General features: G+C 37.0%; 5 protein-coding genes across 12 annotated transcripts; 3 read left to right on the forward strand and 2 right to left on the reverse strand.

Annotated features, from left to right (window-relative positions):
* Positions 1-574: 574 nt before the first annotated feature.
* LOC149819173 (putative xyloglucan endotransglucosylase/hydrolase protein 30) lies at positions 575-5,273 on the forward strand. The gene is made up of 4 exons (XM_089984963.1): positions 575-842; positions 1,010-1,110; positions 2,383-2,591; positions 4,482-5,273. The coding sequence occupies exons 1-4, from the start codon at positions 632-634 to the stop codon at positions 4,990-4,992; spliced, it is 1,032 nt and encodes a 343-aa protein (XP_089841089.1). The 5' UTR covers positions 575-631; the 3' UTR covers positions 4,993-5,273.
* Positions 5,274-24,504: 19,231 nt separating this feature from the next.
* Positions 24,505-27,645, forward strand: LOC149819174 (uncharacterized). Its single transcript, XM_089985116.1, has 2 exons — positions 24,505-26,999; positions 27,111-27,645. The coding sequence occupies exons 1-2, from the start codon at positions 25,235-25,237 to the stop codon at positions 27,497-27,499; spliced, it is 2,154 nt and encodes a 717-aa protein (XP_089841242.1). The 5' UTR covers positions 24,505-25,234; the 3' UTR covers positions 27,500-27,645.
* A 15,791-nt stretch (positions 27,646-43,436) lies between these two features.
* LOC149819175 (TOM1-like protein 1) lies at positions 43,437-72,354 on the reverse strand. 2 transcript variants are annotated; one of them, XM_089986505.1, is made up of 4 exons: positions 72,206-72,354; positions 71,093-71,666; positions 70,496-70,768; positions 43,437-44,049 (listed from the first exon to the last, which is right to left on the reverse strand). In XM_089986505.1, exons 2-4 carry the CDS (start codon positions 71,609-71,611, stop codon positions 43,639-43,641), a joined length of 1,203 nt encoding a protein of 400 aa, XP_089842631.1. In that variant the 5' UTR covers positions 71,612-71,666; positions 72,206-72,354; the 3' UTR covers positions 43,437-43,638. The 2 variants fall into 2 exon arrangements, with proteins under 2 accessions (XP_089842631.1, XP_089842632.1); XM_089986506.1 differs by having other exon boundaries at positions 71,093-71,622; positions 72,206-72,351.
* Positions 72,355-76,028: 3,674 nt separating this feature from the next.
* Positions 76,029-113,818, reverse strand: LOC149819176 (bZIP transcription factor 1-A-like). Of its 7 annotated transcripts, XM_089985271.1 has the most exons (15): positions 113,510-113,759; positions 112,128-112,190; positions 111,939-112,004; positions 83,853-83,967; positions 83,698-83,751; positions 83,464-83,565; positions 82,988-83,077; positions 82,830-82,889; positions 82,267-82,427; positions 82,084-82,138; positions 77,911-77,953; positions 77,532-77,830; positions 76,914-76,991; positions 76,693-76,818; positions 76,029-76,589 (listed from the first exon to the last, which is right to left on the reverse strand). In XM_089985271.1, exons 4-15 carry the CDS (start codon positions 83,907-83,909, stop codon positions 76,467-76,469), a joined length of 1,248 nt encoding a protein of 415 aa, XP_089841397.1. In that variant the 5' UTR covers positions 83,910-83,967; positions 111,939-112,004; positions 112,128-112,190; positions 113,510-113,759; the 3' UTR covers positions 76,029-76,466. The 7 variants fall into 7 exon arrangements, with proteins under 7 accessions (XP_089841397.1, XP_089841399.1, XP_089841396.1 ...); XM_089985273.1 differs by lacking the exon at positions 113,510-113,759 and having other exon boundaries at positions 111,939-112,027; XM_089985270.1 differs by lacking the exons at positions 111,939-112,004; positions 112,128-112,190 and having other exon boundaries at positions 113,510-113,818.
* A 26,575-nt stretch (positions 113,819-140,393) lies between these two features.
* Positions 140,394-143,230, forward strand: LOC149819177 (dnaJ protein homolog). Its single transcript, XM_089984043.1, has 6 exons — positions 140,394-140,717; positions 141,404-141,569; positions 141,670-141,811; positions 141,900-142,176; positions 142,266-142,464; positions 142,625-143,230. Exons 1-6 carry the CDS (start codon positions 140,568-140,570, stop codon positions 142,942-142,944), a joined length of 1,254 nt encoding a protein of 417 aa, XP_089840169.1. The 5' UTR covers positions 140,394-140,567; the 3' UTR covers positions 142,945-143,230.
* Positions 143,231-144,179: the final 949 nt, after the last annotated feature.

The raw sequence follows: 144,179 nt of genomic DNA on the forward strand, positions 1-144,179 counted from the left end.
CCGTCAGAAAGGAAGAGAGAGAGAGAGTGTGTGAGAGTGAATTCTCAAAATACCTAAAATACCCTTTATCGGATAACCCAAATACGGATTGGTAGCAACTTGTTCCAGGGTTGAGCTAAATGAATGCTTGGTCAGTTCACACAAGTTCATCACTTGCCGCTGCTGAGACCCGCATGTAAGCAAAATAGTAGTTTTCTTTTCATATAAATTTATTATTAGTATTATCTTATAATTTTTTATAATTCATATTATTGAAAGCCCCATTTAATGATATTACGTCGTTGTCACATTGACAATTTGTATCTGAAAATGTCATTTCATAAAAGAATGAGGGTACTTTCGCCTCTAAAGCAACGATGAAACGGCGTTAACACCGGAGATTACGTCATCCAGCGGTTACGTTAGTCATTTTTTCCATTTATGATGACATTTTCGTCCACTAAAAAAAGAATCCCAACGATAGAAGGGAAATTAAAAAAAGATAAGAATCGGTGGCTACCAGGTCATCTCTCTCTCTCTCTCTCTCTCTCTCTCTAACTACGTTTAATTTTTCATTTCCCTCTCTGTTACGAGAGAGAGAGGAGAATCCAACGAGCGCACACACGCAGGGAGAGAGAAAGAGAGCAACGCAATGGCGAGCCCTTCCCTCTTGGGTGGGACGTCGACGTCGACGGCCATCGCCACCATCGTCGTCTTCCTCCTCTCCCTCTCGTCCCTCTCTGAGGCCTTCAACGTCTCCACGCTCTCCTTCGACGACGCCTACGCCCCTCTCTTCGGCGACCACAACGTCCTCCGCTCCCCCGACGGCAAGTCCGTCCGCCTCCTCCTCGACCGATACACGGGTACCCACCCAACTTACCCTAACCCTAATTCCTCGTTAAAAGAACCCTTTCATCGTCAGATCGCCCGTTGTAGAAATTTGCTTCTCTTTTTTTCTTCTTCTTTTGAAGAATGCATGAACGAACGAACGAAGAGAGAATTCTGATCGTCTTCTCATGTTCGTCTGCAGGGTCTGGTTTCATCTCTCAGGATCTCTACCACCACGGATTCTTCAGCGCCTCCATCAAGTTGCCCTCCGACTACACCGCGGGCGTCGTCGTCGCCTTCTACGTAAGTATCGGTCGCCGGAAACTCTCTCTCTCTGTTAGCGCGTTGACGTGAATTGATGGAAAGGTTTTTGATTTATGAAGTTTTGGATGATTGAATTCTGGAGGATTCGTTCTCTTTTTTTTCTAATTTCGATATCACCCTTTCATGTTTGTGAAATTTCGGTTTCGTGGATCAAGAACTTTTTTTTATTTCTTTATCTTGTAATTTTTTATGGAGTTTGTAGGAAATAAATTCGACCGCGTTTGTAGGTTTTGTTGGAGAATAATCCACCGGAACTCGTATTTATAAAATCACATATTTAGTTTTGGAGTGTTTTTTCTTTACACATTTTTCATTTTGGCGCCTTTCGAGGCTTGTATACTCCTACAAATTGTTTATTTTTTCGGTTTTTTGCTTCTTCTTTTTTACATTTTGCAGAATTTCTTCTTCGGTTGTTTTCTGCAATTTCAAAGATTTTCGATAAACTTTCATCAGAAAATTTTGTTACGGAGTTTCTCTCTTTTTTTCTTTTCCAAGGAAAAAAAATTCTTCGTTTACCCCTTAACATTTCACATGTAGCAGATTACTTCCTTTCACTAACAATGGTATTTATGCAATTTCGGCCTCCATACGTCCTGTTATCAATCCGTGATTTAAGACCTCCTAATAAAGACATGAACAAAATTTCCACGAAATTTGGCCGGTTTCTTTAATAAAACGGCCGGAATTCCGTGGGATCTGTATCGCCGGGAAAGTGTCTCTTCGGTTTTCCCGTTACCCGAAATGACCCCTTCATTCCAAAAATGTTCAGTGGGGATATCTTCGGCATTCTTTAATTAGTATGTTCCCAAATGGAAAATCTGCCATTTTAAAAACCCAAACAAGAAAGGACACGTATGGTGAGATCCTATTTCTTCAAATGAAAAAAAAAAGGCAGGCCACCACAAAACGAAGTTGTGATGACCAAATTACCCTAACCATTTGATGCGAACATACTTGGTGTTTTGAAAAAGGTTGGGGACATTTGGGTCATTTGTCGAGGCCTGATTAACCAGGCATGATTTATACCATCGGAGTTTTACACTGCCAGGACATGATCGTGAGGACGGCAGGCAGAGTCATCGCGGCTAGCTCTCTGATTCTGAGGGCGGTTTCTCCGTGTAAATATAAAAAAAAAAAGTGATTTATTTAATTAAATTTATTGTAATTTTGTTCCATTAGAGGGTTTAATGATGCCATTGATTGGGTGGATTAGAGGGTTGGGTTAATTTGGGTTTTACGTGATGCGGACAGACCTCCAACGGTGACATCTTCGAGAAGAACCACGATGAGTTGGACTTCGAGTTCCTGGGTAACATTCGGGGCAAGGAATGGCGGGTCCAGACCAATGTGTACGGGAACGGGAGCACGTCCCACGGGAGGGAAGAGAGGTACCTTTTGTGGTTCGACCCGTCCAAAGAGCTCCACCGCTACAGCATCCTATGGACCAGCAAGACCATCATGTAAGTTTTCACTTCTCTCTCCCTCGTTAAATTTGGTTTGGGCCGACCTGGATCTCTTTTGTGGATCCATGGGTCCACGAGAAGCAGTGAACCGAGTTTGTATTGGCTTTGGAGCTGTGGGTCCGCGGGCCTGGTGAAAAAGATGCCATGTGGTCTGGAAGTTCCAAGACCCGGTTTGATAGGTCCGATATTTTTTCGCAGTTCGGCCAGTGTCATGCCAACTTGTGGTCGTGGTCACAAATACCTCCAAGATTTTGAAAATTCTTGCATTATTACTATCACAAGATATTCATGATCTGTGAAAATCCTAACAATATTGTGATTTTTCAAAGCCTCGCCTGTGATATGATCATGATAATCAAGATACTAGTGTGATATTTTTTTTTTTTTCATATGTTTTATATGCTTTCAAGTTCTAGAAGTCGAATGTGTCTCAGTTGATAACCTGACCGAGATCACGAACTCGACCGTTTCCTGTTAGATGGGGGAGCAAAGCGTTTCCACGGGGAGGATGGGCCCCACCTTACCATCTTGGCGTCAATTGAAACTTGACAAAGTTGGGTGAGTTTCAGAGTTTCACCGTTTCTACTGTGAGTGGGAAGAATTTTTGTGCCCAAGCAATTACTTCTTTGCCGACCACTTTTGACCTTGAATTTTAACAGATCCATAATGAGCCCCTTTTAATTTTTTTAAGATTTCTTTTGACTCTGACTTGCACCGGTAAGGGGAACCTATTCCTCATTTTTTTTTTTACTTTTTTTTTTACCAAGGAAATTTGGCTGTTTGTTTTGACTTTTACACTGTCCAAAAACTGTAGCAAATTTGTCAGAAAAAAAAAAATACATGTTTGGTTTCGTTTGGAAACAGGGACCAATTCAGTGGAATTAACAATTCCCCACGTTTCCAATACCCAGCGTTTTTAGTGTAATGTAGTGTCACATGGGGGATGAGATGAAAACATTTTTCAATTTCATTTTTCCTCCTGGGATGACGCCGGAATTTTGGTGGGACATTATCTTGGATTTCCCAATTGCGAATGCAGACAATATGGAATTCGGTGATGCAAGTTGATCCAACTGGAGTTTCTTTCTTTTTCCAAAAGGAGTTTTGATACTGTACCAGTGAGCGTGATCTCTTTTGTGGTGATTGCTTCTTTTATTCAAATGGAACCGCAGGCAAAAGGAAATACGCTCTTTTATGCATGTATGGTTCCTCCCCATACAGCGGGCCCACTCCTATATAGAAAGTAGACCGATATACTATTTCGATTCTTTTCAGTGGGGCTGCTGTCAGGATTGTCTTTATATGTTTCTTTGTCTAATTTGCACTCGTCGGAAAAAAAAAAGTGCCCTTTATTTATTTATTAAGATATAGATTTGTTAATTTGAGATTCACCAATATTATATTTGTTTATTACCAAGTTCACTCATGGTTGGTTGCTGTTCACTACTGGCGAGAAGGTTTGCTTTCTAAAATTTCAATATTTCTTTGCAAGGTTCTTCTACGACCTTATATTTGAAAACAGACAATGATTGGCGTATTACTTAATTGTGTACACCTAAGCTAATGCTCATTCAAGCGAATATGCTTTCATCTCTCTTTGCATGCTTTGTCATAGCACGTACATCTCTGTTTCATGAAGTGGGATTTTTGAATTGAGATCAGGTGCAATGTGATTGTACACTTTAAGTATCACCCACCATCTGCTGTTGGGGCATCCTCGCTCTAATTTTTTAGCCCACCATTTATCAGTAGAGGTGAATGGTGGGTTTTCCCTTTTCACTCTCCATTGTCATTCTATTCTCAGAGAGTTATGGACCACCATGATACCAATACTGTAGAGGATTCTGCAAAGTAGCACCACTCAATTCTGTTAACCAAATTTTGCAGCTTTTACATCGATGACGTACCCATCAGGGAAGTTGTGAGGACGCCAGCAATGGGAGGAGACTATCCATCGAAGCCGATGTCGCTGTACGCCACCATCTGGGACGGCTCGACATGGGCAACGGCCGGTGGTCGGTATAAGGCCGACTACAAGTATGCACCGTTTGTCTCCGAGTTCGGCGACCTCATCCTCAAGGGCTGTGCTGTAGATCCTATCCAGCAGGTATCAGAAAAGTGCAATGAGGAAGCAAGTCTCTCTGTCCAGGAATTCACAGTCATAACTCCAGAGAGGAGGGCAGCAATGCAGAGGTTCCGGCAGAGATACATGACTTACTCTCACTGCTACGACAGAGCCCGGTATCCGTCCCCCATGCCGGAGTGCATGATCATTCCTGAGGAGAAGGAAAGGTTCAAGGACACTGGGCACTTGAAATTCAGCCCAGGCCACAAGCACCACCCCAAGAGGCGGAGCAGCACTCGGGCTGCGAAATCCAAGCACCAAGTTTATGTGTAAGAAGAAGTGAGAACTAGGAGAGCCGTTTCATCCTGTTCTTTAGAAAACCAAAAAAGAAGTCGAGTATATGAATAATTCCATTCATTCTTTTCCCTTATTTCTCTTTTGTTAAAACGAAGGGCTGTCTACACCAGTGTCTTATGAAAAAGCGTAAGACAAGCATGTGATTTATGACGAGAAGATTTCGTTTGGTTTTTTATTGAGATTTGGGTGACAAAAATATCTCAGAAGTTTCTACCTTCACAGGGTATCTGTCTGTGTAAGCTTAACTACAGGAACCAGATTTTGACCATGTTTGAGAGAGAGAGAGTCTCAATCTAAATGCCAAACCCCACAAATTTCGTTGCTGTTCGGTCGTCTGGCATATATACGTCCAAAAAATAATGACAAAGAACTTGGTTGCCCAGCTTGCTGACCTAGGATCGGGTCGGGTATCCAACACTAGCCTAACCCATCGACAACCCGACCAAAGCTAAATCCCAGTTGAGCATGCGCCCATGTGTGTGAATTCATTCAATAATTTGCTTGGTAGTGCTCACTTTCCTTATGCCAATGAAGTGTACTCCAAAGCAATGTTGTCAGTCCACTTGTATGGGGCGATACATATCGTATCAGCAGAAAAATAGATACGATACTAACCTGAATCGGCTATTTTTTAATAAATGCTTAAAATTAAAATTTTAACATTATTTTAATGGTTTTAAAGTGTCATGTTCTGATTGACACAAAATATTTTTAAATTTTTTTAACCGATTCAGGACAATTCACTTGAGAACCGCTATAGGCCGCATTCACCTGAATCGTTGGCCAAACAATTCAGGGCCGATAACAATACAGACAACATTGCTCCTAAGTACAAAAGAAAAAAAAAAAGACGAGCATGGGACTATTACCCTCAGATGTTTGGCAAGGTGGCCTCTTTTCTGCTCCAATTTTCAGCTAGCTGACCATGATTCCAATTTTCAATTTGTTGTGTTAATCCCAAAAAAAAATTTAATTTATTGTATAATAGTTTGTTGAAAAAATGGTAGGGAAAACCGTGTATCGATCCCACCAGTCCCCGTACAAAGCAGGTTATATGTCCCCCCCCCCCAACAGGGGAGTTAGCTACTTCTCATGTTCGGGGGTCCCAAAGAGCACCACGTATGTAAGCATGTGTGTCTCGTATCCCCATGTTTGTCAGCATTAATTAGCGTTGGAGTTTGATGCGATTGCAAAGACTTAAGTACCCTCTCCTCCATTGGTGCAAAAAAAAAATGACGATTCTTGAAAAGGAGTGGTTGTAAAAACTTAAGTGCCCTGAAGATGATTATTTAAGACTCAGTCTCTGCACTGCAGGATTATCCGAGAAAGAAATCTCCCCTGAAGGAGGCCATGAACATCAACCCTCTCACTGTTTCTCTCCCTTCTATTTCTGCTTTTGTGCACATCCGGCAGAAGATCCTACATTGCTCCATCAAGCACCGACTGACCTGCACATTGACTGTTATGGAGTCTGATTCAGAGTTTTTACCCTTACAGGAGGAGGGTTTGGGGGCTCATCCAAGCGTGGGTAGCATCATTCAACTAAATGAGTTGTAGATTCTGATTCAGAGTTTTTACCCTTAAAGGAGAGAGGTCTGGGGGCTCCTCCAACTGTGGGTAGCATCATTCAACTTAAAGAGTTGTGGAGTCTGATTAAGAGTTTTTACCCTTACAGAAAGAAGGGTCTGAGGGCTTCTCTCAGCGTGCATAGCATCATTCAACTTGATGAGTTGTGGAGCTTGATTTAGAGTTTTTGCTCTTATAGGAGGAGGGTTTGAGGGCTCCTCCCAACGTGGATAGCATCGTTCAACTTGATTCGTTGTAGAGCCTGATTCAGAGTTTTTGCCCTTATAAGAGAAGGGTTTGGGGGCTCCTCCCAGCGTGGGTAGCATCGTTCAACTTGATTCGTTGTAGAGCCTGATTCAGAGTTTTTGCCCTTACAGGAGAAGGGTTTGGGGGCTCCTCCCAGCGTGGGTAGCATCGTTCAACTTGATTCGTTGTGGAGCCTGATTCAGAGTTTTTGCCCTTACAGGAGAAGGGTTTGGGGGCTTCTCTCAGCGTGGGTAGCATCGTTCAACTTGATTCGTTGTGTAGCCTGATTCAGAGTTTTTGCCCTTACAAGAGAAGGGTTTGGGGGGTTCCTCTCAGCGTGGGTAGCATCGTTCAACTTGATTCATTGTGGAGCCTGATTCAGAGTTTTTGCCCTTACAGGAGGGGGGTCCAGGGGCTCCCCCCGGCACGGGTCCCGGGTGTCGTGGTCAAAAAATGCACAGGGTGTCGTGGTGAGAAAGACATGTTTGTTCCAAGCAAGATTGGAAGAAATCAATGAAAAATCCAACAAGGAGCACGCCAGAATCAATATGTGGATGTCAAGCGAGATTCAAAAATACTATAAATCGCTATAGCGATTTGTGGAAGACACTACAAATCGCTATAGTGAGATCCAAAAATACTATAAATCGCTATAGCGATTTGCGGGAGACACTACAAATCGCTATAGTGAGATCCAAAAATACTATAAATCGCTATAGCGATTTGCAGAAGATACTACAAATCGCTATAGTGAGATCCAAAAACACTATAAATCGCTATTGCGATTTGCGGAAGACACTACAAATCGCTATTGAAAAGCCGAATAACATTATAAATCGTTGTGGGGCTCGTTGGAGACCCGAAAATACTACAAATCGTTGTAGGAAAGCCCAATAATACTACAAATCGTTGTTGGAAGGCCCGGGATCCGCACCGGAGGGGAGCCCCCGGACCCCCTCCTGTTAGGGCAAAAACTCTAAATTAGGCTCCACAACTCATCAAGTTGAATGATGTTACCCACGCTTGGAGGAGCCCCCAAACCCTCTCCTGTAAGGGCAAAAACTATGAATCAAGCTCCACAACTCATCAAGTTGAACGATGCTACAGTCAGTGTGCAGGTCAGTCGGTGTTTGATGGAGCAATGTAGGATCGTCTGTTGGATGTGCACAGAAGTAGAGAGAGAAGGAAGAGAGTGTGAGAGAGTTGATGTTTATGGCCTTCTCCAAGGAGAACTCTTTGTCTCCCTTGATTTCTTCTCTAGAGAGAAAGAGAGAGGGTTTTACAGTGTTTTACGGAGAAAGAAGAAGACTTTGAAGAGTCAACATCATCCTCGACTTTTTAGATGGAGGACATGTTTGTCCTTTTTTGAACTGTTTGTTTTTTCGTTTTTGAATGAAGGGCATTTTTATCATTTTCTCAAACCATCACTTTATGAGAAGAATAGCAAGGGTACTGAAGTCTTTGCAACCACACCAGACTCCAATGATTAGTGATGTCAACATACACGGGAATACGAGCCCCATGTGCTTGTATACGTGATGCTCATTTAAAACCCCAAACACAGACGTAGGATTCAGTGAATCATCGGGGGGGGGACATACACCACCCTCTCGTCCCGGTAAGGCATGGGAGACAGTGGATTACCTTAGAGCAAATATGTTGGGTGATATGGTGCAGCAGCACACCAAAAGTGTGCGATCACATTGCACCTGATCCTTCCTAGGACACAGGCTTCATTTTGTAGGGAAGGGGGCCCATTAACTAACCTGCGTCTCTAGAAAGGTACCTCATCAAAAAAATAAAAAACATGTTTGTCGTGTTATATTTTCCCAGTCATAGTTTCTCATACTTGGGAGAGCAAGTCATGGAAAGATTTTCTTGTCATAAAGATTTCGAAACTCATGCACAAGATGGCCTGCATCACAATTTTCGTTGGGTCGGTCCATCGTATACTCATGTGGGTGGTCGCACTGCTTGAGTCTTCATTTATATAATTTGACTTATGAAGGCCTGCTTTTTTACTATCCTCCGAGTAATGAGCATTAGGGCTTTAGCCTTATAGTGCAAATCGAGTTCTCGGCCAAGTGTGCATGGATACCACACATCTTCAAACACGTGAACAGATCCTGCAAAACGCGTTCAGCGTTTACAACCACAAAACCTACTCCATTGTACTGTAGCTCAGTACAAGTAGGACTAATCTTTCGCAGCGATTTATAGGACGTTCTTTCCTTCAAACGCCCTTAACAACAAAATGTGTGAAGGACATGTGTCTATAGGATGACTGTTGGGAGGCCAGCCTCTCTCCCAATGGTTGGGACTGATCAAGCATATAACAATAAAAAGTATAAAACTAAGTTACAAGATAAAAATATACATTAAGATCCAGTTATTTTTCAGGAATGTGTTCTAAACTTAAATCCCTTACATGATGTGAACGAGTACGTGAAAAGAACATATAATTCTTTAACAATCAAATTCTCTGAGTTTGAGAGAATTACTATGGTGTAAGAGGGTTCAGAAGTTTAGATTATCTCTGGAGATTTCGAGAGTAACATCACACACACTTCAGCTTACAAAATTTGTACTTTCACTGTTGTAGTTTCCTACATTGGTATTAGAGCGAGCTGATTTCTTTAGTGTGCGCCCATCGGAATCAAGTGCGCTCGTTGTCATGAAAATCGGCTAAACATAAAAAAAAAAATCAGACACAAAAAGGAAATTTATCGAAGAAAGGCCAGTAATATATATATATATATATATATATATATATATATATATATATATATATATATATATATATATATATATATATAACAATGGCCAAAATCGTTGTTTGTGAACAAAATATATATACCTTTTCGGTGAACGACACCCTAAGGTGACTGTCACCAGAAATAGAAAGAGGGGCTGCACCAGGAGATCGGCATGTCAGGGGATGTTAAACCCCTCGATGAAACCGTTGTTCAGCCAAGAGACGCCACAAGGGCACAATGCTGGAGGATGGCAAGTGGTCGCCGGATTTTGCCAAATCATCGACGACGTCCAGAGCCCCATTCAGTATAAATCACTGAGAAAATGTGAACGAAAGGTAGTTACGTCACTGTTTTTCGGTCGTTCCTGCACAAAAAAATGGAGTTTTCCTCTGTTCTTACCCAGAAACACCCAAATCCGAGCACCTAGGGGCCAAGATTGGCTCAAATCACTGCCTGCAAAGTGTCAGACAATTCATTACCAAACGAGAACACTTGTTCCCTCTGGGTGGTTGCTGGAAAGTTTGCAGCAAAGAAGGAGGAGACACAAAGGAAGAGTCACCATTAGTCTCACTGCTCTATGTTTCAATCTCAGACTGCAGAAGGAGCAGAGGGTCTCTCTCTCCCTTCTCGGTCATTCTCAAAGGAAGCGAAGGAGAGGTCCCTCTGATCTTCGTTGTGCACCTCCTCCATCGGTCGAATATCCCACCCTCACTGAAACCCAAATAAATAAATGAAATACCTCTGAAAATAAGGGGTTTCTGTAGCTATTTCTGACGAAAACCCGGATTACCTCTGAAAAAGGGGGTTTCGGTAGTCATTCAGCTTCACCGACCGAATATTGCTCCTCACACCTAAAAACCCAAACTAAGCCGATTCGAGCCATAGGTGGCTCAATTTTTTACAAAAAAATGCCTGGCAGACACTGAAAGCGGACGCACCACCGCCGGCTGAGTGGGATCCCCCACTTTGGCGGATCATCGTTAGTAAAGTCCGCAGCAACAGAGGCGACTGTAGGAGACGTACCAACGAGTCATTGTCGAAAAATCGCAAGCAGCACAGGTAGCGACAGTGATCTAAAAGAAGAAAGGGTTAGGGTGAATGCCCTCCCCGTTTTCAGAAAAAGAGTCTGAGAGACTATCATTTCTTTTTATTTTAAAGTTTTAAATTACATAATATATCCAACAAAGGTTTATAAATTCCATTTAGATACTTTGTAAAATTAGTCAAGTTCTAGACATTTCAAATAAAGGGTTATAAATTTTGCAAAATAGACACAGTGAGTGTTCACTGAATCACTGCATCCGCAAAATAGTAACCTTACTATTTTTTGATATTATAGAAAGATGGTTCTGTTTAATCGAAAAAGTTATATATTCATAGAATATGGGCTCTCAAATATAGTTTCTAACAAAAGAGAGGTTACTAAGTTTCTAAAACGTGTTTCTGATTAACTCAAAAATTATAGAACAGTCCCTTTTTAAGTTTGTATTAACACAAAACCTAGACTTTTACTTTTTCAATTTTTCAGAAAAGTGGTTTTATCATGCAAAAAGCCTCATATATATATATATATATATATATATATATATATATATATATATATATATATATATATATATATATATATATATATATATATTATGCTTATATTGATTGGAATTGCTTATTCTAAAAGTATTTTTGCATGTTTTATGATATATTTGCATGCTTAAACTAGTTCAAAAAGATTGAAACTAATTATACTTACACAAATATTAGTTGAAAAAGATTTATTAATCTTAATATTTTGTTTATAATTACGCTAATGGAAAACCAAATAGTGATGGCTGAGTTGTCCGAAATTGAGAAACTCAAGAGAAAAAATTTTGAAATGTGGAGAAGAAAGATGAAGTATTTATTAACCCATGACAAGACTCTGCATGTAATAAATAATGTGAAACCTTAACTAATCGATAAATCTAGTTAAAAAGAGAAGAAAACTTATAATAAGTTTATTGAGAACGATCAACTTGCTTGAGCAACTTTTCTAAACATTCATGCAAGATACCTTCATCCAAGTATTTGAAGACTTTAACACCGCAAAGAAAATGATGAAAGTCGTAAAAAAGAAGTATGATATAACTTCAGAAACCCACATTCAACTTCTTATAGAATAATACAACTCATGCAGGATGAAAGTGTCAGACAATGTAGTTGATCATGTGAATCGTATGTTCATAATGGCTAAGGGCTTAGCCATAGATAAAAATGATATTCTTGAGTGAATATAAATTTTCATCATACTAAACAGTCTTCATCCAACTTGAAAGATTATGTTAAGTGTCATGAGATTAAACCAGAAAAGTCTCTCTCTAACTGAACTCCCTCTAGAATTGACTCTTGAGCAAGAACATATATCAAAATACAGGAAGTGATAAATCATAAATACTTAAGAATCCTTCCCAGCAACCTCTCATAAGTTCAAGCCTAAGAGCACATTTTTTAAGAAATTTAAGAAGAATAAATTCAAAAAGAAGTGTCCAGTGCAAACTAAAAACTCAAAGACTGCAACCAAGGGACCATGTTTTTCTTGTAAAAAAATTGATCATTTCAAGAAAAAATATTCAAACAGAACCAAGAAAGAAAATCTAAAAAAACTAGTAAGTGGAGAACGTGAAATAGTCTGCATTATATCTGAGGCACTTATCCCAGATGGCGGTCTCCTAGGATGGTAGATTGATTGAGGGGTAATGCGACATGTGGCCAAGATAAAGGAAGGACTTATGGAGATGAAAGAGCTGAAGCCTGAATATCACAAGGTGTATATAAAAACTAGCACCTACAGTGATGTGGTTGAGATATGGATCTACAAGATCAAAATAAAAGGGACTAGTCTTCTACTAATAAATGTATTTTATGTACCTTTCATGATAAAAAAACTTTTAGCAATGGAAGACTTTGCTAAAAAAGTTGATTCTGCATAATATCTGCATTTTATTCATCTTTATTAATGCATGATTCATGATAAAATTGCATTAAAAATCCATCTTTATCGTTATTTTTGATAAATTGCTTTGAAATCAAATTTTTGAGAAAATTTATATTTTTCAAAGCTTACCCTGCATTTTTTGTGTTTTTATTAATTTTAGAATTATCTTAATTATAGTTTAGTTAGATTATAATTTAACTAATTATTTTTAATTAGTTTTAGGAAAAACCCTTTTTGGAAAACACGTTTTTGAGGAAGACCCTCTTTGGAATTTTTAAAAATATTTTAGACTTCCATAGAAATCATGTTTTAACCTAATTTTTGTCTATAAATAGAACTTTTCCAGCAGCCCTCTTGCTTCCCCTCCTTCTTGCCTCCCTCTTCTTTCTCTCTCTTGCTTCTCCTCTCTCTTTTGCTGATTTTTTTCTCTCCTTGTTCTCCTCCTCTTCTTTTTCTTCTTCTTTTTCTTTCTCTTTTTTTTTAAGCTTCGAACCCTTTCGCCATCGGCAACTTCTTCTTCTTCGTCAGGACAACGCGTATGCAACTGAGATCAACCATCTTCTCTTCTCAACTTGTCCATCGAAAGCGATTCGCAAGGTGATCTTCTTTTTCTCTCTTTTTCATCGTAGATCTAGATTTTTCATTGCATTAAGCATTGCATAGCATATAGTTTTAGTTATTCATAGCATATGCATATTTCATCTAGTTTATTTTATATTTTACATCTGGAAAAAAAGTCATCAAAATCCATTTCTGGAGTGACAAGGTTGGGAAAGATAGAAAAGTGAAGCTTAGGGGTAGCTATGATGTCAATTATGGTCTCTTTCATTTAAATGTAACTTCTTCTATAAATAATGCAATGAATATTTTTTGTTATATTGATTGTGCATTTAATATCGATGCATATTTATAGCACTTAAGGTTAGGACATGTAAATATCAATAAAATAAAAAAAAATAATTTGCATAAGATTATTACTTTCTCTTAAAAATATAGAATTTAAAATATGTGAACCATGCATATCAGGTAAAATGACTAGACAACCATTTTCTAAGGGTAGTACGACATATAACTTATGAGTTCTAGTACATACAGATTTATGTGGACCTTTAATAGTAGAAACACATGAAAAGAAATCATATTTCATCACATTCAGATATGACTATTCGAGGTATGAATACATTTACCTAATCTTTAAGAAATCAGAAGCTCTAGAAAAGTTTAAGTCATATAAACATGAAGTTGAAAAACTATTAGGAAGAAAAATCAAGTTATTAGATCTGATATAGGAGGTGAATATAACTCTGATAAATTTAACACTTTCTGCAATGATAATAACATAACTTTTTATACAACTATGCCTTTTACACCTCAACAGAATGTTGTAGCAGAAAGAAGAGATAGAACCCTAATGGATATGAAAAAATTCATGTTGACACATGCAAATCATCTCAAGAAATACTAGGAAGAAGCAATATGCACTGCTATGTATATTCTAAATAAGATTCTTTTTAAGACCGTAGAGCTTACACATCATGAGTTGTAGAGTGGTAGGAAGCCAGAATTAAGTCATTTGTGAAAGTAAGAGTCAAATGCTCATGTGTTGATTCTTAGTCAAATGAAAGACAAGTTAAATAGCAAGACTATTAAATGCATCTTCATGGGATATCCAAAGAGATCAAAGGGCTATCATCTATATAATCTTGATAAAGGATTTATAGAGAGCAGGAAAGTGAAATTTCTGAAAACCAAATAAAGTAATTTTGATCTTGAAGATAATGATGTTCTTCTAGATATCATAAATGATTCTCGGATACTGTAAAACTACCGCATAAATGATTCTGGGGTACTGTAAAACCACCTCGACAAAATCGTCGGGGGGAGGGATTTAAAAAAAAGGAAATAGGGGAAGATGGTTCCCCCAAAATCGAGAACCACATTTTCCTAAATTTCGTACAGAGGGGGGGGGAGGGTTAGGATAAATCGTGCTCACGATGTGTCCCCTCCATCCGGTCAAGCGAGCGACAGATAGAGAGCGAGGTGAGAAGAAAAAAAATAAGGAACAGCAGGAAGAGGGAGCTTACCGGAATCTAGATCGGCGAGATCAAGTGAGACACTCTTCATCTTCTTTTTTCTTCGTTCTTTTTTCGATCAAACAGAGGGCCGATAGTCATGGCTATTGGCAGGTTATAGGTGCAGAAAAAAATATATAAAAGGAAAAATACAACTGCAGAGAGATATAGAGAGAAAGAAAGAGAGAGAATCGGTCGGCCAACACCGGTGGTCGACCCCTCTGTAACACACACACACAGAGAAAGAGAGAGAGAGAGAGTCGGCCCCTTTGCTATTGAGAGGAAGAGACAGAAGTGGGTTGAGCCCCTTCCGCCCCTTTTAATCAGACCAAACCGGTAGGTCTAGGTGCGGTCCAGACCGAACAAGGTAAAAAAAAAATTTGGTACTGAGTCTAACCGGTTCAGACTGAGCCGGTTTGAATCGATCCAAACTGGTTCAGACCGACTCAGACAAACCGAACTGGTCTGGGTGTGAACAAGACCTACTTGGGTCTAACTGGGTTTTGGTTCTCAGTTTGGATCTGGTATATATGGATCAGATCGAATCTAGGTCTAGTTCAATTCAGTTAGTATAGACCGGTCCAAATTGAATTGGATCCAGACAGAGCTAGGTCTGGATCTAGTTTGGATCATAATTAGATCTGATTCGAATTAGTGTTGGATCCAGTATGACAATGTTGGATCCAGATAAGAGATGAATTCAGATCCAAACTTGATGTATCAGTTCTGGATCCAAATCAGGACTAGGTTTGAATCCAATCTGATAGTTTTGGATCCAGAATGAATCTAGATCTCGATCAAAACTAGATCTGGATCTAGTTTGTGAATAATTATGAATTTTGATAATCCAATTGAGTTTCGAACCTAAACCAGATGGGTTGAGACTAGGTTTGGTAAACCTAGTGCTCTAAGCTCGGACCAAACTTGTTTTGACCTAAAATGAATCAGGTCAAATCATAATTATCGAAATAACCAAAGTATCCTTCTATGTACTAAAGATCCGATTAAATAAAATGAACATAACTTTGCACTCCAAACTCATAATTGAGTGAGGTTTGGTGTGTTGGACTTGTATCATAAAGGAGAATTTCTTTGTTCTTTGGTTTTGGTCAAATCAGAGACACAAAAATCAAGGTTTGATGAGTCAACTTGGGAGAAGTATTTTGATAATTTCGTCAAAATATGAAAAGTTATATGTATTAATACAAACCTGCTTGTGTGATGATCAGATCCTACTGTTAGAGCCTCTTAAGACTCGATTGCGACTAGAGCACAATATTTGTATTCGATGTAAGAGATATTATAAATAATTTTAGTTATGAATAAATATTTTTATGTTTCATGTTATTGTTAATATTGTGTATTAGCATAATTAGAAAGATAGTTCTTAAGTGTGAACATGATATGCATAAAATGACCATGCATGAAATAATAAGATGATTATATTCACATGTTAGTAGTGATATGTCATGCATATTAGAAAGTGATTATTTTTGTGATAGCATATCGATGTTATAATTTATAAATTACATGCATCATGATAAAATTGTGATTAGACTTGAGTCTCTTTATTCTAGTAATATTATGTGACTTTTATAATGAGATTAGCATACATAACCTCTTAAATCTCAAAAGTGTCAACTTGTGAAAAATGACTACCTAGTTCGTGGCCAAAGTGCAACTACCATGGAGAATGGGTTGTCAGTGATTTAATGATGTAGGGACTCTGCATTGTTGCATGTTAAGTATGAGATAAGTATGAACCCTAATGCCATTATAAAATTGAGAGTGAGATCTATCGTGATCATTTCACAATATCACTCGTGAGAGAAATAGTGGAACATGAGTTTGAGAATATGGTTAAATGCAATGAACTTAAAATATAACTTAAGGTTATATTAACACAGTGTTTGGTACTTTAAATAACCATGAATGGTTGAAAGCTATCATGGTTAGATGTAGCATGAACCATGTCAAGATTGAGATTCAGTCTGACCTCCCGGCTAGCTATTGGTGGGGTCCTCTTTTTGTTTCAGTGCAGTGTCTGGTGATTCGAGGATCATTGAGAGTGTATGGCTCATAGTTTGACCAACATGTAGAATTGGGGCATTATACGCGGGTTGTTATGCTCATAAATGGTTATGATTGGTATAACCAACCTAGTGATTTAGTTTAGTGTGAGTGAGTGTTTGAGAGAGTTTAAAATGGGATAATTAAAACATATAAATTGTGTGTGGTATATCAAAAACTAAACTCAGACTAGGAGCTTAGAGTCCACTACAATTGTAAGTTAAAGTTCTTATTTGCTTATAATTATTTCTTACTGGGTTGTATAGGCGGGACATGATCGACTACTTTAGCAGAGTACTTGGTATTTTTTATTTTTTTGTCATTTAACATTCATACATTTGTTATTTTCTTATGTTATGAATGATGAACTTTGTGAAAGAAAGTGAGTTATTGAAAAAAGAATGAAAACAATTTTTAACCATATTTTCTCTTTGTGAACTTTGTATGATTTTTCACTGAGAAATAATACCAACCAAACTTGGACACTTGATGTCCCAGATCATGGTGTTACAGGTACCTACTCAAGAGTTAGAGAATAACGATCCAGTTGTAAATAATGAGCAAACTTTACAACTAATATCTAGAAACAAAAGAACAAGAACTCATTCATCTTATTTAAACGATTATTATATATTTTTGAGTAAGAAATTATGTTATTCCATAGACTTGGATAAAACTTTTGATAACTTGAGTTTTGATGATGCAATTGCTTCTAATGAATCTGAATTATGAAAGGAAGCAATGAAATATGAGTTGAACTCCGTATAATGAGAATTAACTACATTAACTAATGAATATAGGACAATTGGTGGTAAGTGGGTTCTTAAGAAAAAACTCAAGGCAGATGAAACTATTGATAAATTCAAGGCAAGATTATTAGTAAAAGGTTATTCTTAATAAGAAGGGATTGATTATAAAAAAAGTTATTCTCCTATAGTCAAATTGGCATCTATTTGTATTATTTTGGCATTGATAACTTATTTTGATCTTGACCTATATCAAATGAATGCGAAAATTACCTTATTAAATAGTGAACTAAATAAAATTATTTTCATGCAGCAACCAGAAGGTTTTGAAATTAAAGGTTAAGAGGATAAGGTATACAAGTTGAATAAATCCATAGACTTAAGCAGTCACCAAGACAGTGTTATTCAACTTTTTATAATGTTATAATTAAGTTGGGTTGTGTGGCAAATAGTCTGGACCACTATGTATATGCCAAGAATAGTGAGAGTAAGTTTACTGTGTTATCTTTCTATGTTAATGACATATTAATTGCAGGAAATGACATACACATGATAAATATGACTAAGTCATGATTAAGTTCTCGGTTTGAAATGAAAGATATGTGTAAAGCTTTATATATCCTTAGAATTAAAATACAAAGAAATAGAAAATTGAAATTGTTATGTCTAAAGTCAAGAAAAATATTTTGACTGCATTCTAAAGAAATTTAGAATAAAAAATACAATGGCAAATGGTACTCTTGTAGTAAAAGGCCTAAAGCTAAATAAGAATGATTGTCCAAAAGATGGACAAGAAAAGTTGAATGTTTCCTATGCTCAGTTATTTGAAAGCTTGATGTATGCATTGCTTTGTACTATACCTTATTTAAGCTTTGATGTAAGTCTAGTGAGTAGATATCAAAGTAATCCTGGGCTTTCTTATTGGGAAACAATAAAAAATATTTTTTAATATCTAAAGGGAATTAAAGAACTTAAGCTATGCTATCAGTTAGATAGACTAAAGCTTGTGGGTTATTCAAATGCTGACTTTGCTAGTAATAGAAATGAATCAAAGTCCATCTTTGATTATGTATTTATGTTAGGAGGTGGGGCAATTGCATGATCATGCAAGAAATAAAGATTTGTGGCACAACATACCCAAAAAGTTGAGTATATTGCTTGTAACATGGCGGCTACTTTTGGTGTGTGGATAAATCGCTTCCTAAATGAGTTAAAATTGAATATTTTAAAAGATCTAGTTCAACTTTATTGTAACAATAAAGTTGTTATAAGACTGATATAAACATGAGTTGATAACTCTAAAAGTAAGCATATTGAAGCTAAATATCAATATATTCATGATACACTTATAAAAAATAAAATAGCAGTGGACTATATTCTTTCAAGTGACATGATAGTAGATCTGCTAACCAAGGCAGTCACTGAGGATGGTTTCACTAGACATGTGAATCAGATGGGACTTAGGTATGTCTAAGTTGTGAGTGAATAAGTTCACATAGAATGAAATAGCAGTGGACTATATTCTTTCAAGTGACATTGTAGCAGATCCGCTAATCAACACAGTCACTGAGAATGTTTTCACTAGACATGTGAGTCAGATGAGACTCAGGTATGTCTAAGTTGTGAGTGAATAAGTTCACATAGACTGAGTGAATAAAATATCACTAAGAAAGTATGTATGCGAAGTTCTGGTTCAGAACAAGCATAGAAACACAGGATATCCTTTATGGCCAAGTAGGAGATGTAAGAACGTGTGGCTATAAGATGACCCTTAGAAGGCCAACCCAATAGTCACTCTCTCTTAATGGTTGTAATTGTTCAAGCATATAACAATTAAAGTATAAAATTAATAAAACAAAATTACAAGATAATAATATACATTAAGATATAGTTATATTTATAAATTACAAAGAGATGAGGCTGAAGAGATTTTTCCTAGAGATGTGTTCCAAACTTGAACCCTTTACATGATTATAAATGCAGTAAATGAGTGTGTGAAAAGAACATAAAATTCTTTAACAATTAAATTCTCAGAGTTTGAAATAATTACTGCAGTGTAAGAGGGTTGAGAAGTTTGAGCATAATAGAGAACGCTTCAGCCCACAAAATTCGCACTTTCACAGCTGTAGTTTCCTACAAAATGTAGAGCAAGAAAATTTCTATGTTCAATAGTGGGTAAGGTTAAAATGGAGCAACCACATGAGGGGTGGGCAATGGGCTGAGTTTGGGTCAAGGTTTTAGGCCCTGGACCGTTAGCTAACGGGTTGAAGCTCGGCCCATTATATACATGGACCGAGCCCGGGTCGGCCCACAAACTACAAGACCGACTCGATGAGCCTGAGCTAACTAATTAATTTTTTAGTATGTGGTTGCATAGTAACTTTGGTAACTATTATTATTTACCTAATTAGTTGTATTGATTAAATGAGAAATAGAAAGATAACTAGATGAGAACATTAATCTTTTATTTAATTCATTGCTTTTGATATTATAAGAATTTATTTATGAACTTAATTAGAAAATAACCTACAAATGAGTTTGGGTCTGGTTGCACTGACCCATTGAAGATTGCCCAAACCCGTTAAAAACTATGCCAAAACCCGGTCCATTGATAAATGGGTCGGGCCATCTTCGGGCCCAATGCCCACCCCTAACTTTGCCCGTACCTTACGTGTAGCAGTAAAGCAAAAGAGGAAATCATATGAGAAATGGAGTAAATCTGCAGAAGCCGTTGCACTAGTATGGCAAAACAAAGGCAATTTTACACCCGACTTGCCGTGTTTTTAGGATAATAACAAGGCTGGCGAGGCAAACAAAGAAAGGGTGAATCACAAATACTGTTGACCTCCTGGAAATGCATCCTTATCACAAGACTCTTCATCTATAAATACCCAATCTTGTACCCCAATTTACTTGTATGTTATCGTCTTATCATGTTCTTAGTATGCTTGCTTCTCTTTTTTTTCTCTGTTTGACAGTTTGATAACGAGAAAGATGGGTGAATGCTTGGATCAATCAAGGTTACTGAGCCCTATGCTTGTTTAAGCTAGTTTTCTTTACGTTTGAGAGAGAGAGAGAGTTGCTACAGTGGCATGTTGGCGAGGTTCAATAAAAAAATACCTCTCGGGTTGGGGAGTACCCGAGCCGTATTCTTTGATTGGGCCGCGTCAATATCCCTCTCCAATGTAGGCACATCAATCTCTCTTCATCATACTTCTCTTTTTCCGAAGGCTGGCAAAAACTATGCGCAGAAAACTTGTATCTCTTGATTTTATTCTGCTTGTTTGAAAATGAGAATACCATTAAGGTGTCTCTAATCATGTGTGGTGCATAGCAACCATCAACCAAGTAGAATTAATGGTGACCATTACATATACTTTCGTCATTTTGTAGATGCTGCCCGCAGACATTTTGACAGAGCGTTTTGGAAGATGAAACTAATGTTAGAACCCAAGTCATAAACAGTTGGGTCACCTGGGCCTTCGCATTCTGAACTTCGGCCACCGCAATCTGAATTTGTAGCATCGAAATCTAGACTTACAGCATCTTCTATGCTGTGGTTTCATGGAGCCTCTGCATATCTTCTTGAGCCAGACTTTTGTTGTTATATTTTCCATTTCAACAACAAATTTCCCTAAGTGGCGGATGTAATCAGGATACAACTCTAGGTTGCAGTGTCCACCTCCTTTGATCCACAATGGTTCGTATGGTTCTCTCGCCAGCTCCCATAATCCCTTCCCATGTAACCAGTTCACTACATCATCCTTAGTACCCTACACAGATTAGCCAAGTCAATTATTGATCTCTGAGGAGTGTGCCTCTTGTCTGTGGCTGCTGTATGGAGTTAGATTTACCAAAGGAACAAGAAAACTAAACAGAAACTTAACTGCCAAGACATATTGATGTCAAAATACAAATGTTATATGCTATTTCCCCATGTACAAGAATCTTTAGACGAAGACTGAAATGAAACAAATATTAACCCACTTGGGTAGAATCTGAGTCAAGAACAGCATAAACTTGGAGTATCCTATTAAAGATACCCAAGAAGCAGTAGAAGGTCTTTTTTCAAGCATTCAACTTGTAAATGAGATTTCTTACTTTTTCACAAATTCCCCTGCATAGCATGATCAGGAGTACCTCCAAGCTACTCGATCATGTTGGATACTTCATTTTGTTATCTCAGAATGACTTCGTCCACTTTTTGGGAGTTACATCTGTTCTATCATGAAAACTTGTAGCATGCATCTATGCCTCTATTCTTCTACAATATGACCAAGACCTTCCTCTTTTGGTGCATAAAATCAATAAAAAACTGATGATCTATGGTTGATCTGCAGTACGGAACAATTCATCATAATTCTCCAAAAGTGCACCGAAAATATTTTTTGTACCCTGGCTACGGAAGAAAAGCTACTTATGAATACTAAGAATGTTTTTTCTGTCAATGTGTAAATATATGGTACACTGCACGCATACTTTGTGTCACAAAGACACTAAGAGATCACTATTCATTTCAGCTCTACAACAAAGAGGGGAACGCATTGACCATCTTTTCTTTGAATCCCAGTTACATTTGATGTATGGAGGTTTGCAGTGGCAAAATTTTCATTTAGCTGATCTCCTAATCAACCATGTGTAGGGAGTTTAGATGGTGGTTTTACATCAAATTTTGCTAACATTTGGTTCAAATTTGCTGGGATCTCCTCTCCATATTACTATTTGGAAGTCATGGTCTGGGAGGAATGAGGTTTTGCATGAAGACAAAATGATAGATAGCAGAAAATTAAGGACATATATTTGGCAAAGTTACAGTGAACTCTTGAGAATCAGCTGGGTGGATATAGAAAAGATGGTCATCACACTGGCTTTGGGGTGGCCCATTAGTTGGAGAATGGAGGTCTCCCTGCAAACGATGAGCAGGAGCTAAATTTTGTGTCTTGTGATTGTCTGGATGGAGCAAAGACAGTGTTTGCTCTTAGGGATTCTTAGATAGATTTATGTGCAGGTGTGTGTTACTCATTGGACCTTATTTACCCGAAGCTGTCCCTCAGAAAATAGAAGCGGAAGAAGGAAAATGAACGCCCATTCTAACAGTTGGAAATGGTACTCTGCAAATAACAGCAAAGATGGAAGGCAGAGGAATGAAAAATCCAGCTCCTGGAGTAGTTTTTCTCTGGCAGAGACCGGTGTGTAGATCCATACCTATCATTACCTATGATCCTTCATGCAGTCACCAGGATAGGGGATATCATGTTCTGGAAGGATGAACGTCCAGGTTGACATGTGAATTTGTAATGATATACTTGTAACTGATGCAACTCGAGTTACATCAATGAGTACAGGGGCTCTAAAGTATGCATCGTTCTGAAGAAAAAAAGTAAAAAGAAATATCTGACACCATTGAGAAGCCATGAGACACTCCATTTCATTCCCACACCAGTGTCTCCATGTATTTCCCCCAAGGGAATATACCAGAGTTACCGGAAACGCCTATAGAATAGGGGAAGCGCGCTTCCCCGGGACGCGTTTCGGAAGCGCGAAACGCAGCGCTTCCGAAACGCGAGGGGAAGCGCAGGTTCAATTGAGGAAGCGCGTCCCCCTTTAAAGGGGTACGCGTACCTCTTTAAAGGGGTACGCGTACCTCTTTAAAGTGGTACGCGTACCCCTTTAAAGGGAAGCGCGTCCCCCTTTAAAGGGGTACGCGTATCCCTTTAAAGGGGGACGCGTACCCCTTTAAAGGGGGACGCTATTATGGAAAGGTCGTGTTTGCCCTTAAAATTTTTTTTTTTTAAACATGAATATATTTTTTACCGAGGTTAAAATGGGTATTTTATAAAACCCGTGAAAAAATAAAATCAAAAGGGGCTTAGGGTTTTGTTTTTTCACGCGTTCCGACTCCTCTCTCTCACTCTCTCTCTCTCTCTCTCTCTCTCTCTCTCTCAGTCTCTCTCGAGTTTTCGGCGAGCTCCGAGTTCCGGCGACCTCAAAAAATTCCGGTGGCCTCCACCGACTTCCGAAGATGAAGATGTTCACCTTCAGGTACGCTATCCCCCTCTCTCACGCTCTGTCACTCTCTCTATCTCTCTGTCGTGCGAGCTCCCCTCCAGTCAGCAACACTCTCGGTGTAGATCTATCGCAGGGTTTTTTTTTCAGGGTGTATATCAGGGTTCCTCTGTCTCCACCCGGCACCAGCACCAGCACCATGAAGAAGAAGTGCGAAACATGGGGGGTGCCCTTGCCTCAGCCACCAGCAGCCATGAGAGAGGAAGAGAGAGTCCACGGACAGAGGTCATGACCTTTGTCTTAGCCATTTAAAGACCACTGACCAACTTGGTGTGGGTCTGAACTCTGAAGACTCTGAACCAGACTGAGTCGACCAAGGCCACTCAGTCCAGGTCTGGCGGGTTTGCACCCAGACCAACTTGATCTGGGTGTGACCCAAACCGAGTGTGGTCAAAAGAAAAAAATAATAAAAATAAAAACAAAAAAATATGGAAAATTGAGGCAATGACTATTTTCTTCATGGTGCTGGTGCTGGTGCCGGGTGGAGACAGAGGAACACCCTCTATCTTCCGCCCCCTCTTTTCCTCACAGTGGGCGATAGGGACAGAGGGTGGCCCTATGTCCTCCCCCCTTTCTCCCTTTTTTCAGACGATGTTGACAACCACTGTGGTTTTTGACTCGTCTATTTCTCATAACTATCAAGGGTTTTTTTGTTCCTGTAGATCAAGGGTTTGTTTGTAGTTTTTTTAGTTTCTGATTCATTATCGCAGCCGTTTTTTTTATTCATTCTGCATGAAGCAGTGGGTTGTTTTTTATTGTCTCCATGATACTAGTCTATTGATAGCGTAAGAAATGTAATATTAACTTCTTATCTAAACAGATGGTATGCATTCGTCACAAAACTTTTCTGATATAGCTGGCTGCTGGATTGTTAATTTGCATTGGCCATTATGTGTTGTAGCTTCTTATTTAACTCTTCAGTTGTTTATGATATGATGGTGATAGTGTATGTGGAAGTTCATTTTATACTTCATCAGTTGGCAAAGAAAATCAGTGCACCGGATGGGGTGGAAGTATCATTAGAGATAACATGATATTGTTGATGGTTTTAATGATCTTAACTATTCTACACTGATGAATAATTTTTTTGCTAATTGGTGTATAACGGGTATAATATGCAATATTATTGTTTTATTGGAGAGCATTTGAGTGTGCTGTTCCCACATTTTAAAAGCTATTTCTTCAGTCCGACGTACAGTGAGAGGCTGAGAGCTGCTGGAGGATGTGAGCTGGTACAAATAGTAAATGAACATTATCATGAAGAAGATAACCGTAATGATTTAGAACCTCAGTTCTAAGTCTATTGTCTCAGAGATCAATGTTTGCCAAGGCTGGTAGCACTTTAATGTTCTCCATTTGTGCAAAATTAAGTTGATGGGTACTTGGAGAATTTCCCAATGAGTCGGGTATTGAACTTTAGTGGAGTCCTGAAAGAAAACTGGATTTATATGTTCTTGATCTGATTTAGCAGTTCAATCAAACTATTCTCTCTCTCTATATTCTCAGTTATTTATGTTGCTTGTTTCTTATTAGAACTTGAAGTGCCTGTTTGAGTATTTAGTTCAGTGATAGTCAGATTGCACGTAATTTCCCCCCCTTTTTTAGCTTAGTCTTTTGTTTACATCCCCATGCTTTGTGTTCTTCACTCTCCATTATTTACTGTTAATAATAGCTTTTTTTAAGTGTTTTAGGTTGATTCTGATACTTTTATGATGCAGATATATTTGCATGTTCTTTGCTTCATTAATGACCATCTCAAGCTATGATCACGATAATTCTGATGACGATGACGATTCTTTGTACAATTTGGAGCATGAATCATCTAGTGGTGTTGGGAAGGGCGAGAAGAGATCTTCTGCTTGTCCATATCAGTTTGAGGACCGAAACGAAAATTTTTTTGATGAGGAAGATGAAGAAGAATATGACTTGGATGACTACTATTTTGAAGATGACCAAGATGATGAACCGCCTAGCATGCATAAAACAACAGTGCTATGGCGCCATGTATTGAAACAAAAGAAGAGTGGGCAAGGAAAGCAAGGTGGAACCCAAGTTTTTATGTGCAGGCACTGCAAAAATATTTATCATGGGTCATATACTCGAGTTTTTGCACATCTCATGGGATCTCCAAAGGGACAAAGTGTTGGGATTGCCTTTTGCCCTGAAGTTGCAAAAAATGCAGAATTGGCAAAAAAAATTAAGAGGCAAGTTCGTCGAGTGGAGGTTTCATCAAGTGCATTTGAGTTGAGGAGATCAAGAATTGATACTCCGAAGAAGCCTATTAGTATGACTACATCATCTAGTGGAAGCCAAAAAACAGTTGATATTCGTGATACCTTTAAAAAGGTAGAAAGAGATGATGTAGATCACAAAATTATCAGATTTTTGTGTGCAAATGGCATACCTTTCAATGTGCTTCGATCACCATATTGGGAAGAGATGATATCTGCAGTTAGTAAAGTGCCCGGATATAAACCCCCATCATATGAAAAAGCGCGAACAACGTTGCTTGACAGTGAGAAAGAGTGTGTTCACAGGGAGTTAAATGAATTTCGAGAAAAGTTTGAGGAGTTTGGAGTTTCCATTGTCTCAGACGGTTGGACAAATATCAAGAACAAACACTTGATAAATATACTTGCCTCAAACTGTTTTGGTTCGATGTTCTTATATGCAAGCGATTTTTCTAATGTGCAACAGTCAGCTGCAAACATTGCCGAGTTTTTGAAGACGGGATTTAAACTTGTGGGGCCTTCTAATGTAGTGCAAGTGATTACAGACAATGCAGCAAATTGCAAGTTAGCAGGTGAAGAATTAAAACAAACGTACAAGTATATTTTTTTGTCACCTTGTGTTGTGCACACACTTAATTTGATCTTCAAGGATTTGGCACATGAGTTTCATTGGTTGGGAGAAACATATTTGCAGAGTAAAGAAATTGTGAAGTATATCACAAATCATTCAAAAGCACTAGCAATCTTTAGAAGCAATGAAAAATTAGAATTAATAAAGATTGCAAAAACAAGGTTTGCTTCACATTATACTACTTTGAAACGCTTGCTTGATGTGAGGGAGAGCTTAAGGCTCACAGTAATTTCAGATAGATGGAGTGATTGGAAGCAATCATGCACAGATGAAATTATGAAAAAAAGGGCTTTTACAACAGAAACAACTGTTCTTGATGAAGAATATTGGGATTCTGTACGTTTAGCATTATTGATTACAAAACCCATCTACAAGATGATTAAATTTTGTGATCAGGAAGGCCCTATAATTGGTGAAGTGTATGAAGGCATGGACAACATGTTGGGGGAAATCAAAGACAATCTAAAAGGACAACCAGATTTATATGAAAAGATTCATAAGATTGTCTCAAATAGATGGGACAGAATGAATGTGCCTCTCCATAGTCTAGCCCACATGCTTACTCCAAAATATTACGAGTCGGAGTATCTCAAAATCCCAGCAGCAGGAGGGGTCAAACGAGTTTCTCCTGGTAAAAAATTAATTCTATCTATTTAATAAAGTTTAAAGTTAAATGATTTAATTATTTTATTATTTCATTTGCATTTCTCTTGTTATAGTTACTAAACATTTTTTTTTGCAGAAAAGGATAATGATATCTTAGACGGTGCAATGCTTGCGCTTGAAGTCATATCTTCTGGAAATGAAGAGTTATCTACACTTTATAGGTCACAACTTATGGCTTTTTCATCAAGAAGTGGAAGATTTAGCCGAAATGCAGCACGAATAGATGCACTGAATCCTACAATGTCAGTGCTTAATTGGTGGCGTTTTTATGGTGGTGATACACCGGAGTTGAGAGCATTAGCCATTAAGGTTTTATCTCAACCTATTAGCACATCTTCTGCAGAAAGAGTGTGGAGCACCTATAGTTACATTCACAATGTTAAAAGAAATAGGCTCAATGAAGATCGTGCTGATACCTTAGTGTATATTCATTCCAATCTTCGATTGATTGACAGGTATAATTAAACTGTGTTGTACTTTTGTTTTGGTATTTTTTTTTCTCTTTTTTTATCATTGATTGTTTATTAGCATTCATATTTTATATTCTTGTTATAAAAGGTGCAACAATCGCTATAAAGAAGGGCCTAGTCGAAAATGGGATATCAATCCAGAACTTCCTATTGTAGAAGAAAATACGTTGAGATTAGAGGATATGCGATGGAGAGATTTGGATGATAGTGCACAACAATCAAGCACTATTTCCAAATCCAAACATAAAGATGCACAACCAAGAGCTCCATTACCTCCAATAATTATACGTACAAATGAAGTTCAAGAGGATACAAATCAATCCATCAGAGCTAGTAGAACTGCAGATATACAAGAGCGACCATCAGTTCCTCATGGTCGGATTGATCGTTTCTTTAGCCGGAGACCTAGGCAAGGTATGTTGATATTGTGTTTTTTATATTTTAAATTATGGTTTTTGAACATTTTAACTTTTTAACGTATTCATTATAGGAAATGAAGGAAGGAGCAGAAGACATGGACGTGGAGGACAAGATGCACGTGATGATGCAGAAAGTTCGCGATCTATTGCTGACTTGAAGGGGAAGAGAAAGATGACAGATTAATGAACTCTTGAATTATTATTTTTTTTTTATGATGTAGTTGGAGTTGTCCAACTTAAAAACTTTTATGTTACTTTTTTGTCATGGTCTTATAATATTTTTTTGGTATACTTTTATTTTGAATCTTGCATGATGAAGTGAAGTAGTGGATTATGTTAATTTTAAGGTTAGACTTAGAGTTTAGAACATTGTAGCTTATAATTTATAATTTAGAAATTTATAGTTTCTTAGGTCGCTTCCGGTTCGCTTCCTATGTCGCTTCCGAGACGCTTCCTATGTCGCTTCCGAGACGCTTCCCGGTTCGCTCCTAAGTGGTCCCACGCTTCCCGCTTCCTAAATTTTTGAAAGTGCCTCGCTTCCCGCTTCCGCTTCCCGTATCGCTTCCCGCTCCCGCTTCCTCGACTGGCAACTCTGGAATATACCACAAAATTGGCTATATTGGTATCCTAGTAAGTAGTAAACTAAGGAGTCAGGCACTAACGAGTTGCCGACCAAATTTTCAACCTTGTCAGTAGCCATAACCATACCAATATTCTTTAATTATGATGTTCCCTTTTCTGGTGGCATCCACAGGCCAAATACAACACATTCAGTCCTTCCTGGATGCCTATTTCGCGTGGCATTTCTTTAACCAGCTTATTAACTCCAGCATATCGGTTCTGTGATCGAGTGACTCAAACCAGTTCTCTTTAAAGGAACTCCATTAAGTATCATTCGCAACACATTCTCTTGAACCTACAAAACACGGCCTTTGTCTAATGTTACCTACACTCCTCACCATTTAACCATTTTAGATGTGATACCTGCATGGATACTCATTTTAGATGTGATGCCTGCATGGATACTCTCTTTACAATTGAAAAATAACTGTTTCTATTAATAAAAGCTAATGGGTACTGGATAGAATAGGGAAAGGCCATAAAAGTATTTGACAAGCTTAGTCCAACCTTAAAGACCACACCAGAACTGTCCCAGAGAGTCCTGCAAATTTGGAGTTTCCCTACCTCAAATTTTGATGCAACAAATATTGATATATACTGCAATGAATACCATAACCTAATACACATGCTCACGTTATATCCAATTGTAAAGGAACCTGAAAAAATGGGAACATGATAACATTCTAGCCAGCTCAGGTATTGATGCAGCATTTTTGAAGAAAATCCTCAGAAGTCAGAACCAATTCCCACCAGTGGCTATTCACTGACTTGACTATTAAAAAACCGTACGGATGCAATCTAGATTCATGGTTTTATAGAAACAAACTTTTGGATGATTCGATTACAATGTATAAGAAGGATCTGTTAATTTGAAAATCAATGGATCAGAATTTTTATAAATATGCAAGCATAAAAAAACATATTTTTTTATTTGATTACGATGATCCAATATTCGATTCCAAGCAAATGCACCACGCCGAATGCATCTGCAAGGTTAAGTTTACAAAAAAACTACGAAAATCTTGGATCATACCAATTTACATATTTCAATTTCCCTTGATCCAGGGTACTAAAATATGTAAACTAACATACATCGAGATTTTTATAGATTTTCCTTTTATTATTTTCTAAAATTTCACTATACAGATGCGATCTAGATGCATGATTTTATAGAAACAAACTGTTGGATCATCTGATTACGATATATAAAAAGGATCTTTTAAAGATTGAAAATTAATGGCTCAGAATTTTCATAAATATGCAAGCATAAAAAATAGCATTCTTGATCTGATTACGGTGATCCAATAGTCGGTTCCAAGCAAATGAACTATATTGAATGCATCTACAAGGTTAGATTTACAAAAAACCTATGAAAACTTTGGTTCAGTTGTTAGTTTACGTATTCCAGTTTTCCTTGATTGAGGGTAACTAAAATATGTAAACTGGTATACACCAAGATTTTCATAGATTTTTTTTTTCTAAAATTTCACCATACAGATATGATCTAAATGCATGGTTTTATAGAAACAGACTCTTGGATCATTCAATTATGAAGAAGGATATGTCAAGGTTTGAAAATCAATGGCTCTACATTTTCATAAATATGCAAGCATAAAAAATCACATTTCTTGATTCGATTACGATGATCCAGTATTCATTTCCAAGCAAATGGACCACGCTGAATGCATCTGTTGGGTTAAATTTACAGAAAAACTATGAAAATCTTGGATCATACCAATTTACATATTTCAGTTTCCCTTGATCCAGGGTACTAAAATATGTAAACCAGCATGCACCGAGACTTTTATAGATTATTTTAATTTTTTTCTAAAATTTCACCGTACATATGCGATCTGGATGCATGATTTTATAAAAATAGACTATTAGATCATCCGATTATGATGCATAAGAAGGTTCTTTTAAGGATTGAAAATCAAAAACACAAAATTTTGATAAATATGCAAGTATAAAAAATCACATTTCTTGATCTGATTACGATGATCCAATAATTAATTCCAAGCAAATGGACCATACCGAATGCATCTGTAGGGTTAGATTTACAAAAAACCTATGAAAATCTTGGTTCATTTGTTAGTTTACATATTTGAGTTTTTCTTGATCGAGGATAACTAAAATATGTAAAATGGTATGCACCGAGATTTTCATATGATTTTTTTATTTTTTTCTAAAATTTCACCATATGCATGCAATCTAGATGCATGGTTTTATAGAAGACTCTTGACCATCCAATTATGATGTATAAGAAGGATATGTCAATGTTTGAAAATCAATGGCTCGAAATTTTCATAAAGTTGCCAGCATAAAAAATCACATTTCTTGATTCGATTACGATGATCCAATATCTGATTCCAAGCAAATGGATCACGCTGAATGCATCTGTAAGGTTAAATTTACAAAAAAATTATGAAAATCTTGGATCATACCCATTTACATATTTCAGTTTCCCTTGATTCAGGGTACTAAAATATGTAAACTGGCATGCACCAAGATTTTTATAGATTTTTTTTTTTATTTTTTTTTTAAATGTCACCATACAGATGCAATCTAGATGTATGATTTTATAAAAAAAGACTCTTGGATCATCTAATTACGATGTATACGAAGGATCTTTTAAGGATTGAAAATCAACAACACAAAATTTTTATAAATATGCAAGCATAAAAAATCACATTTCTTGATCTTATTACAATGATCCAATAGTCGATTCCATGCAAATGGCCCATACCGAATGAATCTGCAGAGTTAGATTTACAAAAAAACTAAGAAAGTCTTGGTTCATTTGTTAGTTTACATATTTCAGTTTTCCTTGATCCAAGGTAACTAAAATATGTAAACTGATATACACCAAGATTTTCATAGTTTTTTTTTTTTCTAAAATTTCATTGTACAAATAGGATCTAGATGCATGGTTTTATAGAAACAGACTCTTGGATGATCCGATTATGATGTATAAAAAGGATCTGTTAAGACTTGACAATCAATGACTCATAATTTTTGTAAATATGCAAGCATAAAAATTCATATTTCTTGATTCGATTACGATGATCCAGTATTCGATTCCAAGCAAATGGACCATGCCGAAAGCATATGCAAGGTTAAATTTACAAAAAAACTATGAAAATCTCGGATCATACCAATTTACATATTTCAATTTCCCTTGATGCAGGGTACTAAAATATGTAAATCGACATGCACCAAGATTTTTATAGATTTTTTTTCTAAAATTTCACTGTACATATGTGATCTAGATGCATGATTTTATAGAAACAGACTCTTGGATCATCTGATTACGATGTATAAAAAGGATCTTTTAAGGATTGAAAATGAATGGCTTAGAATTTTCGTAAATATGTAAGTATAAAAAATAACATTTCTAGATCTGATTACGATGATCCAATATCCAATTCTAAACAAATGGATCATGTTGAATGCATCTGTAGGGTTAGATTTGAAAACAACTTATGAAAATCTCATTTCATACAAGTTTACATTAGGGTAACTAAAATATGTAAACCAGACAAATATATAAACTGGCATGCATCGAGATTTTTATAGGTTTTTTTTATTTTTTCTAAAATTCACCATATGGGTGTGATTTAGATGCATGGTGTGATAGAAACAAACTCTTGGATCATTTGATTACGATGTATAAGAAGGATCTTTTAAGGCATGAAAATCAATGGCTCTAAATTTTCATAAATATTCAAACAAAAACATGAAAAAAATGGAAAAATGAACACAAACCTTATATCCAGGTAAATTCACATGCTAAAATGGAAACTCGCATCTCTTAAAGTCTACTGCATGCGAAAGATCATCAATTTCACAAACTTTTCATGATTTTCATATCAAAATTACACTTTTGCAACTAAAAACATGAAACTCTTGATGAAATTTGCACATAATGGATTTTTGCAAGGATTGCATTGATTTTATAAGTACTATCTATACAAAAATCGTGAGGGATTTTTGCATCAGATATCAAGCAAAATTAATGATTTCTATGGAAACATTGTGCAAAAAAGTAGGCAACAATTAATTATCGTAAGCTATGTTTCTTATAGCATTGGTAATTTATCATCAGTTGTATTACTGGATATAGCTAATGATAACAATCGTCGGTTACATTACTAATATCAACGATAAAGTATTGTTGGCTATGTTAGTTTATGCTAACAATAATTATAGTGGCTATTGATTAAAATCAATGATAATTATCATCATCTTATAATTGGTGACGATTAATTATCAGTGTAATTATAAAGTATTTTTGGCAACCTTTAATTATCATCACAATTTAAAATCAACAATAATATCATCGACAATATCTCTTCCCGACCTCCTATTTATATTACCGACGGGATAAGAGCGATGATAAAATATTGTTAGCAATAGATATTTTCACTACAACATTATATGTCGAAGGAATTAAATTATTAGTGACGACAATAATTTATCCTCACTATTTTTTTGGTCGGTAATGACATTTTTTCTTGTAGTGTCACTACCATCAACATTGTGGTCTTGTAGGGACTCAGTAGTATGTTCATCATTTTCTAAAACATACACCTTGGTTTTCCAAATGCTGATCTATAACAATGTTGTGAACATGCTCTAAGTAACAAAACTAAGTGTTGAGTCTAGGTGGGTGTAAAATGACCGGTCGATCATCAAGGCCAGTCTTGACTTCAAGGACATCAACTTTAACCAACCCTTTTAGCTTCCCTAAACCACGTTCAAACTTTGGCTTACTCATTTTTCAGCTATCTTAAAACTTCCTCAATGGTAACCGAAGTTTGAGTTCCAGCATAAATAAAGTTTGTTTTATCAAACTTCACATATCATGAAATATAGGTTCTTTTAGACACCAGGTAAAACAGAGAAATCCCTTGTATGAAGTACCAACACCAATAAAAATGCATGCCTTTGACTTAGGATTGGTCTTTGAATTCTTGTAGGAGACAAGATAAGGGTAGCACATGCTCCCAAAAATTTCAAATGATTATAGCTGAGACATTTTCCAAACAACAATTCATATAGTCTTTCCCTTAGTATTAGGACTTGGCAGGTGATTAATCAAATGAACAACATATCTAAACATATCCACCAAAAAAGTCAAATTTCAATAAAGAATAAAAGAGCATACGTAATTCACTTTCATTCAGGTGTCTATTCTTCCTCTCCACCACACCATTTTGTTGTGGTGTGTGTGGACAGGATAACCATCTTCTAACCCCAGGGTGATTTTAAAACATATCAAAATCCCTATTAATGAATTCACCTCTTCCATCACTATGAAAAGTTTTGATAGAGTGCCCTACTTGCTTTTTAACTATATTTTTGAAGTTTTAAAAGTAGTTGAAAATATGTGATTTCTTGACTAAAGAAATTAACCAAGAAAATCTTTAAAAAAAATCGTCAACTATTAGAAAATAAGACTTATACCTTTCTCTTGATGAACCAGAGTTGGTCCCCAAAGATCGACATGTATGATATCTAGCAGAGCACTAGAGACGTGTTCAGACTTATCAAAAGGGATCTTATGCATTTTCTCAACCATGCATGTAGAGCATAAACTAGCATTATTATCATCAATAAAGTTTAAATAATTATTTTGCTTCAAAAGAGAAAATTTCATGTCTGAGATGACCAAGCCTAGCATGTCAGACTTCAGAAGAAGCAAATTTTTTTGCTGCATATGTCATGCTCATCTGATGTGTGTTGTCCTTGTGCATCAGCCATACATACATACCTATCTTAATTGGTTCACTTCGAATTATTATCCCTTTCTGGCAATCCTTCACATAAAGACCATGAGAATAGAACTTAAAAAAGCATTTATGAGCTCTAGCAAACTTAGGAACTGAGATCAAATTTTTCTTAACATTAGGCACATGTAACACATTCTTCAAAAGCAAACAATCATTCTTAGAACATTACCAATTCCTGATATAAGTAAGTTGTCATTGGCTACCACTATTTCATTTGTGCCATGATAATCTTCTTTGTTGTTCAGGTTGGCATCATTTTCCCTAATATGATGCAACACTCCACTATTAGGGTATCAATTCAGATTTGCTATGTTATTCAAGGTCATAACTATAAAGGCCTTGAGAATGTTGTAACATTGTCAGGCAGTGTGGTTTCTTCTTTCATAGAATTGACAAATGACTTGTAACTTATCACGATTAACACCATTAACTCTATCATGCTAACCACAATTATTTTGACAGAAGTTTTGATTTTCATGACCAAAATTTGTATTTCCACTACGACCATGACCACGATAAAAATTATGAACACTAACAGGAGACTTAGGGGCTAAGAACTAAAGCATTTTTTCTTGATTCAATAGCATTTCCTAAATGTCAACAAAACATGGAACATGAGTCATAATGATGACCATAGTCACAAAGCTCTCATAATAAGATGACAGACCATTAAGAGTATAGCTAACAAGATTATTGTCAGACACTTTTTATCAACGACACAATGAGTTCGTCAAGAACTTAATCCCATTTAGGTAATCAACCATGAGTTTCTCATTTTATTAATATTTTGCAAATCTTGCTTCAGTTGCAATATTCATAGGCTTGAGTGAGAAGCATACAAGCATTCCAAGGCAATCCAGGCCTCACATGTAGTTGGTATGCGAATAATTTGAGAGAGCACATATTCACATGCCAGGTTAAGCTGATTTGCCATCTTCTGCACAACATATTCAGGATTTGGAGTTTGAGAGGAGTCAGGACATTGAACAAATTGAGTAGGGGCCTAAGACATCCCATCCACGTGCTTTATCAGATCTTGAGAGTACATGACAGACTCAATTTAGGATTTTCACAAGAGATAGTTGTTGCGGTTGAGTTTGATGAAAACTAAACTCGAGAAAGAGTTTGGCATTCTGATACCATGAAAGGGTGTACACAGTCACCGAAAACACTCAAGAACACGCCAGAGCAAAAAAAAGGTAAAAACCAATTTTTATGTGGTTTGGTTGGGCGCCTACTTCCATGGTTCTCCTTTTCTCAATAATTTAACGAGGGAGATTTCCTTATTAAATAAAATTACAGGATCAAGGGAGATCTATCTTGATCATTAGATCTCCTATTTAGGGATGGCAGTGGGACCGGGCCGGGGACAAGGTCTCAACCCCTGCCCTGCCTCAAGATTAGAACCTCCATCCCGGCACCGGGATAGATTTTAACCTCCACCCCCGGCCCGCCTTCATCCCTGTTTCATGTCCTCCATCCCCAGTTCAAACGGGGATGAGGCGAGGCGGGGATATTGCGGAGAAAAGTGGCGGGGATGGGGATGAGGCGGGGACGAGGCGGGGAAAAGTGTACGTCCATCCCCGAACGGGGATGGATTTTAATCTTCGTCCCTGCCTCCATCCCCGTTTCATACCCTTCATCCCCAGTCCAAACGGGGCGGGGCCCCACTTTCCCCCAGTCCACTGCCATCCCTACTCCTATTATTAGGCCACATTTATTAGGCCACATTTTTAGCTGGTAAGCATAACAAGTGGGAATTGTTTCCTTAATCAACTTCTTAATCTCAAAAACCTTATCTTTCTTATTCTCATCCCCTGCCCTGCCTCAAGATTAGAACCTCCATCCCGGCACCGGGATAGATTTTAACCTCCACCCCCGGCCCACCTTCATCCCTGTTTCATGTCCTCCATCCCCAGTTCAAACGGGGATGAGGCGAGGCGGGGATATTGCGGAGAAAAGTGGCGGGGATGGGGATGAGGCGGGGACGAGGCGGGGAAAAGTGTACGTCCATCCCCGAACGGGGATGGATTTTAATCTTCGTCCCTGCCTCCATCCCCGTTTCATACCCTTCATCCCCAGTCCAAACGGGGCGGGGCCCCACTTTCCCCCAGTCCACTGCCATCCCTACTCCTATTATTAGGCCACATTTATTAGGCCACATTTTTAGCTGGTAAGCATAACAAGTGGGAATTGTTTCCTTAATCAACTTCTTAATCTCAAAAACCTTATCTTTCTTATTCTCATCCTTTCCAAAAGTACGCTCTTGCCTAATGGTCGACCCTATCCTTCTCTGGACTGCCTTGGATCATTTGGATTCAAAGATGGATCTGGTTTACACTAACCCTGGATTGGATCTGGGTCATATGGAACCGAACCTGATTTTCTTCAACACAACCAACCTTGTCCTCAAGTAGGAAACCTCTCAATCAGACGATGGTATGGTTCTCACCTAGCATATTCAGATTCAGTTCCTTGCCATTTTATCAGTACCTCCAGTAATTGCTCGATTACCACGTCTCACCAAAATTGCTTCAGGTTGAGGTTGCACCATGCCATCCTCGGCAATTGGAGGCAACGTAGGTTGTGATACAACCATTTCACCTAGCTTCTTTTTGAGACATGAAACGTGAAAAACAAGATGTACGTGAGAACCAGCTGCAATCTCCAATTTATATGCCACAGATCTAGTCCTTTGGATGACTTTATGTGGCCCATAATAACTTGGTGACAATTTAAGGATGCGCCTCATAACCATGGAAGCCTGACGATATGGTTGAAGTCTTAAATAGATCCAACCACCCATAGAAAAATTCCATTTCAGTACCATGTTGGCCAGCAAGCTGCTTCATACCATGTGCTTCTTGAAGTTTTTCCTTAAGAATGTTTAGAATATGATCTTTGCTTCATAACAAATCTTCCACAGCTTGAACTCGGGCTGTGCCTTTCACATATGTCAACAATCTTTGAGGCATCTATTAACTACCTCAGTCAGCCAAAGAAAGAGACTTGCTCCACTCTTTTGGATGAGCCCCTGCAAAGGATCTTAAATAGTTCTCAAGGCATCTATTAACTACCTCAGTCAGTCTGTGCATCTGATTGTGGATGATAAGCTGATCGCCTAAGTTCAACTGAGTACCTTGCAGCCTAAAGAGCTCCCCCCAAAAATAAGCTGGTAAAATGCTTTACCCCTACTACTAACAATTGATAGAGGCATGCCATGGTGTTTGAATACATTGTCAAGAAATAAGCGGGCGACTGCGGCAGTTGTACAAGGATGTGAAAGTGAAAGGAAGTGAGCATACTTTGATAATCGATCAACAACCATAATGATCACATCTTTTCCTTGGGACTGTGGCTGTCACGGGCCTATTTCCTTCAATGGGCCAGCGCGGCGCGACGGTCCTTCTTCACCGCCGCAAGCCTACTTGTCAGCTCGCTTGCTGATCGTGGAAGCTTGTAATTAGAGAGCAAGAGAGAATATAGGGAGAGAAATTGCAATCACAAGAAGCAATCACAACGAGGGTGAACAAAAGAAAGCTCAACGCATTTACTTCATTCACAATTTTGCCTGCAGGCTATTACAGTTCAAGTATACGGGTTGCCCCTTCGGGGTATTGATTCACCTGAAACGAGCAGCTTACATCAGACTCAACAAAAGCAAAACAGACTCTAAGTGCAATTGTATAATGTAAGTTGCAAGGGAACATGCTCCCCCCTTCAAATCATGCACAGTCCTCGGCACCATATGTTTTGTGGTAAGCTCTAACTTCAGTCGGGTAGCGACTGTTCATTCGAAATGCAGGCTCCCATGTTGGTTTCGTTGTTTCCTCCCACTGCACCAAGTATTTCTTCGCCTCCCTCAAGTAGTTGACTTTGTGGTGAAGGATCTGATTGAGGTGCTTTTCGGTCTGTTGTGCTGCTGGGGCCCTCTACATAATGGGAGCGCGCTGTGGCACACTGTATTTCAGGTCTCCATCATCCGAATGGAGTTGCTTGAGGTTTTATACATAATGGGAGTGCGTTGTGGCATACTGCATTCCGGGTCTCCATCATCCGGATGGAATTACTTGAGGTTGCACACGTGAAACATCGGGTGCACCTTGAAGTATGGGGGCAACTTCAGCTTGCCCACCTTTTTGTGATGGTGAAAGGTCATTCATACTTTCTGAGCAGCCCACGGTGTCGCCCACGGAAGATGCCTGTACGACCAGAATATAGCTTCACCAACACTTGGTCCCCAACTTGGAACCACGCGGACTGACGATGCTTGTCCGCACACTTCTTCATTCTCTTTGTCTTCTTGTGTAAGAATGCCTTCGCCAACTCATTTTGCTTGTGTCAGTCGCAAACAAACTGATAGGCAAAGGATGGCCTTCCCTTTTCTTGTGCGGCAAGAGTGTGCGGGGTCAATGGCTGATGCCTCGTGGCTATCTCAAATGGGTTGTGGCCTGAAGACTCACTCTTCTGTAGATTGTAACAAAATTGTGTCACATCAAGGAGTTTCACCCAATTTTTCTTATTGACACTAATAAAGTACCTAAGGTACTACTCAAGCATCTCGTTGATACGCTTTGTTTGCCCATTTGTCTGCGGATGAAAGCTTGTTGAAAACAGCAAATCAAAGCCAAGTAGTCGAAATACTTCACGTCAGAACTTGCCTGTGAAGCGAGTATCGCGATCACTCACAATACTCTTTGGTATGCCCCAATGTTTCACCACATGCTTTACGAACAACTTTGCAGTCTTCTCTGCATGGCACTCCTTAGAAGCTGGGATGAAGGTGGCATACTTTGAGAAATGATCCATCACAACCAAAATAGAACTGAGGCTCTCTATCTTTGGCAGACTAACAATAAAGTCCATGGAGATGCTATCCCAAGGACGTTCTGAAATTGGTAGAGGCTCAAGAAGACCAGCAGCCTTCTGATTTGTCCCCTTATCTTGTTGGCAGATGAAGCATGTCCACACATACCCCTCAACGTCGTCTTTCATCTGCGGTCAATAGTAGCCGCGATGAGTGCTAAGGTCCGCTCCTGACCAGAATGGTCGACCCATAGTGTATCATGGCACTCCTTAAGTAGTTCTCGGCAAATGCTTCCCCATCGCGGTACAAAGATGTGTCTCCCTTTTGTTATAAGGAGGTCATCCTATAGCCAAAAGCACTCTTTAGAAGCTTCTACATTCCCTTCTTCTGCGCGCACTGCAACTAAAAATGTATGTTCCCCATGCTTGACACCCTTCTTCAGTTGCATTACCGATAACACCGAAGACTTATCTTTTTGCGTAAGGCACTGCACTGTGTGGGACAGGTCTGACTTCATGATCTTCAACGTGTTAAACTTTGGCAGGATCATAATATTCTGGCTTCGCAGAAAGTTCATACCCAAAATCACCTTAAAATCGTGCAGGGGCACCACAGAGAAGTTGGCTTTGTTGACCCAACTCCTCACTTGAGTTGCCATATCTCTTACTTCACCAAGGATGGGCTTGGCCTCAGAGTTTACCGTCTTGATGGTCCTCTGCTTTGACCCAGGCTTCAAGCCCAACCATTCTACCTCTTCCCGCGAGACAAAGTTGTGTGTGGCCCCGGAGTCTATCATTGTTGACATAGACTTTTCATTCATAATGATTTTCAAGTACATAAGATCCTTACTGACCTGCATGTTCTTAATCGCGCAACTTCTAGCCGCGTTAATCGATTGCATGGCCTTCATCCTTAGTTGCATCGCTTCAGTGTCATTGCATTCAGTATCGTTGCATTTTTTCTGTGCAGCATTGGCTTGCCCGTCATTCTTTCAGAGGCGCTTTGGGCACTATCTGGCAATATGTCTATCACCACAGAACCAGCATATTACAACTGCACCTTGTTGTTGTTATGCTTTATGAAGTTCTGTTTCTTTTCGAATTGATGATGTGTCGACGCCTCACCTTTATCATTGTGTTGCTCATCCGTCTTGCCTCCGTGGTCAAGCTTCTTCTCAACTTTGGTTGATGGGGTGAAAGGCTTGCGCTGAGTGTCAACTAAGCGCTCGACCACCACATATGCATCTTTCAAAATACGAGGGTTGCTCCTTTCCACTTCAGACTGTGCTCATGGCTGAAGTCCCACAATGAACCAGTTGAGTATATCATCTTCTGGAATGTTAGGTATCTCCAGCATAAGCTTTTGGAATGTTCTAATATAGTCTTGCAATGAACCAGAGTGTTTGAGCTCACGAACCATCCGATACGCCTGTCTCTACAGATTTCTTGGCATAAAATAGTTACGCAACTCCATTTTGAAGTTGTCAAAGGTGTATATCACACATTGACCCCTCTCCATGTTGTTGTGCTTCCGCCTCCACCAAGCGATAACATCTTCATCAAGTAAGGCCACTGCAACCTTAATCTTCAGATCTTCAAGGGTCATATTCTGGATATCCAAGTAGTCTTCTACTTGGAACAAGAAGTTCTCAATGGCCTTGTTGTCATGAGAACCATTGAATTTCGTGGGTCTTGGCACATCAATCCTTGATGGCCTCTCACCATTTCCACCATTTAGGGTCACCATACGCTGCAACGTACGGTTCTTCAACTGAAGCTCCTCTACTTCAGTCTACAAGTCGGCCATTGTAGTCGTCAACGAAGTGACATGCCCCATTAGTAAGTTTACCTGTTCTTGCAGGCTTGCCACCACATCATTCAGTCCACTAAATGATTCACATGCGCGCAAAATTGTTTCCTCATGCAAAGTCATATCTTCCACCAATTTGTTAACAGTTGCAGTCAACTCTTCTTGGCCTCGAGGTGAACCCATATCCTCAGCTTCAACAACTGTCTTGCCTTTGGTGTTGCACAATTTTGATAAGGCGCCACGATGTCTTGCTCATAAATCACAGCCTGTCGGCGTGTTTGTCGACACCGACTCCAGAGTCCCTTCCCGAACACGAGAATGGGCTCTGGTACCACTTGTCACAGGCTTATTTCCTTCAATGGGCCAGCGCGGTGCGACGATCCTTCTCCACCGCGGCAAGCCTACTTGTCAGCTCGTTTGCTTATCGCGAAAGCTTGTAATCAGAGTGCAAGAGAGCAAGAGAGAATAGAATGAGAGAAATTACAATCACAACGAGGGTGAACAAAAGAAAGTTCAACGCATTTACTTCATTCACAATTTTGCCTGCAGGCTATTACAGTTCAAGTATACAGGCTGCCCCTTCGAGGTATTGATTCACCTGAATCGGGCAGCTTACATCGGACTCAACAAAAGCAAAACAGACTCTAAATGCAACTGTACAATGTAAGTCGCAAGGGAACAGTGGCAGTCCTTCCACAAAATCCATAGAGATTTCAGTCCACACTTGGTTTGGAATGGGAAGTGGTTGAAGCAACCCTTGCAGGTGAAACATTTTCAGCTTTATTTCGTTGGCAGGTATCATTTTGAATGAATGCTCTCATTCCATGCCTGAAAGAAAATTACCTTGGTGGTACACTGAATGGCTAGCTGTAGGACTTTCATGAAGCTGTTTGAGAATTGTGAATTGATTGGACAATGTGAGCTGATATAAAGACGCACTTTACAGTAGAGTAAACCATCACGAGATGCGTAGCGTCTACAATCCAGCGAACCATTAGATAATTTATCTATTTTTTCCTGCAATTCTGGATCTACCAAATTCTCCTTATTAACTGCATCCATCCAAGTTGCATTCTCCTTATTAACTGCATCCATCCAAGTTGCAATAGGTGCTGAAATAGCCAAAAAGACTTCCAATAGGGCGCCCCTCATCTGTCGTATGAAGGAAATGAACCCGTTTCCAACAGGAGAGGGGTTAAGGGTCACAGAACAGTCGTTATTATGTGATGACTGACATCCTCTGTCTCTCACAAATAGGGCGGCTCAATTGAATAGGAGAACCAATGAGGAAATGAATAATTACTCGCCCAGGAGATGGTCACCCAATAGATCGGAACCATCTCATATCCCAAAATGCTGAATCTAACACAAGAAACTTTACTGCTTCCATCGTCAAAGGAGGAATCTCGTGAGTGTTATGGTACTAAGGGAGGAGGAGAGAGGCAATGGTATGGAGGGCTGTTGTAGGGAAGGAGGAGAGAGGCAGTGGGAGGGTTGGGGAGGAAGATGGGTAATGGCGTGGAGGAGGGCTAGGGAGGAAGAGGGGACAATGGCATGGGGGAGGGGAAGGGCTAGGGAGAAGGAGAGGGCTGGGAAATGTTGTCAGTATTGGTATCGGCCCTGAATCGTTTGGCAGATTCAGGTGAATCGGCCGATACCGATTCTCAAGTGAATCAGCTAAAAAATAATTAAAAAAAAAGTATCCCGTGTCAATCAAAACGTGACATGTATTAAAACCATTAAAATAATATTAAAAATTAATTTAAGCATTTTTGTATTTATTAGAAAATAGCCGATTCAGGTTGGTATCATATCAATTTTCTAATGATACGATACTTATGGGCCCATATAGGCCGATACTGACAACATTGGACTGGGCAGGAGGAGAGGGGCAATGGCGTGGGGAGGAGGGGCCATCATCTCCAACCTTCTTTATCTGACACAGTGACAGAAATGATGACCGGCAACACACACAGATTTTTGTGTAACTGTATGAACCCACCGGGTTTTTAGATCTGCGTATCATTCATGTGATAAATGGAAAAGGACCGCCATACTGTTACTTGGAGTTGAAGATGAGCAAGTTGAGACAAGAGAACCATATGATTCGATTCCTGAGGATTGCGTTGTGGCCGTTTGATCGTGTTTAGAGATTGAACATGGTAGCATGCGATTCACCTTTGTTGCTCAATTGTCACTTTCATTTGAAACCGATGGGCCCAGTGGTGTATCTCATCCGAAGCAATTGACGAAGACCACCAAGCCAAGAAACTAACATTGGCTTGGCTAATGGCAGCTTATCCAGGCCCCCGCCTTGACCGCACATCCTTCTTTTCATCTTTTCAACTCCTATATGCTCCTCAAACCACAGTTGCATCCCTTTGATTTTGGCAATCTTTCAGCAAGACATTTTTCTGTCGGCTCATAAACAATTTCAGCTACAAAAAATTCAACGACAAACTTTCCAAGCTTGGAGGATATTCATGTGAAGAATTGCCATTAAATAACTATGCAGGTATCAATTTTCATTATTGATTCAACAATAGGTTTAGTGCAAAAGAAAAAGTGAGACACCCCCGTTTTGTTCATAGCAATCAAGTCAATGTTTCAAGAGACAAGATGGACTCATTACACCAACAATCTCAAACACTTATGTGCATGTGCAGAGAGAGAGAGAGACTATAAATTAGAGAGTGATAAGATCATCCTTCTGCTGTTGCTTTTTCTGGTCTTGATGACCATCTGATGTTCCACCCTTCTTACCAAATATCATTTCATCCAAATCATGCATTAGGTCATCATCTTCACTGCTTCGTGCACGTGAACTGGCTGGTTTTCTGATCAGTGACTCCTCTTTTCCAACTCGAGGAGAATCTTCACATTCAACAGTAATCGGTATCATGGCAGGTTCTGGATTGGTTGAAGGAGCAGAAGGCTTCTTCAGCTCTTCGTACTTGGACAGGACCTTTTGAATCTCATCATTAACATTCAATGCCTCAAACAGCAAGGCCTCATTCTCTCCAGCTGTCTCCACAATTCTCTGAATAGTGGTTTGAGATCTGCGGCACTGCTCTACGAGTGTGGTTGTCAAGTCATCCTACAACAGCAAGGAGTTTAGAGAAAAAACTTGATGGAAGGGGAATTGTGTGAAACACACTACTGAAGCTCTTAAGATCACACTGCACCAATGGTGATTCTGAACAGTACGGAGAATACGAGTCAAGGTAGTTTTGATAATGGCATCTTGACAAGAAGCAGCTTTTGTTTCTCTTAAAATTAATTCAAGACCAGCTATCCTATCTAAACAATTTGCAGATAATTCTGATTGTAATAGAACTGACTCCACATCAAATATACTATTTCACAAAGGCCAGATCTTCCATACTAGGCTAGAGCTAGGGCTGCAGAACCCCACACGGACTCGTCCGAGTAAATAAACGAACTGAGCTTGATCAGGTGTTCGAGCTTGATTAAGCTCGATTATTAGTGTCATATGGGGACCACTTTCAGGATACATATCATTTTTGTTAGCTAATAAACACATAATGTTCCTTTAGCCAAGTGGTTAACGGCTTTCATGTCTTTCATGCACGTGTGAGGTCCTGGGTTCAAATCCCACCCTCTAAGCAACTGAATTCTTTTTTGTGTGTAATTTAATGTGGCTTGAACTGAGCCGAGCCAGGCTCGAGCTTGAACTCAGGCCGAGTTCAAGCACAGTTTTTCAAGCTAGGCTTGAGTCAAGCCAAGCTTTTTGAGTCTGAGCTCGGATCAAGCCCCGGCTGGTGTGCATCCCTAGCTAGAGCATACCTAAATTTAATGTCATCTTCATAAGAATGCAATGAACTATGATGGGAGCTTCCCAGCAAACAGCAGAGCTGTTTTTAGCTAACCAATGACACATTCATGTTAGAATCATAGATAGTAGAAATTCCTTGTGTATGATTTTCACTTAGAAGACTGACGAAAGGACAAATTCAGTCTGGTTCTATGTTCAAGAGGACCCTACTTTTCAGTTCCATCCAATAAAAACCCACAGAACATCCTGCTGGTGATCAAGACAGTTTACATGATGATAGTCACAGCTTATTTAAATGTCAATCTACTAAGCAGAGCATTGAAAGACTCCAGATGCAATGAAAACATGAAGGGGTAAACAACCATTTCCAAGATATTTCACATGGATTAAGCTCAACATTAATGAATATGTTATTGTTAATGGTGTCTTGGCCTCTTCACGCCAAATAAATCTTTAACTTGTGATATTAGAGGTATCCTGGTCATCTAGCAGTAGCTGCAATGCCTATGATGAAATCTAGAGATGGTCGATGAAGTATTATCACTATTCACTAAGTGGCATAAGCAACTCCTCAATGAGGTAATTTCTTGGGATAACTTCAAAATAATCATTTTTCTTGGAAAACTCTAGGGAAGATCCAGAAAAAATCTGAAAGAAGTGAAAACAGAAAAAAAGGGAGTAATCATGTCTTCTTCTCTAATGATATAAATATGTAGAAATTACAAAACCTTTGAAAGCTAGAAAATATAAAGAACTAGGACATGTTTCATTTAAATTGGATAACTTTTTAGAGAAAATTTATGTCTACTAAAATTGAGATCGAATACTTTTGGTATAATTCTAGGGACATTTTGTGGCAATACATAATATTTTCAAATATCAAAGACAGAAATTATGTTGGAACTGACTATGGTGATACTTGGTAGACTTGTGCTAGGAATGCAAATGACTATGGTGACACTTGGTAGCCTTGTGCTAGGGATGTAAATGGGTCGGGTCTGGTTTGGATGTAAGTCACACCAAAATTGGAGTAATTTGGATTTGCTCTAATCGTAATCAGATTCAGATGTGAAATCATTCCAACTGAATCCATATCCAATTACAAGAATAAAAATTGGATCAGATAATGAACTCTCCGTTGTTACCCTTTAACCCAGTGTTGTTAAAAACATGCCTTGAGGCACAAAAGGCACGCCTCGCCTTGAGGTGAGGCCCTCTGCGCCTCAAGGCGTGAAGAAGAAGAAGAATTCTACGTTATATAATTAGTTTTTTAGTTACTTTTTTATAGTTTTTTTAATCCTGCTTTTAAGTTATAATTAATTTTTTTGTTACTTTTTTATAGTTTTTTTAATCCTGTTTTTAAGTTATATAATTACTTTCTCAATTATATAAACTGAGAAGAAGAAGAAGATTGTTTCTACGTTATATATCAGTTTCTCAGTTACTTTTACATGTTAATCTCGTATTTTTTGTATTTATTTGAGATTTTCTGTTTCTTATTGGTTGTTGCTTCATCAATAAATCATTTTTTTATTTATTTGTACTTTTAGATATTTTTTATAATTTTTTTAAATTTTTTTTTTTTTAAATTGAGGCTTACCCCTCGCCTCAGTTTTTGGTGGAGCGCCTCGCTACGCCTCAACGCTTTTCACAACATTGCTTTAACCTAAACATTCATATGCACTTATTACAATGATTAGGATGTGTGCTGCAACCTTTTTTAAAAGGTTTCTCTGCAGTAAATGCATTTATGTAGCTTTGAACTGATTTGCCACATTAATCATTAATTTATACAAGTTGTAGAGGGAGGGCACATGGGATTTCATGTTTCCTGAAACATTTTTTATGGTGTTTATTATGCTGAACGGAGTGGGACAAGTAGCAATTACCTATGAAACTTTTAGTACAAGGGTTGTGTGTCATGTTCACTTTTAAACTAGTACATATCCATTCATATTGGTATGCAAGACTGAATCTGAGTTCAAATCGGATCGGAGTCCATCATTTAACACTGTCTGATTATAAATTCGGATTAAGGATGTCAATGGCATGGATTTGGGTCGGAAATCTGACAAACCTGAATCAATTTGATTAAGTTTGGTAAGAAATTATACATCTGAACATGCAAATCAGTTCAGATATGATATTAAAGGGTAAAATCCTGTCATATTTGAATTCTGATTTGATTTTGTATACCAATCCCAATGGATTTCTCAGATTCAGCTTTTGTTTCACTCTGTTCAGCATAACAAACACCACTAAAAAATCTTTCTAAAAACATTGTGCCGCATGTGCCCTTTTTTACAACACACACAAGTAAATAACTGATGCATAGAAATATTTCAAAGTGGCATGTCCCTTTATATAGCTGCAGTAAATGTATTTAGTGTAGAAAAACCTTTTAAAAAAGTTTGTGGCATGAATCTCACTTACTATAATAAATGCATATGAGGATTGGAATTAAAGGGTAGCAATGAAAAGTTCATAACTAAATTTGATCTCAGCCAGATCAGGCTTTTGTTCTTGTAGTCGGGATCAAATTCGGTTGGAATGATTTTACATCCGACTCTAAATTCGAACCTGAATCTGATTAGTTAATTTTGGTGTAGCTTGCATCTGAACCTAGTCCAACCTGTTAACATTCCAAATTCAGATGTATAATTTCTCCCCAAATCTGACTAAATAGATTTAGGTCAGTTAGATTTGTTGACAACCCTACTTGTCACCAATAACTATATGAAAAGAGAGCTTTCAGTGGCCTAGAAAAGCAATGAAAAGGTGGATTGTCTATTCACAAATATTCCTTACCCCTTGCCTTGTAGATTATCAGGTATTCCTGTTATCCCCAAATAGACTTCCAACGACAATCACCGACTGTGGTAGGAATCACTATTTTAAAAGGATGATCAAAAGAAATTTGAATCCTATCAAAAGTTGTTGAGAAGGGATGTTTTTCTTTCATCTAGTTTATATTATATGCATGTGGTAAAGGAAAATCACATCCTTTGGTCTCCTATATTTCATGCCTTGGCATTCTGGCTCCATTATATATTCTTGTAAACTTCAACTACTGTATTATAAATTTCACAAGTCAAAGGAAATGTGCTTGACACCACCAACTGCTGATAAAACCAATACTTCAACGTGAATCTTCAATAACCTTCTTATCAGCTATTAATGATAAATCGTTTGAACAAACTTGATGGATTCTGAAATCCAAGCAAGTTTAGTGATTTTTCATAGAAATTCCATTACCTCATAATCAAACTATAATCATACAAGCGTTCCAATTTCAATGCATGCCACAAGGCCAGTGTCAACAACCATGGCCGAGCTTCTGCAACTGATAAAATGTGTGTCTGCATCCAGTTCCTCTTCTATCAAGGATTATCGTTGACAGGCCTACACCATTATGAGGAGACAGAATGGGCAGCTGGGAACAATAATTTAATTGCAACTAATGGCTATAACCAAAAAGATAGACTTTGTAAAGATCTTTTATCCTGCCACATATATTACATTCGGACTTGATGAAGTAACCAATGGAAACTAGGATTTATTATGGAGAAAGATGAATAAACTACTTCCAAATGGTGACATAAAGAAAGAGGCACACATAAATACCTCCCAGCATTATAGATCTGGAGAGAAATTTCGCTTCAGTAGATCATTATATGGGCTAAAAAAATCTCCACAAACTTGGTATAGTAACTCTAATTCAACCATTAGCACTGAAAAAAATTTCAACAGTCACTATGATCATGTTTTGTTTCACTTGTTCCCTTTTAAGGTTATGTCATTTGTTTATTCTGTTATGATTACAAGATTGCTGTTGATCATGAGTCATGACTCCCACACTATTGAATAGGTCAAACATAAACCTAATGCACATTTTAAGGTCAGGGGATTTTTATTTTCTTGAGCTTGATATTACTTATCTTAGACAAGGATGCCGGTTACATGATTGATAATCTCTATGTTGACTTGTAGATACAGAGAGTGGACATACTAATTGAACCTGAGATGAAACATCAACACCTTGACGGATAGCACTTTGACAATCTTGAGAATTTTTATAAGTTAGGGATCATGGTTTACCCAACTATTGCATGACCAAATATTGTTTTTGTAGTAGTATTCTAGTATTGAACAGTTGGTAAGTCATTTGGATCAGTTCATATAACTGCAGTACTGACTGTTTTTCCATAAGCTTAGTATAGCATGAATTTTTTTGCCTTATTTTTCTCCTCCACTAACCCGTCTATGGATTACTGATCCACTAAAACATTTCTATGTTCCCCATAAATTATTCATTTCTTGCAAAAGCAATAAGCAACAAATGATACTTCAGTCTACTAATAAAGACCATGTATCAATCTGTGACCCAAAACTGCTTATAAACTGTGTGGCTTAATTGATTGTTGACAAATGCTGGCATTATCTTCTATCCCCACATCTCTTTATTAAGAGAATCAGAAAATATTGGCATGCATATTGTCTAAACCGTAAACCAATAAATTTCATGAGGGCATAAAGTATGAAACACATTTTTTGAGCTTGACTGATATCATGTTAAATTTGAGAAGCTTCTTGCTTACTAACTCCTTCCATTGGCCAGATAGCACACTTCTTCCACAAGTCTTATGCCTTTCCTTGCTTTTGTGCTCTCCTTTTTAAACTTTCATGCTTGATCACCCAGAATCTCTAGTTTGAAGTAGCAAGATATTATAGTTTCTTGTATGACAATGTAAACATTGTTTACACTTTAGATATACTTCATTTGCTTGCACGTGCACTTGATCAATAAGGTATATTTGTCATTTTTTTTATAAGTTTAGAAATAGATTCATCTTGTACTTTTTAGCCAGACTAGAAAGATAAAGCAACACATTAGAACTATGGAGGAAAGAAGAATAAGAGTTAAAAGGAGTAGAATAAAGACCAAATAGAAGGAATGCAAGTTTAGAAGACAAGTGAAAGAAAATGTTATGGCAATAAGTCCAACATGAAGCAACCATCATCAACTCTATCAATTACATAAAACTGACTCCTTAAGTGCCATCACAAACAACTAACAAATTTACCCAAAACTCTGCATACATTATACTGGAAGCTAAGTATGGGACTCATAGATATAAATATTTACTTCTTAGATACATCTTGTAAACTTCCAAAGTGATCCTTTTATTCACCCCTGGGCGCCAGAAATAACAGGCCAAACAAGATTAGACATGAGACTTTCATAGATTCTTATGATGGTGGATGGAGACTGTTTGATTAAGTAACCTTTCAGACCCAATTGGGTTGTTAATATCAGAAAAATATGACTTGACAGAGTAGGATATCACATAATTATAATGAAATATGTTACAAAATGAAGGCCTATAAGGGCTTACAAGATCATAAACACAAAGTGCACATGCACATACATAAATCCAACCAAGGCACAATACAAGAGTACAAAGGTACAACACACTCACTAAGTGCATTCAAGGCATTAAAGAACTAAAGATAAGAACACAAAACATAAAAAATGTTCATCTTATTGAGCATGAATGCTTAAGAGAAGCATTAAAGAACAAGAGGAGGTTCACCTCTATTTATACACAAGAGGCAGTCACAATAAAGTTGTTGGACTGTTCCAATAGCGTTGACTAGTCCAAAAAGAACCCAACAGCTCTATTTGGTATTTGACCAAATAGTCCCTATAAAAACAAAAAAAAAGACAAAAATAAAAAAAATAAAATAAAAGTACTAATGTGCTCCTAATGGGCACAACCTATTACAAAGACTGAAATAACCAAAATACCCTTAATGCGTATTTTTCTATTACATCATTATAAATAAAATATGTATACATGTATATGAATATATATATATATATATGTATATATGTACGATATGAAATAAATATATATATATATATATATATGTACATGTACAACTTAAGACTCTCCCTCAAACTTATGGTGTGATATACCGAAAGTTTGGAAATATAAAAAAGAATTAATGGAGAGGATCTAAGTCTTCAAGTATCTTCATTGGAAATCTCTATCTTTATAACGCAGAGAATTTTGCAAATATAAGTCTTCAAATGTCTTCATTGGTGATCATCCTCAAATGCCTTCATCGGTTATCTCCATTTTCATGATATGATGCATCAATGATATTCTTTTCTCAATCCATCACATCTTTAAGAACCTACAGAAAGAACAAAACACAGGTTCCAACTATACAAAAGAAAATATGCTAACCAAATAGTTATATAGTTTCAAAAACTAATATGAATATTTTGAACAAGAATAATACTCAAGTAAAATTTTTAAACAAAAGTAACAAAAATTTTAATATTTTTAGAAACATTAGTAACAATTCAAGCAAGATAAGAGGAACATAAGCCCATAATAAACATATTTTTCAAAAAAACATAAACATTGATCACAAGAGAATTTAATCACTGAAGAACATATAAATTATCAAGAAGAGATGAACAATTATGTATTAATAATATTTCAAATTTTTAAAAAAACACTTCATATAAAACAGATCATCAATTTATACTAAAAACATGCATATAAAGTATAACACTTAGAAAAACAAAACTCAAAAAAATAGGAGTTAATTAAATTTATGCATACAATAATGTAAACAAGATAATCAATATGAAACATATATATATGCAATAAATTTAATGCACATAATAATGAATGAGAGAAATCTCATAAATCACAACCCATTAGAATTCACTCACACAACCTAGAATGGGTTTAAGTACAAAGGACCAAATAACAATCTTTAAAACATATATATGTGTATGTTATCAATGAAATGTATGTATGCTATCAATGAATATATGAAAATTTATCAATAAACAGTTTTCCATACAAAGAAAAACAAGTAGTAAAAGTTTAGAAATTTCATGGAGAGATTTTAAAAATCTCATGTAACAAAGAGAATGATATTTGCAAATCAACACCAATTTGCAAAAAATATGAAGAAATTAGCAAACTTCAACATTAATTCGACCACCACAAGCAGTCACCTCACTAAACCTCCAAACCTCAAAATTCAAGTATATCAGCTACTAGAACAAGAGCATAATCGCAATGCCACTTATGGGCTACAAAACACAAAAAGTGTGAATAACCAACAATATCTCTTATCTACATAAAATGACACTTACACAAGTGTATCAGCTACTAGAACAAGAGCATAATCACAATGCTACATATGGGCAACAAAACACACAAAAAGTATGCATAACCAACATCGCTTGTCTAAATAAAATGACACTTAAATAAGAGGCATAATACAAGAAAACACACGAGGTATAAGAGCTTGTAATGAAAACAAACTAATGTCATCAAGAAGGTAAGGAAAATATTTACAAATCAAGGAAAAATATCAAATTTCACAACCTTTAAAAACATCATGGTTTCAAAAATAGATAGCCATCACAAATAAACATAATTATAAGCATCTATAATACAAATGGCCAAATATTCAAATGAATGATACAATACACTCACGGAACCAGAGATCAAACAAACGTCAGTTAGAGCCAAACTATAAGCCAACAATCCAAACTGACAAAACTGAGGTGCACACAACTCACCGCAACAAACAACTTTGGTTCAACAAAAGCAACAAGGCCAAAAATAAAAGATGCATCATGTAAAAAATATGTGATGGACAAAACAAATGGCATAAGAAGGCAATAAATACTCATGAAAATCAAATTTCAAATAAGTGAGTTCATATATAAGAACCGATTTGAAAAACAAAGTTTCAAATCAAATCCAATAATGGTAGATAAAAACTTAGAATGAATATAGTGCAATCATATGCACAACAAGATGTCAATTGATGCAATCATATGCATAGCCAATATAAGCAAGTTATATAGAGAGATAGCTCAATCTAGATTACAAGTCTACCATGAGACAACAGTAAATTCCGTAAATTTTAAGGGGTTTAAAAAAAAAATTGGATCCGATCGGATCTAACCCGGATCCGGGTGGAATGTCGACATACCAGTTGACAATCCACCCCCACCCCACTCCCTCCTGTCTCTCTCTCCTCGACTCTCTCCCCCAATTCACCCCTGCCACTCTCTTTCCCCCCGACTCCCTCATCGAAAAACTGATCTAACACCCTTGACTCTCTCTCTCTCTCTAGAATCTCCATGTCGAACCCCACCGAGAGCTTCTCTCCCCTTTTTTCGTACCCCCCCCCCTCTCGTCGGAGCTCGTCGGTAAGTTCTCTCTCTCTCTCAATTTCATTGTTCTCTCTCTCTTGCTCCACCATGGGGAGCTGTGACACCCCTCAGGTGCCGCCCTCTCTCTTCCCTTTCTCTTTGCCTCGTCGGCAAACCTAGAGCCACCAAATTTGGTGGGTCTAGGTCATCAGGAGAGAGGGCCCATCTTTCCAAGAAGGGGCACCCAGAGGGAGGGCCTAATGCCTCTCCCTCCTGCCCCTTATTGACCAACTGGAGGGCAAACGCCACCTGCGCCTGCCTCTTTTTTTTTTTTTTGAAAAGACAAGCTGGGTTAGGCAGACCCCCCAGCAGTTACTCTTCAACGTACCACTGGGTTTGAGCCTGCAACATTCCAAGAGACGTGCACTAATAGCTCCTACCAACAATTTGAGCGGAGCTCGAGTTGCTCTGCTCACACCGACCAGTTGTTGTCGGCCCTGTTCACTACCATCGCGGTGGAACCAGCCCGGTCGGACCCTGCCAGCCCTCCTTCTGCTTGCTCTGTCAGGCACAGCCGAACTGGGCTTGGTCCCTGTCAGCCCTCCCTCAGACTGCTCTATCAGGCACAATCGAGCCCAGCTCGATTCTCCATGCCCCAACCCGGCTAGCCGTCAAGATCCGCTCGGTCTTGCATCCTAGGTCCCTTGTGTCCTTTTGAACCGAGCCCGACTCGGTCCGGTTGACCCGAACTAGGTTCTGGTTCGGCCCCTACGACATGATCATTGCTTCTTTCGCAAAAATGGAAATTTAACCTCATTTTTTATGCAGCGCGACAAAAAATCTTTTGAGCGCACTATATTGGCACAACGGACAAGACACGCTTACCTAGACACAAGCCCTTAAGAACCTATACTCGAAATCGCCAGAGATCTAGACCATCTCCGAGGTAGGAAAAAGTTGCATATGAGAATAATGTCGAGATACTTCTAACTTATATATATATATATATATATGTTTTTAACTCAAAGGCACAGTTTTGCGTATTCTTGTCTGTTTTAAATTATGTCATTTACTTTGTCATCACGTTTTAATGTGCATAAGCTCAAACTTTCTGTAATTTATTTAACTCGATATATGGTTTCACACATCAAGCCCTGCTTTATGTCATTTACTTTTCTATTGCGGTATAATGTGTATAGGCTCCTACTTACGCAATTTACTTAACCCGATGTACGGCTTCGTACACCGGGCATCATTTATGCAATTTATTTAGCTCGATGTGTGGTTTTACACATCGGGCCTTGCTTTATGTTATTTACTTAGATGCGGTGTTGTAATGTGCGCAGGCTTCTGCTTTACTATATATGTATTCTATATACATATATAATTTTATAAAGTACGTAGTTTTGTGTACTCCTGCATACTTTAGATTATGCTAATATGTATTTAAAGATGCAGATTTGGGCATCCTCGTCAAACCTCGATTTTTTATAGATTTTCACCTGCGAGATTTCAAGCTCACATTCTTCGATGTCTCGAAAGCAAAACAAGTGTTTTGCATTTGCATATTCGCAACTGAGTTTTCTCTTTGAACCAACATAATAAAAAGGCCTACACTACGTAGCCATTGGTGGTACATACGTAAAGTCCTTTTTTGTATCCGAAATAACTCAGATATTTTTCGGCCTAAAGCACGGGATATTGAAATTTTCAAATGATGTTTGGGTTTCTTTCTAAGAAACCAATATATTTCTCATCATAGTAGTACTATCAGACATGCATGGCATGTTAGTACTACGATGATTTGACTGAAGGTTTATGATAACCTCATAGTGCGACAATGCACCGTGATTAAAAGAAAATCACATAAATGAAAATGATCGCCTTCACAGGCAAGATGCTCGATTTGGTTTAAAAGATCAGAGCATGTAGAATGGGTCGTCAGTTAAAATAAGACCTAACATACTCATTCGTTTCTTTGGTTTCATCAAAAGAGAGGATATCAAAAGAGAGGATGAGATGGTACAAAAACTCCGATGGAGAAGTAAACAACTACATTCTTCTAGAAGCAATGACTCGGTGTCCCCGATCATCAAAGTTAGGGGACTGGGCTACCAATTATTATCTAAAGTAGTAGATCTCAATAACTTTTGCAGAAGTTCGGATGCATCCCCTTATAACAAGTAGCTTCTGGGAATTCTCTCTCGGTCATTTGGCCGTCCTCTTATGAGCAGACTCAACTAGTTGTCCGGAGTATCAAAATACATAGAATAACAAACCCTCGAACAGTCTCGGTTGTTTCTACGTTTATCCTGTGTGTAACCTCAGGTCAGTTAATTATCGAAACAAGATTGCCATGCTCATTTTACTTATTCTAAAATTGCACATCACGAAAGTAACAACGCATATGTTAGTCTTGTTCTGATTTTTGATATCTATGCAGCTACCAGGCTTTCATAAGTCTGACTCGTTTTATGGGATACAGGTGATGATTAGGTTGATGTGGCAGGCGATGCCGTGATGATATCAAGATCTCACACTTTCTCTATTGCTTCGCTCCTGAGAACGTTTTCTAATTTTGTATAAGGGTTTCTTTTGAAATTCCTCTTTTTTTATAAACTTTAATTATCAAAAACCTTTCTTTGAATCTATGTGGTTTCAATGATTATATGAAGATACAAATCCATTGTGTAAAGGAAAGTTCGCCTGTAATGCGCCCAAAGTCCATTGACTTGTTCTTCCAAACATTGTTTTCCACAGAACTACAATTTTAAACTCTGAAAATGATTAATTACAAAGCTTCAATTTTTCCTAAAAAGTTTGCACGTTCGAGATTTTGGGGCATTACAACAACAATGGCATATAACATTAAAGAGGGCCAAAACATATATAGAGATTCTCAAAGAACCATATAGAAAACCAAGTACACACACAAGTACAACTAATCATAGATACTCACAAAGAGATTAAAAACTAATCTATATGCAATAATCTTAATAACTTAAAACCACATATCTTATACAAAAGCTATGAAAAATCACATAAGATATAGGAATACATTTAACCATATATGCAAGTGATAGATTAAGGCACTAAGGATATATGTAATGAAGTATACGGAATTACAAGGATAAGGCGCAAAAGCACCAAACAAGTCCAATAGTGGACAATTACAAAGGCACAAAAGTGCATAAGCAAGAAGTCCACGATACTTGGAATACAATAAGAGATAAAAACAAAGCCTCCAAAGGGCAACACCAATAAGTAAAAAATATAAATATTATTGAAAAGGTGCTTGAAATACAATGAGAGAAATAGGGGAACACAATCCTATTTATATACATCAAGAGAGAGACACGAGACCATTGAGATCTCCCAATGGTCATATTTATGATTGTTTGGGCCCCAACGACTCTAAGACCAGGGGCCCTAATGGCAAATAATAAAAAGAAAATAAACAAATAAAAAAAAAAGCTAGAATATAGTTGTTTCTAGAAAACAATTATAATTACATGTGTAAAGACAAAAATGCCCCTATCGGGCAAACTAATACAAAGTAGATTATATGTATGCATGTATATATATATAACACTGACCCTTAAACTTACGAGGAAATAATCAAAAGTTTGCTAAGAAAAAAAATAAATCGATGAACAGAAAGAGCTTTTGTGAAGAAATCCGCCAACTGGTACTCTGACGTGACATACGACAATACAATAGTTCCTCTCAAACATTCATCATGTACATAAAGACAATCTATCTCGATATGTTTAGTTCGCTCATGTAATGTGTGGTTGCTTGCGATGTAATTGTCGCAATACATATTCGAAGGAGTTGAGATGATTATTCCCATATCACTGAGAAGATTTCGAAGTCACACAAGCTCCATGGTTGTCGTAGTCATTGCACGATATTTAGCTTCAGTTGAGGATAATGATACTTTAGGTTGCTTCTTGCATCTCTTTGAAATCATAGTCACCTAAAAAATACATAAAAACCGGTAGTTGAGACCCTATCATTTGGATTTCCACCCCAATCGGCATGAGTATAGGCATGTAAATCAAATGAAAAAGATGAGGATAGAAAAAAACCCTTGGTTATAGTATTCTTGGTGTATCTAACAATTCTCAAGACAGTACTCATGTGCACAGTGGAGGAGCATGTTGAAACTGACTAACAGAGTGAACTGCATGAGCCATGTTTGGCCGAGTGATGGATAAGTATTTAAGTGACCCAACAAGTTGGCGATAAGGAATATGATCTTTAAGTAGAGTCTCATCTTCCACCCTCAATTTAGCATTAATTACTTTTGGGGTTTTTATCTTCTTCTCATCTATAATACCAGACTTTGTACAAATATCAGCAGTAAGTTTCATTTGAGAAAGGATATACCCTCTTGGAGAGTACGCAACTTCAATACCTAAGAAGTATCTTAAAAAGCCTAAATCAGACATCAAAATTCTTTTAAAATATTTTTAATATCATTGATTCTGTGTTTGTCACTTCCAGTGATAATCATATCATCCACATAAAGCAGAAGAATAACAACTATAGAACATGTACTTTTAACAAAAAGAGCAGTGTTAGTATAGATGAATGAAAACTCAGATGAGTCATTACATAATTAAATTTATCATGCTAAGCTTTAGGAGTTTGTTTTAGACCATATAAAGTCTTTTTAAGTTTAAGAATTTTTTTCTTTTCAATACAAAACCCCGGTAGAGGATCCATATAGACCTCTTCATTTAATTCACCATTTAAAAAAACTTTTTCACATCTAGTTGGTAGATGGGCTATTTTTTAATAGATGCAATGGCTATGAGGGTCCTAACACTAGTTATGCTAGTTACCAGGGCAAATGTTTTCTCATAATCAATATCATATTCTTTAGAGTAGCCTTTGGCCACTAACCTAGCTTTGTATCGTTCTAAAGACCCATCACACTTGGTTTTAACCTTAAACACCCATCTACATCATATAGATTTCTTTCCCATGGGTAATGAAGTTATTTTCATGTTTTAGCGTTTTCAAGAGCTTTAAGTTCCATATTCATAGCTTCAACCCATTGTGAAAGAATTTTTTATTCATTATAGCGTGACGGTTCGTGATAGGAATGTAATGCCATTAGACATGACTTATATTTTGGTATTAACGTGTCATAAGATACAAACCTACTTGGTGGATTGGAGATACGATTGGCTCTTCTAAGTGAGGTTTCTTCTAACAACGAATTTTGAGAATATTTTTCTAAAGCATTTAAAAGATTCTTTTGTTCACGCCGAGTATAAATTTGAATAGGTTTATCAACAATATCATTATTTATAAATGATTCCTCATTCTCGTTAATTGAATGCATATTACCATTTTCATTGTCATTTAAGGGGTTATCTTCAATGTCATTCAAGGAATCATCACAAGAATTCAACCCTTCCTATGGCAAGAGATCAAATAGAAAAGTATAATCGACTTCATTGTTTTCCTTTGTTTTTTAAAAACCATTTTCAATTTTTAAAAAGGTTACATCTTTAGAAACATATAGTTTGTTACTCTTAGGATCAAAACATCTATATCCTTTTTTGTTCTCTTGATAACCCATGAATACACATTGAATGGCTTTTGGAGACAATTCAACTCTTTTATGCAAAAGCATAAAACACTTACAACAAAAAATTCGCAATTGCTTGAAATCGGGTGTTCTTTTAAATAATTTTTCATAAGGAGATGTGTTTTGCAAGGATGATGAGATCATTATATTTATCAAATAAGTTGATGTTAGAGCGGCCTCGGCCCAAAAACTTTTTGGAATATCTTTAGAAATAAATAGTGTCCTAGTGGTTTCTAAAATATGTTTATGTTTTCTTTCGGCTAATCTATTTTGTTGAGGAGTTCTATGACATGACTTCTGGTGACAAATCTCATTTAGTTTTAGATCATTTTAAAACTCATTTGATAAGTATTTACCACCCGAATTGGACCTAAGAATAGAGATGTTGCTTTGAAATTGATTTTTGATAATCATATAAAAAAATTTTAAGAAAGAGAATACATCATATTTGAAATTAAGAAAGTATATCCATACATATCTAGTAAACTCATAAATAACATAATATGAATATTCTCCTTTTGATATAACGAGAGAAGGTCCCCAAACATCCGAATACACTAATTCAAAAGGTCTCTTAGAGACAAAGGTTCTATTAAGAAAGGGAGTGGATTTCATCTTTCCAAAGATAGAATCTTTGCAAACTAAATTTTTTTCATTGTAAATTTTTTTTCCCAAAAGGAAGAAGATACATCTTTGAGAAGCTTGGGTGTCCAAGTTATTTATGCCAAGTTTCAATATCTTTATCTTGGGCATAATTACAAAAACAGTTTAGAGGAAGGTTTAGATAGTTCACGAAGTAGAGATCTCCCTTCTTATGGCCTTGCCCAATCTGTTTCCCTGACCGGAGTCTTGCATGGAGCAATCCTTAGATGAGAAGGAGATTCCACATCCATGATCAGAAATTTGTGAAATAGAAAGAAGGTTTAAAGTTTAAACTAAGTTGAGGAACAACACTTACTTTTGGCACAAAAAAATTTAGAGGAATTTAAGGTTCCAATACTTTTAATTTGCAAAGATGTTCTATTGGCAGTTGAAACATAGGAGGTTTTTTAATTAGTGCATAAATTGGATAAACCATTCTCATGAGGTATCATATGAAACGAGGCCCCAAAATTAAAGATCCAAGAAGACATACCTGGAGGAGATGATGAAGCTATTGTGGCACCCGATATAGATGGAGATTTGAGTAACATTTGAAGTACCTCTGATAATTGAGCAAGAGAAAATGAATCTTTCCCTTGATTGGTTCTTCCTTCTTTGGTGTATCCTAGGAAGCTGCTTTGTTCTTAGGGGTATCATATAGCTTGGGACAATTAGGTCGAATATGACCCGGTTCATGGCAATGATGACAAACACCCTTCTTGTAGCCTCCATTATAGCTATTTTGCCTCCCAAAGTGTGAAGGCTTGTAGGTTTTTACATGATTACTGGACTTAGACACGGCTAACACATCATCTCCTCCTTTTATCATGTCAATACGGGTCTCCTCTTGGCATATTTCCGCAACGGCATCCTCCAAAGGAAGAGGACTAGATCTATAAAAAAAATATGATCTAACTTGTTCATATTCGGGCCTAAGTCCATGTAAGAATTGAAAAAAGTGCTATTTTTTCATTTGCTCTTTTCTTAGTTCAACATTTTCGCTAGCAACCCACTTGGATTCAAGAAGAGATAGTCCATCCCATAAGGGACTAAGAGTGCTAAAGTAATCAGAGACACTCATGTCCCCTCGTTTAATGGTACATATTTTTTCTTTGAGAAAGAATTGTCCTGCAAGATCTTTTTGTGTATACATACCTTTCATAAAAAAGCATGCCTTGTTTGTCTTGCGAAATTTAGAGATGTCATATTTTGAGCACAACATTGTTCATAAACCATGCGAAAATCTTTGCAATGTTTACTTTTTCAATCTTCTATCTTAGATTGATGATCCTCAATAGCTTTTATGTGAGCATTTCCTTCTAAAGTTTTTTTTTTTTTTGCCCTCCTTCCATCTTAGTGTGTTTGAGTTGAGGTTCTGGAATAGAGCCCATAACATATCCCCAAAGCTTCTTGTCTTTGATGTTATTTTTCATGGCGGATGCCTACATCATGTAATTGGTACCATTCAACTTGAAGGAAAATCAATCTTTTGCTCATTCTCCATTATGGCTTAGAGAAGAAATGAGTATGAAAGAACACGAAAGAACTCATCTACTTAAGTTGTCGCAAGAACGTCGATCTCCAAATCACGATCTTTTTAATGGTCACTCTTCGAGAGACCAAAACACAACCTAGCTCTCATACTATGTAATGAAGTATGCGGAATTACAAGGATAAGGTGCAAAAGCACCAAACAAGTCCAAGAGTGGACAATTACAAAAGCACAATAGGCACACAAAAGTGCATAAGCAAGAAGTCCACGATGGGATAATACACAAAGCCTCAAAAGGGCAACACCAATAAGTAAAAAATATAAATATTATTAATTGACGATAAGGAGTGAGATCTTCTAAAGGAGGTTCATCATTGGCTCTCATCTTAGCATTGATTACTTCTAGAGTCTTCACTTTCTTTTCGTCAGTTAAGCCAGACTAAGCAATAATATCATATGCAAGCCTCATTTGAAAAAGAACATATCTCTAAGGAGAATATGCAACTTGAATCCCTAAAAAATATCATAGAAATCCAAGGTCAAACATATCAAAATTGTTTTTAAGAATGTTTTTAATAGACTCATTGCCCCTTTTATCATTATCAGTGATGATCATATTATCAACATACAAAAGTAAGATAGTTATGTGATCCCCTGCATTCTTAACAAAAAGAGCAATGTCAGTATAACAAGTAAATCTACTATCAAGAACAACTTTACTGAAGTGATCATACCAAGCTTTTTTAGCTTGCTTAAGACCATAAAGAGTTCTTCACAAAGATCTCCATTTAAAAATGCATTCTTGACATCTAGTTGGTAGATAGACCATTGTTTGATCGATGCTAAGGTTATTAGAGTTCTAACACTCGTCATTCTTGCAACTGGAGCAAATGTTTCTTCATAATCAATTTCATATTCTTGTGCATATCCTTTAGCAACTAACATTAGCCTCATACCTTTCTAATGACCCATCACTTTTAGTCTTTACATTATAGACCCACCTACAACCAATGGCATTTTTTCCTAAAGAAATAGTTACAATTTTCCAAGTGTTGGCCTTGTTGAGTGCTTCTAATTCTAGGTGCATGGCATCTATCCAATGAGCGTATTGCTTAGCTTCTTTAAAGTTGAAAGGCTCATGATAGGAATAGATTATCATTAGACAAGATCTATAATTTGGAGAAAATGAGTCATGATACAAATTGTTGAGGTCTAATGCTCTTAGAGGATCGTCGAGGTAAGGATTCCTCAACTTGATCATTTAAAGGGAGATTTTGTAAGTATATGACAAAAGCATTTTGATGCTCATTTCCCTCACGCCGAGTATATACATGAATATCATTAGGACTCTCACTAGGAGAATCATCTCTTTGATGAGAATGGCTATCACAAATAATCTTACTATCCCAAATTGTATCATTAGGTTTTTTAGAGTCATCTCTAGGAAGTCAAATAAAAAAAAATAATCAACATCTTCCTTAGGTTTTTGATGTTCAAATCAGAGTTGTCAGTCGGGGAAGTGGGAGCTGGAAGCGATTCGGGAAGCGGGAAGCGAGGCATTTCCAAAATTTTAGGAAGCGGAAAGTGTAAGACGACTTAGAAGCGAATCAAGAATCGTCTCGAAAGTGACCTAGGAAGGGAAGGGGAAGCGAAAAAAGAGAAAAAAGTAAGAAAAATAAAAATAAAAACACATAAAAAAATAAAATATAAAATAAGTGAGGTGGAAGTGCGCTTCCAAATTTTTTTTGACGATTCTCATCACATTTCGAAAGCGCCACGTTTCGCGCTTCCAAAATGCGCTTCGGGAAAATGTGCTTCCCCATATGGTATGCCGCTTCTGGTAACCCTGGTTCAAATCAGAGTTGTCAGTTGAGGAAGCAGGAGCGGGAAGCGATACGGGAAGCGGGAGCGGGAAGCGAGGCACTTTCAAAAATGTAGGAAGCGGGGAAGCGTGGGACCACTTAGAAGAAAATTATGAACCGTCTCGGAAGCGACCTAGGAAGCGAACCGGAAGCGTGGGGAAAGCGAAAAAAATGAAAAAAATGGGGAATTGAGGGGGAAGCATGGGGAAGCGTGCTTCCCAAAAAAGGGAGACGCTTCCCCTCACGCTTCGGAAGCGCGACGTTTCGCGCTTCCCCTTTACCCTAGGCGCTTCTGATAACTCTGGTTCAAATTCATTTTGATCTTCAAGAAAAGTCACATTTCTTGAAACATAAAGTTTATTGTTTTTAACATCATAACTATCTCCTTTTTTATTTTCACCATAACCAATAAAAGCACATTCAAGGGCCTTTGGTGAGAGTTTGTCTTGTCCTTAAAAGAGAACAAAACATTTTCAACCAAAGATTCTTAATCTTTTGAAATTTGGAGATATTTTAAACAATTTTTCAAAGAGGAAAATATTTTTTAAAGATGAGGATGGCATCCTATTTATAAGATATGTTGCGGAAAGAGCGGCTTTGGCCCAAAAAGTTTTTGAAACATTTTTAGAGATGAGAAAAGTTCTTGTGGTTTCAATAAGATGTTTATGCTTTCTTTCGGCAAGGTCATTTTGTTGTGAAGTTTTTGGACAAGATCTTTGATGAATAATGCCAATTTGTTTAAGAAAAATTTGAAATTCTTTTGATATGTATTTCCCTCCAAATTTGAATCTAAAGATAGCTATATTATGTTGAAATTGATTTTGAATAAGAATAAGGAATTCTTTAAAAGTAGAAAAAATATCGGATTTGTTTTTGAGAAAGTAAACCCAAGTATATCTAGTGAAATCATCAATAAAGATAACATAATATGAATATCCTTATTTAAATATGATGGGTGTCGGTCCCCATACATCCGAATGTACTAACTCAAAGGGTTTTTTCGAAATGAAGTTGTTATGTTGAAAAGGGGGAGAATGCATTTTTCCAAGGATGCAGTCATTGCATGTAAATTCCTTTTCATTACAAAATTTCTCAAAAAGAGGAAAGAGATGCATCTTAGAGAGATTAGGATGACCAAGTCTTTTGTGTCAAGTGGCAACATATTTTGTTTGAACATGATTGCAAAAAGACTTAGATAGTAATGACAAAAAATCCATATAGTATAGGTCTCATCTTCTATGGCCTTCCCCAATCCGCTTTCGAGACCAAAGATCCTGCACATAGCAATTTAAAGATGAAAAAGAGAAACTACAACAAAGATCGGATATTTGAGAAATCGAAAAAAGGTTTAAATTAAGTTTTAAAATAATTCTAATTTTTTAAACAAAGAATTTTTTATTATTGCTTAAAGTGGGTTCAAGAGTTTTTATCCCTTAATATCCAAAGATGTACCATCGATCGTAGAAACAAAAGATTTTAAAGAATTAGTGTTTGGTTTGTTTAAAAGTGATGCATTTGGAGTCATATGAAATGAAACACTAAAATTAAAAATCCAAGAAAACATACCGGGAGTTATGAAAGAGCGACACCGGAAGTAGAAGGTGTGGAAGAGTTGTTCTTCACAAATTATTGAAATGCTTTTGTATGATGTGCAATGGAGTCCTTAATATCTCTATCACTTTTTTTATCTTCATTTGAGTTACTTGAGTTCTCTCCAACGGAAGCCACTTTTCGCTTAGGACAATCGGGTCTAAGATGCCCCGGTTCATTGCAATGATGATACAATTTTTCTTCCACCGCCATTGTTGTTATTTTTCCAAAAATGAGGAGGCTTATATGTCCTCATATTATTACCCGGTTTAGATATCGCATGTACTTCATCAATATCCTTTTTTAAAGCCAAGTGTGTTTCTTCTTAGCATAGGTTGGCAAGAATTTCACTAAAAGGAGTTAAAGCCCTATGAAGTAGGGATCATCGTAGTTGTTCAAATTCAGGCCTAAGCCCATGAATAAATTGAAAGTCTCTATTTCTCCATTTGTTTTTGCCCCATAGCAATAGCACTTCCTTCCCATTGGAGTTCAAGTAGAGCAAGTTCATCTCATAGAGGAGATAGAGTGCTATAGTAGTCTCTAATACTCATATCTCCTTATTTGGTTGCTATCACATTTTCTTGCAAAAAGAAATGTCTAGCAACATCTCTTTAAGTGTACATGTCTTTCATGAAGAACCATGTTTCATTTGCCTTCTTTAATTTGGCTAGGTTAGCACAAATTTTGAGCTCCACATTGTTCAAGAGCAATGCCAATATTTTGAAATGATTAATTTCCCAATCTTCAACTTTGGATTGGTATTCATCAATAGCCTTTGCTTTTCCTTCTTCATTCAAGGTTTTTTCTTCATTTTCTTCCTTCTTGGTGAGCTTAAGTTGAGGTTCTGGAACCATACCAAATACAAATCCCAAAAGTTTTTTACCTTTGAGGTTGTTTTCCATAGTGACAGCCCACATTCTATAGTTAGTCCTATTCAATTTGAATGAGCGATCAATCTTTGCATCTTTGTCGACCATTATGGAAGAGGGGAAGGAAAGAGGATAACAATGAGTGTGCAAAATACAAGCACACAAAAATAAAAATCAATGAAAGTCCTAAGAGTGCTCAATCACCTAGGGACTCTCATACCATGTAATGAATTACTAGTGCAAATAACAATGTCACAAAGTGACTTCAACGAATGTACTAGCACAAAAACAAGAAGCCACTAATGGGCAAAATACAAAAAGCCACAAAGGACTAGGCACCAAACACACACAGTGAGGGAGAGAGAGAAAGCTTGAAATAAAAATAATGTATTGAAATGCTCATAAAAGCATTGAGAAGAGAGGGGGACAAAAGGCCCCTTTTTATACACTTTATGGGACCAAAGGGGGCTCCCATAGAGTCGTTGGGAGCTCCCCAACGATCACATTTGTGACCGTGGGTCCCAACGACTCTATGGGTTGGACCCTCTTGCCCCTTCATAAATGACAAAAAGAAAAAAAGAAAAGAAAAAATAAAAAAGGCAAAAAATGTCCCTAATGAACATGTCTATTTACATAATAGGAAAAGACCAAATTGCCCCTAGTGGGCATTACAAAAGGTAATAAAGAAATATTATGTATATATATATATATGGCATACATATATTTTAATATCTTTGAATGCTGTGAACCTCACCGAGGACATGGCATTGGATAGAAATGATTGGAGGAGAAGGATTCATGTGGAAGACCCAAAATGATTTTCTTTGTTGGTTCATATCGCCGACCCCAATTGTTTTGGGATGAAGGCGTAGTTGTTGTTGTTGTTGTTGTTGTTGTTGTTGTTGTTGTTGTTGAGGCTTGCAACATCATGAAGCCATAACATATTGTTGATTCAAGTTGACAAAATCAGGAACACAAGGACTCTAGGCATGGTGTCACAAAAAGAAAAGGAACTTGAAAATAAAGCAATAAGCATGTAATGGTGAATGCATCATTTTCAATTTTTTGGTTTAGTGCCAATGATGAGCTAGAATGCATGTAAAAAAATACAAGGACTCCAAGCATAGTGACACAAAAAGAAAAAGGAATTTGACAATAAAGCAATATGCATATATTATTAACCACCAACATCATTAACAGTGCATCATTTTCAATTTTTTATGTTTAGTGTCAATGGCATGTCAGAATGCTGTTCTTTTTATCATTTTATACATTTTTCGTTTTTTGTACCTTCCTATCCACATAGACATGATAAAGTATTAAAATTTTCCTAATCAAATTTCCTGTATTTAATATTTTGTAGTTTCACATCATTAATCTTCCATGAGGACTATAATCGCTATGACTGTGGCAATCAAGTTCGAGTTCTAGGTGTTTGAAATTTTGGGAGACAACTACACCAGAGACAAGATATGCGCCTGAATGCAAGGAACCTGATTCAAATTTTCATTTTCCAGTTTGGGAACTTAAAATAAATAATGAGAAAGAAAATCAAAAGGGAACCTAAGGGATAATTCTTAAATCCTCCTCAGGTTTATGGAATTGAAAGAAATCCCTGTGATTTCCAATCTTTTGATATGCCCCTTACAGGTTTTTTACCAGGGCTGACGATGGAGGAGAGAAACACAAAGTCCAAGGCCTAGTATAGTCCTGCTCATCAAGATCATGTCTATCATACACTGAAAAGGGAATTTTACACAAATAGTATAGAACTAGTCAACCCCTTTTCAACTTAACAGCTCAGATAAATTTCCAACCCAAAAACGGGTTAGATCCATTGTAAAATCGCAAATATGGCAAAAAAAAAAGAATTGAGTAAGGTGCTAAATAAATAAAGTTTTTTATATGTCCATGCTTGCAGAATATTACGGAATAAGATAAAACTGGCCACTTACTAAAGAAAAATGTTCAACTAAGACACCTTTACCACAATTTTGCCCAAAAGTGCAGAATCACACCTTAAAAAACTCTCATATTACATAATATCTTCAAGTTTCTATCTCTAAGTCTTCAAAATTCCTTTCCATTCTCCACGATTCATGTTACAAACTTCCATGACCTTTTCCTCCACTTTGATTTTTTTTTAAAGTTCATCCATGTAGACAGGTACTTCTTTCATGCAACTTAAATAATTGATTTTGCGACTCTTCCCAGGAAGATTATCTTTTAACTTTAATTTTCTTTGATATATTTCTAAATTTTCACACTCTTAAAGTCATATTTGTACATTTCTTTTTCCATATTATCACAAGCAAAATGTTCAGCACTAACTCCTGTTGTACTTCATTCTTGCAAGCTCCTTTACCAAAACTTTTTTCAGCACTTGTTAAAACATTGATATAATCAAATAAGTATGATTAGAACTATGAGGTGCTCTAACATACCAATTTCTTTTCTGTGGACAGTTCAAACTACGTGTATTCCAATACAAACAATCAAGTGACTCTTTCACTTCATTTTGGATCATTCTGTTTTATTGATTGCAAAAGAACATTTATGAGATACATACATTTGAAAAATATATTTTCAAACTTTTAACAAAACAGATCAACGGTCTGGGCAACAAAACAAAGAAAAAACCTCAATTCAAATAAAGAATGTGATTGTAGGATCGCTTACCTAGAATAAGACATGAAACCCGAAAGAATAGATCTCACATTTTTTATTGTAGGTATGACCTTTTAATAAATAGGAGGAAGGAGTGCACTCCCCCCCCCCCCGCCCCCGCGTGACAGGGGCATTGTTACAAAATTTCTTGAGAACTTGAAATGACATTGAAACCTACAAAACTTCTATATAATTTTTAAAAGGTTTCTAAAGCAAAATATTTTGGTACACTAATGCCCCTCTTCTGTCTTTAAGTAGTACGAATATATGAAGTCCACTTTAGAGGACAAACATTTACAAGCACGAATAGATACTGAAATCAAGATGCTTAAAACCTACTTCTGGACCTATAGACCCTCAGATCACACTTTCCTTTGAAGTGCTACCCAATAACCAACATTTACTGAAGAATTCTCTTGCTGATTTCAACGAAGAAACCATACAATAAACTTTTTCCATAAACTGGCAGATAATAATAGTGTTTAATAAAATCGTATACAAACCGGTCTACCTCATACTCTTGCATTAGAAAAACAATAATATATCATCCTTGAAACGAGAGTTCGGATTAATTTCTAAAAAATCTTATAATAGTATTATAAGCCCATAATCGTGTATGAAATGCCGGTAGTATCCGGTTAGGCCCAAGAAACCTCTCAAGGCCTTGACCGTGCATGAGGACGAGCCAATAAAAGAAGCAAACAAAGCAGACCATTCAACAGAACTTAAGCATTTAAAGAGAAAAGGTTGACTGAGATTTTTCTAGCTAAAGCAGTAGCATGTAATCTGAAAGATAAGGATTCGTATTATTCATTGCATCCTCCTTCATCTTCCCTGCCCTTTTTGCTACATTTGAATCTCAAAACTGTTTGTTTTTGTCATTATTGCATGTGGCAATGAATTTTTTACCAAAGAAAATCTTCAAGAGGGTATTGTAATCCTAAGTTAATTTTTTAAGATGATACCAAAAGGGCAGTAGGATACCTTACGATCCAAAAGAACAGGCCATTGAGAACCTATAAAGTTCTAACCAATAGCGAGAGCACGGAGTTGAGAACATTTGAAGCTCTTCAAGTGATATTATACTAGGTTTGATAATAAATTATCATGAGATCACATTATAATTTCCATAAAAGTGACCAAATATGTGAAGAGAAATAATTCATCTGGAAGTTAGATTAACACCTGTATGTCAATAAAAAAGTCTAGACATTCACTAGGAGATACCTGCACCAGAATCATAAAAGCTTTTAAAGGTAATTAAAGTTGTTTGTGTAAGAAATTCCTAGAAATGGGCACTTAAAAGTTTAGAAGTTGCAATTTCAAATATGATTTTCTGAGATCAGGTCTAATACTCTTGACTACTCAATCACTGAAAATTCTTTATAAGAATTTTGACAAAAACAAAAACTAGATTCCCCAGATTAGCTAATGATGTCAAAAGAAAGTTTGTTAAGCTTGTGTCCATGTCCAGTGTAGAAGTATTTCAGTAAGCTCCCATGGCAGAACTTGCAAGATTGACACCGAACATAAAAGTTGATGCAGTATGTTATATAAGGCACACAGAAAGAGAAGATAAGGATTGTTATAAGAAAATGAAGGACCAATTGAACGACTAGATCATCTTTCAATAGAAGAGTGAGATGAGGTAAGTGAAGTATCATTTCATAGTTTGACTCTCAAAGAATGTTGTAAAAGGTTAAAAAACTCATGTACATCACTGTTAAAATACATGTAATCAATATATATATATATATATATCCAATCATACCCAATAAGGGTATTCCTGTAATTCTGCCCAATAGGGGCATTCCAGTCATTTTTATATTTTTTCTTCTTTTCTTATTTTTCCGTTTTCTTTCTTTTATTTTGTTTTTCCTTTTTTTGAAATACATTTAATGCATTCGCATTGGGGGTCCCAACTAAGAGTCGTTGGGCTCCCAACGGTCGACACCTTGTTGGGGCTCCTAATGTGGTCTCTCTCTCTCTCTTTCTTTTCTCCCTCTCTCTCACTACTCCTTGCCTATAAATAAGTGGGGTCTCCCCCTTTGTAAAGTATGGTTTCTTGAAGCCCTTTCTTGCATTTATAAGATTTTATGTTTGCAAGCCACTGTTGGCTTTTGTGTATATCCATTTTGGACTTGTTCTTTGCTTTCTATGTGTGAATGTCCATTGTAGGACATTGTATTTATTTCCGCATATTTCATTACACCCCACAACAACTTGCTATGATATGAGATAAGGAGAATCATCAATGGGTAGTAACAATCAAATGAATCATATAAGGTATTTATATTCCAAATTAGCAATTAGGTGGATCAAAACAATTATGCAAGGCTTTCGAAGTTACTGAAGAGATAAATAAGTGGTTTGTATAAGCAAGAATTGTGAGAGGATAAGATATCTATTCCTTTGATGTTTTCTCCATGCGAAAATAAGTCTGACAGAATGAATTCAGTTCTTCCAATAAATACACATACAAAATATAAGCTAGAAAAGGAAAGAGTCCTTAGAACATAACATCATAAATACATGGTCCTCAGTTAATGCATCCTATATGAGGACCACTTTTTTTATTACCAAATTTTATTTCATTTAAAGCAACACAAAATCAGTATATTTGCAACCCAAAACTAAAGTATTTAATGCAACATCAAGCAAAACAAGTCATATGAAAATTTGAAGTCCCAAAATTCAAGATCCAAGGTGACCATGTAAACATTTTACGACCAGCAAACCAGTAGGAAGCTGCATATTCTACTACTGACATTATCTTACTTAACTATAGCTATATATCAAATTTGAGGAACATATTAAAATCACCTTTAGAACATCCTGATGTGGTGACGAAGATAAAACAGTAGAAAGAAGCTCAATGCTGTTATGAGCAACATCAAATGCTTCCTTTGTTTGTTCTGGAGAAAAGCTCTGAATAGGATGATTGTCATGAAACTGCGGCTGTGGATAACTTGATAGGTGATGACCAAGAGGATATACATTTTGATCTTGAGTAGCAACTGAAAGTGGTGGGGTAAAGATTGGTGCCAGACTCTCATTATCTCGTCCAGGGAAACGAATGCCCCTTGATTTTAAACTCTGTATAAACACAAAAGTTAAGCAACAAAAGTGGATCAATCTGTTGTTTCTGCAATAAGAAAAGAACCAAATATCATGCAGCCTATGGAAAATCATGTACAAACACATAATAGAAGGTAACACAAGAAACTGCAGGCTCAATCTCAAATATCATCACCATTGAGAACAGGGCATAGCAAACCACAATCCTGTTATCAGAACTATTAGCAGTGATATTTTGATTATCTAATAGTGTCATTTTAAATTGTTATGAATTCCAGAGCTAGAAAAAGAAACAACAAAAGCAATAACTATATAAGCACTGAAAGTTCAGTGGTTATCTACCTTGTAAGTCTCCTCAAACACAGGCAAGTAACGCAGTTCATCGGATGATTCACCCCACTGTTCGATCAAAATCAAAGCTTTGTTTCGATTGTTCACGATAGTCTGGGGGTCATCAATCAGCTTAACCATCTCATCAAGAATTCTCTCAGATGCAACCTCAGAGAATGCCTTCTCGCAGTTCTTAACGCATGTCTCAAGCAAAATGAGAGCCAAATACTGGACTCTAGCATTCTTCAACATGATCCTCTTCTTGATCGCTCGGATAACTTCTTGGCTGTTAATCTTTTCACTGTTCACCATATCACAGATTTCCAAATTAGATGCCCAATCCGGATGCTCCATAGTCTCCATGGTAGCTTCCTCAACAATTTTATCAGCTTGGTTTTGCCCCTGCAAAAGCTCCTTCACCTTGAAGCTCATCGAGCTCATCCCTGCCGACATTTTCCTCCCAACCTCGGCACCACTGATCTTCAACCGCTCACCAAAAGCACTAACTTTATCCATCAGGTTATCCCCCATCTTTCAGAACCCTAGTTTTCGCGCAAAAAAATCAATGGCTCCTAATAAAAGACAACTTCAATCCAAATAAAATTTCAATTCAGAAAAGATGTGATATCAAATGAAAAATGAATCAAGCATGGCATCAAGAAAAAGAAAAACACGCATATCTAAAACCCTGGAACCGGCCCTTCTGTGCAACAAGCATACAAGAGCCCCAGTGCTTCCTAAAAACCTGCTAATCAAGCAACAAACTCTACAAAACAATGCCTACCCACATAAATTTATACCACAAAAACCAGGGATCAGGCTAAAAAACAAGTGTCATTCCATTCCTAAAACCCCAATACCCAATAAACCCAACCCCCTCCTGCAAAACCCCACAACCCTAGAGTTTCTCAAACCCCGCAAAGCCCATCAGAAACACCCCAAAACAACGATTGCCCACATAATATTTCACCGAGAAGACCCAAATTTGAGCATCAAAACAATGATTCACGCAGTTAGGAACGACACCCACGAGCTCGATAAATCAAAATTGCCTGAATTTCCAAACTAATCACGAAAACCGAATCCCAAAATCTCCAAAAAACAGAACAAAAATAAGGAACTTACCTCGATTTCCGAAATGGGGATCAGATGGAAGATAGGAGAACAGCAAAAAAGTAAAACGAAAACTGAATAAAAAATCAAAATTTTCGGAGATTCCTTGGAGTGGTAGTCTTCTTCGTGTACTTTAGCTCGGAACGACTTGTATCTACTTTTTATTCCTTCCGTATTTTTATTTGAAGAAGATGTGAGCCGTCGGATCATGTAGTTATCGATCTTCAGCCGCCCAAATCTCCTCTCAACAACCGACTGGCTGTCATGGAGTCAGAACAGCGGTAGTCAACGTCAAAAGTTTCGTGCGAAACAGGATTTGTCCTCTCCATGGAAGGTGTAAATGAATCGGGTCAGATCTGACACTGGATCCAAATCTCATATATTGTTTCCACATGCAGATCTTGGTTTGTTGAGTTGGGCCACATGTGTTTCCAAATCAAATTTGATTTGGACTTTGGAGTCATATGAATCAGAATCACATGAAACTCCTGGTGATTCTGTTTCTCATTTAAATGAGAAAATAAGAGTTCATTTCTCACCACTCATCTTGTGATGGTTGCTTAGCCAATGCCAATCAGATTCATTCTCTCATTTGCGTTTGAGTCCAAATCTCACGAGACTCGACCAAATATGTAATGTGCATTCTTGTTGAATTTGGATTTGCTTAATCAGATTAGTTTTCTAGTTATGATGTAGTATCTATGTTGAGTTAGTAAGATTAACGATGAAACTTCAAGCAATGGCAATTCAAAGTGTCAAACATCTTAGTGAATTGATATTATAAAATAACATCTACAAAAAGTACAAAAGAACTCCATGAAAAATAATAACACTAGAATTTAGGTATAGAACGAAAGGTTACAAATTTACCAAGGAGGAAATGGTGATTTTGAAAATGGGTCTTAGAGGTTATTTTCCCTTTGTTTTAGTAATAAAAATATTTAAAATAAAAGACTATCTTTTTACGAAAGTGATTAGATGACCGCCTCAGTTGCGTTTTATATCATAACTCTAGTTGACTCTTTAAAATGATACTTTTAGCCTCTTTTTTAAGATGGTTGAATGCCACTTATGTAGCTCTTCATATTTGTAAATATAGTAAAGGGCAAATTAAGTAATTTCAATAGTAAAAAAGAAAAGAATTCACGCAATCATCCGAGCAATTTCTTAAAAAGGTAAGTGTTAATCTTAAATACTTAAAAATTGAGGTAGCTATATGTAAATTTATCATGAATTGGGCGTCTATATGCATTTTGTGGGCTATTTCAAATAACAGAAGGCAAGAATTAGGCAGCTGTATGAGATATTGAAGTGAAAGCTGGTGGTTAACCATAATATTCAGCAAGTTTGGCGGTTATATGAAAAAATAAATAAATAAAAAATGAAAACGTGTATGTGTTTTGTAACTAAAAATGCAGCATAAGACCCCACAAGGGCTCCGCTCATCCGGCAGGGGTGACTTGTGAATGCCACAAAGTTGACGGGACATCACAGGTTCGAAACCAACAGGTGGCATCTTTTGCGACAAGGTCAAAACTGGGTGTTACTCTCTAGTGGGCAGGGGGACCTCAACCGAAGGGTTTTTAGCTTGGATTATCCAAAAAAAAAAAATACAACGTAGGGTTTTTATTAAATCCTAAGTTAACGATTTGCATCAATGATCATAGTCAAAGTGGACAAAACTTAGAATTTTCATCTTTTATGGAATAATATTGGATCCACACTGGATCTTCTTCAAAAATTAACATATTTTTCTAAATATTTTTCTCCCTTTATCATAGTTTAATGTAGGTGTCATACATGTGTCATAGGTGTCCTTTCATTCTTCAGTATGGACTAAAAGAGAACATTAACTGAACAGCAACTACCTTAAAATGGCCTTGTGAACTAAATCAAAACATGAGGAAAAGACACAAGCAGAGGAAGATAAACAAAACCTATCGATGAATCTATTTCTTTCAGCAAAAAAAAATGACAGATGAATGGAAGACTAGTTTTATTTTCCCGGCACAAGATAATTAACTGAGAGTGGTACTACCTACAAAAAGTATGAAAGGACCATCTCCTTGCTCGCACTTGCACCTGCAAATACAAAGAATAAACCTGGACTTTCTTTCTTTTTTTTTGTATACACAAATCAATCAACTGCTTGTCTCGCTCATGTGACTACAGGTTTGTCTTAAGTATGATTCAAACCGAAGAGTTCAAGACCAACTAGAAAAACTAGTGTGACATGCAAAGGCGTAGCTAGGGGGGGGGGGGGGGGGGGGCAGGACTGGGCTGTAGCCCAGTCCTGCCTCCCAAAACAGTTAAAAAAAAATTTAAAAGCCCAGTCCTAACCCAGCCCTAATTCCATATGAAATAGATTTTTATCCATTTTTGTAGCCCAGCCCAGTCCTAGCCCAGCCCCGACTGCAGCAAATAGTTTGATTTGTCCATATGAAATAGATTTTTATTAATAATTGTAGCCATTTTTTATTTTATCTCAAAAAAAAATTGAGACAGTTTTGAAGATGGCAAGAGGAGCAGTTATGCCCTCCCTCGACATGTATGGAGCCCAAATCATGCACAATTACAATCGCCCCCAAGTGTTTAACACGTCAAGAAGCACATTAGAGGCCAATTTTCTATGCATCACTAATCTGATTCAACCAACCATCACTACCACAAGATCATTATTATCATAAAGAGAATAGAGGAAAGAAAAGGGAGAAACACAACATATGCTTATGCTCATGCTTAGCTGCTCTATGCAAAATCCGTTCATGCTAGCACCATGAGCTCGGTTGGTGGCACACCTGAAACGCATGACAAGCATCCCTCGAGGCTACATGGTTTTCACCGATATTAAGCAACATTATGGATTTCGCAACGATATCTTTGTAGCAATTACAGAGATGCAGGCGGCGAGTTACTACACGTTTGTGACGCTGATCCAAATGTTGCAAGACAGGATTCCAAGCAATGCCACATTTCTGATGCCAAGCGACCGGATGCTGGCCAGGTTCCTGGTGACCAAGAATGCCATCTCTGAGTTTGTTTGGAGCCACATAATTCCATCACCTCTTTTGTATGACCACCTCAAACATTTTCCGACTGGAACTTTGATCCCCACATACTACCCAGATCACATGCTTAAAGTATCCATCCATCACAGAAGAGTTCTTCTCAACAATATTCAAATTGTCCATCCGAACGTCTGCACTGCAGGCTCTTCCATCAGGTGCCATGGGATCGATGGAGTGTTGGTACACGTGGCCAAAAGAGATAGATCCACCACACCCCACCCACCTACCATGAGACCTCCACCAACTCGACCTGAGAGTCCAAAAACATCACCACTTCCACCTCCTACTCCGCCATCCATGGCACAAGATGGAGCCCCATCTCCCACTGAATCAACTCCTATGAAACCCATATCTGCAGCCCCCCACCCTGATCACTGGGAGAACACAAAAAGTAGCTGCACTTGTATCATGTGCAGCAGTAATGCTCTTTGCGGTTTATTGATGCAGCAGATAGTAGCATCCACAAATCACAACGCAGTCGTAAATGATTGCCCTGCCAATATTGTGAGTTTTGGAGTAGGCTAAAAGACTGCTATAGATTGATCAGAATGTTGTCCAAGGTTACATGTGTACCTCAGGCTAATTTTGCACTATGCAATTAACAAGCTTAACTCCCAAAGTTAAATTGTTGTACATGCCTGAAAACCACATGCAAACATCCCCAATCCTGTCTCTGTGATCTATGGCTGAACTCCATGCGTGTGTGTGCATGCGTGTGCATGTCTGACGGGGAGAGAGAGAGAGAGATCATGCTGAAATTTTGATGACAAATTACGGATTCAAAGACATTATTAACAATCATCTAGATCATGATACATGGGCACACTACCCTTGGTCTTTTAAAAGAACTCTTGAACTATACTGCAACTCCATATAACAATAATCTTATTGAGAATTAGCTCAAACTTGGGATTGATCTAACCGCATTCAGAAGAATAGAAAGGTCAAAGATTGATCAAAGCCTCTAGTCTAAAACTTCATGCGTGACTGGCAAAGAAAGTCATTAGCTTTGTCATTCAGCATCATTTGGCTGCTGATGATCAGGGGCCTGACCAGATATAACAGAGGCAGGAACTTAGAAGAGACAGCTGAGCAACCATGGACTTTTCTTCATGTTATGTGATTCGATTGGAAGTTACAGCTGATGGTTAGGTTACAGTCCTGGTAAAAATGCTTGATGCTTCTTAGAGGATGCTACGAAACAACTATGCTTTTCCCGTAGTCAAATTAGAGTCTGTGTGTCCTTGATGATCATTGGGAGCAGCATGTTGGTCTATCCTGTCAGATCTTGAATCTTCATGTCCATCTGGTATTTCCCCTAGTTTCTCCTGAAAAACGCAATTTGGATATGTACAACCAGTAGTAAAAGAGAGAGAGATGATGATGATGATGAAGCAGGAGGGGGAAAGATTGGGTTGCCATGCATTTCACCTTAAGAGAAGCATTTTGAGAATAAAGCTGTTCAAGATCATTTCTGACACGATTCAGTTCTGATCTAAGGACAGTATTTTCCTCCTCAAGAGTATTGACACGCTGAGCTAATTCTTCACACTCAGCCTAAATAAATCCAAAAATAACTTGTGAGCTGAGTGTGGTTCCATGCCTAACTAAACCCTAAGCGTACTTATTAGAACAAAAAAGATATTTCCTACCTGCTTCCGTAATCTTGATCGACGTGCTGATTCCCTGTTAGACTGTTTCCTTCTCTGCTTCTTGAGTTCTCGCTCATCCTGAATTTGGAAACAAAGAAATTATAATTCCAAAACTATCATAAAAAGACAAGTTTCCATTAGTAATAGTGAAGAAGGACCTGTCCATGCTACAGCGAAGGAAGCCAAACTACATCGAGGATTCTAAAACAGCATTTCTGATCTTAGAAGCCAAGTCCACTTGACAAATTTTAAAAGGAACCTAACCAGGTTTTAATTAATAAAGGTGTGATATAAAAGACCCCAAAACCAACTTTAGCTCAGGATGAATACCAAAATTAAGGATTCGTCGCCCTTACTACACTCCCAGTAAATTTTAAATAACAGGACCTCCTAGATTCCAATCTGATAAAGTTTTAACGATATAAGAGTTGACTTGTTCTAGGATTAGCTAAAATTTTCACCCTTACCACAAAAACCCAGTAAATTTTGAACAGGACCTCCTAGATACCAACCTGATAGTCTCGACTCTCAACGCATAGAAGATTATATAAAGCAGCAACATCTTAGAGACAGACAATACATCAACTGCAACCAAATATGAAACAAGAAAAAGCCAACCTGTGGCCAAAGTTCTGACTGTACTTTGTCACGAGATCCAGCAATACCAGAGGGAACCACTTGACCAGCAACTGAAGCAGTTGGCAGTTTCCCATGCAGCGTTGATATAGGAGAAGAAGCTGCTCCACTCCAATAATTCATTCCTATATTTAAATTTGTTGTAGGCCCGGGAGGAACCCCAGGCACACCAACTGTTTCTATTGTCATGACTGGCATAGTCTGATTTACAAGATTATGTGCTGGAGTTTGCCTTATTCCATTCTGCATAGTGGATGCAGTACCATTCTGACATGCCCCCACTGCAAATTGAGATTAATTATGTGTTGTCAATAACCAGGACAAACTGATCAACTATGACAAACTACAAATATATAACCACCTTCCGCAGGACCTTGCTGACAGTAAGCCTTTTTCTGTGAACCCTGTAAACAAAGTCATTTGGTTAAATCTATGAAAATCTTCTATAACTAAATGGATAGTGCACTCTGAATGTGCCACTTCTGAAAGCACACACAATGTGCCAGACGAAATTGAAACCAGAACCAGCAAAAGTGGTCTCCACAAGTTGCTGGCAGTAGAACCAATAAAGATAAAAAGAACAATAATAATATTGTTAAAGATAAGTTCCAATGTTATGCAGATACTGAAACAAAACTAGCAGAACATGAAACAGAAAGAACTAAAACAAAGGGTAGCCCAATAAAGCCAGATAAGGATGCAATTAAGTAGAGAGATGAGTGAAACATTAATTAATAAAGTTTTACCTATAAGCTATGTCACACGGACTCGGCTAAGGAGGTGCCCCACCCTAGTCGACACGCCCCGACACAGGTGAGGACTCGGGTGCGGCTTCGGACTCGGCCCGGACTCGGTCAACGCCGAGTCGGACTCGGTCAACGCCGAGTCGGACTCGGTCAACACCGAGTCGGACTCGGTCGATGAGTCCAGGCCGAGTCCGTCCACATTTTGGACTCGGTCAACTTTGACCGAGTCCAAAAATGTCCATTTCGACTTTTAAATTACATTTTGGATCTAGGTCGGGTCGGGTCTGGACCCGACCCAGATCCAATTTTTTTTTACAGCCGAACCCTAAAAGGGGTTTATCGACAGGGGGAGGGGCTTACCCTCTCGATTTTGCTTCTCCCCTTCAGCCCCTGCAGCTTTCTCCTCCACCCACGCCGGCGATCCAGACTCCGGCGACGGTACGCACAGGCAACCACCGTCTCCCCCTCCGTCAACACTCAATAGGTACGTCGATTAACCCTCCCTTGCACCGTCTGCTCGCAGAAGAGGGGCTTGGCCCCTCTCTGTGGCTCCTATTCACAGAGGAGGGGTTTGGCCCCCCACCCATCCCCCCTCCCTGCACCCTCTGCTCGCAGAAGAGGGGCTCGGCCCCTCCCTTTGCCTTCGATTCACATAAGAGGGGCTCGACCCCTCATTTCCCTTCTGTCCGGCGTGGCAAGGCTCGGCCTGTCAGCCGAACCCCCTCCTTCCCCCACTCCTTCTTACCCCTGCCGAACAAAAGGAAAACGAGGAGAGGCTCGGCCCCTCCTCGTTTCCCCTGTTGCCTTTGGCTTTTTGGCAAGGGCGAAGCCCCCGGCACGGATAAGGTTCAGCAGGGGCTTGCCCTGCCCCTCCTTTTTTGCGTTAGATAGGGGGTAGCTCCTATTACTATTATTTTGAAGTGTTTATTAACTTTATTTTATTTACTTATTTCTTTTCAGTTTTTACTTTTCGGATATAATGGCGAGTTCTAGCGGTAGTGTCAATACATTTGGTTCAAGTTCTAACCCTGAATTAGAAGTTTCTCAACCACTTTGGAGGCTTGTGACAAAAGGGGTAAAAGCTAGTAGTGGTGGTGGTGGGAATATGCAGTTTCATTGTAATCTATGTAAGACTGTTTTCACAGGTTCTTATACGCGTGTGAAAGCACATCTTTTGCATATTCGTGGTCAAGGAATTAGAGCATGTTCTGGGGTTGACAAAGACATGTTAAAGCAATTAAAAAAAGAACAAGAGGAAGCTGAAAAGAAGAAAATTGCAGAGATGAGAAGCGATTCGATTAATTTGTCTTTTCCTACTGCTAGTGATATACAAGAAGAGCTTTTAAAGAAAAGAAAGATGGAAAGCAATAAAACAATACAAGCGTCATTCAAAAACATGGCAATAGCAGAAATTGATAAAAAAATTGGTCGATTCTTTTACTCAAGCTCAATTCTTTTTAATGTAGCTAGAAGTCCATACTGGAAAGATATGATTACATCTTTGGCTAATTGCAATTTGAGTGGTTATGTGCCTCCTAGTTCAGAAAAACTAAGAACAGTCATTCTTGCAGAGGAAAAAAATAGAATTGAGGACTTGTTAGAGACTCAAAAATTTGCATGAAAACGACATAGAGTGTCGATTGTTTCTGATGGGTGGACTGATATACAAAGGCGACCACTGATAAACTTCATTGCTTACTCACTTAATGGGCCAATCTTTTTGAAGACTGTTGATGCATCTAGAGAGTATAAAGATGCTGAATATTTAAAGAGATTATTTGTCGAAGTGATAAAAGACGTGGGTGAAGAAAGTGTGGTGCAAATCATTACTGACAATGCTCCAGTTTGCAGTCGTGCAGGAATGAATTTGGCAAGTGAAGATACATATTCACATATTTTTTGGACTCCTTGTGCAGCACACAGTTTAAATTTGGCACTTAAGAGTATATGCAATCCATCAAAAGATGATGCACATGCACATGAAATGTGCTTATGGATTGAGGAAATAGAACATGATGTTCGAAATATTAGAAATTTTGTTGTAAACCATCATCATGCCCTTTCTATATTTAATAGGCATTCTGATCTCAAGTTATTGAAAGTTGTTGAAACTCGTTTTGCTTCTCTTATTGTTATGATAAAAAGAATTAAGCAACTCAAGAATGCATTGATGATGATGGTGGCTGATCAAGATTGGGATTTTATCGTACTGAAGATGATGTCAAGGCTCAAACTATCAAAAAATGCATCTGTGATGATTTTTGGTGGGATACAATTACATATTTTGTTGAATTTACAGAGCTTATTTGGAAAATGTTGAGAGAAGTTGACAGAGATGTACCCATGCTTCATAGAATTTCTGAAATGTGGGACAATATGATTGAAAAAGTTTAAAGTATCATTTTTAAACATGAGAAGAAAGATATTGCACTTGATGATTCAGAATTTTACAATCATGTACATTCAGTTTTAGTGAGAAGATGGGATAAAAGCAATACACCTTTGCATTGCATGGCACACTCTCTCAATCCAAAATACTACGCAAAAAAATGGTTGAAAGCAGGTGTTGGTCGTGTTTCTCCAAATGAAGATCCTGAGATATCAAGAAATAGAATGATATATTTAGGAAGACTTTTTAATGATCCTCACATGTTTAAGGTTATAAATAGTGAGTTTGGCAAGTTTTCTACTGGGAGATTTGATTCTTTAGCAACACTTGTGGCAAGGGACGAGGAAGATCCCCTTAATTGGTGGGCAACATATGGATCAGAGACACCAAATCTGCAACGTCTTGCAATGAAGTTGTTATCCCAACCTGCTACATCATCTTGTTGTGAAAGAAATTGGAGTACATATGCTCAAATTCACAACATTAAAAGAAACAAACTCACTAGTAAAAGAGCAGAGGATTTGGTTTATGTTCACTCAAATCTATGATTAATTTCTCACTGCACCAAAGAAGAGTATAGGTACTTTTTTTTTGTATTCAAAGTTTGTATTTAAATATTTGCATTTAAAGTTTTAAGTTAGATACTAATATAGTCATTTTTTGATGCAGTTGTGGACCATCCAAGAATTGGGATGTAAATCCAGAAGATTTTGACTTGGAGGGAGAACATAATTTACATACTCTCAACATGGACTACCTCGATCATGTTCTTCCCTCTAATTCAGACGATGAGGCAGATTTATGATAAGTTTTGTTGTTTATCACACTCACAAGCTTCTTTATGTGTTATATTTTGGTAATTTTGTGTTGTTAAGAATTACTTTTTTATTTTTGCTTTAAAATTTACAATCTTTATGTGTTAATTTATTGTTATATATAATTATATATATTTAAAATATATATATTTATAATATATATTTTTTAATATATATATATATAGCCGAGTCCCCATGTCCAAATTTTTTGGAATTGCGCCGCACCCGTGTCGCACCCGCACCCATGTGACATAGCCTATAAGTAGGAAACTGGAGAAACAAAACTCCTAAAGCTGACCCGCATAAATAAGATAAAGCTTAGTATAAGTATCACTTCTTGGGGTAAAAAGAAATCTTATTATAATTTAGATAAGGGGTCATAAGAAAGGCAACAAATAAGGCTTTATGACAATCATGATTTCAAAGTAGCAAGGGTATCTCCGACTCAGCAATAGCTAAATTTCAGTACTAGAAGCATGTTTGTCTGCTATGTGTGCATGTGTGTTAAAAGGAAATATGGCATTTTATTTTTCATGTTTCATGCTAAATAGAAAGCAAGCTAAATTAGTAATTAGTATACATACATTCTCGGAATTTGCATCACTTCCTTCACTAGAACCTTCACTTCCACTCTCATCACTGCAGATTTCATATTTCATTTCAAGTATCAGCTGGATTAGTTAGTGTGAACAAATGTACAGCCAATGTTCCAACTAATGAGCCAACTATAAACACGGGAAAAGTCCACTAGAGAAAACCCCATATACCTTTGAGAGAAAACTCCATTGGAAGCTCCTGATGCTTTTCCCACATCATTACCCTTTCCAGTGAGCATATTCAAGCTGCCTAAACTTCCTTTTGATTGCTTTAGGCAGCTTCTTTCCTTACCATCTGATGACTTACCCTCAACTTCTGCACCGCTGGGACCCTGGCATGATGGAGAATGTCATGTCTATGTCATCTGACTTTACATATATCTACGGTATCGCTAACATGCATTGCATATATTATAATGGGCGTCAACAAGAACACATGTTTCTATTACCCCAAAAATGTTGTGCCAGTCTAGAAAGAAAAAGGCATCACCAGAATACTCAAGAAAGCAAGGAAAAAATAATGACACCCAGTCAGAATATGCCGCTTCTATCCAATCCAGTAAATCATACCAGAATCGTAAATTCCTTCTAGCTTAGTCAACTTCCTAATTCAAATAAACATGATTATATTCTCATGCAAGTTCCATGCATATGCCTTGACTTAAATAAATCCTCCACGGAATGCATAATGTGTGTGTGCACGCACACACACACATAGAGAGAGAGAGACTCACAGAAACTTCAGCATTGCCACTTGGAGAAGGCATGCCATAAGGACTAAATGGATGTGATCCCTGATGCATAATGAATGATAAATAAACAGCACAAAGCATTAGTCTAAACATAGCAAGAAATTTTAGAAAAGCAGCATGTTCAAGTCTAGAAATCATACCGCCACAATTGTTGGATGAGCATACAAACCACCATGAGGATACATGGCAACATAAGGAGGCGGTGGGGTCCCATATGGAGGAATTAGGTGCTGCAAGATGCAATTTGACAGGAACAGTTACATAATTTGCAAGAGAAGATTTACTGTAAACACCAGAACAAATAGACTTATATACCCCTAAAAAAACCTCATGGAATTAGTCAATAATTTCAACTTTAGCTGCATTACTCTACGGCTGCAGCCATGCTCTGAGGCACCCCTTCTACACGCAAAACAAGATTATTGTATTCAGGCTAGTCAATTTAAAGTTCCCAGATTAATTTATTTATTTATATTTTTGTTTGCATCAGATAATCTCATAAGAAGCAGATGCATATTAGACACCAATTTGGACACCATTTTAAAACATCATCCAATGTGACCTTGCTAGACCTAGCAAAGCTTTCATAAAGAAAAGGTAAGAACTAAGGCATTACCTGAGCACCCCACATATATGGATGAGCTTGAGGACTCGATGCCACAGATGAATGGAAGAAACCAGGTGGAGGGATAGGGGGAGTACCAGAGCCATAATAAGCCTATCAATGAAACTATACCTATCAGGATCGATAGTTTGTTTCAATTATCACATATTGCATGTGAGCTGGTAGACACATGCACATGGTCAATTTTAGCATAACCATGCAGAATAAAAAGAATGTCACTAGCACCTGAAATGCAGTCCAGTCAGGATATACTGCGGCACTGCTAGTAGGGGGCTGTTCCTGTGAGAAAAAAAAAAAAAAAGGAAACATGGTCATTTGATATTGAATTTCCAAACTATTTATAACCAATAAAAAAAACTAGCAATGGTGTGAACAAATACCTGCGTCCCAGAGGTCTTTGCAGTCTTTCCTGCACTATCCATCTCACCATTGCCCATGGTCCAGGTGCAGCTCTAAATGAGAGACCAATCCATCTTTCTTAACAAAATGTATATTCTGCATTAAAAGAAAAACCTGATGAGAAGCACGGCTTCATCAGGTATGCTCACAACTACAAACAATCGGGAGAAAATAATTACATATAAAACTTGAACCCAAAAGATATTCTACTATGCTACATGTCCATGATGGAAAAAAAAAGTTTGACCCACTAAGATAGAATGTTGAAGCATTGAATGAGAAAGGCATCCAAAGATTTTCTAAGGTTCAAGGGACAAGGATCCATAGTCCACACGGAGGCAAATAAAATTAAACCATGGCAGTACTCCAGGAGTGCGCAAAAGTGGCAAACATGCTGGAACAGTTATTAGAATGAAGAATAACTCAACGCAAAATATCACAACTGCCGAATCAAACCATATGAAATGTACCTATATGAATAACTACATTTGTTAAAATGTCAACAGCAATTAGGAAGTAGAAAGTATGCTCAGATCATAACCTATCAAAATCACCAAGAGATAACAGGTGTATATAGGTGTAAACTAAGCACATAATTTAAAGCAGTAGTTTGTATGATTGATCACCCTAGAGTCATCAAGGAAGTGCTAAAGATGTTCAAAACACCCCAGCAAAGTCATACTAAACAGTCATCCACACAATACATGTCTGAGATAGATCCAACCTGCCAAGAATTTCACTACATGGGAACAGGAATTACTAGAGATGCACATATTACAACAACAAGCAGGACCTACCAAACCATCAAACTGTGACAGCGAAAATTTAGAAAAAAAATTAATTGAAAAGATAAAGGTGAAGAATTAGAGAATCAAGTGGAAACAGAATATGGTACAATGGTTGAAAGTAGAGCACAAGGTTTTCTAACATTTTGCTTCAAACAGGAGGAAAACAAACATGATTCCTTGCGTTTAGATAGGGGATCTCTTTTTTCAAGGGATTGGCATAATATTGTAACTAATTTTCCTCAAGTCCAGGATCGCTCCATGCTCCCATCGTGCTGTTAAATTATGTACATTAATCATATTATGTAATATATATATTTTATATATATATGGTAATACATATACATATATTAATATATATGTATATGTATCTACTCAAATATATATATATATAATATATATTTCTATTTATTTTGTCATAAGGGTAGTTTAGTCTTTTCCCTATTTTTGCGCACATTCACTTTTCGGATGTGACTGTAATTATGTTTCTTTTATTTTTATTTTTATTTTTGTTCTTTTTATTTCTTTTTTGGATTTGTACCTAAAAGGTACCTTGGGGGGCCCACCAACATAGTCGTTGGGCCCTCTCCAACGGTCACATTTGTGACCGTTGGAGGGGCTCCAACGACTATGGGTGGAGCCCCTCCAAGGCCCCCTTTAGTGATGTTATAAATAGGGGTTCTCTCCTTTGTATTTCTTCATGGCTTTGAGTCAAAGCCCAAGTTCTCAATAAATTGATTCCATTATTTTATGCCTTTGTGCATTTGTGAGTTATTTGTGGGTTGTGCTTTTTGTGCACAAGTGTTCTAAAGTGTTCTTATTGTGCTTTCGTGGTGGGTTCAATATCAAGAATATTAAGGTCTTGATATTAGTATCTTGTTGGAGATACTTTCACATGGTATCAAAGCCTCGTTGGAAGAAAGAAGATCGTGCATTTCGCCTCTTGTGAAGCACCTCGAAAATCGTGCCCTCAAGCTAGTGAAGTTTTTGAGTAAAGCATTTGCTCCGGGCAATATTTTAGAAGCAACTTTTGTCAAGAAAAGGTTGAAAATCCGTTAAGGTACGCTTTATTTTTCATCTTCTCTTCTCCATAATGGGTGAAAAAGACTCCCACTTCTCTCTTGGTTTTAAACTTAGTGGTTCAAACTACCATGTTTGGGCCGGCAACATGGAAGCCCACATCAAAGGGAAAGGTCTTTGGGGTTATGTTCAAGGATCCATATCGGAACCCGAACCCAAGCTTTCTATTATAGAGAAAGGGGAAATCAAAATTCTTGAAGGAGAAGATAGACAAAAGGCCTTAGAAGAATATTCCAAAAGGCATGATGAGTGGGAAATGAAGAACTTCAAAATTTTGTCTTGGATTTTTTCGTCCGTTGAAACCAAGATCAATGCCAACATCATCAAATTTAAAAGGGCCTCCGAAGCTTGGTTATACCTTGAAAAAATGTATACGTCAAGGGACTTGTCTCACAAATACTACCTCCAAAAGAAAGCCTTGACTCTTCAACAAAATGATTTATCTATTCGGGAATATTTTGCCGAATTATCATCTATTTGGGACGAGCTTGCCATGCTCGAACCAAAATGGAGTGGAGAAGCTATTGAGTTAAGGCACAAACAACTTGAGGAAGATCGTTTCTTCAACTTCTTAAATGGTCTTAGACCCGAATTTGAGCAAATTCGGTCCTCCCTTCTATCGGCTTTTACCTCCCCATCTATTGAAGATGTCATCACCAAGCTAAGTGGTGAGGAAACACGTATGGGGATTAGTAAAAATAACCCAAGCATTCTTGCTACACCTTCTCAAAATGACTATGAAGTGGTCAATGCCGTGTCAAGACCCGGTAATAATTTGAAGACCTACAAACCGCCCCATTTCAAAAATCAAGGGCAAAATGATCGATATGGCAAGAGAGATTATAGCAAATTAACTTGCCATTTTTGTAAAGAACCGGGACATATCAAACCAAATTGTCCTAAATGGAAGAAATTCCTCGCCGCGGCTTTAGCATCCCAATCGGAGGAACGGCCTTCAACATCGAATGAACCTCTTTCGCTTTATCAAATTATGGATGCTCTTCAACCTCTTCTCAAAGGAGGCACTTCTGGAGCCGCCATGTCATCTTCTTCCTCTCTTGGTAAGACATCTTGGCTACTTGATTCTGGTGCTTCGTTTCATATGACTCCAAGTCATTGTTTTCTCTCTAATTATTCTGAAAATCGCCTTCCATCTTTTGTCTCAACCGCGGATGGAACCCCTCTTGAAATTAAAGGAATGGGTAATTTTGAAAAACAAGATTTTTTTATCCCAAAAATTCGTTTTATTCCAAAACTAAACTTAAATTTACTTTCCGTTTCTCAACTCTCGGACTATGGTTGCGATATAAAGTTCTCTTCTAATAAATGTTGGATACAGGATCGCCAGTCCGGGAAATTGATTGGGGAAGGCTCTAGGAGAGGAGACCTCTAATATGTTGATTTTCTTAAAATTCCCAAGAATCAATTTTGTAATGTTGCTCAAAACAAAGATATTCATGTATGGCATAAGAGATTGGGTCATCCCAACATTGTTAAAATCTCTTATTTGCCTTTTGTTAAGAATCTTTGTAATGAAAATTTTGTTTGTAATGAATGTATTCTTGGAAAAATGAGAAGTCTTCCTTTTCCTCAAAGATCCATGTTTACAACAAAACCTTTTGAAATCGTTCACTCCGATGTATGGGGTCCAGCTCCGGTGATATCCAAGGGAGGTTTTTCGTACTATGTTATCTTTGTGGATGATTTCACTAGGTTTAGTTGGATATATTTTCTTAAACATAAATATGAAGTTTTTTCAACTTTCAAAACATTTCATATGATGGTTTTAAATCAATTCAATGAAAATTTGAAAATTTTTAGAATTGATTCAGGTGGCGAATACCTTTCCAATGAATTTAAAAGCTATCTTAAAACTATGGAATTCTTCATCAAAAATCTTGTCCCAAAACCCCCCAACAAAATGGGTTGGCTGAACGGAAACATAGGCATATTATTGAAACCACACGATCCTTGCTCATTTCTCAAAATATACCGAAAAAACTCTGGGCGGAGGCTGCTCTTACCTCTGTCTATCTCATAAATAGACTTCCATCTAAAAACTTGAACAAGATTTCCCCGTTTGAAAAATTATACGAAAAAGAACCTGATTATAGCAGGTTAAGGGTTTTTGGATGTAAATGTTTTGTCCTTACTGATAAAAATGACAAACTCTCCCCTAAGGCCATTCCTTGTGCCTTTCTTGGTTACTCTGAAACTCATAAAGGTTTTCGCTGTTATGATGTTAAGAGTGATAAACTTTATGTTTCCAGAAATGTAAGCTTCTTGGAAAATGTTAGTGGTTTCGAAAAACTTGAAACTAATGATGAGAATATAGATTATTCTTTTCTGTTTGATTTGTTAACTGAAGATGATGATACTAGCGATGATGAAACAAATCTAAATGTTGAATCTCATACTGATCAATCCATTAATGAAGAACCACATAGAGATCCTATAACCTACTCTCATAGAGATAGGAGTACTTTTAGAAGTGCTCTCGAAAGATATGATAGTGAGTCTACCCCTTCAAGTGAAGGAAATCTTCGTAGGACCGAAAGATCAAGAAAACCCCCTTCTAGGTTCATCTCATATGAGTCTTTTTCACCAAAATATAGAGCCTGTCTAAGCGCCATTCACTCGTACATAGAACCTAGGGATTTTGAGGAAGCACGTAAATACCCAGAATGAATAGTTGCTATGAACAATGAACTTGAAGCCCTAAAGAAAGCAAGAACCTGGGAGTTTCAAGACCTTCCTAAAGATAAGAAAGCAATAGGGTGTAGATGGGTGTTTAAAGTCAAAACTAAGTGTGATGGGTCTCTTGAGAGATATAAGGCCTGCTTAGTTGCAAAAGGGTATGGTCAAAAATATGGGATTGATTATGAGGAGACTTTTGCCCCCGTTGCTCGGATGGTCACCGTCCGATGTCTTATAACTGTTGCTTCAATAAACAAATGGAACATCTATCAGATGGATGTTAAGAATGCGTTTTTAAACGGAGATCTAAACGAAGAAGTATATATGGATGTTCCTCCTGGAATGGAGTATCCTAAAGGGAAAGTGCTTCGTCTTCGGAAAGCACTGTATGGTTTAAAACAAGCTCCCAAAGCTTGGTATGATAGGTTTAACTCTGTAATGTTAGATAATGGTTTTTCATCATGCTTTACTGATACTGCTTTGTTTGTTAGAAAGTCTAATGCAGGGATTGTTATTCTGTTGCTATATGTGGATGACATGCTTATTACTGGGAGTGATTCTAAAGGGATTAAAAGCATAAAGTCCATATTAAAGGATAAGTTTGAAATGTCTGATTTGGGTTTCTTAACTTATTTTCTGGGTATTGAGGTTGCATACTCTCATAGAGGGTACTTTTTGTCTCAAACTAAGCTTGCATCTGAGATTATTGACAGGTCAGGTATTACAGATGATAAAGTTTGTGAAACTCCTGCTATAGTAGGAGCAAAAACGAAGATTGATGATGGTGTTCCTCTCTCCGATCCTACTCCCTACAGGCAACTAGTAGGCTCGTTGATGTATCTAAGTATCACCAGACCCGATATCTCACATGCGGTGCATACGGCAAGCCAATTTCAGCATGCACCAACTTCTGTTCACATGGGTGCTATCTTGCGTGTCGTGAGATACCTAAAGCACACTATTAATAAGGGAGTTTTTTTGTCTTCCTGTTCTGAGTTAAAATTAATTGCTTATACTGACTCTTATTGGGGAGGTGACCCAAATAACCGTCACTCCACCACTGGTTTTTGTGTTTTCTTAGGAGACTCATTGATCTCATGGAGATGCAAGAAGCAGCAAAAGGTATCTCTATCATCAACTGAAGCTGAATATCGTGTCATGGCAACTACTACCATGGAAATTGTTTGGATTCATCAGTTGCTGGAAGATATGGGAATCAAAATTGAAGGGCCTACCAAGCTTTGCTGTGACAACAAAAGTGCGATTTATATTGCTAAAAATCACACTTTTCATGAGCGGACTAAACATATCGAGATGGACTGTCACTATGTTCGGGAGGCGTATCTCCAAGGAATCATTGACCTTCCATATGTCACGTCCGAGTATCAGTTAGCAGACTTCTTCACTAAAGCCTTGTGTGCTCCGCGCTTCAACTTCCTTCTTAGCAAACTCTCGGTCATCCTGCCCTAAGTTTGAGGGGGGGTGTTAAATTATGTACATTAATCATATTATGTAATATATATATTTTATATATATATGGTAATACATATACATATATTAATATATATGTATATGTATCTACTCAAATATATATATATATATATAATATATATTTCTATTTATTTTGTCATAAGGGTAGTTTAGTCTTTTCCCTATTTTTGCGCACATTCACTTTTCGGATGTGACTGTAATTATGTTTCTTTTATTTTTATTTTTATTTTTGTTCTTTTTATTTCTTTTTTGGATTTGTACCTAAAAGGTACCTTGGGGGGCCCACCAACATAGTCGTTGGGCCCTCTCCAACGGTCACATTTGTGACCGTTGGAGGGGCTCCAACGACTATGGGTGGAGCCCCTCCAAGGCCCCCTTTAGTGATGTTATAAATAGGGGTTCTCTCCTTTGTATTTCTTCATGGCTTTGAGTCAAAGCCCAAGTTCTCAATAAATTGATTCCATTATTTTATGCCTTTGTGCATTTGTGAGTTATTTGTGGGTTGTGCTTTTTGTGCACAAGTGTTCTAAAGTGTTCTTATTGTGCTTTCGTGGTGGGTTCAATATCAAGAATATTAAGGTCTTGATATTAGTATCTTGTTGGAGATACTTTCACAGGTGCACGCCCACCATGCTTAGCACATGTGGAGTTTGTGTTAAAATGTATCTCTCTTTATGTAAATATTTATATATATATATAAAGAGAGATACATATACATATATACATCATGTATATATGTATATGTATCTATCTTTATATATATATGTAAATATATATGTTTCCTTTTTTCTTGTAAAACCCGCAAGGGTATTTTAGTCATTTCTCTTCCTTTTGCGCATATTCATAATTATGAATATGTTGTAATTCTTTTTGTATTTTTACTTTTCTTCCTTTTCTTTTTTCTTTTCACTTTTTTTGTCTTTATTTTTTGTTGACTCAAAGTCAACTTGGAGGGCTCAACACTAGCTGTTGAGCCTCCTCTCCAACGGTTAGAATTCTAACCGTTGGAGGGGCTCCAACAGCTAGTGGAGCCCCTTCAAGGCTCCTTTTCCTCTTATAAATAGGGGAGTTCCCCCTTTGTAAAATGCACTTCTTGGAGCTTTTGTTCTCCATTCTTCTCAATAAAATTCTTTATATTTTGTATGCCTTTGTGCATTTGAGTTTCTTTATTGTACCTTTGTGTACATTTGTTCTAAGTGTTCTTGTGCGGTTGATTGGAAAGTAGTAGACATAGCCACCATCTTCTTCCATTTAGGGCATACCGGTTTAATGTGACCCGGTTCTTTGCAAAAATGGCATATGATCTTACTATAATCTCTTCTTCCATAATGCCCACAATTTTCTCATCCTCCTTGATTTTTGTTAAAATGAGGGGGTTTATAGGTTTTAACATTATTCCCCGGTCTTGAGACGGCATAAGCACCCTCATCCTCATCTTTAGAGGGAACAGTCAACACACTTAGATTGGTTTTATTCATTTCCAATCTAGATTCTTCTCCACTTAATTTGGTAAGCACATCTTCCAAAGGAGGGGAAGAGAAAGAAGATAAGAGAGAGGATCTATTTTGTTCAAACTCGGGTCTAAGCCCATTTAAAAAGTTAAAGAAATGATCCTCTTCTAATTGTTTGGCCCTCAATTCAATAGCCTCACCACTCCATTTAGGTTCTTGGAGGGCAAGCTCATCCCAAATAGTGGATAACTCGGCGAAATACTCTCTAACGGACATTTCTCCTTGTTGAAGGGTTAAAGCCTTCTTTTGGAGATAGTATTTATGGGACAAATCTCTTGAAGTATACATTCTTTCAAGATATTCCCATACTTGATATGCCTTTTTGAACTTTAGAATGTTGGCATTAATTTTGGTCTCAACCGAAGAGAAGAACCATGAGAGTATTTTGTAGTTTTTCATTTCCCACTCTTCATGCTTCTTATTGTAATCTTCAAAAGCCTTTTCTCTTTCTTCTCCCTCAAGAACCTTGATCTCCCCTCTCTCAAGGATAGTAATTTTTGGTTCGGGTTCGGGAATAGTTCCTTGAACATATCCCCAAAGACCCTTTCCTTTTATATGGGCCTTCCATATTCCCGGCCCATACATGATAATTCGTTTCATTTAATTTGAAGCCAAGAGAGAAGTGTGAATCCTTTTTGCCCATTAGAGAGGATACAAAGAGAAATAAATGCGTACCACAATGAGAAATGAGTCCCTTCTTGATGTTGGAAGCTTCTAAAATATAGAATGAAGAGCCGAGTCTTCACTCCAACCACCACAACTTAATGGCACGCTTTACGAGGTACTCCAACGAAGAGAGAAAAAAGTACGATCTTCTTTTCCTTTAAGCCTAGCTCTGATACCATGTGAATTAAATTAGTTGTCAAGGGATATTCTCAAGAGTATGGAATAGATTATGAGAAAACTTTTGCTCCAGTTGCTAGAATGACCATAGTTAGGACCTTAATAGCTCTTGCCTTTGTGAAAAGATGGCCTATATATCAAATGGATGTTAAAAATGATTTTCTCAATGGAAGCTTGGCTGAAGAAGTTTGTAAGAAAACACTGCTTGACATAGTTATTCTTAAAGGAAAAACTCTTCGCTTAGTCAAGACCTTGTATGGTATTAAACAAGCACCAAAGGCTTGGTATGACAGGTTTAATCAAGTTATGTTTGATATTGGATTTAAATCTTGTCTGACTAACACAACTTTGTTTGATAAGATTTCTGATGCAAGTATTATTATCCTTCTCCTCTACGTAGACGATATGATTATCAGTGATAGTGACAGTGAGAAATATGGAGTTGAACACATTAAAAGGCTTCTCAAAACACATTTTGAAATGATTTATTTGGGTTTTTAAAAAATTTTCTTGGTATAAAAGTTGCTTATTCTTGTAGAGGTTATCTGTTGACTCAATCTAAGTTTGCTTTAGATATTATTGACAGGTATCTCAAATGATAAGAAAGTTGACACTCTTGAAGTTGTCAATGTCAAAATGAAGATTGATGATGAGGAACCACTTAAAAATCCAACACCATGCAGACAACTTGTTGGGGCATTGTCATATCTCTCAATTATGAGACCTGACATTACGCATGCAGTTCACACAGCAAGCCAGTTTCAGCATGCTCCTACCACTGTTCATATGTGAGCAGTTTTGCATATTATTAGATATATTAAAACTTTTATTTTTCGAAGACTTTTCTTGTTTGCTTTTCCATCCTTAGATTTCTTCATCAAACCTCTCGTTGGTCCTAGAATTCACTTTTTTTGGACAAACTTTCGATTATCCAACCGTAAGTTTGAGAGGGAGTGTTAAAAAATGTAAATATATATATATATATATAGGAATAGTCTCTTTAAGTTTTTTTCTTTTTGCATTTGAACCGGTCAACATATGTTGACTAGTCAACATAGGAAACCGTTGGGGTCCCAATGACTCCCTATGGCCTCCTTCACTTGTGTATAAATATGGGGCAAAGCCCCACTACAAATGTATGCTTCTTGCATGTGTTGAGATAAAAAAATATTTATTTTTTATCTTATGTTCTTGTCCCCTTTAGTGGGTGTTTGTGAGTGAACCTATTTATGGTTCTTTGTGTGTTCATTTTGGTATTTTGGTGAAACTCTTTTCATAGTGACAAACTATGTCACATGGGTGCGGGTGCGGGGGTAAGGCACTTTCAAAAAACCTAGGTACGAGGGTGCGGCAAAAATATAAAAAATTATATATATATATATATAGTCTAAAAGTTGGACATAAATGACCCTGGGTGCGTTGACTGCACCCAGGGTCAGGTTGACCGCATCGGGTGCAGGTGCGACATGGGTGCGGCACCTAGTTGGAGAATCCCTGTGGCATATAGGGCAAAAAAAATTTTCTTGGCAAAATTTTTTTTAAGTCAGAGAATTAGACCAAAATGACCCTGGGTGCGTTGATCGCACTCAGGGTCGGGTTGACCGCACCCGCGTCGAGTCGCGTCGACGCGGGTGCGACACCTTGCTAGCCGAATCCCTGTGACATAGGTGACAAATGTTAAAAGTGGCAAAATCTCGTTTTTCAAAAACTCCGTGAGAATTCGAAAAAAAAATTCATAAATCTCTTATTTTTTCTGGCAAATTCTTGGCAATAAAAAATAAATTTAAAAATATAAAATTTATTTTTATAAGAAAATATTAATAAAAATTATTTAAAAATAAAAAAACACATTTTTTTCACTATAAATCTCGTGTTTAAATTGTGGTATTTATGTTTTTTCATAAATCTCGTGATATTTTGAAAATCTCGCGAGAAATTGCCATTTTAAACTTTCAAGCAATTTCTCGTGAGATTTTCATAAATCTTGCAATATTTGTCACTATGGTATTATTTATATTTGTATGATTATAGTAGACATACGTGAATATATTTTCTTAAACTCAAATCTGAAGTGTTTGGTTGTTTTAAAACATTTCACCACTATGTTAAAAATCATTTTAAAGCAAATTAAGATTTTTATATCCGATTCTGGGGGAGAATTTTTATCAAACGATTTCAAAACCTATCTTGATCATCATGTAATTGTACATCAAAGATCTTGCCCAAATACCCCACAACAAAATGGTTTAGCTAAAAGAAAACATCGATATATTATTGAAACCACTAGGACTCTTCTCATATCTAAAAATATTTCAAAATTGTTTTTTGATGAAGTTGCTCTTACGACAATTTGTTTGATTAATAGAATGCTTTTAATCATTCTTGAAAATATTTTACCTATAGAAAAATTGTTTAAAATTCCTCCCGATTACAAAAGGTTAAGAATTTTTTGTTGTAAATGCTTTGTCCTCCTTACTAACAAAAATGATAAACTTTTCACAAAAGTTATTTTTTGTGTCTTTTTGGGTTATGCCGAAAATAAAAAATAATATATATGTTATAAGATTGCGAACAAACTTTACATTTCAAGAAATATAACTTTTCTTGAAAAAAAATTGGATTTGATAAGATTGAGTCTGTAGAATAGTGAAATACACAGAAACCGAGGTAGAGAGAGAAAGGAAGAGAGAGAGGGAAAAACGTCAAAAGCTTAATTAGGTCTAATCTCCTCTAGTTAAATAAAGATTAGCCAAAAAGGATAAAATTACATATGGGTCCCTTATTATATATAAAATACCTAAAAACAACTTTAAGAATAAATAAAACTTTAAGTGGTCAACTATTCTTAACACTCCCCTTCAAGCTGGAGCATAGATATCAATCATGCTCAGCTTGCCGCAACATTTTGAGAAACTGGGTCTGGCAAGAGGCTTTGTAAAAATATCTGCAACTTGGTCCTTAGAGTTTACATGCTTGGTAGAGATATGTCCAGCTTGAACCATATCTCTTATGTAGTGACAGTCAACTTCAATATGTTTTGTCCTCTCATGAAATACCGGATTATTTGTTATATATGTAGCTGCCTTGTTATCATACATCATTACCATAGGAGATGAAACCTTCACTTGAAGATCACTCAGCAGAGTTCGAACCCACATCAATTCAACTGCTGTTAGGGCCATAACCCTATATTCTGATTCGACACTCGACCTAGCAACCACGGTTTGCTTCTTGCTTCTCCAAGAAATTAAGTTATCTCCCACAATGACACATAATCCTATGGTAGATTTCCTATCCTCTATAGACCCATCGTAATCAGCATCAGAGTAAGCAACTATCTCCAGTGTACCCCCTTTCTTTAATAATAACCCTTTTCCAGAAGAAGATTTTAAGTATCTGAGTATCACCATTTCTGCATTCCAGTGTACCTCAGTCGGTTTGTCCATGAATTGGCTAACCTTGCTTACAGCCAAAGCAATATCAGGTCTAGTCAATGTCACATATAGTAACTTCCCTACCAGTGAGCGATATCTCCTGCTTTCAACAGGTTTTGACCCCTCTTCCAACAAATGAACTTTGTGATCCATGAGAATATTTGTTGGTTTAGCTCCCAACATTCATGTCTCTTTTAATAAATCAAGAACATACTTTCGTTGAGACAAAACCACGCTCTCACTGCTCCTAGCCACTTCTATGCCCAAAAAGTATCTAAGTGGACCAAGGTCTTTTGTAACAAAATGTTTTTTAAGATGAGCCTTTGTAGCTGCAATATCTTTCATGTTATCTCGTGTAAGGATAATGTCATCCACATATACCACCATAACGACTAGACCTGAGTTAGTTTTCTTAATAAATAATGTGTGGTCTAACGCTGACCTATTAAAACCAAACTTTGACATCACCTCAAACAACTTTTGAAACCATGCACGTAGACTTTGTTTGAGACCATATATCGCCTTTCTTAATCTGCACACCTTCTGACACTCTCCCTCAACCTCGAACGCAGGAGGTTGTTGCATGTATACTATATCATACAGATCCCCATATAGGAATGCATTTTTCACATCTAGTTGACACAGACTCCATCCATGGTGAACAACTACAGAGAGAACAAGACGGATGGTACCCATCCGTGCAAGGGGAGAAAATGTCTCAAAGAAATCAACACCATATTTCTAAGTATAACCTTTTGCTACTAATCTGGCCTTGTATCTTTCAATTGAACCATCTGAGTTGTTATTAATGGTATATACCCATTTGCATCCAACTGTGTCTGCATCCAATGGGGGATCAACCAGGTCCCATGTCTGTTGAGACAATAAAGCATCCATTTCATCTTGCATTGCCTGCTTTCACCTGCTATCGAGTACTGCCTGTTGATAATTCAGAGGAATAGTTTCAGCAGATAAGGCTGAAATTAATGCTTTCATCTGATTACCAATTCTAGCATCTGAGACAAACTAAGACATTGGATATAAGGTACATTGTTGTGTCCCCTTTCTTAGAGCGATTGGCCTGTTATCATCAACATAAAGGTCATTGCTATCAGGAGCACTTACTTCAGGAGAAGAATAAGATGGAGGCACTGGAGGAGGTGGAGCTCTACGCACATATACCAATGGAGGATTATGAAATCGTGAGGTAAGTAAAAGTGGACGCGGTAATTGGGGCACGGATTCCAAAGAAAAAGGAGGAATAGGAAGAGGAAAGGAGTCATCTTGATCAACTTGCATCTGAGCACCAACACTAGAATAATATGGAATAGACTCGAAGAAAGATACATCCACACTGACATACTCCTGACTGAAAATCGGATCATAACATCGATACCCTTTTTTATTTTTTGGATAGTCGATAAACATACACTTAGTGGCTTGAGCAACTAATTTATCACGGTCAAGTCCAAGTCTATGCACAAAGCAAACACACCCAAATACCTTAGGTGAGAAAGAGAAAAGCGGTACATTAGGATACAAGATGTGCAAAGGAATTTGGTCTTCCACGGATGATGAAGGCATGCGGTTGATCAAATAACAAGTTGTGATAACCGCATCACCCCAATATAAAGCAGGGACATTGGATTGGATCATAAGGGTACATGCTACATCAAGGAGGTGCCTGTGTTTTCGCTCAGCCACCCCATTTTGTTGGGAAGTATAGGCACAAGTGGTTTGTGGTTGAATGCTATGGTCTCGATAAAATTGCAACAATGCTTTGGTTTTAAACTCAACGACATTATCAATGCGGATAATCTTGAAAACAGATTCAAACTGAGTTTTTATTTCAATAACTAAAGATTTGAGGATACTTGGAACTTCAGATCTTTCTTTTATTAAGAACACCCAAGACAACTTAGAAAAATCATCAACAATAACAAGATAATATCGACACAGGGTCCTGGTAGGAATCTTACTAGGACCCCATACATCCGCATGAAGAAGTTTAAAGACCTTATAACTGGACTGACTCTGATTAGAAGGAAACGAACTCTGATGATGCTTGCCCAACTGGCATGCTTCACACTGAAATGATGTAGTAGACAAAATTTGAAGAAAGACACGACGAAGCTTTGACAATGAAGGATGTCCGAGACGACGATGCCAATGAACAGAACTGGAGGAATAATCGACTGCAACATAAATGTTTTCCACTGGGTGATGTAGATAGTACACTCCATTTTCTTCATAGCCTCCACCAATCTTCTTTCCCGTCAGCAAATCCTGAAAATGACAACACACAGGATCAAATATCACTCTACAGTTTAGCTCTTTTGTAAAACAACTCACTGAGAGTAAACTTTGAGGAAATGAATGAGCATGAAGGACAATTTTCAACTGCAAGGAAGAGGATATAGAAACATTTCCCTGACCAATAACCGGAGAGGAACTCCCATCTGCTAATGAGACCCCCCGATGTGCAGTAATATCCTTTAGATCTGAAAATTTTTAAGAGTTTCCACATAGATGTGTAGATGCACCAGAGTCAATGATCCACTTACTATCATGGGGATGAAGATGGTCTCCAGTTGAGTAGGCCACACCAGCTACAGCTACAGGAGAAGAGGAGCTTGAAGGACGATGAGCGACCAGTTCATCATATTCTGCATGACTAAGGGTGATACAATCACTTGGAGAAGTGGTGTCATTCGCTACCTCTAGTTTTATAACATTAGCTTTTGAACCATTAGGCTTTGATGTAGGAAAGGCAGGCCGTCCATGTTTATCCCAACAACGATCTTCTAAATGTCTTGATTTTCCTCAAAAAGTACATTGGAGTTTACCTTTACCTCCCATACCTCTTCCACGACCTCGTCCTCTAATATTCAGAGGATTTTCTCGTCCATAACTAGATGGAACAGCTAGAGCAAATGTCTGAGATATAGGTTGAGATTATGGAAAAGAGATGGCAAGTCTACTCAAATAATTGTATGCATGAGCAAGGGTAGGAACATCAGACCCGATCAACATTTGAACTTTAGCAACTAGAAGTCTGAAGATAAGCCTGTGAGGAACTGAGCAACCATAGTCTGTTCTTGATGATCTTTTTGCTTTGAACAACACAGTGGCCTATGAGCATTAAGTCTTTCAAAAGCAGCTTTAACGAAGGCATAGTACTATGCCAAAGTCTGATCACTCTGCTGCAAATTATATATCTCCTATTCAACTTGGAGAATACGGCTCACATTAGTCTCTTGAGAGTACGTATCTCGAAGATTGTCCCACATCTGTTTAGCTGTGGTATAATAAATTAGACCATCTGCAATACGAGGTTCGATGCTATTCATGATCCATGACATAACAATGTCATTATCTTCGTCCCAAGTAATATATTTTCCCACTTTATCATTTGGTTCAGTTTCCAACAAAATATGTTTTCTACGATGTTTAGATACCGACATCATAAACGTTCTGGACCACCTGGCATAGTTCGTTTCATTTAATTTCATAGAAGAACCATATGAGAAAGGATTTGCAAAGGCTTTATATTCCCCAATAGTCTCATTCTTGGAATCGGATTTCAGAACTTCACCCATAATGAATGATGCTAACTCAAGAGATACTGCCAATAACACTGCTGCAATAAACGACCATGTGAAACAGAATTTATCACAGTTTGTAAATCTGGTAGATTCCAAAAAAAAATCATTCAGATTTACTCTCCAATCCACTAACAATTCAAATCTGAATGCTTCAAGACCATACGGTCTGCTCCACACGATGCAGAACTTACGACGACACCAAAGATGGTGGAGAATCACGACACTAGATCTGAGATGAGATCTGAACTAACCAGAACAGATCCAAAAAAAAATCCAGTTTCACAAAAAAAACTCCACGACATCGATCCAGGTCCACGACAAAAAAAAAAATTAATCGATGATCTGATATGAACAAATCTAAGACCAACTGCTCCACACGATGCAGGATTCACGGCGACACCAGATCTGTGATCAGATTCGAACTTAACAAAAAAAAACTACTTCAAAATTTTTTTTCTCAACAGCCAGATCCACGATTGAACAACACAGTTATTCTTCACCCACTCAGATCTGTTATCAGATCTGAACTAACGAGAAAAAAAAAATCAATTTCACGACTTTTGCACAGCACCCATACCTGTCGCTACTCGATCCTCTCGACATGGATATATAGATCCATCGTGACATTTAGATCTGATTATAGATCTGAGTCATGACATTTGTCAGACCTCAAACTTGTTATCAGATCTGTATCACTTATTCTTCAAAAGGAGATCGATAACACCTTTTTTTTTTCTTCACGCAATCTACTATCCTTCACTCGAGCTTTGGCGCAAAACACGAGATCACGCTCCCAAGGTCGACTGCTCTGATACCATGTAGAATAGTGAAATACACAGAAATCGAGGCAGAGAGAAAGGAAGAGGGAGAGAGAGAGAGAAAGGAAGAGAGAGAGAAGAAAAAACGTCAAAAAGCTTAATTAGGTCTAATCTCCTCTAGTTAAATAGAGATTAGCCAAAAAGTATAAAATTACATATGGGTCCCTTATTATATATAAAATACCTAAAAACAACTTTAAGAATAAATAAAACTTTAAGTGGTCGACTATTCTTAACAGAGTCCAAGAAACATTATGAATACTCTTTTCTTTTTTATCTAGTTAATAAGCATGATAATGTTAATAATCTTAATAGTGATATGCATGAGAATAATAATATTGATATTTATGATGTCCATAAGAGTGACAATGATGACACTCATGATGCACATGAGAATGACAATGATATTTAAAATGATATAGTTCAACCACACAATAAATACAAGTCTATACTTGATGATCATCCTCCATGTGCTTTAGAAAGATACTCTCAAAATCAAGACATAGACTAATCTAGTATTAGAAGATCCATGAGGATCTCTAAAGCATCTAGTAGATTTGTATCTCATGAATCATTTGAACCTAAGTATAAAGCATGTCTTATGGCTATCCACTCATACGTAAAACCATCCTCTTATAATGAGGTTAAAAATCATCTAGAATGGATTAAAGCTATGAATAATGAATTAGAAGCCCTAGAGAAAGCAAAAACTTAGGAGATTCAATCATTACTTATAGGAAAGAAAACCATAAGGTGTAGATGGGTCTACGAAATTAAAACTAAATGTGATGAAACGTTAGAAAGATACAAAGTTAAGTTAGTGACTATAAGGGTTATACTCAGGAATATGAAATAGATTATGAGAAAACTTTTGCCTCGGTAGCTAGAGGACTATGGTTAGAACTATTAAAAAATGTAAATATACATATATATTTATATATATATGTAATGTAACTAGGAATAGTCTCTTTAGGTTTTCTTTTTTTTGTGGTTGCATTTGAACTAGTCAATACATATTGACTAGTCAACATAGGGAACCGTTGGGGTCTCAACGACTCCCTATGGCCTCCTTCACTTGTGTATAAATATGGGGCAAAGCTCCACTACAAATGTATGCTTCTTGTATGTGTTGAGATCAATAAAAATATTTATTTTTTATCTTTTGTTCTTGTGCTCTTTAGTGAGTGTTTGTGAGTGAACCTATTTGTGGTGCTTTGTGTGTTCATTTTGGTATTTTGATGAAACTCTTTTGAGTGTCCACTTTTGGTGATTTAGTGAGATCTTCGGAGGAACTCATTTCCTTAAATGGTATCAGAGCTTGGTGATCAAGCTGAAATTGGTTTCAGTACATTGGGAAGTCTGCCACTCCAAATTTGAAAGTGTTGAAGTTCTCTTGCGATTTCTATTCGAAGTGCTCGTGATTGGTGACATTTGCTTGGTGGTAAAGTGCTCGTGACTTTCACCTTTACTCTCGTTCTTTTCTCTTCTCTTTCTCTATTCTTTTCTTTTGTCTTACCCTTGTAAAAATGGATGACAATGAAAATGTCACCATAAAGCCCATTAAGCCCAATGATTTAAACTATGTAACATGAGCTTCAATTATGAAGCACCTTATATGGGCAAAAGGGTTGTGAAGATTAGTGGATGAGACCGATTCAGAACCCAAACTAATCCTTACCAAAGTAGAATGTGAGAAAGAGGTACCTCTTAAGGAGGTTAAAAAAACTAAAGCAATGACCACTTATGAGAAAAAGTGGAAGAAATGGGGAATGGGATATGCCAAGATTATGTCTTGGCTCATTAGGAGCATCGACATTAAGAAGTGTTAAGTCTTGCTAAATTCGAACAAGTAAACAATGCATGAGATTATCTTAAGAGAATGTATTCTCTTAAAATATTGCACATGTACGCAACTTGCAAGATAAGATACAAAATATGGTTCAAGGAGACAAAAACATTAGAGAATACTATAATAGTTTGTCCAAACTATGAGAAGAGTTGACTCTTCTTGAACAAAAATGACATTGTCCAGAAGACATAAAACTTCGTCAAAATCAAATAGATGCAGAGCAATTTATTAATGGATTGAAATCGAAGTTTGAATCCACCAAATCCGCTCTTCTTCATCAAGGGAAAGTCCCTTCAATAGAAGAAACAATAGAAGAATTAAGTATGGAGAAAAATAGGCTTAAAAGTGAATCTCTAAGAGTGGTGATGACTTGGTTCTAGCGGTATCTAGATCGAAAAACTATGTTCGTACCTACAAACTCCCATACTATGGAAAGCCAAATGATGAGAAGCTAGACAATGCGTATGAAAGAAAGTTATTTGCTACTATTGTCATAAAACGAGAAACTTTATGAGAAAAAGGTTGCCTCTGTTGGACCTTCACAAGAGTCAAGTGAACTATCTATTGAAAACATGTCCTTAACACAATTAGTGGAGGCTCTTCAATCTCTATTCAAAGGAGCATCCTCATCCATTGGAGCTGCGGTCTCTTCCTTCGGCCTCTCCGACCCCGGTAAATCTCTTTGGCTTCTTGACTCAGGTGCCTCTTTTCATATGACACTAAATAGTGATATGTTATCAGAATGTCATAACTCAAGTGTGTCAAATGTTTTCATTGCTGATGAAACATCTCTTGAGATTTAAAATATTTCTCAAAACTCAAAAAGATTTTGTATTCCCAAAATTAGATATATTCATAAACTAAACTTAAATCTGTTCTCTTTCTTAATTATCTGACCATGGATATAATGTTTCTTTCTCTTCTCTTGGTTATCGAGTGCAGGATCGTCAGTCAGGGAAGCTGATTGGGGAAGGCCATAGAGAAGAAGGCTTGTACTACATGGATTTTTTTAAAATACCCAAGAATACATTATGTTGCAATGTTCAGAAATTGGATTTGGATCTATGGCATAAGAAACTTGGCCATCCTAGTATATCCAAGATTCAGTTTTCTCCAAAGATGATTTTTTTTTGTAATTTTGAAAATTTTATATGTGAAAATTATATTTTTGGTAAAATAAAGAAATTACCATTTCAAGAAAGAACCTTTGTTTCTTCTCGACCACTTAAGTTAATACATTCGGATGTGTGGTGACCTACACCTGTTATATCAAATGATGGTTTTATGTATTATGTAAATTTTGTGGATGATTTTACGAGATACACTTTGATTTATTTTCTTAAATACAAGTATGAAGTTTTCTCATATTTTCAAATATTTCACAATTTAGTTAAAAATTAATTCAGGAATGATATTTTCATCTTTCGAACTGATTCAAGGGAAGAGTTTTTATCAAAAGAATTTAAAGATTACCTAGACCTATACACATATAGTATCACGCATCAAAAATCTTGTCCTTATTACCCCTCAAAAAAATGGTTTAGCTGAAAAGAAGTATAAGCATATTGTAGAAAAAACAAGGCCTTTACTTATTACAAATCAAGTACCTAAAGATTTTTTGGCTGAAGCCATATTAACTCAGTTTATCTTATTACATAATGTCATCTTCTTCCTTAAAAAATGTATCTCCTATTGAAAAACTTTTTAAACAGATCCCATATTACTCTAGATTGAGAGTTTTTGGATATAAGTGTTTTGTTTTTACTGACAAAAATGGCAAACTCTCTTCTCGTGCTATTCCTTGTGTTTTTTTAGGATGTGTAAATAATAAAAAAGGCTACATATGTTTTGACTTTGAAACTAAAAGGCTATATGTTTCAAGGAATGTATCATTTTTAGAAAAAGAAAGCTTTTTTGAAATTGAAATAACTAATGAAATAAATGAGTATTCTTTTCTAGAAAATGACTTATTTTTTAAATGAATGTTAAAAATGATTTTCTTAATGGTAATCTTAACGATGAAGTGTATATGGAACCTTCACCCGGATTAGGATTGACACGTGAAAAAGTTACTCACCTACATAAAGCCTTGTATGGTTTGAAGCATGCCCCTAAGGCTTAGTATGATCGTTTTAGCAATGTGATGGTTCAACTAGATTTAAAATCTTGTTACTCTAACACTGTTTTGTTTGTTAAGTCTTCTGATGCAGGTATAGTAGTTATACTTCTCTATGTGGATGACATGATTATTACAAGAGATGATAAACAGGGAGTTAGTCATATTAAAGATGTTCTCAAGGCTAACTTTGATATGACAAATCTTGGTTTTCTTCGTTATTTTCTTGGAATTAAAATTGTTTATTTACTTTGTGGGTATTTTTTATCATAAACTAAATATACAGTCAAGATAATAGAAATATCTGGACTTACTGATGAGAAGCGCGTTAATACACCAAAGGTCATAAATGCAAAGATGAAGAATGATGATGGAAAACCTTTGAAAGATCCAAGTACATACGGGCAAATGATTAAATCTCTAGCCTATCTTTCTATCACTCACCTTGACATTGCATATGCTATTCATTATGCGAGTCAATTTCAGCATTCCCTCACTACAGTACACATGAGTGTTGTAATGAAGATGATTAGATATATTAAAAATACTATTACTCATGATTTATTTTTGTCATCTTCTTCATTAGAAGTTATTGCATATTCATATTCTAATTGGGGAGGAGATGTGAATGATCGATGCTCAACCACTGGATTTTGTATTTTTGTAGGTGATTCCTTAATATCACGAAAATACAAGAAACAACAAAAGGTGTTTCTATCGTATACCGAAGCCGAATACCATGCCATGACCATTACGACTTCTAAGCTACGGAGTTCACATGGCAGAACCTTCAAGATTATGTTGTGACAACAAAAACATTGTTTACATTGCAAGCAATCACATATTTCATGAGCGAACCAAGCACATCGAAATGGATTGCCACTACATATTTCATGAGCGAACCAAGCACATCGAAATGGATTGCCACTATGTTAGAGAAAAAATCTTGAAAAAGACCATTACATTGTCATATGTATATCAATTGAGAGACTTTTTCGCTAAAGTGCTCCCGTCTCTAAGACTTCACTTTCTTCTTGGCAAACTCTTGGTTATGACACCGTGAGTTTGAGGGGGGTGTTAAAATATGATTATGTATATGTTCATATAACATGTATATATACATATTTTTTCTTCATTGTAATAGGAAATACCCTTTAGGGGTATTTTGATAATTATACCCATGTAATAGGGTTTGTCCACTACGGACAGAACAGTCCTTTTTTTAATTTTATTTATGTATTTTTTATCAAGGGCATTATGGTCTTTGTGATCATAGAGTTGTTGGGACTCCCCAACGGCTAGATTTCTAGTTGTTGGGGCCTTCTCAGCGACTCTAGTGGGCCCACAATACCCCACTTGGATGTGTATAAATAGGGACATCTTGTCCCCTTTGAGGCTATGCATTCTTTGTGCATTCTTCAGTAATAAAATATTATTTTTTATGTGTTCTCCTGGCCTTTAGTGGCTTTTGTGATTAAACCCATTTTTGCGTTGTGTTATGGCCTCTTGTGTGAGGTGTGAGCTCTTTTCATTTCGTTACACTTCCTGCCCTTGGAATGAGCCAAAATCAGGTTATCACGAGTACTGGTGGGTCTTGGGGTGATCACCACCACCTACAGCTCACATCTTGGCACAATGGAACATGTCAGTAATCCATAGCCCATCAGAACACAGCAACGAAGGGGAACCCATAAAGGTAGCGGGGAGGATGACAGTACTGCGAAGACTGTTTGGTGCAAACTGTGAAAATATCTCAAAAATGAGATAAAGTGTGCGATAAGCACAACACCACCAATGTGCACAAATGCACAAGAACACTTAGAACAAATGTACACAGAGGTACAATAAAGAAACTCAAATGCACAAAGGCATACAAAATATAAAGAATTTTATTGAGAAGAATGGAGAACAAAAGCTCCAAGAAGTGCATTTTACAAATGGGGAACTCCCCTATTTATAAGAGGAAAAGGAGCCTTGGAGGGGCTCCACTAGCTGTTGGAGCCCCTCCAACGGTTAGAATTCTAACCGTTGGAGAGGCTCAACAGCTAGTGTTGAGCCCTCCAAGTTGACTTTGAGTCAACAAAAAAATAAAGACAAAAAAAGTGAAAAGAAAAAAGAAAAGGAAGAAAAGTAAAAATACAAAAAGAATTACAACATATTCATAATTATGAATATGCGCAAAAAGAAGAGAAATGACTAAAATACCCTTGTGGGTTTTACAAGAAAAAGGGAAACATATATATTTACATATATATATATATATATATATATATATAAAGATAGATACATATACATATATACATGATGTATATATGTATATGTATCTCTTTATATATATATATATATATATATATATATGTAAATATTTACATAAAGAGAGATACATTTTAACACCCTCCCTTAAACTTAGGGCACAATGACCGAAAGTTTGCTAAGGAGAAAGTTGAATCTTGGAGAGCAAAGCGCCTTGGTGAAGAAATCTGCCAACTGATATTCTGAAGTTACATAAGGAAGATCGATGACTTTTTGTAGATATGCCTCTCGGACATAATGACAGTCCATCTCAATATGCTTTGTTCGCTCTTGAAACGTGTGATTCTTAGCAATATAGATTGCACTCTTATTATCACAACACAACTTTGTGGGTTCTTGAATTGGAATCCCCATGTCTTGCAGCAACTGATGAATCCAGACAATCTCCATAGTTGTAGAAGCCATGGCTTGATATTCTGCTTCGGTGGATGATAGAGACACCTTCTGTTGTTTCTTACATCTCCATGAGATCAGGGATTCACCTAAAAAAATGCAAAAGCCTGTAGTGGAGTGACGATTATTTGGGTCACCTCCCCAATCAGAGTCAGTATATGCAATTAAATTTAACTCAGAAGATGAGGAAAGAAAAACTCTCTTGTTTAAAGTTCCCTTTATGTATCTGACAACTCGAAGAACGACACTCATATGAACGGATGTAGGAGCATGCTGAAATTGGCTTGCAGTATGCACGACATGAGAGATGTCCGGCCTTGTGATGCTAAGATACATTAGAGATCCCACAAGTTGCCGGTAGGGGGTAGGATCCTCCAAAGGTTTCCCATCATCGATCTTCATTTTTTATCCCACAATTTCAGGGGTCTCACAGATTTTATCATCAGTAATACCTGATCTGTCAAGAATCTCACAGGCAAGTTTAGTTTGAGACAAAAAATAGCCTCTATGAGAGTAGGCTACCTCGATACCAAGAAAGTAAGTCAGATACCCCAGGTCTGACATTTCAAACCTTTCTTTTAAAGTGGTTTTAATGTTTCTGATGCCCTTTATGTCACTACCTGTTATCAACATATCATCAACATACAACAGTAAAATCACAATTCCTGCATCAGACTTTTTGACGAACAGAGCAGTGTCAGTGTAACAGCATGAGGAAAAACCATTTTGAACCATCACATCATTAAATTGATCATACCAAGCCTTAGGGGCTTGTTTTAAACCATAAAGCGTTTTTTGCAAACGAAGGACTTTCCCCTTTGGTACATTCATACCAGGAGGAACATCCATGTAGACTTCTTCATTAAGGTCCCCATTTAGAAATGCATTTTTAACATCCATTTGGTAAATATTCCATTTTTTAATAGATGCAATGGTGATCAAACACCTTACAGTAACCATTCGTGCAACAGGAGCAAAGGTTTCTTCGTAATCGATGTCGTATTCTTGACTATATCCTTTTGCGACAAGACGGGCTTTATATCTTTCGAGAGTGCCATCACTCTTGGTTTTGACTTAAAAAACCCATCTACATCCTATTGTTTTCTTTCCTTCTGAAAGACATTGAAAAACCCACGTTTTGGCTTTGTTGTCCATGGCATCCCTCCATTCTATCATTTTCTTAGCTTCTTTAAAATTTCTAGGTTCTTGATATGAGTGAATGGCACTAAGACATGCCCTATGCTTTGGAGAAAAAGACTCATAGGATATAAATCTAGAAGGATTTTTCCTAGATTTTTCAGTTCTTCGAGAGTTGTTGGAAGATTCACTAAAGTCACTATATTTCTCTATTGCACTTCTAAAAGTGCTTTTATCTCTATGTGTATAGGTAATTGGATCATTTATCATTTCTTCTTCATCATGAATGGTTTGAGGAATACTTTCACTTATATCCTCATTCTCATTTAATTCATCATCGCTAAAAAAATCTTCATTTCTAGATAATAGTTCAAACAAAAAAGAGTAATCGGCATTATCTTCATGAGTTTTGTGTTCTTCAAAACCACTTATGTTTTCTAAAAAGGTTACATTTCTTGAAACATATAGCTTATCATTTTTAATATCATAACACCTAAAACCTTTTTGGGTTTCCGAATATCCCAAAAACGCACAAGGAATAGCTTTGGGAGATAATTTATCATTCTTATCAGTGAGAACAAAACATTTACAACCAAAAATTCTTAACCTATTGTAATCGGGTTCTTTTTTATACAAGATTTCATATGGAGATATTTGATTCAAGTTTTTGGATGGAAGTCGGTTGATGAGATAAACCGATGCAAGAGCCGCTTCGGCCCAAAATCTTTTTTGGAATTTTTTGAGAAATTAGCAAAGTTCTTGTAGTTTCAATTATGTGTCTATGTTTTCGTTCGGCCAACCCATTTTGTTGAGGAGTTTTGTGACAAGTCCTTTGATGAACGATCCCATTATTTTCAATATAACTTTTGAAATCATTTGAGAGATATTCTCCCCCGGAATCGGTTCTAAGAATTTGTAATTTACTATTGAATTGATTTTGTATTAACATGTGAAAAACCTTAAAAGTAGAGAAAACCTCATGTTTATGTTTGAGGAAGTATATCCAACTATACCTTGAGAAATCATCCACATAAATAACATAATACGAAAAACCTCCCTTAGACACAACGGGTGCCGGTCCCCAAACATCCGAATGCACAATTTCGAAAGGCTTAGTTGAAAACATAGTTCTTTGTCCAAAAGGTAAGCTTCTCATTTTACCAAGAATACAATCATTACAATTGAAATTGTTTTTACATAAGGTTTTAGCAAAATGTAAATACGAAAGCTTGACAATATTTGGATGCCCAAGGCGTTTATGCCAAACATTTATATCCTTATGTTGGGCAACATTACAAAAAGATGTTTTTTGAATTTGAAGAAATTTCATGAGATAAAGATCTCCCTTCCTAGAGCCTTCCCCAATCAACTTCCCGGACCGGCGATCCTGTATCCAACATTTATTTGATGAGAATTTGATATCACACCCATGATCCGATAGTTGAGAGACGGAAAACAAATTTAAATTTAGTTTTGGTATAAATCTAACTTTTGGAATAGAAAAACCTTGTCTTTCAAAATCACCAATTCCTTTTATTTCAAGAGAAGCCCCATCCGCGGTGGAGACAAAAGAGAGTGACATTTTTTGAGTATTTAGAAAGTGAAAAAACATTTGGAGTCATATGAAAGGATGCACCCGAGTCTCAGAGCCAAAGAGTCTTATCGGGAGGAGAGAAGGTGGTCATGGCGGCTCCGGAAACGGATCCCTTGAGGAGTGGTTGAAGAGCTTCCATGATTTGATTGAGAGACAAAGTAGACATGATCAGTGTTGATGCCCATACATCCGAATGTATTAACCTAAATGGTTCTTTAGATATAAAAATGACTAGATAAAAAAGGCAAAGATTTCATTTTTCCAATGATGCAATCTTTACAAACAAAATCTTTTTCATTACAATTTTCAAGAATTGGAAACAAGTGCAATTTTGACATACTTGGATGTCTTAATCTCCTATGCCAATTTTCTATGTCCTTCCTTTCGACAAAATTACAAAAAGCTTCATTTGATAAAAAAGAAAGGCTTCTGCTAGTAAATCATGATCGACTAGATTTTTTACGATTAGCAAGTATCTTAGCTAGGCAGGTTGGTTTCTGAGGTCAAATAGACAGAGAAATAGGAAAGAAAACAGGGTTATGGTAGTAAAACATGAGAGAGAAGGTCTGAGGAGAGAGAAAAGCTCTGAGGGAGGGAGAATTGTAGTTAGAGAAACCACCCCCAGGGGGAGTATTTATAGGCCCATGGGGTGTCGCCCCCACCCGGGCCACCCCCAGGTAAGGATGTGTTTTGGAGGCTGTCAAGCATTGGTTAATACCTGATATTTTATTATTATTTTTATTACTTTTTTATACAAATTTCAAAAGTTAACTTTATATTTTTTAGTATTTCATATTAAGCAGTTGAAAATTTACCATTTTACCCATGGTCAATTTAAATATTTACAAGTATGCCCCTGAAATATGGATCTAGATAAATATCCAGATTTGCTAAAAATATTTGTTTGGATAATATCAAAATCCGTTAAAAAATATTCATTTGAATAATATCAAGATCCGTTAAAGGATCCATTTTATTTTTGTATATGGGTTTGGATCAATATTCAGATCCGGTAAAAGATCATATCCAAATATTATTTGGATCGAGCTTCGGGACTTCGGATCATGTTCAGATTCGGTTCAAGATCCATAGGGTTCAATTTCATATAATGAATTTATTTAACATTTAAAAAATATAGTTATTACAATTGTATTGTCTCCTGGTGGGCTTTTGTTTAGTGTTTATCCTTATTGGATTGTCCATTGTATTTCTGCTCTTTTGATTACAGTTACAACTCTAAATAATAAAACAAATGATGGACTAAACCCACTATAATTATTAGTAACATATATTAAACCTAAATACTTTGATCTTTATCTAGCTTTGGTATTCTAATAATACCTAACAAGTATCGACTTAATTTTGCATCCTATGTTTCAAAGATCATGAGTTCATGACATTTGAGAAAAGCATGATGTACATTGACTGAAAGGGATATAGGCTAAAAACCTAGATTCTTCAATAGACTTTCATGGTGTTTGAGACATTTAGAATGGATCAACTATCAAACCTGAATTAAAAAATGGCATGCCATAACAGGATTTACATCGACAGACCTTGTAGGCTATCAAATGCCTAAAATTAGGGGCACACAACAAGCCAAGTGGATGAGGCTTGGCTTGATTAAAGCTATGCTTGAGCTCATTTATTTATTGAACAAGCCAATCTCAATCTCAAGTATAAGCTTGATTACGTGAATGAGCTTGAGCTCAAACTAAAGCTTGATGTAGCATTTAAAAATATTCAACTTCCCTTATTAACACAAAGCACATGTATAGTGTGGTGGTTGCCTTTCTACTTTGATAAAAAGTGGTCACTGGTTCAAAGCTGCTATCTTCCACTTTCCACTTATTTGATTTCAAATAGAAAATAATACATATGTGTTGATACAAGCTCGACTTGAACTTAGCGAAGCCAAACGAAAATAAGCTTGAATGTAAGGGTTCAAGCTGAGCTCGAGCCTACCAGCTAAAACATAATATCCATTGGAATTTTACACCAAATAATAGGCCCATGTTGACTGCATAAGCCAGACAGAAGAATCAACTATTACAGAAATATATCAAACAAATAACTAGTAACACAAAAAAATTATATTGATTGGGTATCTGTAGTATTCTTATACAGCCAAGGCTATCCAATTTTACAAGTTATCTGTAAGGGTAATTAATAGGGGTCTAGTGTTTATAGTAACATGCAATACGGGCAGCTTTTCCTGTTATTCTTGCCTTTTATTGTATACAGAGAAGAATCCCACACATTTGAGGAAATATTTACAGGGGGAACTTGTCAATCAGCAATCAAGTCAAACAAGAAGTGAAGTTCAACAAAATAAAGAAGCAAAATCAGCATAAATGCTGGAACAACCAATCCACATATGCTCATCAATTTGGACTCTTACTGTGAGTCAGGTGATTTGTAGTCGTGCAACTCCTTAAGCATCTTCAGGAAATCTAGTAAGCGATGCCTGGACTCACCAAACATGAGCCACTACTTAAAAACGATAAGCAATAAGAAAATTTCCAAAAGGAAGGGAAGCACTTGTGATAATAATGCAATCGATAGAGGACTTGATGATGATAGAAAGGACCTGAGAGACCTCTGCAACAATTGATAGTAAGAACATGGACTATAACATCCCCTTGCCCAATTTCTGAAGAAGCATCGACAAAACACATGAGACTTATTAACCTTTTCTTGCTCCATTTTTCTGGATTTTTCCTACAATATCCTTAATATGAAAAATCAAACACAGACTTTGGAGCAGTAACATGTTTTATGAATGACTAATTATATCACAACACTGCCATAGGTTGGCTGAAAAATTCTAACAATTTCTTGAGGTACCAACAAGTTGGTGCCCCTAGAACTTCAGATGCATTTGGAACTCCATTTCAAGAGAACAAGTGAGACTGAACACTACGGCTATGCATATGCACAAGCACAGAAGTTTATATGCAATAAGCCATCAATCCATTGAATGAAAAAAAACATGGAAAAGAGGCTAATGGTACTCTCAGCAACCAACCATGAAATCAAACTCTGAACCACAACCTAGGTGAATAATGAATATGATTACAAAAATAAGATACCGGATCAGTTTAGTTTAACTACATATATTGCATACACTAGCTAGAGAGATAAAAAAAAACTGAAAATCCTTGCAAGATAATCAGTCGTGCTTTTCAGCAATATAGCATCGGATCCCAATTGTACACCAAGGTTCTAACAATACCATGTCTTGCACATCAAAGTAACGGAAGTAAGATGGTATCTTTGCGAACAAAATGTTCTCTTTAGCTGCAAGTTTGTTACTGCTCCATGCAACAGGTTAAGCAGAAAGACCGCCCAAGCTCAGGCATCTAAGTGACATACCACCAGGAGGCTCTCCTTTTTGGCTCCTTTTTTTCTTTTCTTGACAATTCAAATGAAATTGGACCAACATTAGAGACTTACACCAACTTCAAACCAAGAAAAAGAAATTCTAAATACAATAGCAGCGTCTAAGATTGAGCCGATATCCTTATAAGGAATTATAAAATCCCTGAAAAAGAAAGAAGAGACCATCGTGAAACACCAAGCAGAAAAGAAAAAGGGCAGCACTACTGAAGTAATTCTGTTTTTTCTCTCAGGTGATGGACGCAACAGCATGATATTTGGATACGACATGCGAAGTTATGAAAATCAAAATAACCCAGATCCGAACTCTGTAAGAGTAAACTAGAAGCCGCAAGCAACCAAAAAGAGACAAACAAACGACCATATAGCATGAAACACAAGTTACCCATACGAAACCAAAAAAAGAAGAAATCAAAAAGAAAAATCAACAAACCAACCCTCTAAAGAGAGCCCCATCAAAACCCATCTGGATATAATTTCAACCCATGCAACCAACCATCACAAAACACAAAAATTGTACTGAAACCAAGAAGCAAAAAGCCAACAAGGGGAAAGGGAAAAGAGTGTCCTCACATTGGATGACAAAGGAAGGACGAACACCCAACAAATAATTACAGCAAAAACAACAAATCCCGACCAAATTCCTCTATGGGGAGCCACGAAATCGGCAACAGAGCAGAGTGGTCGCGTTTATTCTCCTTCGAAGAGAAAACACCTGCCCATAAATATTTCCGCCCTCTATCGCTGGTGGGCAATTCTGTTTCACGGATTTTAGTCCCCTGCTCACGCACAGAGACCGATAGAACCCACCCTTATTCCTCTTTCCGCCTCCCAACCATAAACAAACAAAATCATCCTCATTCTTCTTCTCCTTCTATCCCTTGCCCCACTCTTGCAAGAGCCACAGCGATGGGGTACGCATGGGTGTGTATAGATCTGGTGTGGAAGGGAGGCGGGGTCAGGCTAACCCATGGGGGTGGTTTGATTGACCCGTTTAGGTTGACCATGGTATATACTTTGACCATCTTTGACTTAGTTGCTGCCCACACGTGTGCATCTGGCCCCACCACCCTGATGTGGGTGACCCACATGGGGCATGCAGAACGCGTGGGCCCATGCAACTGTAGGTACAGGGTGTCCTGCCTGTGAGGAAGGGACTTGGTAGGTGAGCATGATTCCATTGTTTTAGTTGTTTGGGTGCCATGAGAAACCCACACCATGTTAGGTGTCAATTTGATATAATAATATTCATGTGTTATCTGAGTTTCATATCTATGCAATCAAATGCACCTTTAATCTCATCTTTATCTTGGATTTTTTTTTTTAAGTCATTTCTATGAAATCAGAAAACTTGTTTTTGTAGGTGGCACATGAAGGATCCATATTATACAAAAACTTTTGCAACTTTTCTGCGGTGAGAAAGTGAGAGCATGCAGAAACATTTATCCAAGGTGTATAATGTGGTATAATTGAGAGCAAGCAGGTTCATATTGGCTATTAAATACTTCTAGAGATTTTATGCATGTGAGCCATGACTGACCCCTTTTTTAAGAATAAAAATAGAGCGAGCAAAAGCCCTTTACGAGGATAGCAGATTAAAGTGATTTGGCATCCTCACCGTTCACAAATTTTATAAAGACCGTGGGGTTCTGGTGGGATGACGGTGAAGATGCCAAATCACTTTCTCAAAGTGATTTGATGGATCACTTGATGTGCTCCCCTTTTTTTAAAGTAACTATGACCTTTATTGGCTTAAACTTGAGTTGCTCAGCCATGTTAATATCAAAACTTACATAAAACCTTTCTCAAGGGTTTTAGGCATTGATGGCCCAAATTTCCAAGCAATTAGATAATACTAATAGTAACCACGTTGTATGTGTGAAAAATTGTAGTCTATATTTGGAAATTAAAGCACAATAAAGATTTTATATATGTATATGTAAATGAAAATTTGTCACAAAGATACATGGATTGTAACGCTCTAAAATTTTTAACTTATAAAATTTTAAAAATATTTAAAAAACTCTGAAATAAGTTATTTTTTCAGTCAAGTTAGTTACTAAGCGAAATAATTGGTTCGAAAGACCTAAGTTTGCAAACCTTGGGCGGATTATAGACAAGGTATTCAGCTAAAGCGATTGGGTCTCCAAATCTCCACACATTCATTCAAGCATGCATTTTATACAAAGATTGAATTGAACTAGTTCTTTATAGAAAAGTTCATATTCAGAAATGTTCAAGAGGGAACAAACACAAGAGTAAATCCATGATGTTGTTGTATCATCGCGTCATTGCCTGCAGCAACTACTTATAATGTATAATCTCATAACATGGGTCAGACTCATGAAAGCCTGACAGATAAAACACCAACCTCAAATAATTGCAGGGAGTCAAAACATACATGTCAGGTAAGTTGTAACACATGCATTAATCAGGCATTTATGAAAAACATTGGGTAATGCCAACCCATGCAAAAAATTGTTATCATTCTCGAACATGGCATCACTAATGGGTTATCAAAGATGCTACAAAAGCAACAACAAACCATTGTTAGTGTTTCGAACAACAGGATTTGTTTTCATTTAAGTAATTGTAAGGTCTTTGTTTTGATATTAGGCTACCTGTGGGTATGCACATGATAGATAAAAGAAAGACTGTTTCACCAATTGCAGGGGTTCATTATTCTATGTATTTTCAATACCTCGAGTGACTATCTGACTTCACTTCAAAATGGATGGTGTATTAATCAGAAGAAACACGCTAAAGACCCCCAACAAATTGAGGTAAGTAAGGTTGCAACCTAACCTTCTACAGAAGTACAAGGGTCTTAACACTTAGAACACATTGGTAGACCGGCTTTCTAACCTCCAGTGTCTGAAGACTAAAGGGATGTGTCGCTCCCAAAATATAACATATGTTTAGGGCTTGTACTTACTACTTGTTCTGAGGTAGTCCTTCAAACTGAATGGGTTATTGGGTTATCTTATTACTGGGATTCATGTGCCTCACAGGCCAATCAGAGCTCATTAGCTCATATACCCTATAACACCCCAAAATTTCAATTCAAAAAATTTTAAGAATTTTTTTCTTTTAAAAACAGTGGAAACAATCTTTTTTTTTTGTTAAACATTTTGGGTAGGTTATAGTACGATTAATCATCATAACTGAATTAAAATACGAATAATATTCACTATTAAAATTTAATTCAGTCTCAATAATTTAAAATTCATATCAAAGTATTTTTAATCCAAAATAACAATAAATATTTTTCCAAAACTATCTCCAAAAAAGGAAAAGACTAGCTCTCAACGTCATCCCAACATCTTGCATCCACTCTGTAGCTGTACATCATATTTTACTTGAAAACCCATAAAACAAGCCAAACTCGTAAAAGCCTCGTAAGAAATACCGATATAGGTAAACTAAAACCAATATACATGAGACATATTAAAGTGCTTTCAACTATTAAAACATATAAATATTCAATTATTATTTGTATGATGCCTTTGCATTATATTCACTTGCTATGGGCACTTTGTCTGATTTCATATGCATTGCATTCCAAGCAACATGCATTGATACTTAGCATAAGTATCATATTTTTGGTATTTTCTACACTCAAATCTGTTAAATATACAAGGTCATTGTAGCATCCCTAGATATCCACAACTAAGTGTGGTGTGTGCTCATAACTTGCATTTGTATTTCGGCTAAGGATTGAGCGCAATAACAATATCTCTAAATAGCCACAATTGAGTATGGTGGGTGCACATAACTTGCATTTGCAATTCAGTTACGTATTTAGTGAAATAACAACATGCTTACATGATTAATGTCTATCACCATTGCATGACAAAAATATCATTCATAAATAGTTATAACCTTATGTATTAACAGATAAACATGCATGCACTAACCATTGCAAAACATGATATCTTTTATGCATGAGTGACTTTGAAGTTTTTCTTTTTACGTGATGTATGTCATGCTTAACTAAATGCACAAATAATTTAGGTTTTTATTTCTTAGCCTGCAGGTACTGCACAAACATTACTTGAATCTGGACTACGACTCAAGAGGGTATATTCAAATAATTTATGGTTTTGCCCTGGTCGGGTACCTTTCATCAGTTCTATATGAGGGATGACCTAGTCGAGAAAGTGCTCCTAACACCTCTATCTTGATGCATCAGACTTTCACTCATGAGTTTTATAACCTACTACTCTGTGACTAATGTGAAGACCTTTTCCTATCTTCATGGATAGGGAAGAGCAACCTTCCATGCTCAAAACATATTCTACAAAGCCAAAAGTACCGCTTATCCTCTCATTGTAAGCCCAATAGAAATAACATTCACATGATTATTCTTTTAATCTATTAATTCTATTATTTATCCATGTACATACAAAATAAATTTAATCTAAGATTTATGCCTTCAATTTGGGCTAATTGATAAAGAATTCAATGTTAAAGATGCTATCAAGCCATATATGTAATTTGTAACATATCAACTCATTCATGCATTCACTTATAAGCATTGATCACGATTAAGTATATTCATTCTTACACAATTACATAAACAACATAATGCATGACACATGCACTTCAATAGCAATGTGTCTTCAATTATAAACATGTAGAAATGAGCCTTTTTATTACATGCCTCTTTAGGCACTTAGCACCTACATAAACACGAAATTATACGTTTCATCTACATTTTTATTTAGCATTTAAAAATATAATCTCATATCATACATTCATTTCATGCATTGTTTAACCGATCTATAACTGGTTTGAGATCCACTTAGGCCCATATCGGTTCTATCATTTCAATTGTCATAGCTTTATATACAGTCTAAGAACAGAGCTTAAACTTTCACAAATATAAAAAAAATTGTCAGTTTTTCAATAACATAAACCATTTGTAAAAACTCCCTTGGACGAGGAGATACGATCGATTTAGGATCATATATGCTTTTTTGTTTCGATTATCACTATTTTGTGCACATATTTCAATTTTTTACATAATATGTAAAAATTTGTCATCTTTCGAACACTACAAACCATTCATAAAAACTCTTTTGAACAAGAGAGATACAATCGATTTACCGAACCAATGTCAGACTTCTCACACACATGCGAGAATAACATATTTAGGTGAAACAAATAACACATGTTTCACATTTTTTTCACTAGTCATTCAAAACAAAAATCTATAAAATTTTTGTTTTCTTTTCTTTTTATAGGTCGGGTTTAAACAAAGCCCCAATTTTTTTCACCTATAGTTTTGAAACGAAAATCACATGTATTTTCTTTCAAAAAACAGGTTTTGCTTTTTAGAAACAACAACTTGGAGTGTTCTTTCTCATATTTATTATTTTTTTATCAATCGTGATGGACTAAATGCATGCATATTCACAATCATATCAGTCCTACAACATCAGTATATAACAAGGATAAATTTGATATGCATAAGGATTAAAATTTGCAAGATACATGTGTTACCTCAAAAATGTTTTCTAAAAATATAATTTTAAAACACTTTTCTCTCAAATCTTCCATCTTAGTCATGGTTTGAACCCATGGTTCGCATCATACATCCATGCACATCTCAAATATACTTATCACTAGCGTAGGATCACAATAATGATAGTCATACACAACCATTTAGACAACCAAGTAGGCCTTCCCAATGAAAATGTTTTTATCAGAAATGTTTTTGGTATTTTTCATACTACATATAAGTCATATAAATCTTTTTGTGTTAGGAACTAAACCGACCCGACCCACTGAGGTTTAATCAAGTTGTTTCTAAATTGATCAAAACTCACGATCCCTTGCATGACCGATTTTGATCAATCGGTTATACCTGAATAAACCGATCAAATTTTATAATGCAAAAATGATGAAAAATAATCATATTTTATTACTTTTTTTTTATTCTTTGGCCGTATACACGTATATGTACATATACATATATGTACATATGTATATGTACAACATATCTATGCAGTTTCATATTGAACCAAGTTCATTACTTGAATCGGTACATGAGATCGAAAATCGGATTTGAAGGCCAATTCGATGCTCAATAGGTTGGAACTAACATTGACTTCTTATACGTGATGATTGATGTATGATTTCAAATATATTCAGCCTCAGAATATGCTCATGCATGAGAGCTCCGTTCTACGAGTATCGAATAGAACCTCCTACCTTGTTTCATCAAAATCGATAGGTGTGAATGTCAAAATGACTGGTTCAATGGCTCGATCCACACTACTTCTTTGATGTGTGGCTGCAACTCCTTGATCAACACACTTTTATTGGAGGTTCAGACCACCTAAACACAATGAAGGAAGGAGAGAAGTAAGAAGGTAAAGAAGGAAATTAGAGAGAAAATAGGCAAAACTCTAGAAAATCCCAATAGGGGTACATGAGTCCCTCTTTAGCCCCTTTATATAATTTTTTCTTCTTGTTTTCAAACATTTTCAATTCCTAAATTTTTAGCCCAAACTTTCTAAATTCCACCACTTATTTGGTAAGTTTTGACATCTATATTTTTTTCTCTTTTTGCTTGTTTTGTTTTTAGAAAACTTTTGAAATATCAATTTCTATAGTTTTTAACTTACAACTTTTAAATTTAATTCCAACATGAGGTGCCACATAGGATGAGCCCAAATAGGGGGACACACCACCCTATGGGCCTCTACATTTTTAAAAAATATAATTAATTCAAGTTTTTCATTCCATAAAATTCATATTTAATATTTCATGTTTGTTTTAGATTATGGATTTCAAATTCATACAAACCCAATTCTAATTTAATACAATTATACTACATACATGTCAAATTAACCTAAATTCATCTGAAATCCTATTTTCTCATGACGAAATTTGCCAACTATTTTATTAAAATTCTATTTTCTCATAAATTTGACTTTGAATGTGAATTCCACTAAAATCAACTTTAATTCTTTATAAAATATCTTTTAAACTTTATAAATCAACATTGAATATGAATTTGCATTTTTATATTTTTTCTCATAAAAATCATTATTAATATTATTTTATTTGTTAAAATGCTCTAAAAAATTATAGGTGTTACATCCATATTCAATTTAAAATTCAAAATTTAATTTCACAAGAATTCAAGTTATTGTATAATTCAAATTCTGAATTAACATTCAATTTAGTTATAGTTTAGATAAAAATTTGAATAAAATCTAAATCTAATTAGAATATCCGAGATTCATTTATTAAATCTGAATTAAATCCAAATCCAAATTTAAATTTCAAAAATTAAATTCAAAATTCAATGAGTCTCAAAATTCAAATGCATACTCAATTCGAATCCTGACTAAATTGAAACTTTAAATTAAATTCTAATTAAGTGTAACCTAAATTCATATTAAATTTGATTAAAAATCAAAACCCAATTCAAAATAAATTCTTACTTTGAGATTCATTCAAAATCCAAAATCAAGCTCAAATTATAATTAAATCCCATCCTAAGTTCAAATAATATTATGACATTAAATTCACCTTTATTCCTTATAGAATTATCAAAAATTTGTGGGCTTTACATACCCCCTCTAGTGTAATGATCACCTTGTGATCCTATCATATATACCCAAACCATTCAAATGTTTCCTCCCATATGAGCACTTCACCTATGAAGGTGGAATTAGTATGTATAATCTTTTCATAATTTGGTGTACAATCGCACCTCAGGGTTGTCATAACCCTATCTCTTTCGGAGCAACATAATTTGGTGTACATTCACACCTCATGCATAAACATCTCATTGCATCATGCATACTTAGTCTAGGTTTTTCTCAAAAGTCAATATGCTTGTATTTGAAAACCAGTAGGGTATTTTGGGAAAAATACAATCAAGACAGTCATACAAGTCTTTATTTGATTTATTACTACCATAAACCCACAACTAGGGTCCAAAGAGGTGAATTTCTCACTTTAGGGTTTGGCTCATCTAACTCGGGCATAGACTCACGAAGTTCAGAGGTCGAATCTCAAAGTTCAAAAGAGTTACAGGAAAGCTCAACTCTTTGTTTAGAAGAGTTGACCTACAAATAATACAGAGTGGGCCAACTCTTTGTTCAGAAGGGTTGACTCACATAGTGGTAAGGGTCAAACCTAGATTCAGCAAGAGTCGACCCCAAGAAACTAGGGGTCGATCCTCGTGTGACAAGGGTCAACAACAATATTAGCAGAAGATAAAATTTCACTAGGGGTCGACCCTTCAGGAACAGGGGTCAACCCATACTGGTCAGAGTTCAAATCATGCCGTTCAAGTGTTCATGGGTCGACCCTTCAACCTTCAGGGTCAACTCACACAATAAATCTTCATTTAAATATCCTTAGAGTCGACCCTTCAAAAAACAAGGGTCGACCCATACGGGTAAATCCTTATTTAAACACTCTGAGAGTCGACTCTCCAAAATGGTGGGCCGACTCATCCATTAATAGGGATCTATTTGGCTTTTACCGAGAGTCTGACTCTCTGAAATGGTGGGTCGACCCTTCGGTCTGGATCAAGAAGCAAGCAAGTAGCAGGGGTCAACCCTCTAGGAACATGGGTCGACTCCTACGCTTGCAGAATCATAACCCAAGTGTGAAACAACATGGGGTTGACTCCTGCACTGCAGGGTGGTCGACTTTTGTGTTTCACCAAGCACAGTAATACCGAAAAACTCAAGTGTTTATCATGCAAGAGAGAACTTGGGAGGTGGTGGAGGGCGGTTCATCAGATGTGAACACGAGGAGGGAACTCGGGAGGTGGCTGCAATGGGCGGCCTCTGTAGCAAGCAAGAGAGAAAAGAAGAGTAGTGGTGGTAGGTGAGGGGCACCTAGCTAGGGTGTCAGGGTGGCGGAGGCGCCTGACTGGGTGTATCGTGAACCACGGCCGAGAGAGGGGAGAAAGGAATAAGTGAGGGGGAGAAGAGAGTAGAGAGTTGGAATGAGTGAGAAAAGACAAGTGTAGGTGGTTAAGCTTAAAGAAGGATTTAACACATGGACAAGCGAAGCAGGTTATATGCCCCCCCCCTCCTCTTGAAGACGGTCGTTAGCCACAGTGCGTGTTCAGGGTCCCAATGAGCGCCACGTATATAAGCGATCGGGGCTCGTATCCTCGTGTGTGTCAGCATCACTTAGCATCATAATCTGGTATGATTGTAAAGACATAAGTATCCTTTTCCGCCATTCTTGCCATGAAACGACGGTTTGGCAAGATGACAAAAATGTCCTCTATTCAAAAAAAGGGAACTGACAGTTGGAGATCCTCCATCATGAAAAGTGAAACGTCGGTTCAAGAATGATGTTAACCCGTTAAAGTTCAAATGTTTCGCTTTTGCCTTAATCAGTAAACTTTTGCACCATTTGCTGTAACAGGAGGTCCCTTTGACGACACAAACTTTATCGTCGTCTCTTGCCACTGGACCCTTCTTTGCCATCATCTGCTTCCACTAGACCCTCCTTTGTCATCGTCTACTATCGTCGGAGCATCATTTGTTGCCACTAGAGCCCTCTTTGTCGTCGTCTGTTGTCGTCGGAGCATTCTTTACCGTCGTCTGCGCAGTGGCAGCATCGTTGCCACCATCTGCTACGTCTACCTTCTGGGTGTTTCTCTTTCACTGCCGGATTACCAAGGTTTCGTTATGCAAAAAAAAAATTGATTTCTTAATCTAAATGCTAAATTTTACAACTGGGTGGCCATCTCCAAGCTAAATAACACCTATTTTCATACTGAAACAAATCGATTTGTACTTATCCACCTTCTGAGCGTCGAAAAATAGTTAGCACGATTTGTTCTTGTGAAGGCCAAACATTTCAACGATGTGTATTTATGAAGGCTAAATGTCTACAACAATTTGTATGTTTAAAGCATGAACGATTTATGCATTTGAATTGGTAGTGATTTATACTTTCGATGCAACAACAATTTATATATTTGAAGCAGTAACGATTTAATAAAATTACCACAATTTGTACTTGAGTTTGATTAATCATACAATAATGTTTACGTATGAAGCCAAACGTTACAATGGTATGTACTTATGAAGGTTGCGATTTATACAACGATTTGTAAGTTTGAAGCAACAACGATTTATACCTTTAAAGCAGTAGTGATGTGTATTTATGATGTTATCTCAATTTGTACTTAAGTTTGTTAAATCTTACAACGATGTTTACTTATAAAGCCGAATATTGTGATGATTTGTAATGTTGGTAATTGTTTAACGAATGAGATAATTTATATTATTATATACTTGGGAAAGCGATTATAATATATAATGATGCGGTTAAATTTATGTGTTGTGCAGATTAGCAATGTCTAAAGCTCATCAGACAATAAATCATCATTTGTTCTATGGGATGAATAATACAGAAGTTATCCGCCAGTCCCATCTAAATGAGTGTTATGAAAGGTACCATAATATAATGAAGATTGAGAATGATAAAGATAGGGACAAAGCATTGGAATCGTATTATGCGGAAGATTATCCATCAGATATTGAGGTTGAAGACCAAAGGAAGAATAAGGAAGAACTAAAGATGAAGAGAAAGGATGACGAAGAGAAGAAAAAACAAAGTAGGAAGGCGGAGAATGAAAAGCAAAGGCAAAGAAAGAAGGCGGAGGAGAGAGAAAGGCAAAGGAAGAAGGAGGAGGAGAATGAAAAGCAAAGGAAAAAAAGGAAAATGAAGGAGGAGGATGAGAGGGAAAGGCAAAAAAAGAATAAGGAGGAGGATAGGGAAAGGCAATTGAAGAATAAGGAGGAGAAAGAGAAGAAAATGCAAAAGATGAACCAAAAGTATTTAGCACAACGAAAGAAGCTAAGGCAAATGAAGGAGGCGGAGGAGAGAAGAAGGCAAAAAAAGAATAAGGAGGAGGAAAAGAAGGAAAAACAATTGAAGAAGAATGAAGATGAAGAGAAAAAAAGGCAAATAATGAAGATGGAATTGAAAAGGCAAAGGAAGAAGCATCAGGATGAGAAAGAGAACGAAAGACAAAGAAATGAGAAGGAGGACGAGGAAGAAAAAGAAAGGCAAAGGAAGGAGAAAGAGAACGAGGGAGACAAGGAAAGGGAAAGGAAGAAGCAGGAGGAGGAAGAGAAGGAAAGGGAAAGAAAGAAGCAGGAGGAGGAAGAGAAAGAAAGAGAAATGAAGAAGCAGGAGGAAGAAGAGAAGAAAAGAGAAATGGAGAAGCAGAAGGAGAAAGAGAAGGAAAGGGAAAGAAAAAAGCAGAAGGAAGAGAAGGAAAGGGAAACAAAAAAGGAGGAAGAGAAGTTAAGGGAAAGGAAAAAACAGGAGGAGAAAAAGAAGAAAATGAAAATGAAGGAAGAAATCGAAAAGCATAGTAGGGAAGCAAAGGAGCGAAGGAAGGAAAAAGTAGAAAAGTAGAGGAAGGCGACAGAGCAACATGAAAGGCCGAGGATAGAGATAGGGGATGAATTGAAAAAAATTGTGATAAAGGTACGTAAATCGATCCAGTCTGTCACGATTTACTATGATATGTATTACTGTGATAGTGATTACTATGTATAACGATTAATCTGATAGGTATTATTATGTATAACGATTACTGTGATAAGTATTATTATGTATAGTGATTACTGTGATAGCGATTATTATGTATAACGATTACTGTGTACAACGACGTATAGAAGTATAAATGAGACTAGTTTATAATTGATACGAATAATATGCTATTTTATGTTATAGGGAGGGCAAAAGAGAAGTAGAGCATAAGGTGAAAAGCTCAAAGGTCGGTGTCAGTGGTCTGTAGTTCTATCGTGGTATGGACAACTGAGTGAATATCAAAATGATCGATTACGAAATATGCACTTCAGGGACCTTCTGGACCAACATTTTTTTGAAATATGCAGGAACTCTATGACCCACCTGGTAAATAAATGGAATCATCAGACGAACATATTCTAGTATGATTCTTTTGAGATCACCATGACCCTAGAAGATGTGGCACGGATTACTGGCCTTAAGTGCCATGGAAGTGATGTCCTATTACAGGATTCAAAGTATAACGCAAGGAAAAAGTACACAACCCTTCTAGGAATGACGATGGACGATCAGAGTCAATGTATTTCTGGTGAAAGCAATTCCATATCGATGAAAGTTTCTTCTTTTTGTAATAAATGGGAAGGTCGGTCTGCTACATATGCATCTGAAAGAGCTGACCAAGAGTTGTGTGACTTCTTATTTTTTTGGTCTTACTTTATTTTCTGATTGTTCTGGTTCGAGAATAAGTTACTTGTGGCTGCAGTTCATGGAAGACTTAGATGAAGTCGACAACTATGCATGGGGTGTTGTTATGCTCGCACACTTATACAATCAACTTTACTGTGCGAGTATGGGTACGAAAACCATCGAGGGGTTTTGGCCATTTGTTTATGTATTTGTTTATTACATATTTAGTATTTGTAGACTAAGCTCGTTGAAGGTTGTAGTGTTACTAATATATTATTTTTGTAGGCCTAGGCGTGAAAGTATATTGTCGCGTTGCGTCCTCAGTGTGGCCCTGCGATTTATGGTTTTCCAAAGATCGGTCGGTGGGTTAGAATAAATGTCAAGGAGGATCATGCTAAGTTCATTTTAGATGGTCTGCAAGTAAATAATGTAAATGGTTTAAAATCGTTTACAATCGTTTCAACATTTATCATTTAGTAGTATAAATCATTGAAATGTTTAGCTATCCTAAGTAATCATCGATGCACGATTTTGTCTTCGTTACTACAGATCATTATCACTTTAGCATTTATCTTTTAGTATTATAAATCGTTGTAAACATTTAATTCTTAGTAACAATCGTTGTAATATATTTAGCACTCGTTATTATAAATAATTTTAATATTTAGCATTCATTAGCATGAATAATTGTCTATACCTAAACCATAATCTTCAATTTACAGGTTATGTGGAGACCGTATGGAGATGGTGAGGACGAGGACCAAGAGATTGTTGCTGAGGGTGCAAGACTGTCTGACCACGATATTTGGTTGTTTAGCAATTATGAAGCCGAGTTGCAGCATGGCAGTTGAGTTCTCCTACAATCTGGCTTGGGATAGTCTATCCCAAAGAAGCCTGTGGAAGTCAGAAGGAAGATGAATAGTGGTGGGGCTAGGAACATGAATTGGCACGAACGCTACAACGAACAATTGTATAGCTGGAACAAAGGAGGTGACTGTGCCATAGCGTATGATTATAAAGAACAATAATATGATCCTGACTATTTCTAAAAATATTGGAAACCCATGCATCAAAATCTACAGATTGAGAATATTGGGAACTCATGTCTTCCTCATGTCCCCCATCATGTCGCATCCCAACATATACAACACATCTTTTGTCTTCCTCTGGCTACAACAATGATTACCTCAGTAACAATACACAATGAGAAGCGAACACAACTAAGAAAAGATAACGTAGTCTCTGACACAAGGTTGGAGTTGTTGAAGAGGGAAAATAAGGACTTCCGAAAGGAGGTTAGCAATTTGGGGAGACAAATGAGGTCACTGGTAGAGATGATGACCAGTGTTTATAATAAGATCGAGGAAACCAAGAGGCCACTAAGGAAAGGGTCTCCACCAATTAAATGAAAGAGACGATTTATGTGTCTTGATTCTCAATTAGACTCGTCAAGTGCCACTGAATAAACAATAGTGATTTTTTTAACCCGATAATTATTTATTGTAATTGTATAATTTTTTATTCTAATTCTATAATTAATTTTTGCAATGTGACATTCTTTAATTCTTTAAATTTTTTTTAATAAGTGTAATACACAAGTGCCACTGAACAAATAATTGTAAGGTTCGGCAGGTATAAATAAAAGTGATCGCATTTGTTTTTTATAAGAGATCACGATTGGCTTGCAACCCGTTGCATATAAGAGATCACAATTTATTTTTTATATAAGGTGTTCTATCATGATCTGTACAGCCATTCCACCTAAACCCATCAATTAATCGAACCAAATCTGTTTGAATATCCTATTACGATTTTTCTTCACGAGCTTTGTCCTAGGGAACGATACGTTTCATTTCGATTTACACAATGACATTCGAAAATGGCAGAAAAGAAAAAATATACAAATCGACACGATGTTTAGACTTAGTTATAAAACAAAAAGTAGAAAGAAAAAATTGTTGAAGGTTATAGTGTTACTAATATATTTTTTTTGTAGGCCTGAGCGTGGGAGCATATTGTGGTGTTGTGGCATTAGTGTGACCCTGCGATTTATGGTTTTTCAAAGATCAGTCGATGGGCTACAATTAATGTAAAGAAAGATAATGCTAAAGTTTATTTTAGATGGTCTGTAATTAAATGAGATAAATGGTTTAAAATCGTTTTTAAACAATTCAACATTTATCATTCAGTAGTATAAATCGTTGAACAATGTAGCATTCTTAAGTAATCATCGCTGCAAGATTTTGTCTTCGTTACTATAAATCGTTATTGCTTTAGCATTTATCGTTTAGTACTGTAAATCGTTGTAATCGTTTGCATTCTGAAGTAATGATCGTTGTAGGATTTTGTCTTCAATAGTACAAATCATTATTGCTTTAGCATTTATCTTTTAGTACTGTAAATCATTGTAATCGTTAGCATTCTTAAGTAATGATCCTTATAGGATTTTGTATTTTTTAGTACAAATGTTTATCGATTAAGCATTTAACTTTTCAGTACTGTAAATTGTTGTACTTGTTTGCATTCTTCAGTATCGATCATTACAAGATATTGTATTCCTTAGTACAAATCGTTATCGCTTTAGCATTTAACTTCCAGTACTGTAAATCGTTATAATTGTTTGCATTCTTAAGTAATGATCATTGCAAGATTTTATATTCTTTAGTACAAATCATTAGCGCTTTAGCATTTAACTCTCAGTATTGTAAATCATTGTAATCCTTTGCATTCTTAAGTAATGATCGTTGTAAGAATTTGTCTTCAATAGTACAAATCGTTATCGCTTTAGCATTTATCTTTTAGTACTATAAATCGTTGTAATCGTTAGCATTCTTAAGTAATGATCATTGTTGAATTTTGTATTCCTTAGTACAAATCGTTATCGATTAAGCATTTAACTTTCAGTACTGTAAATCGATGTACTCATTTGCATTATTCAGTATCGATCATTGCAAAATATTGTATTCCTTAGTACAAATCATTATCGTTTTAACATTTAACTTCCAGTATTGTAAATCGTTGTAATCGTTTGCATTCTTAAGTAATAATCATTGCAGGATTTTATATTCCTTAGTACAAATCGTTAGCGCTTTAGTATTTAACTTCCAGTACTGTAAATCATTGTAATCCTTTGCATTCATAAGTTATGATCTTTGCATAAATTAAGAAAACAAACATCATCAACCTACGTCCAAATATTTATGTGCTTCAAAAGAGACATCATCATCAACACCTTCAGTTTACGAGTGGCCTTCGCTAGTCACTGCGAATGATTAAAGACAAATCTATCTACCAATGGAAGTCCTTATCTGTTTGCAATATTTTTGTTCATGAAGTATATTAGCAGCAGATGATGATATGGATCCCATCAGCCAGAGAAGATGCAATTCAGCACGACTAGCATATTTGTTTTGAAGTATATCAAAGATTAGTCAGATATTTTTCTAAACAAAACATTTGGTTTGCGAACGATTGAGAGTCCGATAGTAGAAATAGATCAAATAGATGGTCATCAGCACCCACCTGTCTATCCTGCAAAATATTTGTGCTTGCTCCGGTATGGTGGCAAAGATTGAGGATGATTATGGTCATTATATTCTACGTAAGCTTTGATATACTTCACGACAAATACCCCACAATCGTATGTGTCATGAATATATCGATGTATCAACATAAAATAACCACTGTAATCATCATCAAAGGTAGTCCAGATCTTTCGGCATGGCATGAAACAACAACAGTACCAACATTAAACACCATCCATCAAGCACATGTAGAAGGAACAAATAAGAATAAAGAAAAAATAAAACTACAATGAAGAAGAAGAAGAAAGAAGAAGAAGAAGGTGAAGTAGAAGAAAGAAGAAGAAGAAGAAGTTGCGTTGCCGCAGAAAAGAAAGAGGAAGAGAGGCTAAATAGATTAGAGTTTTAGACCTGGACAACGGGTCGGGTCGGGTCACTCCAGCAACTAAACCCATCACAAAGATCGATATGTTGTTAAGACTAGATAAAGTAAAACAATGCTATCGCGATTTGCTTGATACGTCCTATCGACTTTGACTGGTTTTGTAAAAGGTAGATGAAAGGATATTTTTTTATTTAATTAATGCGCAATGCAATTAATTTGCGTGCGGTATTTGAAAATGGGTGGTGGGTGAAAGGACATTTCCTTTATATATAATTGAAACGTCACACAAGTTCAGGAGGGTGTTGCTTTGCTTTGCTTCGTGATTAAGTAACAAACAAACCTACGATTTCCTAAGAAACGATGTGTTCTTGAAGCGAACATATAATCTACTTCATCGCAAAGAGGGTATCGATGTCGAGGAAGGAGACAACAACAGATACATGGCCAACAATGTCAAGGAAGAAGACGATGACAGCTACACGACCAACGATGGTGGCGATGGAGACGACCGCAGCTATACGACCAGTAATGGCGATTCAGACATATATTGTCTAACCCTCGTGACTAGTTTCTTCAACGTTTGCCTCTTTTGTGGCATATATTCGATTTATGTTTGTGTATTGTAGAAAGCAATTTCAATGTCGTTTACTGAATATTCTTTTGATGTTAATGAAACATCTACAAATAAAGGTGGGCTTAAACGCTGCAAAGAACTCCAAGAGAACATCAATCGACTGCAGGATGAATTTGCAGAAGGGAACACTATCAATAATTTTGTTCGTACGAAACCACTATCAGTTATATATTTATGTATGCCATGGGTATGTATGTTAACAAGTTCATATTTGTTGCAAATATACTATATCCGATTTTGTCAAGTATATTAAAAGCAACGCAACTAGCAAAACTACACGCATCGTCAACCCTTATTTTATGGTATATCGATTCTCTTTTATGTTTATTTTGTTTTTTGCTTTACTCTTATTATTTCTTGTTTCAACATTACTATTATCACTGTTTTGTTCAACAGAGTATCGTCTGTTGATTGCCATACTCCATTGGATTTCAAGATGGACTACTATACTGGGGTAACGATAATCATTGCGGAGACTTTTGGCCAAGTGAAAAAGTAAGTGAACAAACCTCTTGTTCAAGGTTAGGGCATAATAGTCCTAACACCATTTGTATGATTGATTTCTAAGATATTGTATCGATTCACAGATACTGATTCCTACACACTGGCGAACTGCTGAGCATTGGGTCTTATACGTGATGGATTTACAAGAAAAACAACTATGGTGCTACAACTCAATGGACTTTTACACTGGTATACAACGTGACAGTACACATTTGGTAAGTTTTTGTCTGTAAGTGTATCGTATCTTTTACGGTGGCCCGTAGTTTACTTTACTCTGGATTAACTACAGGAGGGATTCCTAAAAGACGTTTTGGGTGTCGAAATTGGCGAGTGGACCTTGCTCTGTGCAGACCATGCTTTTTTACAAAATAATGGCATCTATTGTGGCGTATTTATAATAAAGTATATTGAAGCAATATGCAATGGACGAGAACTTGATTTCGATGTTGTATGTTCTTTATTATCCTCTGTTATTGGGGACTTAATTTATATGTTGGTGTTACATTACATTTTGTTGCAGGATGATATACCTGGATTTCGCACAGAACTATGCCAAAAATTATCTGAGTTTCTAATTACGAAAGAGAACAAAAATCATCCGCGAAGAGTACTTACAAGGCAATGAACGACGCACCCCCCCAAGTGGAGCACAGGGTTAATATGTATAAAGATTTCTATAGTTTTCGTAGACTGTGTATACCAATTGTTTTATACATATTTTGTAAGATTATTCTAATAGATTTTGTAGACTGTATATACAAATTTTGTATACAAATTTTGTAAGACTGTGTTTAGAAATTATGTAAATCTCTCTAGGTTGAAATAAAAATTTAATTTTACTAAACACACAAATAAGTTGGACTCTTATTTCTTACATATATAGACGACTACTCTCTGTATATGTATCTTTACTTACAATTTGAGAAATTTAAAGTCTTTCAGGCCATTAGTCTGGTTTACAAAAGAAGAATGCATTATGCCTTAGTATACCATGCGTTTATATATGTCTGAAAAGATTTGCACACACATTCATAAACGGCTGAAACGATTAGCATAAACAATGACCAAATAGATTACCGATGTGTACGGTGAACAAATTGGGGTAATGTTCGTCATTCGTTAATGAAAATCGTATCAGTGATTGGTGTTGTGTACTGTTAAGAAATCTTTGTAATGCTCACTCTCCGTAAATGAAAATAGTAAAGCGATTTCACGTTCTTTTTTGTAACATGAAATTCTATAAGTGTAGCACACAAATGTCACTTAACAAATCTTTGTAATGATTGGCCTTCGTAAATTTAAATCAAACAAGCGTTTATATATGTCTGAAAAGATTTTCACACACATTCATAAACAGCTGAAACGATTAGTACAAACAATGACCAAATAGATTACCGATGTGTACGGTGAACAAATCAGGGTAATGTTCACCATTCATTAATGAAATTCATATCAGAGATTTGGTGTTGTGTACTGTTAAGAAATCGTTGTAATGCTCACCCTACGTAAATAAAAATTGTAAAGCAATTTCACATTCTTTTCTGTAACATGAAATTCTATAAGTGTAGCACATAAATGTCACTTAACAAATTGTTGTAATGATCGGCCTTCGTAAATTTAAATCGAACAAGCTTTTATATATGTCTGAAAAGATTTGCACACGCATTCATAAATGGCTGAAACGATTTGCATAAACAATGACCAAATAGATTACTGATGTGTATGGTGAACAAATCTGGGTAATGTCCATCATTCGTTAATGAAAATCGTATAAGTGATTGGCGTTGTGTACTGTTAAGAAATCGTTGTAATGCTCACCCTTCGTAAATGAAAATCGAAAAGCGATTACCATTTTGTACTGTGAACAAAGCCTTGTAATGTTCGCCCTTCGTAATTGAAAATCCTATAATCGATTATGGTTTAGGGTTTAGGTTTTACGGTTAGGTTTAGGGTTATAGTTTAAGTATTAGGTTTTAGGGTTTAGGTAGCAGGGTTTAGGGTTTAGGATTTATGTAGTAGGGTTTGGGGTTTAGGGCTTAGTGTTTAGGGTTTAGGTTTTAGGTTTTACGGTTAGGGTTAGGGTTAGTGTTAGGGTTATGGTTATGGTTTAGGTATTAGGTTTTAGGGTTTAGGTAGTAGGGTTTAGGGTTTATGTAGTAGGGTTTATGGTTTAGGGTTTATGGTTTAGGTTTTACGATTAGGGTTATGGTTTAGGTATTAGGGTTTAGGTAGCAGGGTTTAGTGTTTAAGGTTTAGGGTTTAGGTACTATGGTTTATGGTTTAGGTATAGGGTTTATGGTTTAGGATTTAGGTAGTAGGGTTTAGGGCTTACTGTTTAGGGTTTAGTGTTTAGGGTTTTACGGTTTATGGTTTATGGTATACAGTTTAGGGTGTAAGGTTTAAGGTTTATGGTTTAATGTTTAGGGCTTAGGGTTTATGGTGTACGGTTTAGGGTTTAGGTTATAGGGTTTAGGGTTTTGTGTTCAGGGTTTAGGGTGTAGGGTTTAAGAAGCTACCGAGACAACGATATATCTTTGTTTGTCTTTATGAATTTTGTTTGTCTTTATGAATGATAGTGATATATAATATCGCGATTGACGAGCTTTGTGTTTTAAGTTTATGGATTGTTGGTGTAGAGAATTGGATTTAGGGTTTAGGGTGACGAGATTTGTCTATGTGAACGATAAAGCCTATCGCAATTTACAATTTCATGACGATTTAAGTCATAGTTGCAAAATAATTTCACTGTGACGATTTGTCTGACCGCGATTTATGTTGACGAGCTTTATCTAGTTAACGATTTGCCTATCACAATTTACACAATCACATATAAAAGATGCAAAAGTTATTGAAAAACAAATCCACATGAGACGTGCTATCATGATTTGACTGATTCGTCCTATCACTTTGATTAGTTTTGTATAAGAAAGATGAAATGACATTTTTTAATTTCATTATTGCGCAATGCAATTTATAGGCTCTCATTTTTTGGTAACTGGCGTTATTTGTTTGAAAACTGGAGGTCTGTGAAATGATGTTTCTTTTTTATATGAATGACACATCGCATAAGTACTGGATGGTGTGATTATCCTCTGCTTCGTGAACAAGGAACAGACAAATCGTCAGTTTCTTTATAAATGACGTGTTCGTGAATCGAACATATAACCTACTTCATTGCAAATGGGGTATCGATATCGATGAAGGAGAAGACGACAACTACACGACCAACGATGGCGAATCAGGCATATATTGTCTAAACATCGTGTCTATTTTTTTCAAAATTCGTCTCTTTTATGCTGTTTATGCGATTTGTGCGGTATATTGTATAATAGAATTTCAATATCGTTTATTGAATATTCTGCTAATATCAGTGGAACATTCACCAAAAAAGGTGAACAAAAACTCAGCAAATCACTCCAAGAGAACATCAATCGCCTGCAAAATGAATTCGCTAAAGGGAACACTATCAGGAATTTTGTTCATATGAAACTACTATCGGTTATATATTTATGTATGACATGTGCATGTACGTTAACAAATTCATATTTGTTGCAAACAGACTATATCCAATTTCGTTAAGTATATTAAAAACAACACAACAAGCAAAATTAGATGCATCGTCAACCCTTATTTCATGGTATATCGATTCTCTTATATGTTTATTTTGTTTTTTTATTTACTCTTGTTGCTTCATATTTTAATATTGCTATTATCACTGTTTCGTTCAACAGAGTATCGTTCATCGATTGCCATACTCCATTGGATTTCAAGATGGACTACCATACTGGGTTAACGATGATCATTACAGAGACTTTTAGGCAAGTGAAAAAGTAAGTGAACAAACCTCTTGTGCAAGGTTACAACATAACAGTCCTAACACTATTTGTATGATCGATTTGTAGATATTGATTTCTACACTCTGACATTCTGAAAAGCATTGGGTCTTATATGTGATGAATTTACAACAACAAACAACAACAACAACTACGCCTTCATCCCAAAACAATTGGGGTCAGCGATATGAACCAAAAAAGAAATTCATTTTGGGTCTTCCACAAGAATCCTTTTCCTCCAATCATTTCTATCCAACGCCATGTCCTTGGTGAGGTTCAAAGCATTCATATCCTTTCTTATCATCTCCATCCAAGTCTTCCTAGGCCTACCCCGACCTCTTTTAACTAATATATTTTCCCATTTCTCCAACCTTCTAACTGGAGCATCATTAGGCCTTCGCCGAATATGTCCAAACCACCGTAAACGATTCTCTCGCATCTTATTTTCAATGGGTGCAACACCTACCTTCTTACGTATCTCTTCGTTCCGAATCTTATCTTTTATTGTATTTCCACACATCCATCTAAGCATCCGCATCTCAGCTACACTCATTTTTTGAATATGATGTCTCTTGGCAGCCCAACATTCCGTACCATATAGTAAAGCGGGTCTAATAGTCGTCCTATAAAACTTTCCCTTCAACCGCAATGGCATTCTACGATCGCACATCACTCCAGTAGCACTTTTCCATTTCATCCACCCAACCTTTATCCTATGATTTACATCTCCATCAATTTCTCCATACTTTTGAATGATGGATCCCAAATATTTGAAATAATCATTCACCGGTATATCTTGCTCACCAAGCTTCACTACACTCCCATCACTACTTCGTTGCTTACTAAACCGACATTCCATATATTCAGTCTTACTCTTACTCAACTTAAAACCTCTAGCTTCCAATGTCTGTCTCCATAATTCTAACTTAGCATTAACCCCAGCTCTAGACTCATCAATCAAAACAATATCATCAGCAAACAACATACACCACGGTACATTTTCTTGAATTGATCTCGTAAGCTCATCCATCACTATCGCAAATAGGAAAGGGCTTAAAGCAGATCCTTGATGTAACCCAACCGTTATCGGAAAATTGGTTGTCACCCCTCCACAAGTGCGGACATTGGTTACTACTCCTTCATACATATCTTTAATTATACTAATGTACTTGAGAGAAATACCTTTCTTCATCATTGTCCACCAGAGAACGTCCCTAGGTACTCTATCGTATGCCTTCTCTAAATCAATAAAAACCATATGCAAATCTTTGTTCCTCTCACTATATCTTTCAATAAGTTGTCTAAGAAGATGTATAGCTTCCATAGTTGATCTTCCAGGCATAAAACCAAATTGATTCTCCGATATCATGACAACCTTCCTCAACCTAGACTCAATCACCCTCTCCCAAAGTTTCATAGTATGACTCATGAGTTTTATATCACGATAGTTTGTGCAATCTTGTATATCACCCTTATTCTTATATAAAGGCACCAAAGTACTCTTCCTCCACTCATTAGGCATCTTATTTGTTCGCCAAATCAAGTTAAAAAGATTTGTCAACCATTCTAAACCTTTCTCTCCCAAGCATTTCCAAGCCTCGATAGGTATACCATCTAGGCCAACTGCCCTTCTTGATTTCATTTTCTTCAAAGCCTCTGCAATTTCTTTTTTTTGAATCTTGCGCATGAAGTCACGATTTATCTCATGAAAAGGAATGGAGAAGTCTCCAAGATCTTGAGCATGACTATCATTAAATAGCTTATCAAAATAATCTTTCCATCTCTCCTTAATCTCCTCATCTTTGACTAAAACCCTTTGCGTTTCATCTTTGATACATCTAACCATACCCAAATCCTTCGATTTCCTATCTCTCATCTTTGCAAGCCTATAAATATCCTTCTCGCCTTCTTTGGTATCCAACTTGTGATAAACCTCCTTATATACCTTAGCCCTCGCGTTTCGAACAACTTTTTTAGCTTCCTTCTTTGCTATCATATACTTCTCCAAATTCTCATTATCACGACTCTTACTTAGATTTCTATAACACTCTCTTTTAACCTTAATAGCTAATTTGACATCCTCGTTCCACCATGATGTATCCTTACCTAGTGGTGCACCGCCTTTAGACTCACCCAATACCTCCTTAGCTACTTTTCTCATACCACCCGCTATCTTATTCCACATTGATTCTGAATCCTCCTCGAGACACCAATCAACTTCCTTAACTACCTGCTCTACAAACATTCCTTGTTTAGCTTCTTTCAGTGCCCACCACTTAATTCTAGGATCTATCCTATGTCTATCCCTTTTGCGACATTGTCTAATTCTAAGATCTAAAATTAAGACTCTATGTTGTGTAGCTACACTTTCTCCTGGTATAACCTTACAATCAATGCAACAACCCCTATCTCTCTTTCTAAGTAGGAAAAAAATCTATCTGACTCGTATTAACCCCACTTTTAAATGTTACTAGGTGAGACTCCCTCTTCCTAAACCAAGTGTTTGCTAAGATCATATCATAGGACAAACAAAAATCTAAAATCCTTTCTCCACTTTCATTTCTTTCTCCTATACCATAGCCTCCATGGATATTCTCAAATCCATCCCTACTAATGCCTACATGTCCATTAAGGTCACCGCCGATGAAAAGCTTTTCTCCATAAGATGTCTCTTGTACTACTCCATCTAATTCTTCCCAAAATTGATGCTTAATGGAATCATCTAAACCTACTTGAGGTGCATAAACACTAATAATACTAATAATATCCGTACCTAATACTAATTTAATAAGTAAAATTCTATTACCCTTCCTACGGACCTCAACTACATTATCTATAAACTGACGACTCATAACAATCCCTACTCCATTCCTATTCCTATTTATTTCTGTATACCAAATCTTATATCCCCAAGGTTCTATCACTTTAGCTTTCTCACCTACCCATTTGGTCTCTTGAAGACATAAAATATCAATCTTTCTCCTACACATAACATCTACTAACTCTACCAACTTACCAGTTAAAGACCCTATGTTCCAAGTGGCTAACCTAATTTTATGGTCTTGGACTAACTTCTTTACCCCCACCCGTCCAACAAAGTGAGAGAACCCTTGCCTATTTGACACCACACCCGGGCGCCGGTGTGACGCGTCGCTTCTGGGCGACGACCTAGCAACCCTTGCACATTTATCACTGCCTCCGGGCCTAGAGAGTACAGCGCGTCGCTCAGTAGGGAACGCCCCAACGAAATTCTCATATTGGTTCATTTTCATAGGATATGACAAAGTTTTTATGCTGGCTGTCACAGGCCTACCGCAACCCTCCTCCTTTATCCGGGCTTGGGACCGGCAGTGTATAACTACACAGGCGGAGTTATGTGATGAATTTACATGAAAAACAAATATGGTGTTACAATTCATTGGACTTACACAGTGGTTTAAAACTTGATATTTCACATTTTGTAAGATTCCATCTATAAGGGTATCGTATCATGTACGGTGGTCAAGAATTTACTTTCTCCTGCGTTAATCATAGGTCGGATTCATCAAAGACATTTTGAGAGTCGACATTGGCGAGTGGATCTTTAGCTTAGCACATAATGCTCCTTTACAAAATAATGGCATCGATTATGGCATATTTGTAATCAAGTATATTGTATAGAGTGGTCGAGAACCTTATTTTGATGTTGTATGCTCTTTATTACCCTCTATTATTGGGGACTCGATGTATATATTGGTGCCACATTTCATTTTTTTGCATGTTGATATGCCTGAATTCCACACAGAACTATGCAGAAAATTGACGAAGTTTCTAATTGCGGAAGAGAAAAAAACTCAATCGGCAAGAACACCTAAAAGGCAACGAACGATGGGACCCCCCCACAAGAGTAATTTGATGTGCATCAACTTCTAGCAGATTTTATAGACTGTACAACCAAATTTTGTATAAACAATTCTTGTAGACTATGTATAAAAATTATGTAAATATCTCTAGGTTCAAATAAATAAAATTTTAATTTCACTAAACACGCCAATAAATTGAATTGTTATATAGTAAAAGCAAATCGTTGTTATGGTCGCCCTTTGTAATTGAAAATCGTTCAAGCGATTAGCATTGTGTAAAATGGAAAAGAGCTATTTTCTTGAACGTGACTTTATATAAGTGTATAAACATTATTTACACAAATATTAATAAACGGTAAAATCAATTTGCGCAAGCAATGACAATGCACCTTTACCATGATTTGTACTCTTGAACAGAGCACTTGCCATCCAATTGTGATTGACATAGACGTGGTTTTCCGATTTGCTATTACGGGCAATGTATATGTCATCGATTTTTCCTAACCGCTTTTACGGGCGATTGGGAAAGTGGGTTTAAGGTTTTCGGGTTTTACTTCAACGCTAAAAAATGAGTTAGATTCTTGAATACAAATGATTTCGTTCGTAAATACAAACAAAGACATATCATTGTCGTCGTAACTTCATAACTACAAATCCACATGATTTACATGATTTACATGATTTACAACCACATTCGTATATAAAAAATATTAGTAACTGGTTACAATATCTATGTGCAGCTGAGGATACATCCTCTCCAAGTAAATGAGCTCAGTAGTAATGGCACCCCACTGTACCATTTTTCTCAGACCAAGGTTGATTATCAGAGACTCTAGCATTAGTGTGCTCTTGACAATATGCTTCACCAACTTCAGCTCAGGCACCATCCCCTTGAAGGAGCCGAAGATGCCTCTGAGCATGAAATGTTTAAGAAACACCATGGTAGGAACTGTCAGTGCATGTCTCCTTGTGGTGGGACGTTACAGGTTCAAACCCCAGTGGTAAGTTGAATAATAACTGGTGGGGTCGGACTAACCTCATCTTGCCTTTCAAAAAAAAAATGAAATATTTAAGAAAAATAAGAGGAAGCCAGTAAGAAACAACATTGAAAATGAGTAGAAAGCGTTATAAAAAATATATATACTTTTTTTTTTACTTAAAGTGCATTTTAAAGTTTTTATAAAAAATCCGTGAATTTTAAATTTTTTCTCAAAATAATTGTCATATTTAAGTTTTTTATTAATTATTTAGAAATATTTTTATTCATAAAATTTGTCTTTGTCAACATCAAGCCAAGTTAAATTTCATAATGGGAGAAGCAAGGTCCTGATCGGAAACTTCTTAAAAGTATGAAATAAGACTGTGGTTCCGCGCTTTCAACGTGAGCTTACTCTCTGTAAGCTTTCAAGGTCTTTACAAGCAACATGTTGTCTTTGAGATCCACTATTACACTCTCTGTAATTTTTTTTCTCTAAAGGCAAGCTGGTATTAGGCAGACATAGGGCTGGCCCGCTAATGGACTGATTCGATTGGGCCATTGGCCGGGTTGACTGGGCCGTTGACCCAACCCATTTACTACCGGGCTGGGTTTTGGCCTGGTTCTTAACGAGGTTGGGTTTGAAGAGAGGCCCATGGCTTGTGAAGCATGGGCCGGGTCTCAGCTGACCCAAATAAGACGATTTCTACACAAAACAATCTTAGCCAACTCTGTATGCAATTAATATGATTTGATGCAATTAATTATTTTTTTTCTAAAAATTAGTGCAATTAATTAAGTAATTAAAAGTAATTAACAAGTTTTCATGTACCCAAGTTACTATGTGATCTTTAGTTTTCATAAAAAATTAATTTTACTTTTTATTTTTTATAACTCAGGCCCATCGGGCCAGCCCAATAGCCCGCAGGCAGGCTTGCTAATGGATCGGGCTGGGTTTCTGCCTGGTTTCTAATGGGCTCGAGCCTAAAATCCTGGCCCAAACCCCAGATTGTTCTTCTAGAAAAAAATAACTACAATTTAACCTCACTAAATACAAATATGGTTCTGTTCAAAACCAGTCCATATTAAATTCAGGGCGCAAGCCAAACGCATGTTACAAATTCTTGACGAGAAAAAATGTCGCGATAAACTAATCTTTTTTCAGAAAATCTCTATACGAAATAAATTAAAAATGGAAGAACATACGGAACTGTAAAAAAAATAAAAAAAATGCTTTGAAAATATCGCGTTGTTGCATAACAGCGACAAGTAATTATCCACAACCGATTCGTTTCGGATAGCAAACGGCGAGACGTTCCGGTTTCGAGGAACCCTCCAGAAGGGAAGAGAGAAGTGAAAACATCACACGCAAGTCGTCCACCCAGATGACGCAGGTCCTTCGAGAAGCTTCTACCCAAATCGACGGCCCACAGCCTCGATCTCACATCCGCAGGTCAACCGGAACCGTCCATCGTAAGCATTAAGGCGTCAGGTATGCGAACCCATCACCAGCGAATCTTCCTCTCTATCTCACACCGTCCTTGTCCTGTTTGTTTTTCCTCCCTTCTCACCGAAGCATCAGTGAACGAAGTAAGAGAAGGATTTCTCTTTATATTTTCTTCTTCTTCTTCCTCCTCTGCGAACGATCTGGTGGGGAAATTCGAAAGGGTTGCTCGTGAAGGAGAAGGAGGAGGAAGAAGAAAAGGAGAAGATGTTCGGGAGGGCTCCGAAGAAGAGTAACAACAGTCGGTACTATGAGATACTGGGGGCGTCGAAGAACGCCTCCCAGGATGATCTGAAGAAGGCCTACAGGAAGGCTGCCATCAAGAACCATCCTGACAAGGGTGGCGATCCCGAGAAGGTATATCCTAATCTTCTCTCTCTCTCCTCTCTCTCACGGATCATGGTCGAACAGTCCTCAATTTCGAGTCTTTTTAATTCCAATGTCCTTTTGTTTCTGGTGTCTGGTTCGGTTCCTGGATACTGGTTTCTGGGTAATTTTCAGAATGTTGATTCAATGGAAACGATGGTGTGCCCGTTTCGTCTGTTTCCTTCTTTGTTCAGTATTGCGTGTGAAATTCATTTGGGCTGGAATTGAAATAACTCTTCTTCTTCTTCTTTTTTCAAAGAAGAAGAATAAGAGTGATTTCAATTCCAATTTTGCACCTGTTTTTTGTCATCGTCGTCACTAGAACCTCAATTTCGTGCCTGTTTTTTTATGCCATCGTGTTTGGTTCTGGTTTCTGGGTTATTCTTAGGGTTTTTTATTCAATCCAACTTTTTTTTTCTCTTTGTTGTACGTGCATGTGAAATTCGATATTCTTCCTCTTGTTACTGCCATCGTGTGATTCTCGATTTCGAGTCTTTTTTTTATTCTGTCGTATTTTTTTGCTTCTGGCTTATGCCCAGAAGTTCGATTCAACGGAAAAGATGGTGTGGGCTGTGCGCCTTTCTTCTTTATCTCTCTTTGTTGAATATGATCGTGTGAAGTTCGGCCTTTTAACGTTTTTTTTTGTAATTGAAATTGTTCTTCTTCTTCCTTTGCAGTTTAAAGAGCTAGCTCAGGCTTACGAGGTGCTGAGCGATCCAGAGAAGCGGGAAATCTATGACATGTATGGCGAAGATGCGATCAAGGAAGGAATGGGTGGTGGCGGTGCCGCCCACGATCCGTTCGACTTCTTCCAATCCTTCTTCGGTGGGGGTTCCTTCGGAGGTACGTCGCGAAATCGAGTAGTTCTTGAAATCGAATTGCGTTTTGATAGGGTCGTGGTGGTTTGGTTTAACGGAACTTTTTCACTCTCTGTATCGTGTAGGTGGCAGTAGCAGCAGGGGAAGGAGGCAGAGGAGGGGCGAGGATGTGATCCACACTCTCAAGGTGTCTCTGGAAGAGCTTTACAACGGCACCTCAAGGAAGCTCTCACTCTCTCGGAAAGTCATCTGCTCCAAATGCAAGGGGTGAGCAAGCTTTAGGCTCCTCTGTTCTGTGTGCTTCTCTGGATTTGATCGAATTTCTGACATTGCCATCGTCTTTTTTTTTTCGCAGAAAAGGATCTAAATCGGGGGCTTCCATGAAATGCCGCGGTTGCCAAGGTAGTGGAATGAAGGTCACCATCCGTCAATTGGGGTCTTCCTTGATCCAGCAAATGCAGCAGCCCTGCAATGACTGTAAAGGGACCGGCGAGACGATCAGCGACAATGATCGGTGCCCGCGGTGCAGGGGAGAGAAGGTGGTCCAGGAGAATAAGGTGGTTGAGGTTATCATTGAGAAGGGTATGCAGAATGGCCAGAAGATCACTTTCCCGGGCGAGGCAGATGAATCTGTATGTTAATTTTCATTGTCTTCGTCTTCATAGTTGTTCTGGTTGATTTTGTCTGAAACTTTACTGATTTGATGCTTCTGTGATCACAGCCGGACACGGTGACGGGCGATATGGTGTTCATCCTGCAACAAAAGGAGCATCCGAGGTTCAAGAGGAAGGGGGACGACCTCTTTGTGGAGAACGCTCTTTCTCTAACAGAAGCACTCTGTGGTTTCCAATTCATAGTGACCCACTTGGACAATAGGCAATTGCTGATCAAGTCTCAACCAGGGGAGGTCATCAAGCCCGGTGAGCTCTGCCTTCCTTCAACTGTTAGTTTACAGCAGAACATTGGACAGAATTATCGGCTAATTCGGGTTCCGGAGCTGAGTTTGTCTCAGCAAGGTTGCTTAATTGGTTGTTCTCGTTTTGCAAGGTTGCTTAATTGGTTGTTCTTGTTTTGTTACAGATCAATACAAGGCGATCAACGATGAGGGTATGCCAATGTACCAGAGGCCCTTCATGAGAGGGAAGCTCTACATCCACTTCAACATCGACCTCCCGGATTCGCTCACGTTGGAGCAGTGCAAGGCGCTTGAAGTGGTTCTGCCGCCGAGGGCATCGGCGGGGCTGTCGGACATGGAATTGGACGAGTGCGAGGAGACTACGCTGCACAACGTCAACATTGATGAGGAGATGAGGAGGAAGCAGAGCCAGGCGCAGGAGGCTTACGACGAGGATGAAGAAGCCACCGGTGGTGCACAGAGGGTGCAGTGTGCGCAGCAGTAAGAGGGGTGGTTGGCCTTGAAGAAGGAAGCAGAAGATCCCCCTAAGTGCTGTATTCTGTTCTTCTTTGGGGGGCCACCCTCCATGGTGGGGAGTGAATTGGTGCCTAAGAGATGGTACTGCCTGCAGACAATGGCTTGTTCTGCTGGTTGGTCGACTGGTGATGTTTCTGTGTATAGTTTTACGTGCTGTTTGTGGTGTGATTGCGAGTATGATGCCCTCTACGGCATGTCTTTTGTATTTTCCCTTCTTTCTCCATAAATACAAAGACTGAGCTTGTTCACGAGTTAGTTCATTATTCTGCATGATGAGAGTTGGGGTATCACTCTCTTGTTAGCCTAAAAGGGATGGGGGAAGTGAGTTACCGGATGCTGCCATGGCCGATCCAACCAACATTTTGGAAGATGCAGGTTGTCGGCATTTTCTTCAGCCAATCAATGTTTCCAATGAGCTCAGGTATGTCTAATGGTGGGTAGGACCCACCCAAAGAGATAAATCAGACACTTATGTGACACTCATCACATCACTACGGGTCTTCTCTCTATACTAAGATTTAGTAGAGGTCCATAATAGGCATTAAACATCAGTGACTACTTCCAAAGGGCCCTTATTAATGATTTAGTGATAATCTCTCACAAATAGGCGCGCTCCATGCAATGCAGTACCCCCATTTTATTTGCATATTCATATGTTCATTTTATTATAGTGAAATCGTTTTATCATAAATTGGCCTACAATTTTGGCACCTTCTGATGGCCTTTTTTGTTTCTTCTACAAGTGTTTAGTCATTGCAACTATTACAACTTTCTTGAGTATTTACATAAGAAGAATGATTAGGGATAAGACACCCATCCATGATTCATAAATGAATGTCGACATATCATTTCTTTTACCAATACAATGCAAACCAAAAGGGCCTCTTAGTGGCTCTCGATCAACGTTGGCTTGTTAATCAATTGGATGTTTACAATGTGTTTATTCATGGTTCTATTATTGAGGAAGTCTATATGAAACAACCACAAGGATTTTAGCATTCTCGCTTTCATCATCATGTGTGTAAGCTTTATTAAGTACTCTATGGCCTCAAACATGGACATGGGGCATGGTACCAATGTCTGAGTAATGTACTTGTATACAATAGTTTTGTTGAATATCATGCATATGCCTCTTTCTTTATTTTTGCACAAACCTAATTTAACTTCTTATATCCTAGTATATGTTGATGACATTCTGGTTAT

This window comes from Nuphar pumila, chromosome 13 (genome assembly GCF_984573655.1).
Source record: "Nuphar pumila chromosome 13, dmNupPumi1.hap1.1, whole genome shotgun sequence".
Classification (NCBI taxonomy): Eukaryota; Viridiplantae; Streptophyta; class Magnoliopsida; order Nymphaeales; family Nymphaeaceae; genus Nuphar; species Nuphar pumila.

What these genes read in the sequence shown, in the direction of transcription:
- LOC149819173 (XM_089984963.1), top strand. Translation starts at nt 632, where the DNA reads ATGGCGAGCCCTTCCCTCTTGGGTGGGACGTCGACGTCGACGGCCATC. An exon ending in GCGTCGTCGTCGCCTTCTAC is followed by an intron (nt 1,111 to 2,382) that starts GTAAGTATCGGT and finishes TGATGCGGACAG; the next exon opens with ACCTCCAACGGTGACATCTT. An exon ending in TGGACCAGCAAGACCATCAT is followed by an intron (nt 2,592 to 4,481) that starts GTAAGTTTTCAC and finishes CAAATTTTGCAG; the next exon opens with CTTTTACATCGATGACGTAC.
- LOC149819174 (XM_089985116.1), top strand. Translation starts at nt 25,235, where the DNA reads ATGTTCTTTGCTTCATTAATGACCATCTCAAGCTATGATCACGATAAT. An exon ending in GGTCAAACGAGTTTCTCCTG is followed by an intron (nt 27,000 to 27,110) that starts GTAAAAAATTAA and finishes TTTTTTTTGCAG; the next exon opens with AAAAGGATAATGATATCTTA.
- LOC149819175 (XM_089986505.1), bottom strand. Translation starts at nt 71,611, where the DNA reads ATGGGGGATAACCTGATGGATAAAGTTAGTGCTTTTGGTGAGCGGTTG. An exon ending in TGTTTGAGGAGACTTACAAG is followed by an intron (nt 70,769 to 71,092) that starts GTAGATAACCAC and finishes GTGTTTATACAG; the next exon opens with AGTTTAAAATCAAGGGGCAT. An exon ending in CACATCAGGATGTTCTAAAG is followed by an intron (nt 44,050 to 70,495) that starts GTGATTTTAATA and finishes TTGCTGTTGTAG; the next exon opens with GATGACTTGACAACCACACT.
- LOC149819176 (XM_089985270.1), bottom strand. Translation starts at nt 83,909, where the DNA reads ATGGGCAATGGTGAGATGGATAGTGCAGGAAAGACTGCAAAGACCTCT. An exon ending in GTGGCAATGCTGAAGTTTCT is followed by an intron (nt 82,428 to 82,829) that starts GTGAGTCTCTCT and finishes CCATCATGCCAG; the next exon opens with GGTCCCAGCGGTGCAGAAGT. An exon ending in AATGGAGTTTTCTCTCAAAG is followed by an intron (nt 82,139 to 82,266) that starts GTATATGGGGTT and finishes TGAAATCTGCAG; the next exon opens with TGATGAGAGTGGAAGTGAAG.
- LOC149819177 (XM_089984043.1), top strand. Translation starts at nt 140,568, where the DNA reads ATGTTCGGGAGGGCTCCGAAGAAGAGTAACAACAGTCGGTACTATGAG. An exon ending in AGGGTGGCGATCCCGAGAAG is followed by an intron (nt 140,718 to 141,403) that starts GTATATCCTAAT and finishes CTTCCTTTGCAG; the next exon opens with TTTAAAGAGCTAGCTCAGGC. An exon ending in CGGGCGAGGCAGATGAATCT is followed by an intron (nt 142,177 to 142,265) that starts GTATGTTAATTT and finishes CTGTGATCACAG; the next exon opens with CCGGACACGGTGACGGGCGA.